The 121,896-nt window shown below is 39.2% G+C and overlaps 4 protein-coding genes and 1 long non-coding RNA gene across 8 annotated transcripts; 3 read left to right on the forward strand and 2 right to left on the reverse strand.

The window, feature by feature from the left end:
* The first annotated feature begins 3,059 nt into the window (after positions 1–3,059).
* ScsbetaG (Succinyl-coenzyme A synthetase beta subunit, GDP-forming) lies at positions 3,060–45,884 on the forward strand. 3 transcript variants are annotated; one of them, XM_072306474.1, is made up of 10 exons: positions 3,060–3,302; positions 9,620–9,687; positions 10,567–10,702; positions 12,559–12,658; positions 18,218–18,370; positions 33,060–33,240; positions 36,926–37,184; positions 41,280–41,414; positions 42,213–42,341; positions 45,648–45,884. In XM_072306474.1, exons 1-10 carry the CDS (start codon positions 3,194–3,196, stop codon positions 45,752–45,754), a joined length of 1,377 nt encoding a protein of 458 aa, XP_072162575.1. In that variant the 5' UTR covers positions 3,060–3,193; the 3' UTR covers positions 45,755–45,884. The 3 variants fall into 3 exon arrangements, with proteins under 3 accessions (XP_072162575.1, XP_072162576.1, XP_072162577.1); XM_072306475.1 differs by lacking the exon at positions 9,620–9,687 and having other exon boundaries at positions 3,149–3,302; XM_072306476.1 differs by lacking the exons at positions 3,060–3,302; positions 9,620–9,687 and adding an exon at positions 9,886–9,908.
* LOC109040439 (uncharacterized) lies at positions 37,748–56,705 on the reverse strand. Of its 2 annotated transcripts, none has more exons than XR_011900878.1 (4): positions 55,731–56,705; positions 51,172–51,397; positions 43,023–43,201; positions 37,748–39,833 (listed from the first exon to the last, which is right to left on the reverse strand). It is a non-coding gene; the product is annotated as an uncharacterized lncRNA (long non-coding RNA). The 2 variants fall into 2 exon arrangements; XR_011900879.1 differs by having other exon boundaries at positions 51,347–51,397; positions 55,731–56,703.
* A 1,291-nt stretch (positions 56,706–57,996) lies between these two features.
* On the forward strand, positions 57,997–89,013 carry Fbxo42 (F-box protein 42). Its single transcript, XM_019056395.2, has 7 exons — positions 57,997–58,373; positions 61,143–61,274; positions 63,742–63,953; positions 67,984–68,144; positions 69,503–69,633; positions 73,507–73,795; positions 85,331–89,013. The coding sequence occupies exons 1-7, from the start codon at positions 58,247–58,249 to the stop codon at positions 85,998–86,000; spliced, it is 1,722 nt and encodes a 573-aa protein (XP_018911940.1). The 5' UTR covers positions 57,997–58,246; the 3' UTR covers positions 86,001–89,013.
* Positions 89,014–95,281: 6,268 nt separating this feature from the next.
* Positions 95,282–105,309, reverse strand: Sgf11 (SAGA associated factor 11kDa). The gene has a single exon (XM_019056360.2). It carries the CDS (start codon positions 104,988–104,990, stop codon positions 104,283–104,285), a length of 708 nt encoding a protein of 235 aa, XP_018911905.1. The 5' UTR covers positions 104,991–105,309; the 3' UTR covers positions 95,282–104,282.
* A 7,849-nt stretch (positions 105,310–113,158) lies between these two features.
* scu (hydroxysteroid 17-beta dehydrogenase 10) lies at positions 113,159–116,666 on the forward strand. Its single transcript, XM_019056361.2, has one exon. It carries the CDS (start codon positions 113,358–113,360, stop codon positions 114,126–114,128), a length of 771 nt encoding a protein of 256 aa, XP_018911906.1. The 5' UTR covers positions 113,159–113,357; the 3' UTR covers positions 114,129–116,666.
* Positions 116,667–121,896: the final 5,230 nt, after the last annotated feature.

Consider the following 121,896-nt stretch of genomic DNA (forward strand, 5'->3'; position numbering starts at 1 on the left):
AAGGGTTGCATATGAATTCGTAGTGGTTTTTCACGGGTAACACGGGCCCCCTCCGGGGCCCGGGCCCCGGTACCAGGGACCCAGTATCCCCCCCTTGTGGCGGGCCTGGCCAGTCTGCAGGTTCCAATTCTAACCAAGATGGCCAAGAATGTACATAAATGAGCGTTCTTCCGCAAAATTGAGTAAATTTATGCAAAAACTGAGTCAAACACGTGCTTAATAAACGACGGTTCGTAACAATAGTATTAGTAAATCGTTCTGGATAATTGAAATTCATAGGTTGGCTGCATTTCTGGGCCCTAACTTTATTCGCAGAAGCATCGGTGAAGGCCTGATGGACTTTCGGAATTTCACATCTGTCCATACTCTCGCTATACAGGTACTCTACAAACTAGGGGCCTCAAAGAAGCTCATCGATGGAACTGTAGACTGTTGCCTCTCAAAGATCGTCGGGCCGACGATCTTTGAGGGTAACCGATGTGTTCGGGATACATCACAGATCAGATCTTGAAATTTTCAAGGCATTCCGTGCAGAAATGGCTGAGAAATAGAAGAATTAGTGCCAGTTTGAGAGCCCCAGTTTGTACGTGGGCTGGACGCTTTATTCGCGGAGGCATCGGTGAAGGCCAAGACGGATAAAGAATGGTGGTCGCATTTCGATTTTGGCTGCCATCTTGAAGATGTGCGACGTGCAGAGGGTACGGGCTTTTACCGCGCGATTTGAAATGTACCCGAAGTGTACCCGATGTGATGCCGCGGCGCGAGGCTCATACAACTTCCAAACGGAATTATGAGTTTTCCTTCCTAATGAAACGCTTTCAGATCGTAGTCTGAGTTAAAATTTTTACTGAGAATTTGCAAGGAAGTTACAATCATTCTAATGTTTAATATTTCTGGCTGAAATTTGTGTTTAAAGAAATGTACCCGATGGGCTCGTTCCTTCACGCACATGTGCAACTTTCTGACGAAACTGGACCTATCATTTTGGACTTGGTATTTTTCGGATTTTTGAGAGCTGTAATGCGGTAGTTTTTCCTTAGAAATTTGGAAATAACGTCCAATCATTCTTCTTTTTGATGCTTCTAGGAGAAATTTGTACTTTCGGAAATTTGTATGACAAGTGTGAAAATTGGAAAAACGGAGAGGGGGTCGGGGATTTCTGAAAAACAAAGGGAGGTCTCCCCCCAGATAAGGGGGTTCGGGGGATCCCCCGAAAAATTATATTGATAATCAGGTACCTACCCATGGAGAAAATAAGAAATATTAAAAAAAAAAAATAAATAAATAAAATAAATAAAAAAAATAAAACCTCTCACGGTTTTTAAATTATTTACTGATAAAGATAGCAAAATAAAATACACCGCAGTAATTTCACTTTAAATTCGGGCTATCGACGCCAGAAATACTTACAATGATAAGTGACTATACAATACCTTGTAGCGTTAGAGTGCAGCGTAAACCTCAAACCCCCTAACTCCTCAGTTGGGTTTGTTTACAATCGTGACGTCAAGAGGGTACGAGATGCGACCACCTGCCCGCCTTGGGTGAGAGCAACCAGGTGGCAAGCAAAGCAGTAATGTACTTGTCTAGGTCACACCTGAAAATTCTACATGTTCTCCGGAACCGGAACCACAACAACCAGAGACAAAACAACAACTATGGAACGTCGTTTGGGACTTTACTAAAACAGCACTCTCGCTCGTAAATGTGAAGACAGCGGTGAGACAATATTACGTCAGGAGGGACTTTAGCCTACGTCACCCAATATCGCGTTGCCAGTTGACATCATAATAATGGAATTATAAACGAATTTGATTCTTTGCAAATTAGTTTATTGATTATATTTAATAATTCACTCATCGGATTTTGTTTCGTATACATTTTCACTCAACGCGTTTTTCCTGATTTGTTTATGTTTGTAATAATGAGAATTATGCTGTTGAAAAATGATATAACGGTATTTTAGTGATCTAAATAACAACTACCCTACTAGCAATGACCTGCTTTTAAAACATTCTTCAAAAACTCTTAAAATTAGTTTTCGGCTATTTTTTTAAATAAAATTTAAGAGAAAAATAGGGTTAAAAAAAAACCCTCTAAATATCAGTGTAGATTTATAACATATTTTGCAAACATTTTTAGCTTTGAAAAACTACGTTGATATTTTAAGAGTTTCTATATAAGTAATCACATTTTTCTTTACCTAAATTGTACTGCTTGTAAATTTTGCTTAAAAATTAGCCAAGACGGGTCTCCTAATAAGAGAATTTTAACAGGTTTTTTGAGAGTGGTCATTTTTAAATTTAAGAGTTATTTTTTAAAAGTTTTTTTAACGGCCGATTGATACCAGAGTAATGCGATTTTCTGCAGAAACGATGCCTTCGCACCGATTTATCAAAATTACCATAGAATAAGAACAGTATAAACTTTTTAAAATCCCCTGAAAAATTGCTAAAAATCACCAGGAGACATTTCACTGAGGCCCCCCGTTTAACACTCACGTATAAGGCATGGCAGTATATCCAATATCTGTTGTGACTTATAATATCAGTCACAGAAGTGACAATAGTCTTGTCAGTGAACTGTATGTTTTTTGATTTGCCTCAGAATTTTGGTGTGGATTTTTACGAAAGCTCTCTCAAACTTTGAGTCATTTTATGGCACTCCAAAACCTGCCTTATCTCAATACAAAAACTGCCAGGAAGTATTTAAAAATTTAATTGCTGGGTATGTACACAGTCTTCGTGACTGAAATTCAATATTATACGGAGCAAAATACGCGTCCGCTTTTAGAGATTATTGAAAGATCATCAATTAAATCACCGCCCAAACCAATGACGATTATTTATCCACCGGCCGGTCGTAGAACGGAAATAATAATCTGATAGAGAAAATTACATAATACAGCTGGCAACGTAGGAATAACTTCGAGGCGGGATCAGTAATGTCCCAACTGGGTTTTATTTTGTACTCTATGGTTTTATTGGTAAAGTCCCCAGTGACGTAGTTTAGTCCCAGAGAACTGCGTTCAGAGTAGCGTAGAGGTTATGATTCAATAAAGTCCCAGACGACGTTCCATACAACAACGCATCTTCTAAAGCATGACCGAATCGTGATAACAACTGATAAGCTACCCCTCGCTCACCTCTCCTCAAACTCTTCTGAAAGCTGGACCGGCGAACTTTATCATGTTATGTTGAAATTATCATCAGGTCAAACACGGGAAATATCGAAACTTCCCTCATATTTCATTGTTGAGTACTTAACTACAATTGTTCATTATCCTAGAGTCTCTTTTACACGTAAGTTCGTTTTAGTAAATATTGTTTTATTCATAGCATGATCCGCTGTTGGTAACTGCGCTACTCAAAGTATTTAGGTTTTTCGTCTTGGTTCTGGGGGCAGAGATGGAAAGTGAAAATTCTGACATAGATCATCAGTAACTAGGAGCATGTCACTAATGAGTCTCTCTTCATAGTTCTGGTGAAGAATGAAAGAACTCTTCACTGCGTTAAGAATTGGCAAATTCCACCCAGTGGCGTGCAGTCTAGATAAGCGAGGCCTGCTTGCCTAAATATTTAGGAGTAAAGACCAAAATTATACTCTTATACATGTTTTGAATTTCAGCCAAAAATTATTGTTTTTAGGTTTTAAGTAGGTAAATTGTGGTTCAAACAGAAGGGGAGAGACAGGGCATGGAACCACTAACGACAGGAAAGGTGCAGAACGGATGGAGGTGACTTAGCTTGCTCCACAGCCAAGACTAACTCACGCTCTGTGAGACGAAAGGGGCTGAACAGAAAGCCATTGCTCTGCAGGAGAATCAAGACTGGTGGGGAGAGTGGCACGTCCTGAGTTCGAGCGAATCGATGCTTGATTGCAGCTAGCTTCCCTTGGCCCTTCACCGCAGTGTGCTGCTCTTGCCTTCGCTGCGCTCTCTTGTTTCCTCGTTTCATAAGGGTTAAGATTGCTCCCTTTGGAGCAAGATATGCCCTCCAATTTCTTAATATGTTGTCCATTTCCGTCTACTTGGTGATGAATGTGACAGTCTCAATCTAGTTTTAAACACAGATATATGAATTTCCAGCAAATTTATGTGGTTCAACAAATTCTTAATGCTCCAGAAGTGGGTCTAGAAATACCTTGAATAAGTGGCGAAATTGAGAGATAAGAGCTAGGGGTGGTCCTCCAATGCTCAAACATATCAGGAAACAAGTTCAGGGAAATAAAATAATAAGAGAGCAAGAAATGAGACCACACTTTTTCAAAACGTTCTATTGTATTTTATCCGTAACGCGAGAACCAATCATTTCACCAAGGTCAAATACAGTGTTGTATGTACATGACTTGCAGAATTTCATGGAAAGTCACCCTGACAGAGAGTCCACATCGCCTCGAGAGGAGAAATGACAGACAAGAAAGTCAAAGTCGAAAAAATTGAATTATGACTTGATAAATTATGCAACCTTTAAAACGGTATATTTATTCTCGTAAGTCGTAGGGAATATTTTTTGACGTTTTTCAGCGCAAACTGCAACACTTGCACTCAAACTTCTCCGGGGAGGTATAGAGTCCCTTTATACTGAGAGTCAAGACAATTTGAATCCATTTCTGATTGGTTCCCGTATTTTAGGCCTCCACAGTGTCACAAACGGGAATAAAGATTACATTTTCACCAATTGCAAAGATTATAATCTGAAATGGACCAGGGAATTACGGGTTCGGCAAGGAACAAACGGAATGAGAGGAGGAACGGAGAAAGGCATTTGAGAATGGGCCGATCAAAGATTACGAAAAACGTTCAATTTCTGTAATCTTTATTCCCGTTTGTGACATCCATGAGCCGAATTGTCTTGACTCTCAGTATATAGGGACTCTAGGGAGGTATAGATTTTTAAAGTTTTGCAGAAAAGGCAACTATGCCCCCCTGCTCCCTCCCCCCTAATCATCCGAGGGGGCTGAGATTTTGTCCAGCCATTGGGGACGCCCACATTTAAGCAAAGTTTGGACCCACACAAAAGGGGGTGGGGGGCAAAATCGGCGTTTTTGGAACAGCCTCTATCGTAAAATTTTCCATCTCCGTCTGGGGGTGATCGCAGTAGCAAACGATATATTGCATTGGCAGTGACGAGTGTGAACTACTGATGAGATCTGAAGAGACCCACGGCGTTTCCCTCGCTTAGTATTCGGCCTGAGTTGGACATCCTTCCCCTCAGTCTTTCTCTGATACTCAGTGGAAATTATGTTTTGACTCTAATGAAACTTTTTGGAGTTTTGTGGCCATAATTTCCCTACAAAATAGTGTTGACCCAGCGCTATTCTACCAGAACTGGGGAATATAAGTATAGACAAATGTCACATCAGAAAATGGCACCATTCAATAGAAATTTATCCGGCAACTCATGGGACGACCGATGATTGATGCAGTCAGGTTGATGTGACTTCTAGTATATTTTCCGAAGAAAATACACTATTGCAATTATTGCATTCTCCCATGATGTCGGACCCAGACCTGAGACCTTGTGAAGAGCACCGATCACATGCCGCAGATCACGAAAATATATGCCATTCAAATTCATGTGCATATGTACAAGTATGCGATAAAAACACAAAAAATCAGTGGGAAACAAGGCTAAAATCAATAAACACAATATGTAGAACGTTTTGGCTGGTCAACCAAGCCTTTATCAACCGCTAAAACACAAATAAAAAATTAAAACCAAGGCTAAAAAAACCACTACATTAAAACGCACGTGATCAGCCCATACGAAAAGGACTAATCTATGTAGGTATAAATGTGTACATATGTTAATGTGTCTTTTTGTCTTATGTATACATGTACGTATGTATTTCCGCCTTTTTACGATTTTTCGATTTTTGAGTTGTTATATATCTCTCACGTTGAAAGATATTTTGACCAATTCTTTTTCTCATTGTAGAGTCTTATTAGAGCTACTATTCCGCCAAAAAAATTGAAATTTGATGCAATAGATTTTGAGGGGTGGGACTCAAAAGTGGGGGGAGGTCAAATCTTGTCCACTCGATAACTCGCGTTAAAATGAAACTTTTGAGCTGAAATTATGGGTGGTAGTGTAGTTCTAGGACTGGCCTGGTATTATATTTGAGCAAAATCGGCTGCGCCGTTTAAAAATGACGAGCTATGAAAATTTGAGGGGGGGGGGGGGGGGTGCGCGGCATGAGGGGAGCCGGCCGGAGTGGGGCGGCACAGTGACCCCACGGAAGGAGGGTTTTGGACAAACTGTTCGTCGTAGGGATGTCGATACTTATCCGATACTTGCAAAGTATCGATACTTTCGATCGATACTTAACGATACTCGGCATCGATACTCCACGATATCGATACCATGCAGTATCGATGCCAAGACCCCAGTATCGACGGTATCGATACTTAATCTGATTTGGCCATGAAGAAGGCCTCTTTTTCTTTTTTAAAAAATTCTCTCCCCACTATTTCACCTTCAAGATGCACTGTGACAAACGACGGAGTAATCAAGTTTCTCAAAATGATTATACTTCAATAAAAATGTTAAAAGCTCAGTTCGATAAGTGTAGTTAAAGGCTCAAATAGCTGACTAAGGACGCGAACAGGGCTTTTTCGAGAGAGGCGTAAATCTGGCGGAATTTAACGGCCGACAGACATACGCACACTCAGACACGGCATAATTCAGAAATAGTATCGATACCTCATAAGTATCGATACTTCAGCTCGATGCTCGATACCGGTATCGATGCTTAGAGTCGATACCAATATCGATACCGAGTATCGATACTTCCCTGAGTATCGACATCCCTAGTTCGTCGCACAGTGGGTCAGGGTAAAAGACCTGTCTTAGAACAAAATCTCATCCTTTTAACCGTTACGACTATTTTTCAAATTGAAAAAAAATGGCTGGGAAAAATTAAAAATATTGGTAAATCCCAAGACTTCTGCTCCCACTTGGAGAAATACGCTCTCCTTCCCGCGGTGGATGCGTGGGTCACTTACTTATGTAAAGGGAAATGCGACTGATAAGACGCGCGCGAGGCGGAGTGCCGGTTTTTTCCCATTCTTTTCTTTTCCCAGTTCCATCCTGTTGCATTACATCGGTTACCTAAGTCGAAAATCTGGGCAGGTTTTGACGTTTTTGTCTAAGATACGGCGAAAGCCCCCACTTACTAGCTTAAAGAATCATCCAAGACCAAAAATTTGCAACATTCAGAGGGATAATAACAAAATTTGGGTACAGAGATTGAAGCGCATTAATACAGCAATCAATAGTAATGTTCTTCTAGCATATAAGTGCATTGGTAAACGTGAGGCAATGGACATCACTTCAATCGAGAAATAATAAGGCCTTGTTCACACGAGTGCGGTTCGCGGAATTTGTTCCCGGAACAAGTTTTAGCTGAGCTGAAAACTTATTCCTCCTAAACCCAGAACTTCCCCCGCACTCCGAGCTTCTACATACAGGGTGTTTCAGACCACCCGTACCAGGTCTTTTTCTCGGTTGTTTTAGGTCGTACGAAGTCGGGGACCGCGGGGTTGAATGGGGAATCGACCCCAAGGAATCCGAATTTCGTGGTCCCGAAACCCTCCCCCTCCCCCTTGGGGGATGAAGGGGGGGTCACGATGCTAAAAGTCACGGTTCCCGACCGAATTGCGGATAAATCGCATCAGAATTGAAATGCACGGAAAATTTCACGTGAAAGTGACCCCTAAAAATCCAAATTCGGCCCATCTAAGACCCAAAAATGACCCCCTGAAGAGGGGGCCAGTAGCTTCCTCCATAATTTCTCTTTGGTCTCAAAATTGACGAAGATTCTCCAGAAAAAGACGGATTCCCAGGTAATCAACCCCGAGAAATCCAAATTTCATGGTTCCGTAGCTCCTCTAGCTCCCCTTGGGGGGTAAACGGGGGGCCCAATTTATAAAATCGGGGCTCCTTTCCGAATCGCAAATTGATTACATCCAAATTGAGGAGCAGTAGAGTACCTTTATAGACAGAGTATGGTCATTCGTATCTTTTTACTGCAGGAAAACTATTCCGGTTTTTGATTGGTCAACGACTTTTTAGGCTTCATGATGCTCTTAGGGCCGTAAATAAACAAACAAGATGGCGACTCTCTGTATCATTGATAAGAAGCTACATTTGAAAAAAATATCAATTATTATTATTGATATTATTATTATTGATAATAATATTATTATATAGCAGTTACAATTTAAACTAGCATATCTACGAATAACACACGAAAAACACGTGAATACATTGTTAAACCTTTCACCTTTATCACAGGAGGATGTAAGATGTGCATAACCTCAAACTTCCTTGCTGATAACAGCCATCTTGTATGTTTATTTACGGCCCAAAGAGCATTGTGTCAGCCTATTCGCTCGCGACCAATGAAAAACCGGAACAAAAATGGCCATACTGTGTCTATAAAGGTATTCTACTGCTCCTCAATTTGGATGTAATCAATTTGCGATTCGGAAAGGAGCCCCGATTTTATAAATTGGGCCCCCCGTTTACTCCCCAAGGGGAGCTAGAGGAGCTTCGGGACCATGAAATTTGGATTTCTCGGGGTTGATTACCTGGGAAACCGTCTGTTTCTGGAGAATCTACGTCAATTTTGAGACCAAAGAGAAATTATGGAGGAAGGTACTGGTCCCCTCTTCAGGAGGTCATTTTTGGGTCTTAGATGGGCCGATTTTGGATTTTTAGGGGTCACTTTCACGTGAAATTTTCCGTGCATTTCAATTCTGATGCGATTTATCCGCAATTCGGTCGGGAACCGTGACTTTTAGCATCGTGACCCCCCCTTTAACTCCCAAGGGGGGTAGGGTTTCGGGACCACGAAATTCGGATTCCTTGGGGTCGATTCCCTATTCAACCCCGCGATCCCCGACTTCGTACGACCTAAAACAACCGAGAAAAAGGCCTGGTACGGGTGGTCTGAAACACCCTGTATGTTTTTTTAGATGTGAATTTGTTTGTTTTTTTCTTTTACGTCCTTTACATGTCTTATCATTTGTTTTTTTTTACTTTGGCGGCCGTAATAATATATTATTTTGCAATAATTGTACAGTTTTATTGAAGTTCCGGTTCCAGTTCGAGCGAACTCGTGTGGACAGCATCCCTCCTTTCAAGGAACAAGTTCCGGGAACTGAGTAGTTCGTCGAATAAGTTCCTCGAACCACGCTCGTGTGGACAGGGCCTAAGAAAAAGTTTTGTTTTTATTAAAACTTATGTCGATTAAAACAATTCCAGTCTTGTGCCCCGGTAAATTCTAGAAAGTCACTTATTTAGTAAAGCACATGATCAACTGTAAAAATCATGATTTATGCTGAAGCGTACCTTGACCTGTTACTTCAGTTACGAGCTTTCTGGCATTAAAGGTAGTATCTAACTAATTGAGTGTCCGTACTTGGTTGTTCCCATGGAGTCCATGGCATGGGCAGAATATCAATACATAGAGTAATCTAAGTTTCTGAGCAGCAGGGAATAAACTTGCAACATTTGGTTGCTCCTTTTATGTTTCTGACTCACTGTTTAAAATATAAATCGTAATAAAATAAACATAAGAATATGGGTAATAAATATTGTAACTGTTGTTCTAGGGTCTCTCACTAACAAAATGCTTGGGAAAGTTGCAAGGCAAGTGTGCTCACCTCTTCATCCCAAGAAGGTAACTTTTTTCAACCAGCATCTCAGGCTTGCAAGTCATTCAGTCGGTAGTCCAAAAGAGTATTCAGCCCCGATTTCATCACATCTTGTCAAATTTAGCCTTTTCAAAGCCAAACTTCTTTATGGCTTGTACAATGCATTTCATGCTCAGATGATATTTTCGGTTCCTGGTCGGACATTTTCGCTCGTGGAGTCCTAATCTGCAGTCGATAAGTTTAACAGGTACCTGTTACCCTGAGTGCTTGTTAAAAAACCAGAGGATTAATTCGTAACAAGAGGTGATAGAGCCAGGCCTCAGTTGTGAATGGGACTGATTTTCAACCGGAATCAGCCTAATTACCTACCTACAACCTGCATCGGATGTTGCCTGATTTCCTTTCATGTTTTGTTTGTCAGCCGGAAAGTTACATAATATCATTCAGACTTGAAAAATCTAAGAGAATTGCAGATAAAATATCAAGGCGTCATTTTCTTTGGTCCTCTGTTGAAAAATTAAACTTGTGGCGGAAAATTAGACACCAAGAAATGTAATTTGGCTGAATTGGGTAAAATCCATCGAATTCTCGAATTAACATTGGAACAAACCCAAATTGTTGTATCTCTGACTATAATTCATTAAGAATTATCTGCCATCAAAAAGGTACTTCCATGAGACCTAAAATTTCCGCTTGCCAAATTTGAGCTTTATTCTCTAGTGTATTTAATGTGGCAGGTGGGTGAACATTGAGTAGTGAAGATCAGGAAAATATAATTACTTCTGTAAAGATTTAGGTTCAATTGGCCAATCTGCCTGTTTCAATTTTGCTTGGCCGATTACAGAAAAATGAATGCATCAAATGATTTTTGATTTCATGATTTTTCTCATTATCCATTTTTACAGAGTTTCATGCAAATTCGAAAATTGAATTTACTAGAATGCCACTGCAAAGATCTCTTAAGGAATCACAATGTAAATGTTCAAAACTATAGAATCATTGAAAAAGTGGAAGATTCAAAGAAACTGTTAGATGATTTCAGTAAGTATCTTTAATTTGGTTTTTTATCTTATAATTTATGAGCTGCCTGTGAATCCTGTGAAGAAATCATATATTTTGTTGACTCTCTCACTGAAAAATACCGCTTAATAAACAAATCAAGGTTAAGCTGAGAATCAAATGACTTTTCCTGATATTTTTGGACCGATTGTAACGCTACGCTAAAGGAGTATTCGATAGATTATCATGACAGCCAATGGGCCTGTTGCAAACTTTTGCTAGAGCAAAAATAAGAGTTGTCTCTATTAGTAAATGTGCCAAAATTCACCATGAGCGCATTGGTAAAGTTTGCAATTCACTCCTAACTTCACAATCTGTGTAAGAAATTTACATTATTTTGAGCTTCCGGCTTCAAAAGTGATATTACAGCACAGGTGAACATTTCGTTAGAAAAGCCGTTCCATTCAACCCTTTCACAATAGCAATACCCAAGATAGCCAACGCCTCTGCGCGCAAATTGCAATCGGGAGTTCAAGGTCAACCAAAGTGGATCTCTAGGTATGAACGCGATATAATCGTGAATGTAAACACGCTCAGTTGTTAACAAATAGTTAGAATTTCATCCAGGCACATGTGTTTTGGCGAATTGGTGTCGGCCATGTTGAATGTAGTGTAGTATCCTAGTGCACAGGGGTTGGATAGAACGACACCTCTAACGAAATGTTCACCTGTGCCATAGTATCGTTTTTGAAGCGGGAAGCTCCAAAAAACGCAAATTTCTTATGCAGACTATAAAGTTAGGAGTGCATTGCAAACTTTGCCGATGCGCTCATTGTGATTTTTGAGACATTTACTGACAGAAACAATTCTTAATTTTGCTCCAGCAAAAGTTTTCAATAGGCCCATTCTACCTGGCTCATCAATGAATTTCCTTTTTTCCTTATTTGCTCACTATTTTATTGTCAACAATGGACCAACAGGGTGAAAGGACCATTTTTAGAGAATTGGCCCATAAGTGCCATTTTATGCACTTTCAGGCGTAGCTCACTAACCCTACTGAAATTACTGAGCAAGATAATGTAAGGATAATCACCAATTTTGAGGTGTATGTATCTTACTATGGTCCACAACTCTCAAAATAACTCAATGAAACCTCAATTTTGCCTCGCTGGTCTGACTGTTGGGAAAAATACAAATATGATTTTCCAATTTAACACAGTGCGTTTCACAACCTTCTCACATGAGATGTGCAGTATTGTACGTTTTTTTTTCTTTATGCATGTACTACAGTCTTGTGTTTCCTGTCTGTATTTGGCAAAAAAATGGCATGTTATCGAAAATGCACTTACCAAGCAAGTATTAACATATCCATCATGTTGATGTACCATTAATCGATCTTCAATCGCTAGTAGCAACACCGATTTTGGTTTTTCTGTACAATATATTAAACGAAAAGCTCAGTTTATTTTCTGACTTATTGTGTTCGATTTTAAAATTATTTTATTTCCAGCACATTTTTTTGTCCCTCGGATTTATGAGTTTGCCTGTGTATACACTTTCTCCTAGTGCTTTTCACAATATTTTCTTGCTTTCCCTTTCTCGTTCACATGGCACATGTGAAAGTATCGAATTGAAGCAATTTAGTTATGAGAAAAGAGGTCCAAAGAATTAGGAAGTTATTCACATTACTGAGATCTGCGCTCTCAAACACAGGAACAACTTTTACCATTTCATAAAAATTCAGAAACCGGATACCTACAATAAATTATTTTTTAAATGTCTTAACAAACATTTTTGCAGTATTTTATAAAGATGAATGAACAGTTTTGAAGGTTATTTCAACCATATCAATTTTCAGTGAATTGCTTTTGTCTGAGCACTATGTTCTTTTGTCACAGAAGTAGATGAGTACGTTATCAAAGCTCAGGTTCTGGCAGGTGGACGAGGCAAAGGACACTTCAGCAACGGATTTAAAGGTGGAGTTCATATCACAGAAGAGTAAGTCACCAGTCACAGTCTTTTCTATCCATAGTATCCTTTCCTAACCCCCCCCCCCCCCCAATACTTGCATAATAGTGTCATGCGAAGTGAGATTTGACTTTGCTGTAAAGGAATATTTTATTTATTAATCAAAGAAGGGATTCAAGTAGAGGACTCATTTCTCCTCAATTAATTTGAATTTTTTATTGAACAACAAGACTGTTTCATAGAGCGACTTCCAGAATTATACATATAGCATTAAGATTATATTTAAGAATGTCCAAATCCAGTCGAAATTTTCTTCATATAATTTGTTTGATGAACTGTATGGATTCAGGAAAGGGAGAGGGGTGACTAAAGCGACTGCGTCAAAATTTCTGAAAGAGGGTTATTCAAAATCGGCGATTTTACCCAACGCTTGGATTTTGCCCGGAGTTGGATATGTTGTTCCCTATCACAAGACACGCCTTTTTCCGGCATTGGCAAGTTCACCCGAAATTTTTCCCGCGCGCTACAGCGTTGCCAAGTTGAAAACAGGCAAATTCCGTAAGTGGCATTAAAATTGAGCTATGAAGTTGCGGTTTTAACGAAAATTCTCTAAAAATTACGCACTTTTAGGAAATGACCATGTTTTTAATGTCGCATTAATTTTAACATGCATTATTGCCAAAGAACCCTGCACAGAGCATGGGGTCAGCGGCTCTCGATGAAAGTCGATGAAACTTTAATAGATTGATATGAAGTTCATAATTAAGGGAAATCCAAAAAATTAGCTCACTTTTGCGAGTAGAAACCGAGATATTCGCAATTGAATCTGGACTATTTTCTATCATGCCGCAGCATGGCGGGAGAATTCGGAGTCCCCTCTCCTCTCGTTGTTCGGCGTTCTCGATCAGACCTCACGTCACTCACGTGAAGATAGGTGCTTATGCGCTCGGCCGCACGGTGGATCGAGTCAATGGTACAGGTCGGTCATGGGCGATTCGGGCGAATCGCATTTTTTAAGGGTCAAAAGTGTTCCTCAAGAGTTATATTTTAAGGATCTGACATTGATTTGGAACGAAACATGTTCATTTTTGTAACAGATGGCATCAAAGAGGGGCTTTGCGTAATTTTTCATTTTAGCGAAAAATCGTCCGAGTCTTTCTATTCCATTTAACTTGCTTTTGTTTAAATTAGTGCTAATTTCATTGATGGATTCTTATTCTTCAGAGTCTGGAGAACACATTGCACTAGTAATTTTTTGTATTCGGCCCATTTTTTCAATGATTATGTTCGCGCTAATGTGCTCATCTCAAAAAGCAAAAAAAAAAAGTTTAGGTAAACTTTTAACTACCCATCCGCCACCATCCGCCAGAAAATTTGGTGTAGGCATGTTTTGCCAAATTTGGCAAAAATTGCTTAAAATCGGCCTTTTTGGCGGATTATAGCCTGTGACTTTCCAGGAGTGGATCAGACGACAAAATTAGTTATTTCCACAGTTAAAAGTCGTTAAACTTTCTACAAACTGAGTCAAATTCTTTCTGCTCACGGTAAAATTAAATGCGCGACAAGCAGCAAACTGAAAAAAAGACACCAAAATTGGCGCTTTTCGCGGTTTTTGTCGTAAGTTTCTTGTTCTCCGATTAAGAGAATGTTTCTTAGGAAAATCTGAATTACACCGAGTGTAACGACAAACTATTGTATTGTTACATGTATAGATAAGAGCGGCTTTAACAGCGGTCTCTCGCGCTCCGCAACGCCTAACCACCATAGTCCCTTGTCCACCCACAGGTCCTCAGTAATTTGGAGTGCCCTTGTTCCTTTTTAAGCCCCTTATTGCTCTTTCCTGGGCGTCTTCTTAGTTTGGTGTTGTTACTTTTTTCTATTAAACTCCATTTTCTCAGAATTATAAAATAAAATTGTATACTGAATATAGGGCGATGAATAATAACGGTCAAATACCGCCAAAATTCAACAATTGTACGTAATTTTGGCAATATTGCAATGCGTCTTGTCTTGTTTTAATGAAGTCAGTCTGAGGAGTACATTTTATTCAGTAATTTTTAGCAGAAAATTTTCCATTATTGTTTCAAAATGTGGTTTATTGACATGATTCGATAAAACTCACTATTTTATGAATTTCTCCTCTCTGAACTAAATACCCTAGTTATTAGTATATATCTAAGTTGAAAATTAAATTATTCTACAGAAGTGTATTATTTTGCACGAGAGATACATTTATAAAATTTAAAAATAAGAGGTGAACAAAGAATATAGGACAATAATATCGAAAAAACCAGCGAAAATTAAAGTATTTTGTTTTTGCTTGACAACATTGGAATATGTTCGATTTTATTTTATTGTTCAATTTTATTAAATTCTGCTCATGTTGTTCATTAGTATAGTCAAGAAACATTCTCTTAATCGGAAAACAAGAAACTCAGGACAAAAACCGCGAAAAGCGCCAATTATGTTGTCTTTTTTTCAGTTTGCTGCTTGTCGCGCGTTTAATTTTACCGTGAGCAGAAAGAATTTGACTCAGTTTGTAGAAAGTTTAACGACTTTTAACTGTGGAAATAACTAATTTTGTCGTCTGATCAACTCCTGGAAAGTCACAGGCTATAATCCGCCAAAAAGGCCGATTTTAAGCAATATTTGCCAAATTTGGCAACATCTTGGTGACAATTTTTTTATGAAATGGTCAAATTCGGATTCAGCGCCAAAAATAACATAGGAAACCATGGAAGTAATGCTACCCGGTGTTTTTTGAGGCTAAAGTTTCTATCCGCCCGGACTCAAAAAGCGTCGTCGCTCCATAAAGCCGTTCACAAAAATGGTGATATCTCGCGAACCAAAAGTTTCCCAACGAGCTATAATATGTCGATGGATGCGGAATCGAACGAACTATCGATTAGACAACTTTTCATTCAAATTTGAAGATAGCTCTTTGGGTATTTGCGGATATGTAGCATTTGTCAAATTTAAAAATCGGAAATTTGGCAATAATGCATGTTAAAATTAATGCGACATTAAAAACATGGTCATTTCCTAAAAGTGCGTAATTTTTAGAGAATTTTCGTTAAAACCGCAACTTCATAGCTCAATTTTAATGCCACTTACGGAATTTGCCTGTTTTCAACTTGGCAACGCTGTAGCGCGCGGGAAAAATTTCGGGTGAACTTGCCAATGCCGGAAAAAGGCGTGTCTTGTGATAGGGAACAACATATCCAACTCCGGGCAAAATCCAAGCGTTGGGTAAGATCGCCGATTTTGAATAACCCTCTTTGCTGAACCTCCTATTATGTAGACCACCCCGATCTGTGCTGTCAACTTTTGCTCATCTGAAATCCTTCTGGCTACGAAAAAATATTTTAGGCTTTATTTGACCGCTGAAGCCGAATTTTTCGTTTCCTGAAAGATGAACATTCCCCGTGGAAACCCGTTAGCATGGTTTTTTCAAAATATCTCCGATCCAGTGCAATCATAAAAATCGTTATTTCTGAAATTTAATCTGATAATAATTTCCCTAAAAAATGACCCGAAAAATATTATTGTGGGTCCAAAAAAACTGTTGCCAGAGTTGGGGAAACTTATACAACGAGAAAAATCGTGCTTTTCCGTCCTGTTTTCGACTACCTTAATCCCTGTGCAAGATATAAGAAAAGTAGTTATTTCCAAAATTAAAGATGGTATAATTCTACACTAGATTCTTGAGAAAAATTATGTCACAGGTCTAATGGCACCGTTGTAGGAATGGTGGGAAGCTCAAAAATGAGCGAAAAATCATATTTTCTTGGGTATTTTTTCTTTCCGCACTACCTGTTCATCCTGGAAAGATTTGCTAAAATAGTCTAATGGGCCTGTTCCAAACTTTTGCTAGAGCAAAAATAAGAGTTGCTTCTTATAGATAATGCCTCAAAAATCACGATGAGCGCATCGGCAAAGTCTGAAATGCACTCATAACTTCACAATCTGCGTAAGAAATTTGCGTTTTTTTAAGCTTCCCGCTTCAAAAACGATACTACGGCATAGGTGAACATTTTGTTAGAGGAGTCGCTCCATCGTCGGCGATATTCATCATGGCCGACGCTTGCACGCAGTTCCGCGCGTAATTCAAGGAGAGTTCAAGGTCAATCAATTCGGGCGTGGAAAATATGAACGTTAACACACCGATTGTTATCTGGTCTAATCCAGTTCAGGTGTTATCTCGTCCCATCAAACGTGTTTTGGCGGATTGGCGTCGGCTATGATGATTATTGCCGACAATGGAACGACTCTTCTTACAAAATGTTCACCTGTGCCGTAGTATCGTTTTTGAAGCGGGAAGCTCAAAAAACCGCAAATTTCTTACGCAGTTTGTGAAGTTATGAGTGCATTTCAGACTTTGCCAATGCGCTCATCGTGATTTTTGAGGCATTATCTATAAGAAACAACTCTTAGTTTTGCTCTAGCAAAAGTTTGCAACAGACCCATTGTAAGGGCCACAAAGTCACTTTCGTGTGCCTTGCTGAAACTTTCAGGGTATTGGATATGAATTATTTGGGATATTAGTAATAATGAGAATAACCGAATCATTTTGGATTAGAGACAGATAGGTTTTTATTAATGAAACAATATGATTGCAAGGACTGAGACCTCCTACATGACTAACTTATGGCTTAAATTAGGAAAGCGAATGGTTGGCTTCAGTTTACGCAATAGCTATGGAAAAAACGCTTTCTAGCTGACCCCTTGCACTTTTTGCAACTGGATCGTGAAAACATTAACGCTAAGTCAAAACAAGAATGCCTGAATTGGATAGTTTCAACGCCCCCCCACCCCGGTAATGAAGCCTTCCAAAAGTAATATAGTTAAAGACACAAGGATAAAATAGAAGAAAAAATAAAGGACAAAATCGATAAAAAATAATGTAATAGTATGTCAATAAAGTAATGAATGATCACAAATAGGCTAAATTGGACCATCTTGTACAGATACATTAAGGAAATTCTAGAAATTAGACACGAACGTATTAATGTATGTACAAAAGTTTATGATACACAGCCAACTTCCCCTGAAGTAATGCCATCAGGCGGTCCTGGGGCCCTATTGAGTTTCGATTTTTTAAACTATGTTATGACATCCTTTTGTACCCTGTTTCAATATGTCTGTTAAATATGCAAAGAACTTAATAAATACTTTTAAAAAAAAACCTCTTGCTCTGGCCTGAAATGCTACGAAAACTCCTGAGAGTATTTCCCTGATCACCACAAATGCATCTTAATCTGATTAAGCCTAAAACTTGTTTTCATAAATCATATCTTGACCGGACAAAGTGTGGTTGAGTGGGTGAGATCTCAAAAGAGTGGAAAGAAGCTTTTAAATTTTCGGCATTTTCAGATCTGGTAGGGACCACTTTCGTAGATACTCAGATTAACCGTTATCCGCTATGAAACTTCAAATCCTCCTTTCTTCTATTTTATACAGACTATGTATGAAACAAAATGTTTTGAAAGTCAGTTTCCTTTGCTCTAGAGCCTTCTTTTAGCATTCACAATTATCTGTATGTGCACTAAAAATTTAAAAATTGATGATCCTACTAATATCGTTTTCCAGTGTTAATACTGTTCCTGAAATCATCAACAATATGCTTGGTCATCGTTTGATCACCAAACAAACTTCACAATCAGGTGTCCTCGTCAGTAAAGTTATGGTTGCAGAATCTGTTAGTATTGTCCGAGAAACTTACTTTTGTATCTTACTGGACAGGTAATTTTTTTTCAATTATAGAATTTTTAAAATATAATCCAACTGTTGTTAATGGATCTTTTTACAATGATGATTGCTTAAAGCAAATGGAAGTGGGTTTCTATTTCCTCTTTCAAAAATGTCTCGTGTACCATTTTGAACTGAGTTTTGAGTAAGAGAAGAAGCCAAGAATTGTGCACTGATTGTGAGCTTATAGACAAGCCACCCTCGGTAACTTTGGAATGAACGTGTTGTCCGTAGATGCATGTAAAGGAAAACTTCCAAGGTTTACCCCCCCAATCTCTGTTTTCACTCGTCCTCTTGTAAATCGAAATGGATCTATTGTATGCAAGAGATACAGCTTAGTAAATACACTCTATATGGGTGAAATCACAACAAAATCCTGGGGGCACATCAAAAGTATGAAAGCTATTCTTTAATGAGTAAACTGCCGGTAGCCAGGTTCACACAGACAGAGGAGCAAGACAACCAAACCTGATCAAACAAACAATTTCTCTCTTTTTCTGCTGTATGATTTCATTGGTTCTCAAGTGTTGGTTTCCTTCTTTTCTTTTTTATGCTCGAATAAGAAGCTTTAAATCACTTGAATTCTTTATGAAGGAAAGTTTCAAATAGCTTGTCAGATTCTTTGTTTATTTAGGCGAGGTTTTCTCAAGTCTCTCAGAGTGAAACTGACCGCCGGTCACTTAGAAGAACTGCCCGCAAACGCGATAAATGTGAATAAGCACTTAAAAAACTACGCAGATTTCACACTCAAGAAATGGATTTCAGATTTTTGTTATGTGTCCAATGTGATTTTCGTGCAATTTTACTTGTAAGAAGTCAATTTAAATGGTTGTATCTCTTGTATGCAACTGACCCATTGGGTGTATTTATGACAAAAGGAAGTAGGTATGTGAGAACCAGTTAAATCCAAGGAAAGTATCTGCATGGGTGTGTGTGCTATTAGAGGTGTTTTCAGCTAAGTTGGCACTTGTTTAGATTCCATTTCCATAACATTTACGCTGTCCAAAGAACTGCAATGTGGTCCAAAATAGCGGTTGAGGACTGACTACACTTGCAGTCAGGCCGCGGTCAATCCTAGATAGTTATCAGATTCCAGAAAAAATTCCAACTTAGCTGACGATACCTCTAGTTCTCTACGATTTTATTTATTTGGACATTATTCCTTCATAGCATAAATAGGTCCAATCATAGATCACTTTTTTGTGCAGTGAAAATGTGTAAATCTACAATAAACCACAAGATAAGGTCTGAACTAGAAAAAAAGTCACATGTCTTCTCTTTAAAATCTTACCTAGAAAACGATTCGCTGAGCAGATAGTCAAGAAATCAACCTCTATATGAGAAATTAACAAACATCTGGTCCGATTTCAAGACTTCCCATTTCATGATTTGTTTTTTTCATGAAATTTTGAAGAAAAAACATGTAGTGTATAGCTGTAAGTCTTGCCTTGCCAAGTGGCAGATTTGCACAATTAGATTGGAACGAGGAAAATGAGGGTAATTTCTGGGTGCACAGAAAATGCAGTGTCGTCTACTTTCGGCAAGAGCTTGTTAGTCCTGGAACCAGTTCACACGATTGTTCCCATTGCACCCTTGCAGGATCTCTCCCCGCCTCTCCTTTGTCAACATTGACTAGTGCCAGAGAAAAATCTGCCAACCTTCTTCTTAGTATTTTTAAAATCTTCCTTCATTTCCCCGGATTTAGATTGGGTTTGTTCTGATGAAAAACGTACATGATTAAAAGAAACTACAGGGTCATCCCATGCCAACTCAACAAACCATGTAACCACTCAAATCGGAACTCCATATTTTTTTTTCTTAATCCATAAGTCAACGTAAGATAAAATCTAAATTTTTAGCTTCATATGTCCAATACTTCTTGAGAAAGAAATTCTTAAAGTTATAGTGCCTTTTGTATGTATGCTCTCTACACACTCCAAAAACGAGAATGTCTTGCCTTTGAAGAAGCCTCATACTTTTTTCAGATTTAATGATTTTAAGCTGAAATTTGGCACTCTACTTAGTTGGTGTTAATTTTTTTTGAAGAGAGAATTTGCCCATTATACTCAACTCACTCAAAAGGGCCAACCAAGCTGGAGATATGCCCTTATTGCCCTGATTTCTAGGGCTGAAAAATATGAGTTTCAGAAATGGGGTAAAAACAAGAGCTAGCAAGATTTAGTATACTTCCCTTTTTTTTAAAAAAAAAAAAAAGACCCAGTGTATACCAGGTGTCCCAGAGTTAATATGCCAAACTACAGGAATCGATTTTTTTGGATAAAAATAAGACTTTTTCTAAAAAAAAATTCTGAGAATGCTTTTTTTCGACGCTCTAATCAATCAAAGTTGAGGATTTTTCCCTGATTTTTGCTCATAATTCCGGCGCCAAACGTCGAATGTTAATGTAATTTGAGGTCAAGGGGTAACTTTTAGCGTACTTTTAATTTTTGGGGTTTTAAATGCCTTCGATTTTGTAGAAAGACGGTAGGCAACATCTGTATATCAAAAATGGCTGTATCTTTGAGCCGATAAAATTTTTTAACTGCACTACGTGAAAGCCTGCGAAAATTCAATTGCATAAGGTAAGAGGTGTGTTTGAAAAAAAACTGATGGAAAAGCTCTTAATTATAGGTTAAAAAAAAGATCATCCTCCGAAAGTGCCTGTAAGGTGGGCAACCAATCAGCCTTGCACATGCACTAGGATTGCCTACCTCTTCGGGCACTTTTAATCCCCCTTGTATGTTACAAAAAATTAAGCAGTACAATTGTTAATTTTTGCATTTTTAAGGAAAACAGTGCTAGGCAATTTATTAATTTTTTTTTTTCAATTTAAGTGCTCGAATCAATTAAAATTTTATCAATCAAAATTAGTAACAACTTTACTAGTGAGGAAGAAAATTGATTGATTAATATGGAAACTATTTGCAAGCATCAAAGAATTAACGACTTTATGAAAAATATTTACGACACGTTTTCAAACTGAAGAACAAAACCCATCGAATGGGGAAAAAACCAAAACGGTCTGAGTCAGGCCTTATTTCAAAAATGCCACCCTTCTGCTTGAATGCAATCAGTGCTCATAATTATTTGGCTGGTAGCGGCTCGACATTGTTGTGGCGTGATTACTTGAAATGCTGTCATGATCTTTTTGTGAGATCCGGGACTTGCTCCACTTAAATTTATTGTTTCTTAAAACAACCCCAGACAAAATAGTCCATTGGCGTCTCAACAGGGCTCTGAGCAGGCCAGGTGCAATACGCTGATCGTTTGCAGAACCGAGGTAATCATTTGTAGTTAGCAGCAAGGGTGATTGGTTTCTTAACTTTCAGGAGCTTTCGGAGGACGATAATTTTTTACCCTGAAAGTACATAAGAGCTTCTTCATGAGTTTTTGGAAAAACGTACCGCTTACTTAATGTTATTAAAATTTTGCAGGCTTTCATGTGGTGCAGTCGGAATTTTCATCAACTCAAAAGATACAGCCATTTTGAATGATGTTGTCTACCGTCCTCCCGCAAAATAGTAGGCATTTGAAATCTAAAAAAATAAAAAGAACGCTAAAAGTTACCACTGGAAGTCAATTTTCACTGGCATTTGACGTTTGGCCCCTGAGTTAAGGGTAAATTTTGGGAAAAATCCTTAACTTTGAAGGACTATAGCATCCAAAAGAAGCACTTTCAGAGAAAAGGGGTTTATGCAAAATCGACAAAAATCCCCCTCCCCCCATGGATTTTGACCAATTTTCAGTATGTCATTCTTCATTATAGGAAACGCCTTTCCCCAAAATGTCATGGTCTGAAATGAATTTCTTTCCGCGTAGCGGCGATGCCGAGTTGAAAACTGTTAAGTTCCATATCTCTTGAACGGAAAGAGATATTGAGGTGCGGTCTGCGCCAAAATTCTCCAAAAATTGCGTTCTTTCGAAATATGTATTTAATTTGATCGTTTAGGTAATTTAAGATTGCAATGATGCCATTTTTCACACTTTCAGAAGGGTCAATTTTTTTTCAACCCTAGTACATCGTCAAATGCCGGACTCTCGATTCGAACAAAACGCTGTTCTTATAATTTTTCTTACTTTTCCATTTCTTTTGATGTATTATAACTTCCAGGGAAACGATTGGTAGCAGAGATATGAGCAATCTCAGTTTACACTCCGCGCGCGCCGCCTGGAATCCAGGCGCCGCTCGCCGCCGGGAGTCGTCTGCACACTCCCTCCCTTAAGCTTTACGAGGTCATTTCTATGTATTTTTTTGCGTACTTTCCGTTTCTGGCCTTTGAAAAGGCCCCCGATGAATTTTTAGGGGCTTCGCGGTCCATGGTTGCCATTTTTGGCTCGTATTTAGGTTTTTTTTTCAATTTTACCCACAATTCTACTGTAAAACTTATTTTAAACTGAAAACTATGTGCGTTGAGGGAAAAAACGTAAAAAAAAATTAAAAATTCTCGCAAAACTTTTCCTTCTGTTGCCAAATTTTCGAGAAATATCGTACCGATGAGCCAAATATCGGAAATATTGGATAATGCGCCACGCCATGTATAAGAAAATGGGGCACAGCTTTCATATTGACGCACATAACAGATCTTACTCATCTATACAACATATTGAAAAACCGGCGTTCCGCGCCCCCCCCCCCCCCAAGGACGCGTTTTTTAGTTTGGGTGTCCGGCCTCAGTTGTTCTGCCTTTTAAGTGACCCGCGCGTTCACCGCAGGAAGAGTGTATTTTCCGATGGGAGGGGCGGGGGCGGAGAGTTATCAATCTTTGGAGATTGGATTTACGTTTACACTGTTAGAGGCATTGATTATTCGAAGAAGGACTTCATGTTGCCAGATTGCAACAACAATCCTCATGTAATGTCTGATATGAAAAAATGTCAACAAACGCTGTGGCAAGCTTGAATGACGATGGATGAATCTCCATAACCCACTGTGCGACAACATTGCCGTCTTGTCCACCAATTATCAGTCTGCAACCCACTGTGCGACAATATAGCCATCGTGTCCACCAATTATCAGTCTGTAACCCACTGTGCGACAATATAGCCATCGTGTCCACCAATTATCAGTTCGTGACCCATTGTACGACAACATTGCCGTCTTGTCCACCAATTATCAGTTCGTGACCCACTGTGCGACAACATTGCCGTCTTGTCCACCAATTTTCCGTTCGTGACCCACTGTGCGACAACATTGCCGTCTTGTCCACCAATTTTCAGTTCGTGACCCACTGTGCGACAAAATTGCCGTCTTGTCCACCAATTTTCAGCTCGTGACCGACCCACTGTGCTACAACATTGCCGTCTTGTCCACCAACTTTCAGTTCGTCGCCCACTGTGCGATAACATTGCCGTCTTGTCCACCAATTTTCAGGTCCTGACCCACTGTGCGGCTTCCTTCCTCTTTTGCCGCACACCCTCCGCCTAAAACTTTCAAAGCTCGCCATTTTTAGACGGCTCGACCGATTTCGCTCAAATTCAATACCAGCCTAGAACCAAGTAAGATCTTCCTTTTGTAAAAATTTCGGGGGGAAAGCTTTTAGTTGCGCGAGTTATCGCGCCCACAAAACTGAACCTCCCCCCACTTCTCGCCCCCACCATTCGAAATGTAATACTTCGATCTCCGTTTTTTTCGCAGAATTGTAGTCCTGTTCCTCTACTTTACATCGCAAAAAGTTTCACCCGGAAATTTTTTAAAATGAGGGAAATATAACCCAGCAAAAATCGGAAAAACCACGATGAGTCGGATATATATTCAAACGGCATGCATAGGTATTCGTAATCTACGACCCATGATCGATGCTCATTACATGGTCTTTGGTCCAGGGTCTGACATCTGGGGAAAACGCAACAGTGTATTTCCTTCGGAAAATACACTAAAAGCATAGTTGTATCTGGATTCCCATTATGTGAAAATTGTCTGGGGTGTCACCTTTCGCGGCCTTTTCTTATGTGTAAGGTAGATCTTTTAAATGTTTTCGACCTTTAGTCATCCACTGCAGGGCTGTATCGTTTGTATTTTTGCTGTCCTTTTCATTTTTGGCAGTATAAATTGCTTGTGATGAATTTTAAAGGGCCTTACGATCCATTGTTTTCATTTTCCATGACCCAACAAATCCCTGAAGTCTGGCGCATTACCCCCCCCCCCCCCACCCTGTATTCTCACTACTAAGGAAATAGTAATTAAGGGTATGCAGCTCTTGGTTAATCTCACTTTGTAGTATAAACGCCCCTCCCCCTTACCAAAAAAAATCAACTTTTTGCTGCTATTTGTCCAGTATAAGCTGTTATGAGACTAATAACACCGCTCAACATGGGTTCTGTCCTCCGAACCAAACGAATTTTTTTCGATTCCAAGGTGCTAAAGAAGTCTGAAAATGCCCATATTAACTTCAGGAAAATTGTCTGGTGCTCAGGACGCCACCATTTTGAATTTTTCAAAATTGAGAAAACCCACGATTAGATTTTTGCAAATATCTCCTCAACGGTTCATCCCACCAAAAAAACAAGAAAAACCAGCAGAAAGAACATAGAAGTTCCTACCGAAATCACCCCAGCCCCCCGTGTTTTCTAGTTTAATGTTTTGGTCGTAAAATCAATATTTTCTTCAAAAATTAGCTAAAAGGCGAATTTTTGCTGATTTTAGGAGAAAGTTTGCTTCATATCTCCAGCCACGATTATCTGAGAAAAAAACTATTATGCTCTTTGAAAAGAGAGTAAAATTTACTGCTAGAAAACTTATGTCAATGGTTCCTAAACTTAATTTAATCCTGTGAAACAACAGTTTATTAGCTCTGTCCTTAAATGGGCCTGTTGTAAACTTTCGCCAGAGCAAAACTAAGAAGTGTTTCTTACAGATAATGCTTCTAAAATCACGATGAGCGCATCGGCAAAGTCTGAAATGCACTTCACAATCGGCGTAAGAAAGTTGCGGTTTTTTGAGCTTCCCGCTTCAAAAACGATACTACGGCACAGGTGAAAATTTTGTTAGAATAGTCGTTCCATCGTCGGCAATACTCATCATGGCCGAACCAATCCGCCAAAACCTGTGTGATGGGACGAGATAACACCTGAACAGGATTAGGCCTTGTTTCGACGGCGCAACTGTTGAGGGAAATTGGCGCAACTGTTGAAGGAAGGAAGTGTCTCAAAAATGTTTCACTCATAAGTGAAACTTTCAAGGTCAGAAATCTGGAACCTCAACAGTTGTTTACCTTCGATGTTTTGAATTGATAAACGCTGGTTACACGTGAAGCGGGAGTGTATTACGGGTGCTTTTTTTTCGGAGCGGTTATTATTTAGAAAAATGACAGTGGATTTTTAATCATTTTACGTTCATATTTAAAAATTGAATGAATACCTAAGTAATCTCAACAACCCTTCAAATCATGCTCGAGCTTATATTCTGAGTTCAGAAAAGTTGCCATAGGTAATTTTAGTGATGTTAAAAATAATTGTGGCAGGCGCAGAAATTCATCATATTGTTTATTGAGCTTCTAATGATCTTACAATAGGTAGATATAAGCATTGAAAGTGTAGGAGTGCTAATCCAGTAAAGCACCGCACCTTCACTCCATGGTGTCGTAAAGATTGTATGTCTGCCATTATTGTAGTGAAACAAATAACTAATCGGGAATACTTATGGGAATCGCTCCTTCAAAATATGATCAAAATAAGCGGATATTGATAGGTCAACAATGTATCGCTGAAGCAGAAGCGTCTAAATCCTCTTGAGGCAACGGACGGTGACAATCTTAACAAACTGATGACGCTTCACAAATTTTAAATTTCCACATTCCCAGAGACACGCGCTGAAATCCTGTTTCTCACCCCTCTTTCCGACTGCTCTCCGAGTCCATGAGCAAGACAGGAAGAAAATAGGCAAGCTACCGACTACTGTTTGCCTACCTATGTGTTTTTTTTTCTTAAACTTGATTTTCAAAGGTGACTCATGTAAAGAGCAACTGACAAACAAGATTTCAGAACCTGCCATTGCATTTCACTAACCTAAGACACAAACCCAACCTTACCATTGATATTCTTTCGCTTACACTGTATATTATTCTCCCATTGAGATTCGATATGAACTCAATTCAAAGATGCTTTTGAATTTAATTATTCGGGTAGATTGGAATAAAGAGCTTTCAGTCTACCTGTAAAGCGCATTTATTAACATTCACTGCTGTCACAAGATATTTTTGCACAGGCAGAGCCACTTTCCACAGTTGATGCATCTCTAACGCCAAGGCTCAATTATGACAAGTGCTTCAACGACCAAAAATTGTTACACGCCTCAATAAAAACCGTATTCTTATCTCAAATTGCAAATCTTGGATAACAGAGCACTCACCAAAAAATCTCCTTCCTTCTACCTCAGTATGAGAAGCGTGACGATACTTTGGAGCAATAACTTTGAACTAGTTTCAATAAATGATGGCCTCAGAATTTGAGTCATCATTTACAAGAGATTGGATCAAAGAAATAAGTCAGCAGGTCACGGTTGTGGCTGGTCTCACACTTCCAGTAGGACAACCAGGAAATAGATACATGGATAACACACAAATTCAAGAGCTACACAGCTCTGATTGGATCAGATTCTAGATTTAATCGGTAGATTGAAATGAAAATATTCGGTGCACTACTTAAAGGGAAGCAGGGTGCCTTATCTTGAAATCTTAGGCAAATCGTGTGGATACAGTAAAAAAGTTCTCCGCAGATGATGAACTGGTAGGTAAGGCTATTACTCAATTGTAGCCTGTAAAGCTCTTTGTTTGCTTTGCTTCTGTAGTCATAAAATGTTGATTAGAGTTGCAAGAATTTTCTGAAAAAGCAGTAATAAGCCTGGATTCCATCTGACACTAAACACCTTCACTAGAAAATAACGTCCTACGTTTAGCTAAGTAAGGATAAATAAGCCACATATAACTGAAGGAATCACGTAAAAGTGCTTAAGCAACAATTATAGTAAAATTATGATTGTAAAAAATGTTGAATAATGGCAAAATTAAAGCTAAATCGTGGGATAAGCACTCACTCAATCGTTTATTTGAGGTTAAATCAGACGAAAAAGGTAAACAACTTTTCCACGTTCGAGGCTTCTGACCTTGAAAGTTTCTGTTAGGCCTTGTCTCCACGGCGCAACTGTTGAGGGAAGTTGGCGCAACTGTTACGAGTTTGTTGCACTAATCGAAGTTCCCTGTCTCGACGCACAGTCATGTGTTCCTGGAACTTTTAGGCGGGAATATTTGAACAACGTTAATTTTTTTAGGTTAAACGATGTCAATTGAGGTAACTGAACTGATAATTATGAACGGGAGGTGAATAATTTGCGTTATTTCGACCAGGTATAAAACAAAAAACAATAACATAACACAGATATGGAATAAAAGAAAATATATTCGATAAAATTTTATTTTTCTGCTGTAGTGATATGCTACATACGAAAATGTAAAGTTGATACTGAAATGTATATAAATATTTCTAAATATTAACCGCTCCGAAATAAAACACCCGTAATAAACTCCCGCTTCACGTGTAACCAGCGGTTATCAATTCAAAATACGAAGGTAAACAACTGTTGAGGTTCCAGGTTTCTGACCTTGAAAGTTTCTGTTATAAGTGAAACATTTTTGAGACACTTCCTTCCTTCAACAGTTGCGCCAACTTCCCTCAACAGTTGCGCCGTGGAGACAAGGCCTTATAAGTGAAACATTTGTGAGACAGTTCCGTTCCTTCAACAGTTGCGCCGTGGAGACAAGGCCTAGACCCATAGAGTACACAGAGTCGTAATGTAACTGGGAGAGCTGGCGCCACTTTTAAGCATTTTCCATGTCCCGAATTCCGAGACTCCTGTGTGACGCCGGGTCACTTTTTCGATACATAATCGATTGTTTGCGATACACGGGTACCCGGCCATCCGATGACAACAACAACAACAACAACAACAACAACAACAACAAAGGAGATAGGGATTACCATGTACTCCACACCGCCATTTTGGATCGAAAATGTATCGAAAAAGCGACCCGAACTCGGCGCACACCGGGCTCGGAATTCGTCGAGCAGAACATGGCGCCAGCTCTCCCAGTTACATTACGACTCTATGTACTCTATGCCTAGACCACATAACAATTGGCGTGTTTACGTTCATATTTTCCTCGCCCGCCTTGATTGACCTTGAACTCTCTTCGAATTACGCGCGGAACTGCGCACGCGTCGGCCATGGTGAATATTGCCGACGATCGAGCGACTCCTCTAACAAAATCTTCACCTGTGCCGTAGTATCGTTTTTGAAGCGGGAAGCTCAAAAAACCGCAAATTTCTCATGCAGATTGGGAAGTTATGAGTGCATTTCAGACTTTGCCGATGCGCTCATCGTAATTTTTGAGACATTATTTATAAACGACAACTCTTATTTTTGCTCTAGGAAAAGTTTGCAACAGGCCCATTGTGATTATGTCAAACATATCCTTTCAAATCAAGAAAAAAAGAAGAAAAAAACCTAAAAACGTGGCTCAAACTGTGTATCAAGTTGGTAAACTAGTGCTGGGCCCACACTATTGGGGGGGGGGGCAAAGCCAAAAAGTTCAAAAATTTCAAATCGGAACCAACAATTTTGAGCTGTAACGAGGATCAGTACAAAACTGATGGGGGAGTGTGTTCAGCTCAGGCAGTTTGCATTGGAATTTAAGTTGAGGTCACGCTGAGAGATCTATAATTTTGGGTCTTTTTATACCTCATCAGTAAAGATCACACTCGTCAGTGAGATCAAAAGCCAAAAAATTCAAAAGTTTTCAATGAGAATGAAAAATTTTGAGCTCTTATGAGTACCAGTATCAAACTTTCCGTCTTGCAGTACAAAACTTGTACTTTGAACTTATGCTTTGATGCCGTCTTGGATTTTGCAAAATTTTCCGTTGGGTTCACAAACGAGTGACTTTGAGCCACTAATGAGGTATGAAAATACCCAAAATTATAGATCTTTCGACGTGACCTCAAATTAATATTCCAATGCAAACTGCCTGAGCTGAACACTCTGCCCCCATCAGTTCTGTACTGATTCTCATTAGAGTTCAAAATGGTTGGTTCTGATTTTAAATTTTTGAACTTTTTGGCTTTCCCTCCCCCCTCCAAAGAGAGAGGGCCCAGCACTATTTTACCACCTTGTCACACAGTTCGAACCACGTTCTCAGGTTTTTTTCTTCTTTTTTTCTTGATTTTGAAGGAGATGTGTGACATAATCACAATTTAAGGGCGGAGCTAAGAAACTGCGGTTTCACAGGATTAAATCAAGTTTAGGATTTATTGACATAAGTTTTTTAGAAGTAAATTTTACGCTTTTTTCAATGAGCATAATAGTTTTTTTCTCAGATAATCGTGGCTGGAGATATGAAGCAAAGTATCTCCTAAAGTCAGCAAAAATGCGCCGTTTTTAAGCTAATTTTTGAAGAAAACGTTAATTTTACGACCAAAAAATTAAGCTTAAGAATCGAAAAAAATTCGTTTGGTTCGAAGGACAAACCAAAACCGGAAATTTGTTGTGCTGTGTAATTCTTTGAATTTTATTTCAATTCAACCAAAAGTAAAATAACAGTCTTATACATTTCTTCCAATGGGTGTCTTATCGCAAATCTTCACTTAAAATGACTAAAAAGCCATCAAAATCAAATTCCTGCGACTTTTACCAATCTAAATGAGGATCATGATGTTGTTGGGTGGGGTGTAGATCATCAGATTTTGCAATAACGTCAAGCACTGCACCCTGCTCTAGTTATCTTTAGCAAGTTCTTAGCTTTTTGAGGTTCAACTTAAGTCCGTGAAATGGTCTTGAAAGTAAAGAAGGTATCCCCAATACATTTACCCTTCAATCTTTGCCCGAGACTATGACACGCATTTATTGAAAAAAATGCAAATGGTTTAACGTGGAAGATCTACAACAAGTTTTGATAAACAGCTGTCTTGATAATAAAGTCCCAAAAATTTTTCTCATGCATGTTTTGCAACAAATCATGCATTGAAATTAATTGTGTCCTGGCGTGCCAAAACCGTTCAAGTCTATTTTTCAGCTTAGAGTTTTTCTTTTGTCCATGCCATCTTAAAGTAGTGTCAAAACTTGTTTTGTAATGAAAGTCCCCTTTAAATGAGTCTTTGCTTCACTTCGAAGAATGTATTTAACCTTGAAAAGTAGTCAACTTAGTCAACTATGAGCATATCATGTAACTAAAACCAAACTAGGGTTAAAATGTGCCCTAAAGTCTCCTTGATAACATATCAAGAGATCGTTTAAGTTAGACGATGTGCTCGGTGTCAAAAAAGCCTCAGAGCGATAGAAGTACAGGCATTTTTCGCTAAAATGCACCTGCACTCCTGCAGACGTATGTTCAGGCAACTGTTTAACTTGTATCCAGTGGCCTATGGACCAAATTATGATTATTTCTGTAAACTGCGTTGAGTCAACTTGGGAAACCCCCATAAATTTCCAGGTTCTGGGGGGGGGGGGGGGGCAAAAAAGGCCCTTATGGATATCTTTCCTTTGAAGCCTTCAATTTACCATATGCCTAAAATCGTACGAGTATTCAAAATAATGATATTCCAGGAACTTAGGCATTATCGAGGAAATTTCTTTATAATGATATAAAGTAATCTAATACCGGCAATTTGCCTATTTTAGCCCTGAAATACCTTCAAGCGACTTTATATTCCAGGAGCTGGACAGAATTTTTTTCTTTTTGGCTTTAATGACTTGGTAGAGACTCAATTTCAAGAATCTGAAGAGTTTTTGCTTTTAAATCGTAAAAGAATTTAATTACGGGAGAATGTTGGTCACAAAAATTTGGCGAAATCACGTCCTGTGACCACTTTAAATAATTAAGGGGGAATCTTAAAAGTTATGCTGTAAATTGTGATATTTTCTTCGTTTTGTACTTTCAAAAATGTGTTACTTTAGAAAATGTCAAAGCCATAGCAACATTTTGAAGGTAGAAAATAGGCACTTTGTGCTGAAAGAATGTTACGAAAAACGAGCGAAATCGCACGATGTGGCCACTTTGAAGGGACCAAAGGGCATTCTAAAAGTTATGAGGTAAATAGTGTTTTTTTTTTTTTTTCGGAAGGTACGTGAAAAAGTGTGTTACGTTAAATAACTTCAAAGCGGTAGAAACATTTAAAGGAGGGAAAAAAATTCGCTGTATGACGGAAAAACCGCAATTTTCCAAATTTTGAAGTTCCTGCTCATCGGCCTTATCGGCCGCTGCGGCACCACTTGGGATGATCAGATTGGGCTGAAATATTTTTCAGGTTTTTATTTCATTTCACACGAAAAGACATATTCATAGGGGATCAGACATTTGATTTTCGAAAAGTCCAAGAATAAGTACCACCATAAACAGCAAGCTTGGAAAAGGACTACGTGCAAAACGGGCCATTTGGGGCTCGGGGAGGATACCTTTGAGACTTGCCCTTTTCATTCACCTAACAAAGCCCCATCTTTCCTCAAAGTTTCAAGCCCCCCAAAAATTTTGGGGAGACGCGGCGGGGGGTCAAAGTTAAAAACCGGCAAAATTTTCGCGAATTTATTACTCGAAAACCAAGAAGTTTTGGAAAACGCGGTTTAAACGAGCGTATTCAGCGTGACGAGAGCTTTCAGAAAATGTATAACATCACAGGGTTTTGTCAACTTCAGCTCGAGTTATCGCCTCCGAAGCGCCGGAACACTCAAAAAAGACCCCTTATTTTTTCACGTTTGGGCCGATTTAAAAAAAAGCCATTTTTTTATTTTGATGAAAAACTGAAATGTTGTTCCTGACTCTCTGTAGCCCCTCTAGCTCTTTACCGCATGCTGGGGAAATGTTTAGGTCGCGAGTTATAAGAGCGGAATGGAGCGAAGGTCGGGAAAATCGGCTATTTTAAACTGCGCGCGGCGACGGATCAGGAGACATGTGGCAACAATGCGAGGTCGGCAGAGGAGTGTGATTCGCCGACCTGAAGTGGGAGGGGACGTTTTCCCTCCGATCAACGCCGCGCCCGCAGTTTAAAATAGCCGATTTTCCCGACCTTCGCTCCATTCCGCTCTTATAACTCGCGACCTAAACATTTCCCCAGCATGCGGTAAAGAGCTAGAGGGGCTACAGAGAGTCAGGAACAACATTTCAGTTTTTCATCAAAATAAAAAAATGGCTTTTTTTTAAATCGGCCCAAACGTGAAAAAATAAGGGGTCTTTTTTGAGTGTTCCGGCGCTTCGGAGGCGATAACTCGAGCTGAAGTTGACAAAACCCTGTGATGTTATACATTTTCTGAAAGCTCTCGTCACGCTGAATACGCTCGTTTAAACCGCGTTTTCCAAAACTTCTTGGTTTTCGAGTAATAAATTCGCGAAAATTTTGCCGGTTTTTAACTTTGACCCCCCGCCGCGTCTCCCCAAAATTTTTGGGGGGCTTGAAACTTTGAGGAAAGATGGGGCTTTGTTAGGTGAATGAATAGGGCAAGTCTCAAAGGTATCCTCCCCGAGCTTCAAATGGCCCGTTTTGCACGTAGTCCTTTCTTAGTGGTGAAATTTTTGTAGAGATTGCATCTCACTTTAAACAGTTATGAAGAGCTTTTCCTTGAAAAGTCAACTGTCTTATTTATGTGAAGCAGCCTCTATTTAGATGTAACTAACATTTAATGTTACTTATTCTTTTCTAACAGAAACCATAATGGACCTGTAATCATAGCATCTCCTGAAGGAGGAATGGATATTGAAACTGTTGCTGAAGAGACTCCGCACCTCCTCAAAACAGTACCTGTCGACATAAATGTTGGGCTCACCAACTCTATGGCTAATGAAATTGCGGAGTTCCTGCTCTTCAAAGGAGATATGAAGTCCAAGGTTTGTGCCTTTTCAATCAGCTAAAGAATCTCTAAATTTTTTATTTTTTTACTTTAAATCTATCTCCAGACAAGCACGCATGCTAATTATATTGCAGTGGTATCGGTTAAAGACCTGCGAGGTCCTTACCGATTCACTTGGAGGAAGCTGGTTTGGGGATATGGCAAGTCGTGAGATATCGCGGTTTTCCATGCCAGTGACAGGGTCAGGCGTGTTAGATGCGAGTTTTTGAGACGCGATTGTTTATGTCCACGCGCGGAGCTTCCGGCACCCGGCGATTCGGAAGTCGGAGTTGGGCACGAAAGCTTCGGGCGTTGGCATGAAAGCTCGCGGAAGCCGCTCGTACGAGGTTAGTCGGTGTGTGGTTCTAAAACCGGGAAAACCTGGTCCAGCCCTTGTTAGAGCAGCTGAGTCAGAGAATAAAGTGTAAGTTGTGAAATATAAAGTGTGGTTCCACTTTCCCCCATAGGGTTTCCACTGTAATATTTATTGAAGAACTAGGGGATGACCTCCTCTGACCGCTTTGCAGTCCAACCCTTCAAAGCCCTCTTCAGACGTTTTGTGTGTATGTTACCTTTACGATTTTATATTATAGAGAATGATGAGTGCAAATATGGTAGATTATTGGCTTAAAATTTCCAAAAGGAGAGTAATAATAATAATCTCAAAAATAATAAAATTATGAGTAATGCTGTAATAATAAGTAAATGATTTTGTAATTCTTTATTTTACCCCAATGAGTCTTGGGAATGTTGGGAAAACAAACTGAGCGCACCAAGATGGTAACTTAGGATTGAAAGAAAAAAGGCCAGGCAGGAAATCGGGAGAGGCACCCAGTCTATCAAAGGGAATGCTTCTAAGAAGCTAAGAGCAAAGAACCCATGCATTGATGAATGAAGAAAACGGGAAACCTTACAAGCAATTTTGATACACTGAGGCAGAAGTTAAAAGTCCAAGCTGCCCGACTCAGAGGGTTCAAAAAATCATACCAGCGCCATTTAGATAACATTCTGTTTCAGTGGAGTGAGAGAGCCTTTTATCGGAGGACAGGAAAAGTAGATGTGAGAAATGCCCTCGAGAAATTACTATCAAAAGATGATGTAACGCAATTCTAGCAATCCATCTGGTCAGAAGCCATGGAGCATAACAGTACAGCTCATCATATTCAATAATAAAACTAATTACACAGCCGGTAACAAGGCTAATTTACAAATAAATATCATCAGAACGTCTCGGCTGAAAACTCAGCCTTCCTTGGTAAGATAAAACAGTAAAAAAATGTAAAAATCCTAAAACGTAGTACTTGGCTGTACCTTTCAAAGCGAGAACAATGTTGTTATCTATCAATGTTGTGATAAGAACATTGTTTTCGCTTTGTAAGGCACGGCCAAGTACTTACTACGTTTTTACATTTTTACATTTTTTTACTGTTTTATCTAACCGAGGAAGGCTGAGTTTTCAGCCGAAACGTTTTGGTGATATTTACTTGAAACCTTGTTACCTGCTGTGTAATTTGTTTTATTATTGCATATCTTGTCACGGGCTGCGGAGCATCAATCATAGCTCCTTGGATTGAGGAGGAAACAGTGTGTTATGCCCACATTACAGATAAAGATGAGGTGAAAATCATGAAGGAAGATGTACAGCGAGCAACATTCCATACTCATAACTGAAAGGCACCCGGACCAGACGAAGGTTACAATTTCTGGCTGAAGAAGCTAAAAAGTGCACAAGAACAGCTTGCCAAGAGTATCCAGGATAAATCTGATAAAATGCCTTTATAACTAACAGAGGAAGTGATGTTTGCAAAACACAAAGGAGGCGATTCCCAGGACCCATCTGAGAGCAGACCGTTCACATGTCTCTCCACCCTCTAAACAGTTATCACATCCATTGTAACCCAATAAATTGAGGGGTATGTAGCCAAATGGAAAATTTTGTGTGAAGAGCAGAAAGGATGTTGAAAAGGAACCTTCGGATGCAAAGAGCTGTTAATAATTGATCCTCTTGCGCTCAAGCAGGCTGAGAGGGAACATTGAAACTTACATGTGGGTTACTTCGAATACCAAAAAGCTTTTGATTCAATGCTGCATAGCCGGCTAATCCACGTTTTGAATATCTACTGGGTCCATCCTGTCATTGTTCAGTTCCTGAGGAGCATTATGGCATCTTGGCGCACAAAAATCATCATTCAAGGATCAGCGAGTAAATTGGAGACTGAAGTCATCCACATCCTGCGTGGTATTTTTCAAGGTGACAGTCTCAGTACATTGTGGTTTTGTTTGGGCCTCAATTCCCTCTCAAATTGCATTAAAGAAAGGTAGATTACTCTTCTAAAGAGAAGTAGATCTCTTCACTTTGGAACAGACAAGTACTCCATCTTATCAACCACCTTGCCTACTTCAGTGATGTTAAGATCTATGCATCCGAGAGAAACCAGTTGGATCAACTCTTCAAGTTGATTGAAGTGGTCAGTGATGATATTGGCATGACGCTAGGAATGCCTAAATGCGCAACGCTTCATATGGAAAACGACGTTACAGTGCGGGAGACTAATATTGTCACCAACGACGGTGATGTCATCAACAGCTTGACGATAGAAGGTGTTCAAAGTAGCGCTGTTTTTTCCTTCCGGTCATATTGGTGCCCATTTAATCGCATCTTAAGAAGTTGACATGTCATGCCAATGTAAATGACATCACACTCGGGAGCACTTGATTTTGTAAACTACCCCTGACTCATTGAGAGGAGGACTAGAAGGAAAAAACTGCGCTACATGCCCACCAAGAAGCGACGGGCCATGTTTTCGATTTCAAAAATGTGGCAATTTTGGATAGAGAAAAAAATGATTTCAAGAGATCAGTGCTGGAGATGATACACATTTTAAAGAATAAAGAGCACCTTTGTAATTTTAGGGCTGATATCGATAAGCTAAGTGTAGTGTATCATCCATTTTTCCAGCGTGACCTGTCTACTTTCGGGCCACCGTGTAATCAGCCATAGCGAGAAAAATCTTTCGGTGACCCGGTAATCAGGCGATCGGACAGTCTGTGTACGATATAATCAGTCCGGCCGGAGCCATGTAACAGATCCATGACGATCATTTTGGCTTCATTTTCCTTTTTTTTAAATATTCGGCTGATGATTGGAGCTGTTCAGCCCCGAAACGTTCCGTAATATATTTTAAACTTGTTTTTAGCCTTGAGCCTGTACCAATTTTGTGTTTCTTATATATAATGTTCGGGCTACGAAAATTTATCTCATCATATATATATATATACATTTAGGAATCATGCCGTGTAAGGTATCGATCATTCTGTATTTCTAGTCGTAAAACCTGATTTCGCGGTTTAGAATAATCCTCAACATCAGGGTAAGGCCTGAAGCCAATAAGGCGGCTGAAATCATTGTTCGGGGTCAATGTGAATCGTTGCATCATGCAACATTAGGTACACAATGAGGTGTCATTTGTCAGGTTCTTAGGGTTGCAAAATTCGCGATGGTTAATTTTTCGTTCTTATTACTGAGAGACTACTATTCTTAGACCTTTAGAAACAATATAAAACTGATATTCGACTTTATTATCTTTCTCTTCTAATAATTTTTTGAAATTTTAGTGTCAGTAGTATTAATTCTGGATTTTTCATGTTTCCTTGATCCTAAAATGTATGATTTTCCATCACAGGTTGTGAATCAGATTAAGAATCTTTATGATATGTTTGTAAAACTTGATGCTGTTCAAATAGAAATCAATCCTCTGGTTGAAACCGACAAGAATAATGTGATTGCTGTAGATGCCAAAATACAACTTGATGATAATGCTGAGTTTCGCCAACGAGAAGTATTTAAATTAGATGATATCTCTGAATCAAACCCTTTAGAAGTACGAGCTGCCCAACACAATCTGAATTACGTCAGTATGGATGGAAGCATAGGTTGTCTTGGTTAGTATTATTCTTTTATCTGAATAGTTTTTGTCTCTCTGATCTGACTTGTACACATAGTGCGTCCCACATGTAAGTATACTAATGGTATAACTGAATCAGTACTTTTAAAAAAGGTGGAGGTTCAATTTTTCAATTTTTCTCTTTTTTTAATTTATTTTTGACGCCCTGTTTACGTGACATTCGCATTCCAGTAACAGTGATACTGAACGGGATTTAAATTGAAGTTGGTAGTAAAAGTTTGAGTCAGAATTTCAAGAGGAGCATCACCAGGTATTAAAAACCACCATTCCGAAATTGGTTATCGGAGCTCCTCGATATCCTCGCGATTTTATGGTTTTTTCAGGCTTCCTTTGGAAAAAGGTTTGTCTAGGGCAATTGAATTCCCCCCTCACCTTATTTCTTTTTGGATTGATCTCAATTTTTAGTATGTTATTTTCCGGTATGAGGTATAATTTTTCTAAAAATTTTCCTGACAGGGAAAATTATTTCGCTACCATTGCAATGCTGCAAAGTTTCCAAAATACTAATAGATGTGGCAAAAAAATGATGGCATTGGCCTCCTTCCTCTTGGATTGATCTGAATTTTTAGTATGATAATCTCCGTTTTCGTATTAAAGGAAATGACTTCAATCCACTGATCTATCAATTCACTTTTGTTATAAAAACATGCTTTAACAAATTCTGGATATGTTTTTTTCTCTTGGAAATTGTGTTTCATGGGCGACCAAGAAACAATCATCAGTAACGGAGTTATTTTTTGGCTTTTGTGACCAAAAACGAAGTTGAAGTATGTAAGTTTTTGAAGATATTTTTTTAAAAAGTTTGAAAGCTAACAATTTTCCTCCAATCTTTTTTTTCTTCTTTCACTTGAGGTCGACTCATTGTCTACTTTTCTACAAGATCCTTTCCACCCAAAATAAACTAGTCCCGCCAACTATTTAATCTTTTTTTTTATTTAATGCACTTCCAACCTCTCCTATGAAAAGTATTCGAAGAACCTTTATCATCGACTTGAAATCGCGGCACAAGCCCGATGGGGATATTTTCGCGGGGTTATCACCATTTTCAGTGCGAGTTTTTCCCTAGTAGTGCGCCATCGTAAATATGACGCAAATTCGAACAATCGCGGCGGGAATTTCAAATTCAAAATGCGGCGCAAAACTGGACATTTCGTGAAGTCAAATTAACCGAATCAATCACGATTAATTTCTCAAACCGATTACGATTACGATGAAAAAAATTAATCGCGATTACGATTACTGTTCGATTAATCGCACAGGTCTATTTGCTATTGGTCCGATTTTAATCAACTTTTTTTTAATGGATGGTGATTTCTAGGAGGACAATTTTATGTCTGATCAATATTCTTGTTGGACTTAAATTTTTTCTCTCAACTGGGAAAAATTAAAATTTTTTGAATTTTGGCATCCTAAACGACCGACGCGACCCTTCAATGCGCCGTATTCTAGTTGCTGTGCGATCGATTTTAGTCAATTTTTTTATAAGCAGATAAATTCATGGAGAATCAGCTCTTAAAATAAATATACCGTCAACGTGATAATAATTTGTAGGTAGATAATGCCTATCGGGCGAATAAATATGAGTGTTCCGTTATTTAAAGTAGACGTTGGCTTGATTTAGGTTTAATTGAATGCCAAAACCAAATTTGTGTGATGAAAAACAAACCCACAAGAGCAATTTAAGTGAAACGCGACGGAGCGCGTCACACGACGCGTGATCCGTGTGGGGTCGTTGACGCCCTTCACTGTCTTGTAATTAGGTTGTTACTAGATCCATTAAGATCATTTCGTTCTAAGCTCGAAGAAACTGAAGTCAAAGCTTTGCCTCATAGGACAGATATGGAAAAGTACATTTAAGTCGTTCAGTTTCACACCACATCATCTCTGCGTGACCAAAATTAAACCCATGACAGCAATTTCATTTCTTTCACAAAGTTCATTGCATTACTATAGAATATCACAGTGGAACAAAAAAAATGACACAAACATCTGCGAGACGAGATAAGGTGATCCTCATTTATTTTGAGGCGCTGAATTTGGAAATGACCTCTTAATACTATCTTATGTTCAGCATTCAATGTATACACAAAGTATTTGTATAAAAATTTTGATTTGTTCAACACTAAATTTTTCAGAACAGTGAGTTCTCTCGGACTTAACTACCTAATGTGTTATGACAAATTGTTTTTGAATGATACATTTCTGCATTTTGCAGATCTGAAAGTATAACTTACTTACTTATTGGTGTCATGAGTGATGTTAATATGAGTTGTTTTTTCTTTGTAAATAGAAACTCTAAAAATAATTACTAAAAGGGCTTGAAACATCTCAATATTATTGTCCTAAACATTATCATCGCCTCTTTGATCATTGCCAGCCAGGTTGGCCTAGCGGTCAGCGCGTCTGACTCTAGACCAATAGGTCCCGGGTTCAAATCCCGGTGGTGGCCACAAATTGTCAAGGAACTGACGTGTGGATCTGCAGAAACAGATTCGACTCGGCCTTAATCCCTGAAAATTTGAAAGCCGGAGCATGGATGTCCCTATTGCGCTGTTGATTAAGGACATTAAATCTCTGTCTATAGTTGGCTGTAGACCTCTGAGAAGAGAGGTATAAGCCATTAAACCTAAAAAAAGAAAAAATGTATCATTACTCCAACCTATCAATTACTGGAGTCTTGCAAAATTTCCTAGAAGTTTTTTTAGGGACCGATGATAATATTACACACAGCTGATTGCTGTTTAATAAATATCATTGATTGATTTACTCATTAATTACTTGAGGTTGGTTGTTTAACGATCATTTAAGGGTGGATTTCAGCTATTGGGAGAAAATATGGGAAAGACGTGTAACTGGTTGCTCAAAACTTTCAATTATAATATTTTCTCTTGATGTTTGGTTTTTTGCGTAGAAGCAGGTCACACCAACCACGAAAAAATTCCTCAGGAGATTTGAATAACCCTAAACCTTTTTTTCAACGTGCTGAACAGTGAAAATGCCAGTTTTTTGACGTGTAACTTGGAGGTAACCAATGTATCAAGTCGTTATACAAATAAACCAGGACCTTTTGCGAGCTTTGTCTAATTTTTTTTTAAGTCTTGAATGTATAATGTTTGATATAATATTCATTGAAACACCAGAAAACTATATTATTCAATTTAATTTAAGACTTGATGCGTGTAACTCAATATTATGTCAGTTTGGTGACGCTATGCGTTTCAGTTTGTGGCCACTCAAGATATTGTGCTTGTGTGCAGATTAAGGCATGACTGAGTGCGGAAAAGGAGAACTAACAGACGTGCACCGGATAAGTCCACATATTTCTTCCAATTTCAGCATAATTTCAGTTTTTTCCATGATTTTTGGAGTGTCTCACTTATTCAATGTCACTTTGGTGACGCTGTTTTCCATCAAAACTTTTGGTGGAGTATGCAAGGAATATGTAAGCAAATATTTTTTTCTTACATCTACAGGTGGTCTCTCGACCTAACCTCAATGATTAGTTTGATTTTGTTACTGTAAATTGGCAGAAAAAATTAATAACAGCAAAATATCAGTTTGGTGACGTCACCAAACCTGACATGTCCAAACCAAACTGACATGTTAGGCTTGGTAAAGAAAAATAATCGTAAAGATAATGCGATGCAAGTAATTAAATCCTATAGCACAGAGCTTTAAGATAACAGAAAAGTAGTTTGTAGCTTTATATGGCCAAATCACTTTTTAACTTTTTTTCAGAATCATTTTCTCCCATTAGCTGAAATCCACCCTTAAGCAGAATTTTCTGTCAGTAGTTGACACAGGCCATTAGTAATTTTATTAATACTATGACAATAATATTCTTAGCCTCTGCAAGTGGGGAAAATGTATGGAATGTATGTGCCTTCACAGGATGAGATCAATTGAATCTGTAGCAATTTTTGAACAGATTCTGCTCGAAGCACAGATTGGGTGAAAGTGACTTATCTGTTAAAAATTTCTGCATAGGATTTTGAAGTCAAATTAATTTGTGCCTCACAACACCTAGCATTGGTTTCTTTTTACATCCTTTATGATGCCTATTTTGTTTTAGTAAATGGTGCTGGCTTGGCCATGGCTACAATGGACATCATCAAGTTGCATGGTGGAGAGCCTGCAAATTTTTTGGATGTGGGTGGTGGGGTCACTGAAAATCAGGTTCTCAACGCATTTAGTATATTGACCTCTGGTTTGTATTTCTACTTCTTTTAATTCTCACTTTATCATGACAGAAACATTTGATTTTCCCCTCCATGTTCAAATATTTTCCATTTTTTATGTCCAAAAACGCATTTTAGGACCATTCTTTCAACATGGAGGTCAAACAAGCACAGTATTTGTAAGGAAAGTTTGAATTCGGATTCTGTGGCCCGTGTGATGATTGTGGTTGTACGAAAAGTACTACCTAATAAATAAAGTCTATCAATTTTGCAGGAAACCGCTTTTTTTTATCACTATTGACCGGACTAATGGGTGAAAAACAGAGAGGGAGGCGATGCTGCTCAAAAACCAGGTTCCACCCAGGAGAAAGGGCTTAAAATCTGCTTACCAAATTCAATGCTAGATTTTTAAATTCCCAATAAAAAAAGTGTAATTCAAAGGGGTCTGTTTATTGGAAATTTAAGCTCCGGTATGGATCCTTTGCTGCATGCTGTTGGTTATTGACACAATGTCTTTACATATGCTAAAATGTTTGTTTCATTGGAAGTAGCCCGTTCCTGTCGTTCATTCATTTGGAAACACACTATGATCAATGAGTGACTCTTTGTCTTCCCTCTTTCCCTTCGCACTCAATACAATCCAGGTTGGATAGGATTGAAACGGGGGAGGGGGGGGGGGACTATGTTCACACAGTGATTATTTTTGGGAATGCATTATAATGACAATTAGCCTGCAGACAACTAGCCTGCAGCCAACTAGGAAAAATGAATAAAATAAAAATGATTCTTGAGTCAAATTCCAATCGAACTTTGTGTTAATCTTTCAGATTCAAAAGTTAGATCCATCTTGGTCAATGTTTTTGGAGGAATTGTGAACTGTCGCACCATTGCTGCAGGTGTGATTGGTGCCGCCAAAGAAATGGGATTGAATATTCCTTTGATCGTTAGATTAGAAGGTTTGTGTATATTTAGCGGTCACATCTTTCTCTTAAATTACCTACTCAAAAAGAGAACACATGGTCACACAAGAATGACAGTGTACAGATGTTCTTTTTTTGTTCAGAGGTTAGGTTGAGGCTTAATCTCTCTCTACTCTCCCCCTTGTGCCCCCCCACCCCTCTTTTTATATAGCACCTCATGAGTGTAGTGTATACGGCTGCAATAGTAGTGAGATCATGTAAAACATTGCTGAAGGTTTAATATTGCCAATTCTAAAAAATATCAACTATTTTCAAATTTTGTGAACTTTATTCCGCTCCTCTGAATTTTTTTTTCCATTTCTGTTGCCAATTCATTACAAATGATTGAGGCATAACGTGGTCTCTTGCGAAAACCATATTTTGATAAAAAGCATTTGAAGTTTTAAAACCATGCAATTCAAAGAGGAATGAGTAAATTGCGATCAATTTGGCTTGTAAGTAGGGAAGGCTTTGATCTGAATTTTTTTTTATCAATGTGCTGTTTCAGAATAGCACAAACAGAAGGTGCTCTGAGGGCTGTTATATATATACATAAAATGACGATTTGAGCCCATTTAACCTCTCCTAAACCGTCCATTTTTGAGATGTATGAATGGAAATGGCATAAAATTCGTGAATTATGCCGTTCAAGATATTTTGAGTTTAAATTGTTATTACCTGTACCTGGTGCAGGGAAAGCTGGTGGAGGGAAGCAGTGGGGAAACCCCAGGAACTGCAATGCACTGCTCCACGTTTTGTCTCTGCTTTTAACTGGTATATTGCACCATGCGCCATCTCCAAATGCATCAATGTGACTTCTCTGCAGCGCAGATTTTTTGTTGGCATATCTCATTGTGCTATCAGATCATAACCAAATTTAGTACACTTTTTCTTCAGGATATGAAAAATCAATTAAGCTGTTCTCTGCATGAAAGTTTGATCTCAGGCAAAGTTCTTTGGCAAGTTTCAAAATATTTTAAGAAATTTCATGACAAAAATTTTCAAGAAATGTTCCATCTCTGATAGTTAACCTTCTTCTTTTCTCATCAGACACCGCGACAAGCCATTTGCAACGTGGTCCTGAACATTCCTTATTGAGTTTCTTACAATTGATTTTTCAGATCAAATTAAATTGATTCGAATAAATCAAATTTGAGTGTGACTTAGCATTATGGTTCAAGTATGCAAGGTTCAACTACAGTGCATATAAAAATATGTTTACAAAGTAGTGAAAAAAAGAATCATCACAATGCTATAAAAAACTTCACACACCTGGAAACTCTAATGAAGTAATACAAGCTTTCTGCAAAAAAAAAAAAACAAACGAAGTGGTTATCTAGCGGTACGGAAGCAAGGAATAAAATGTTATTCGGCGGTGGGTACTGTCGGCGGTACAGTACCGTCGAATAAAACCTAATTTGGCGGCACAGGACCCTGACTAGAAAATCCTCTAGGTATTGCTATGCTGGTGCCTTTATCGGATAACTTTATGACTTCTAACCAGAAAATTTCCTACCGCTAAGGTGCCTTTACCAGATGACTTTTAACCGCTAACTGGAAAACTTCCTACCGCTAAGGTGACTTTACTGGGTGACTTTTTAACCACTAACCGGAAAATTTCCTATTGCTAAGGTGCCTTTACCAGATGACTTTTAACCGCTAACTGGAAAACTTCCTACCGCTAAGGTGCCTTTACTGGGTGACTTTTTAACCACTAACCGGAAAATTTCCTATTGCTAAGGTGCCTTTACCAGATGACTTTTTAACCGCTAACGGGAAAACTTCATACCGCTAAGGTGCCTTTACCAGATGACTGTTTTACCGCTAACTGGAAAACTTCCTACCGCTAAGGTGCCAACAGTAGGTATACATGCTGCAGGTAACATTATAATGCTAGGCACATCAGGCCGAATGTATATGCACTTAGGTAATTCAGTGCTTTGATGTCCACGTAAAATGTAACTGTTCTCCGTATGCACTTCAAAATTTCTGCAGATAAATGTACTTAAAAATTTTACGAATATTGCAATATTGTATTGCTATTACATGCAGTCAAGAACTTGACGAAAACACGACTGATCAGGGAAAAGGTGCAAAATTTTTATGGTAGTCTGAAACTACGAAGCCGGTTTCTGACGTGAGCACTGGTGGGTCATAGATTTTAACGCGTCCAAGATTTCTTTGTTTACATAATTTCACCAATAATACCAATAGATCACTGTAAATGGTGTTTGCTTGCTCATCCGGTGGAAGAATCTTACTGATAGAAAATTTTCTGGTTAGCGGTTAAAAATTTATCCGGTTAAGGCACCTTAGCAGTAGGAAATTTACCAGTTAGCGGTTAAAAAGTCATTCGGTAAAGGCACCTTAGCTGTAGGAAGTTTTCCGGTTAGTGGTTAAGAAGTCTCCAGTAAAGGCATCTTACCGGTAGGAAATTTTCTGGTTAGCAGTAATAAAGTTATCCGGTAAAAGCACTTTAGCGGCAGGAAATTTTTTGCTTAGCGGTCACAAAGACAGAGCACTAAAAGCAAAAAATGAAGCTACTTTTCAACCACCTCTACTATTGGCTAGAGGATTGGCGGCGAAATCGGGACAAGTTTGAAATTCAAATGTAGGGCGAGATCTGAATAAAATTGCGTAAATGAAGTATTCTAGGTTGGTTTTTGTCCAAATTCACTTACCTACATTTATTTTTTTAAACTTCAGGTCATTTTTGGTCCGTCATGGACCGATTAATTTCATTTGGGAGTAATCGTCAACTAGGACTGTAACGGCCTATTTGAACTGGCAGGACCACCATGAGCAGAAGAAAAACTACTTAAATTTATCTGAGATCCTTGCTTGTTACCGAGCCAAAATAGGTGTATTATACCGAGTCACTGTCCCAACTTTATTTATTTGTTTGCCTTAGTGACTTAAAACGAGTTTCGAAGAAGAAATGAGGAAAAAACAAGAGGACAAGTTCAAATCAAATTTCCGTTTGCCGCCATGGATTCCCGCGCTCATTTACGCATTCACACAAGCGCCCAGCGCCAAACCTGGCTTCACTTTTTCCCCGTGCTTTTAGATACGAGCACTCCGTCTTTGTGCAGGCACCCTGGCACCTTGCGGCACCCTTTCTCCATATATCTGAAACTAATGAAGATATGCTCTTGCTAAGTTCACCTTTGAACAGAGAATGCTTCACTTAGTATTGTTTCATGTTTAAGTCGTAATTTTTTTTTTTTTGCTCATAAGGCGTTTTTCCTTAGCATAGCAACAAAGGCCCTTGTAGATAACACCCATTTATTTGTACCGTTTCAGGTACCAATGTTCAAGAAGGGAAGCAGCTACTTGAGTCTTCAGGTTTGCCTATTCAGTTCGCAGATAATTTAGATCAAGCTGCTCTCAAAGCAGTGTCAAGTGCTTAGTGCTTCAATTTTTTATTGTTTCTTTCGTTTTTTACTTTTTTGTACTCTTACTTACCTATCGATTATTGTTTCTCTGTTTAGCCCTTCTCTCAAATCAAAATTCTATTAAGAAGTGTATTTTTCAACAAAACTGCCTTGTTATTTTCACTGGACTCGATTTTTAGCTTGTTCCGTGAGACATGCAAATGTTTTACCTAAAAGACATTCATCAGAAGTGGCAAAGCTGTTAAAAAACATGTAGTAATGAGATTCGTTTTTTGGTATTGAATATGTAAAATCCGAATCCAACCATTTTAATGAACAGTTAGTGTGGAATTTGCGATAATTATTAAAAGACCCCGCACACTCCTTATGACGATGTGTGCCATGATCTATTTTTCTCTTTTTCATTGCATTGAACTCGTCTTTTGAAGCTGATCAAAAGTCATCATTGCACCAAGTAAAATTAAAACTCAGCCATTATAATAGACAAACATGCAAGATTTGGCCTGATGCAATTCTGTGAAAAGGACCCCACACACTTCTTATGGGGATGTGTGCCTCGATCGATTTCCCATTTTTATATTGCAATAAACTCTTCTATATTTGCTGATCGGAAGTCATCAGTGCACCAACTTTCTATAAGGCACTGTTTTCACACAATCTGTGGTTGAAGTTTCTATAATTTCTTGAATAAGGGATAGCAATGAAAAACTGGAAAGATCCCTTTACCATTCTGCACTTGAGGACGGTCAAAGAAAAAACAAGGAAAACAGGAACATCAATGCATCTAGGTAAATGGTGATCAGGAGCCACTACTGTGTCGAGCGGCAGTTTTATCTCGGATTTTGCAGGCCTTTTCGTTGCACCATCCAAATCAATTTCTCTCTCTCCCGGCCTCTCTTTCTTGGGTCTCAAACTGACTGGAGTTTTTATTGTTGATAGATAGCCCATTCTGTAGTGTCAGAAGAAGAAGGGATCTTTTCGACCCTTCATTACCAAGCTGTCCTCTCTCATTCAAGGAATTATTGAAACTTCAACCATGGATCGCGCGAAAACGGTGCCTGTAGAAAGTTGGTGCAATGATGACTTCCGATCAGCAACTATAGACGAGTTTAATGCGATATTAAAATGGGAAATCGATTGTGGAACACATCCCCATAAGGAGTATGTGGGGTCCTTCACACAGAATTGTATCAGGTCATCTCTTGCTGTTTGTTTATTATAATGGCTGAGTAGCTTAGCCGATTTCAAGGGTATAGTCAGGGAGAAATACTGTTTGACCCGGGGTAAATTGCATAACAAACTCTTCCTATGTAAACATCATCAGTAAGTCCTTCTGGACCACAAACCAAACGTTTACCACGGTCCGACCCCTGAATAACCCCCAAAATGCATAAAATTCAAAATGGCCATAATAAGGCCGTATGGGATTTTGGTATTTTAAAGTGTTCTTGTAGTGTCTTGTGAGGTATCATTTGCTGCGTAATTTTGGTTCCAGATTTCATATATGAAATCAAAAAAGCTCCCGAGTCCAAAGGGGTGCCCCAAATCCAAGATGGCGGCCAAATTTGAAAGGCAGGAGGGTCAGTTTTAACTTATACCAGGGTGTCGAGCATTAGGATTTTCCCGATTCTTGCAGGATTTGAGGTCAATCAGAATTTAATCCCGATTTCATCAGGATTTAGAGACCCTAGTAGCGCAAAGACGTAAAATTTACAAAAAAAAATCGTAATAAAAGTCGTAAAATAGACCAAAAGTGATTCTATACCGATGCAGTCTTTTTTCCAAGAATAATCCGTAAAGAGTAAAAGATTTTTTATGTTAAAAGATTAAGTTTCTTTACGTAAAAAGTTATGCGCAAAAAAACTCCAGCCTCCTAAAATTGATGAAAATGATAAATCGTAAAGAAAATAATAGACTTTTTGCTATCTGGATCTGTCGTCATATAATTCTCCTTGAGATCAACTTTCAAATTATTATCTACGTGTCGGGTATTGAACCTGGGACATGCCTATCAAGAATCGAATGCGCTACCTACTGAGCAAACGAGGCTTCTGTATGAGAGGGGTGAATTTGCGCTGTATAAGTGAATATTTTTATTGTTGAATGTGCGAGAGAAGCAATTGCTAAATATTTTATGAATTTGGAAAAACTGGATAAGGGCAAAAACTAATATTTATCATGGATATTTTAAAGATAGTATACCTATTTTCAAAAGTACCTTTGTTGTTCATGAATATGTGAATAAAAGTATGTAGGTACACTTTAATAATTTGTCCCCCTTTTTTTCTTTTTCTTTTCTTAAATTTTATTATAATATGCATCAATTTTTATTATAACATGCATCAATTTTTATAAGAATGTCTGAACTATTTTAATAAAGATGAGTTATTAAAATCTTCTTGAACTTTTAAAAACTCTGGTGTCTTCGTTCAGAACAATATGCTTTTGTATCCAGTTTTCAGGCTATACTTTTTTTACAAGAAATCTTCAGGGGACATTAGAATTTTTTGCTTAATTTTCTTGTAATAAAAACTACAAAGGTATTTCCTGTTCGGTCAATTTAGCGAATTTTCAGTGCAGACATTCTCCCCCAATTCTCTGGGTGTTCCCAATACTTTTTAAATTAAAAATAGATGCTCAAAGAGGTAAAAAAGAAACATAGTGATTTTTTACGTCAAAAAGTCAGAAAAAAATTCAGTGACGACAGTTTTGAACGTAAAAATCATAGTTTCAAAACGAAAAAAATTTGTATTCCTTGAATTTCTTTCTGACCTTTTTTTTACGTACAAAATCTATGATTTTTTACGTATTTAATTTTTTTTCTGCATTTTTTTCCTAATTTTCATATGTAAAAATTGCGAATTTTTTATGTAAAGATGTCAATTCAATCCCCCAATTTTTGTTTTACGTCTTTGATCACAAATTTTTTATGTTAAGTTCTCCGACTCTGATTTTTTACGAGTTCTTTTATGTACATCTTTCGTACTCGTAAAATTTACCGGTTTTAATTTTTTTTTTTTTTTTTTTTTTTTACGAATTGTATTACAAGATGTGCTACTAGGGAAAGTCGTCTGTCCAATCCGATTTTTTTATCGAGCTATTTTTGTGAAGTTACATTTGCTTAATTTTTCTCTGCCAAAAATCAGTATTTGATCAGGATGTGGGAAAATTATGAAATCAGTATTTAGCAGTCAAAAATTAGGAAAAATCAGGATTCCCCAAAACAAAGCAAAAACTAGACACCCTGTTTTCACGTGACTGGGCAAGAGAGGTATCAGTTCCTATGTTTAAATTTGGTCGCAAATTTCATATGTGAGGTCCAAACAGCTCCCCGGTTAAAAGGGATGCTCTTAATCTAAGATGGTGGCTAAATTTGAGAGGCAGGAGGGTGCATCTTTTTTAGATTTTTACAAAAAGTTATGTAAAAATTCCTATGTAGGTAATTTTGGTTGTAGATTTCATGTATCAAGTTGAAATAGCCCCCCAGTTGAAGGGGCTGCTACAAATCCAAGCTAGGCGGCTAAATTGGAAAGGCGTACGGCAGCATTTGTTTTAAGAAAAAAAATCTCAATTACCATGGCAAGGAAGGTGGCCATTTCCGTGTATATTTGGGCAACGAGTCTAAATGAAGCGTAAAGAAATTAATTTTACATAAAAATGAGATGTGTCATGCAAGATGGTGACCATCCTAGCGGTTCAGGGTATGAGGAGAATTTAAAAGGAGCACCTAATGAGTGATTTTCACTCATTTTTCAATTCATTAATTCTCAATCAGGTTGAGGATATTAAACGTGACTTATACCTTCTCTAGTCAATTTAGGAGAAAATCTGAATCAGCCTGCTGATTAGAATTCTGAGTCAGGCACATCAGGATCTCCTACCTGTGGGCAGTTTTTATAGTTGAAGTCTTCAAAACTTCTGTGGAAACCTGAGGACGACCTTACAAGTATACCGCATGGTGTCAAACCCTCTCTTAATATCACACCAGAAGATTTTAAGCAGCTATTCTGGAGCTGAAGGCAAGTCTGTTAAAAATGGAGTGAAGCCCGTTTTCATTCATTTATTCCCACTGAAAAGCATCCAGATTAGCTTTCCGTTCACTGTTGGATTCGAAAGTAGCTCCTAAATTGATGGTGCTTTACGGCTGTAAATATTGGAGTTACCTAATTTCTATACTTGCGATGAAGATTTTGGAAGCTGCAGCTTCTTGCTTGTAAACATGATGACGGACGTCTTTGAGAGTCTCATTTTTTGGCACCTTAGAGCAATGTGTGTTAATGTTAACCTTTATGTGGTATTGTATGAGCCGAACGGCAAAGAAAACGGACAATGTTTACTTAGCCTATTTGTGCTTATTTCCCATGAGTCGATAGTCTTTCTAGAATATTCTTTTTCTTGCGAAGCGAATCATTAATGGAAAAATAATTCACATTGTTCGGGAGCAGATGATACTTATAAGGTTAGTGCTATGAAATTTATCATACAATTGGAATTATAATTGAATGTATTTATATCGATCTTTGTTTAACAGTTTTATTTTTTTTTTTTTTTAAAGATAACTTTGATTTATTATTTTGGTTACAAGTTAACAGTTTTATTGCATCTGCAATAGGTTGTGTAATTCATATAACTGAAACTTTGTTCAGGCCTTTTCATGATTGAGAATAATTAATTATCTTACGTTCTAAGAAGATAAAAAAACATTGTAAGCAGCACTATACAGGGTGATCCAAATGTCCAGCCCCCCCCCCCCCCTCTCTAACTTTTGAACGGTTCGAGATAGAAAAATGAAACTTTGGGAATGTTCCTATCTCAAAGGGTACCATCTTCCGGGGGGGAGGGGGTGTCAAAATTTTGGTCCCTCATCTGGGGGGCCTACTTTTCTTTTTTTCAAATGACAATCCCTATCTTGTGATATCTCATTCGAAAGAGCATAAAAAACTAAGAATCTTGACGCAAACTGCAGATCAATATCTTAATTTTTGACCGAGTTATGATAGGTCAAAAATCAAATTTGACCTATTTTCGACAAATCATAACTCTTGTTCAAATTTTCGTAGAGAAAAAAATAAAACGGGAAAATTTATTAAAGTGTGTTCGCTTTTAAGTAAAAAATACAGAAATCACTTCGAACTAATTTTCGGGGGGGGGGGGGGGGTTCGGACCACCAAATACGTCAATTCAAAGGTCAGAGCCATCTTTTTTATAAGGGATTTTACACTGAAAAATACTTTTTTTCAAATAAATCCACTTCCCGGAAAATGTGTAATTTCTAGAAAAAAAAGTCCGAGGTCATGTTCGGCTTTAGCAGGAAAAATTGAGTGGGAAAAGTTGAATTGGACACCCTAAAAAAATGTGAAAAAATGTGTGAAAAACGGGAAAAATTTGAGTAATTCACGTAAAAAAGAGGATATTCAAGTAAAACTCGGTACCCTGGAAGATTTGTGAATTTCGACGAAGAAACAGGTAATTTCTTAACTCAGCGGCCGATCGTCTGAAGAAGTATAGGAGCCAGTCATTTTCTGCACTTTCCTGTTACATTGATTTTACGTAGGTAAGAAATGTCCTGATAGTGAATTTTGTAGACTCAGCCGTTTTGCTACCTACCGTAGAGGTCTTCATCTGGCGAGATGCACGCGTGGCGCTCCAACACAATACCTACACATCAAAAACATATATTACAAGTTGATCGTTTGTTTCCCAAGAATTTTCCCGAAAAACCCTGTTTTTACGAGAAAGTCGATTTTCCGCGAAATCCCGATATAATGGAGCAATTTTGTCATATCATTTTCGGACTCAGCGTTAAAAAACAGAAAAAAACAGCCGTCCCATGTTGAGGTTTATTCCCTGATCATTGAGTTTTCCCCGAAAAACCTTCTTTTTTACAAAAAAATCGATTTTCCGGAAAATCCTGATGGAATAGAGAAACATGAAAAGCATTTCCGGACTCAGCGTAAAAATGTACCTATGCATTATGTTGAGCTTTGTTTCGGATGCAGACCCATGTAGGTAATTATTTGAGATTTATCACCGTCATTTTACCCTTTTTATAACGTTTTCTAGATGTTTCAGTTAGAGTACCTGTATAGCGAGAGTATGGACAGATGTGAAACTCCGAAAATACATCAGGCCTTCACCGATGCTTCTACGAATAAAATTAGGGCCCAGAAATGCAGCCAACCTATGAATTTCAATTATCCAGAACGATTTACTAATACTATTGTTACGAACCGTCGTTTATTAAGCACGTGTTTGACTCAGTTTTTGCATAAATTTACTCAATTTCACGGAAGAACGCTCATTTCTGTACATTCTTGGCCATCATGGTTAGAATTGGAATCTGCAGACTGGCAGTGAAATTTTGTGCGTTAGAAGTTGGTTAAAAGGGTGGCTGCACTTTTGGGCCCTAAGCCCTCCATGAAGCGATCTGTCCATACTCTCGCTATACAGGTACTCTAGTTTCAGTTAGAGTCCCTTTATACCTAGAGTCCCTTTATACCCAGAGTTAAGACAACTCACTTTTGGTTGGGCTGGAAGTGGCCTAAAAAAAAATCCAATTCTGATTGGTTCTCGCTCATGGAGGCCGAAACGAGTGCACCAAGATGGCGGTACCTCGAATGTGAACAAGAATAATGAAAATATTACCTAATTGTGGTTTATCAAGAGTAAGTTGTTATTTCCATCGGTCCAAAATGAAAATAGATTAAGAAATTATTCACAAACCAAACTCATTCTCTTTTTAATTGATTGATTTGTTGATGTTGTTGTTTTTGTGTGACAGACATCGCAGGATTCCTGATCCTTATCCCTCAATATCGTTCGTTAGGGTGCACTCGTTTCGGCCTCCATGGCCAGCCAAGGCCGGCTGCCAGTCAGCTGATAATCGAGTTGTCTTAACTCTGGGTATAAAGGGACTCTATTTATACCCAGAGTTAAGACAACCAGAGATGGAAAATTTCATGAAATTTATTCGAGTGAAATTTCACGCGTGAAATTTCATGAAATTTCATGAAATTTCACGAAATTTCATGAAATTTATTGAAACTTTTGAGGATACATTCAAGAGGCCAAGAAACGCCTAGAAACGGTGATTCTCGATATTGAGATTTTTCAGCCCCCCCTGACCTAACCTAACCTCACCACCCACTCTTCCAGCAGCTCAGTTTTTTATCACGAAGATTTCGGTGTCATGTCAGATGTCACTTATGTAAGTCATGGGTCCTTAATTTTCGTAAGTAATGCATCATTGACACTTGAGTGCCTCCGCTCCACCACAAGAACAATTTCCTCCACGCGTCGGCATGAAAATACTAGTTTTTTTATGAGGGGGGGGGGGGACTTTTTTATACCAAAATGAAGCCGAGCACGGCTTTTCGGCTTTTTCGCCATTATTCACATCTCTGAAAACATAAAAGTACTAAAGTAAAACGTTTCTAAAAGGGTGTGATGTTCTTATAATCTTGTCCACGGCCACGGGCCACGCGATTTGCTGGGTACATGTCTGTTTACATTTGGTTTGGAGGTTAGGTTAGGGCTAACTTTCTCTAAAACCCCCCTTGTGCCCCCTCCTTTGGGTGTAGCATCTCATTAGTGGGCCATATTCTGCTGCATCAGCAGGAGGATCATCTGAACCGTTTCCGAGGCTTAGTAACAATATTTCTTTGAAAAATCAACAAATTTCAATTTTTTTGAAATTTATTCGGGCCTTGTGAAATTTCGTGAAATTTCATGAAATTTCAAAACGTGAAATTTCACTTTCCATCTCTGAAGACAACTCGATTATCAGCTGACTCGCAGCCGGCCTTGGCTGGCCATGGAGGCCGAAACGAGTGCACCCAAACGAACGATATTGAGGGATAAGGATCAGGAATCCTGCGATGTCTGTCACACAAAAACAACAACATCAACAAATTGATCAATTAAAAAGAAAATGAGATTGGTTTGTGAATAATTTCTTAATCTATTTTCATTTTGGACCGATGGAAATAACAATTTACTCTTGATGAACCACATTTAGGTAATATTTTCATTATTCTTGTTCACATTCGAGGTACCGCCATCTTGGTGCACTCGTTTCGGCGTCCATGAGCGAGAACCAATCAGAATTAGATTTTATTTTAGGCCACTTTCAGCCCAACCAAAAGTGAGTTGTCTTAACTCTGGGTATAAAGGGACTCTACGTCAAAGTAGATTCCCTTTATACCCAGAGTTACGACAACTCACTTTTGGTTGGGCCAGGATTGGGCTGAAAGTGGCCTAAAAAAAATCCAATTCTGATTGGTTCTCGCTCATGGAGGCCGAAACGAGTGCACCAAGATGGCGGTACCTCGAATGTGAACAAGAATAATGAAAATATTACCTAATTGGGGTTTATCAAGAGTAAATTGTTATTTCCATAGGTCCTAAATGAAAATAGATTAAGAAATTATTCACAAACCAATCTCATTTTCTTTTTAATTGATCACTTTGTTGATGTTGTTGTTTTTGTGTGACAGACATCGCAGGATTCCTGATCCTTATCCCTCAATATCGTTCGTTAGGGTGCACTCGTTTCGGCTTCCATGGCCAGCCAAGGACGGCTGCCAGTCAGCTGATAATCGAGTTGTCGTAACTCTGGGTATAAAGGGACTCTACTTTGACGAAAACGAGCGTAAAATCCCCGGAGCCTCCGCGGGGATTCGAACCCCAACCACTACGGTGGAAGGCCAGCACATTGCCACCATGCTATGGCCACTATATGACCATCGAGTACGAATTGAAGCCTCTTATACATGGATCGGCGCTTCGCAACCTTTCAACTTACGTCTTTGCGTTGACTGACACCAAGTTTTCATTGGAATTTTTTTTTTTTTTTTTTTTTTTATTTTTTTTATTTTTTTTTATTATTATTATTATTTTCCCTCCTCTGTATTTTATTTCATACCTTGAAATACGGTTGGTAAAATAAGGTTCTATCGGTAATCTCATCATTCTGTCTCTGTAAAATTACCAATAATAGTGAGATGGCAAAGTTACCGATGGACCTTGGTAAAAACGCCAATATATTTTATCGGCTGTGGTAGAATTACCGAGATAAAATGGTAAAGTTACCGGGAATTGATTTTCACTTTTTCACAACCAATGAGAGCAAAGCAGCTAGAAGTGAGGTTAGAAATCTTGTTAACAAATGTACACAACAGTCGTAACAATCCTCTGAGGACGTTCCGATTAGAGTACCTAAGGTGAGATTGGGTAACTGGGCAGGAGTTCGGAGAAAAATGTCAAAATTCCAACTTCATGATTTTTTTCCCATCATTATATTGACAGTGGAGGCTACTTTTAAATTTTTTTAGTAAGTACAACACCTTGTCTAAATGTAGGAAGAGTCAAAAGTCGAATTTCATCTTTCAATTTTTTCCCACAAATTTTCAAAAATTTCCCGTTTTTTTCACCCAGTTACCCAACGTCGTGGGGTAACTGGACTACCCCCCCCCCCTTAATTTTTGAGGGGGGCTTTATTTTTAATTCTCATTGGCCACAAGGTGATGTCCTGCTCATGAAGGTTTAAGAAAATGTCATTTGAATGTATATAAACATGTTTAAGTGGTTAAGAATGATGTCGTAACAGTTAGCGGCAAAAATGTAATTGAGTAATGCTTAAGTTATGCTATAATTGACTTAAGTTAGAAGTTCAGAGTGCTGGGAACCCTGATTATTGGTCTTTGGCACTTAAAAGTCCACAATAGTCAATTAGTTTTGAAATTTTCAGAAGTAAACAAACACCGAAGCACAGCAACCTTGCAATGGGTACCTGGCCAGGTGCCACCACTGCCACCTGCCCAGTTACCTTGGGGTGGGTGCCCAGTTACCCCACAAAGGGAAAATTTTCAAGGTAACTGGGCATCAACCCTTTGCAGCCAGTATTTTCATCCAATTACGTTGTAATTACTCACGCATTACACAAATACATCATACATGAAGAAGAATTGTCAAAGTTGAATAAAATACTTGCTGGGAGTGAGATATGAGGCTCTTTTCGGGACCACCTCTGGCGTTGTTTGCTGTACAATTTTCGGCACTTCACCATTCACCATAAAATTTTTTTTTGAAGTTATGTTTACATGTTCTAGATGGTTTACGTCATAATGAAGGTATGCTTAGAGTCCCTTTATACTGAGAGTCAAGACAATTCGGCTCATGGATGTCACAAACGGGAATAAAGATTACAGAAATTGAACGTTTTTCGTAATCTTTGATCGGCCCATTCTCAAATGCCTTTCTCCGTTCCTCCTCTCATTCCGTTTGTTCCTTGCCGAACCCGTAATTCCCTGGTCCATTCCAGATTATAATCTTTGCAATTGGTGAAAATGTAATCTTTATTCCCGTTTGTGACACTGTGGAGGCCTAAAATACGGGAACCAATCAGAAATGGATTCAAATTGTCTTGACTCTCAGTATAAAGGGACTCTAGGTATGCTAACAGTGAAAACAATTTTTGCACTAATCTGGTAGAAATACAGAGAGTACTGCTCAGTTACCCTACCGCCCAGTTACCCAACCTCACCTTATATTGATAGAGTATGGCCCAAAGACATAAAGACGGAGTGCTCGTATCTAAAAGCACGGGAAAAAAGTGAAGCCTGGTTTGGCGCTGGGTGCTTGTGTGAGTGTGTAAATGAGCGCGGGAATCCATGGCGGCAAACGGAAATTTGATTTGAACTTGTCCTCTTGATTTTTCCTTATTTCTTCCTCTAAACGTGTTTTAAATGCCTAAAACGATTATATTAAGAAAGTTCGGTCTGCGTCCTAATATAATACACCTACTTTTGCTCAGTAACAGGCAGTAATCTCAGATAAAGTTAGTTTTTCTTCTGCTCATGGTGGTTCTGCAGGTTCAAACAGGCCGTTACAGTTCTAGATGACCGTTACTCCCAAATGAAATTAATCGGTCGACGACGGACCAAAGCTCCGTCGTGTATAGACGAATTTAGTGCGACGTCACATCTCGATTTAATCTCGATATCTCGAAAGTCGAAACGTGCCGCAACAAACGAACATATAGGAATCTGCGGGATTTAGGCACAGATTAGTCCAGATCGCTAACATCGGCGGAAGAGCGTGAGAAGCTTTGTGAGCGCCATTGGCGGGAAAATCCATGGGCATTTAAAACTAGGAACCAAAACTGAAATTTTGGCTATTTTCAGCAGATTTTCGGCGGGAGAATACTTCTTTTTCAGATTTTTGTGGGACGAAACGTTCCGAAGAATTCAAGAATTAGTTTCTCAGTAGAATTTATGTGGTTCAATATTTCCAGATTAAATAATTAAGGGGGAAATAAATAAAGAAGGAGAATTAATTAAAATACGAGTAAACAAGGCTAAAAATTATTGAAACTCTAAAAGGTAAGACGTTTCGAGCTGCTTCCAGCTCATTTTCAGCTGCAAAAACACATAAAAACAAGTAAAAAATTGAGTGGCGACCTGACCTCAGCCGTTATCACGTAACCACTTATAATATAATAACGGCTGGGGTCAGGTCGCCACTCAATTTTTTTCTTGTTTTTATGTGTTTTTGCAGCTGAAAATGAGCTGGTAGCAGCTCGAAACGTCCTGCCTTTAAGTGTTTTAATAATTTTTAGCCTTGTTTACCTACCCGTATTTTAATTAATTCTCCTTCTTTATTCGTATAATCGGGCTATGTTTTTGTGCTTTATCGGTGGAAATAAACAAATCAGAGTTCATTAGTATACTGAGTAGATGACATTATTGAAGAAATTTGCAGATTATAATATATCATATTTTTGAAGTTTAAAGCCTTAGAAACCGAAAATTAAAGCAAAATCCTGCCAAAATGAGACTTTTGGTTCCTAGTTTTGAATTCCCGCCAGGCCCCCATGAGAGCAGTTAATTGCTACCAACTGTTGTAAGAATATTTAACAGAATACTTAGCATAACAGTACTTGATAAAATCTTATTTGATCAAAAACCATTATTACACATTACTATTTATACTTTTTTCAAGCTTTATAATCAGATTCAATAGGAAATTTCTCTCGATCCGGTCAAGTTCTTTCACTACTGGTAGTGCCATCAATTTTCTAAAGTTGCCTAACCTGTAGCAAAATTACTCACGCTTCTGAAGCATTGGCTAGATTGGATAAATCAATTCTTGTGATTGTGATCTCGAACGTTTTTGTAAATGGCTAGCTTTCATAATTTTAAAGTCCCATGGAGCAATTTTTTAGTTTCAGGCAGTTTTAGCATTATTTCGTCAATTGTTCATTTTGGAAGTTATGTTTGTTTGTTGGGGCACATTTCGACTCTCGAGATATCGAACCAACAATATCGCTCCGTGACGTCACCACTAAATTCGTCTATTTTCTCCATAGAGTACTCTAGAGTACTCAGTAGTGATTTTCTCTTTCTCTAAGCCTATGTCTATGCAATTCCTACTTATTTTACTATATAACATAACCTTCAAGTGATCATAATAAAAACATGAATTGACTGTTAATAACTTTTTGAAATCATGCACACTTCCTCTATCAATGATTTGCCAGATGAAATATTGGAATATATTCTTAGTTTTTTACCTCCATATGAAGATCTAGATCAATGTATGGTTGTTTGTAAAAGGTGGCAGAAAAATGTGCAGAGTAAGTAATTTTGTGTCCGTCAATATTGAAAGTAGAATGAGGTGAGGTTGGGTAACTGGGCAGCAGTTCGGAGAAAAATGTCAAAATTTCAACTTCATGATTTTTTTCCCATCATTATATTGACAGTGGAGGCTACTTTTAAATTTTTTTTAGTAAGTACAACACCTTGTCTAAATGTAGGAAGAGTCAAAAGTCGAATTTCATCTTTCAATTTTTTCCCACAAATTTTCAAAAATTTCCCGTTTTTTTCACCCAGTTACCCAACGTCGTGGGGTAACTGGACTACCCCCCCTTAATTTTTGAGGGGGGCATTATTTTTAATTCTCATTGGCCAGAAGGTGATGTCCTGCTCATGAAGGTTTAAGAAAATGTCATTTGAATGTATATAAACATGTTTAAGTGGTTAAGAATGATGTCGTAACAGTTAGCGGCAAAAAAACCCTCAAATCTGAGAATTGAATAACGGTAAAAAAAAATTGTTTCCTTGTAGATAAATGCTTAGAACTTTCTTTATTACTACTTATAAAGTAGTACTGTATACCAGGACACTGTTTGGCCACTTTTAGTGAGATTAAGCATGATACATTTTTAAAAAATGAAAAAAAATTAAGCCGCAAGGCTGATCTGGGATAAAGTCAGGCGCCAAAAAGTTCCCTTAATTTTTAAGGGGGGCATTATTTGTAATTCTCATTGGCCAGAAAAGAATGTCCTTCTCATGAGGGTTTCAGAGAATTTCATTTGAATTTATATAACCATGTTTAAGTCGTTAAAAGTGATGTCGTAACAGTTAGCGGCAAAAATGTAATTAAGTAATGCTTAAGTTACTTATGCTATAATTGACTTAAGTTAGAAGTTTAGTGTGCTGGGAACCCTGATTATTGGTCTTTGGCACTTAAAAGTCCACAATAGTCAATTAGTTTTGAAATTTTCAGAAGTAAACAAACACCGAAGCACAGCAACCTGGCAATGGGTAACTGGGCAGGTGCCACCACTGCCACCTGCCCAGTTACCTTGGGGTGGGTGCCCAGTTACCCCACAAAGGGAAAATTTTCAAGGTAACTGGGCATCAACCCTTTGCAGCCAGTATTTTCATCCAATTACGTTGTAATTACCCCTGCATTACACAGATACATCATACATAAAGAAGAATTGTCAAAGTTGAATAAAATACTTGCTGGGAGTGAGATATGAGGCTCTTTTCGGGACCACCTCTGGCGTTGTTTTGAAAAAAAAGCTGTACAATTTTTGGCACTTCACCATTCACCATAAAATTTTTTTTTGAAGTTATGTTTACATGTTCTAGATGGTTTACGTCATAATGAAGGTATGCCAACAGTGAAAACAATTTTTGGACTAATCTGGTAGAAATACAGAGGGTACTGCCCAGTTACCCCACCGCCCAGTTACCCAACCTCACCTTGATGCAAGCTTTAAAGTTTTGTTGAATGCACGGAATGACAGTCGCTAATGGTTTCTATGATCACAAGTGCCGAGTTCTCCATGTGATCATAGATTCTGAACTGCTCTTACATTTTCTAAGAAAGCCCTCGCATTTCTTGGGCTGCGAACATTTGGAATTAGTTGAGCAGAAATGCGACAAGTTTGAACTGAGTGAAGGAGGTTGGAAGTTTTATTCCTCCGTAAGACTCACATCACACTCACAAATCATAAACTTATAAAGTATTTATTATAAACACAATAAATGTGCAAAATAAATTGGTCAGGTTTGAGTTTGTGACAGGAAAGAAGTAATGTCTTGTTGAATTCATAAGTCTTGCGGTGATTTTTCACGGGTACTTGCAGCGTTCAGTCCGGCGTGTGATACATAGTTTTGTTCCGGATAGTCTCAGCAGATTTTGTCTCTTCAGCCAAGAGAATAACAACGGCTCCTGCACAGTAGCTCAAAGAATCATTCTGGATCAAAGAAATTGCAAAATTCATAGAAATGAAGGCTAGATTTTTCGTGGGAAAAATTGTCGCATTTGATACAGAGCAGAGGTCATTTTCTGTAAGGAACAGGAATGCCATGTTATTTCTATCAGACGCTGAAAGTGTCATGATTAAATTATGTGGATATTGAAGTTTTAGAGTTATTGGGGTGAAACTGAACAGCTAGAACTTAAATAATTAATATTTATGCTTGCTGCTTCTGGCTTAGTCATTTGCCTGGGAGGAACCTACTTACACATTCTCACGAACTTTACAGCATGGCCAAGTACAGGAAGGTGGTATTGTTAGTCCTACTTTTCTCACAGAATCATGGACATGGTGAAATGAAGACCCCTTCCTCCACCTAAAAGAAGTTATTGCCATTCACGAAAATAGTAGGTTTTCAAATTGGGAATTTTAAAATCCTCCCACATCCCTGTGTAGGTGGCTCCCTAAAATGAAGCTTGCTGGACACATGGCTCTTAAGCTTTGCGGTAACTTTAGAAAAATGATAAGCATTCTTTGTAAATAATTAAAATCCCATCTAAGTATGTTATGTCATAATCTTGTCCTACTCTCGATGTCGTTTGAATAAAGAGGCTTATACCATCTCGGCTAAATCTCTCGTACCTCTGATTGCTTCCAATTTCTAGTAAGGTGTATAAATCTGTTTCAGACTTTAAATTTTCTGAAGTGAGGCTTTGAATGTTGCATCAACATCAACTAGAAATTGGAAGCAATGAGAGCTATTGGGGATTTGGACATTTTCACATCAGCCTTTTTCTTTTAAATATTCATGCTTTTCCTCGATACATTTTGAAATCCTTTTTTCTTCTCCAGATGTGATTCGGCACACTCGAAACAAATTCTATCGAGCTATAAACAACTTTGACGTCAGGTGGACTAGTCTTCCCTCAAGTAGTAAACAGGTCACCATTACTAAGCGCTATTCTCACTCTGCTTGCTATCACGGTATGATGATCCCTTTATTTTTTTTAAATTTTTTTTATTTTCAGAAAATTATTATCTGAACATATATGTCCAAAAATAAACTTATGACTTAAGACACAATCAATGTGCAGTGATGACAAATTTTGTAAATTTTCTTGGTGTGAAATCTGTCGATAATTTAGGGGATACACTCAGAAAGCCAAGAACGCCTTAAAACAGTGATTCTCGATTTTGAAATTTTTCATCCCTTCCTTGCCCCTCACATCCTATTCCTCTATCAGCTGAGCTTCTCTGAGTTCCAGCAATGGAAGTACTTCAGTAATAAGTAAAAAGTATTATCCAGAAAGGGATCAATCACATGGTTGCCCAAGCTCATTCAGTGCAGGGAGGAGAGGTTTACATTCGGTCTGGAGGTTAGATTGGGGCTAAACTTCCCTCTAACCTTCCTCTTGTGCCCCCCTTCTGTATATAGAAGAACTAGTGAGCCCTGTGTCAGCAGGAAGATCATCTGAAATGCCTCCAGACTTCTAAGAGTTCAATATTAACAATTGCAAAAAAAAAAAAAAAAAAAAAAAAAAAAAAAAAAAAAAAAAAAAAAAATTAATTCAAAATATTCCAAATTTCATGAAATTTCAGAACGTGAAATCTCACCCTCCATCTCTGTCAATCTAGCTTACACTGGTGATGAGGGGGTCGGTGTTTATTCAGGACCTCTGGAGCTGAAAATGACCTCTCTTTTTTTCCAACATCTTCAGAAAATCAAGTTCTCCAATAGTGTGGTTTTTCCAAGCCGAAAAAATGCATTTTTAGTTTTGAAATTAGGTTTTCCAAAAATTTAGTGAGCGCTGAAAAAAACAGGTCTTTTTCGCTTTGGCACGAGTTATTGGGCAGGCCAACTCCCATCAGATACCTGAGAAAATTATATTTTCCCTAATTCCTGACGGAAAACTATCTGATAAGCTTCATGAGCTTTTTAGTCGCTCGCTGGCAACGTACGCAATATATCAATGGTTTAAGTCGGCAATCACATAACTCGGTTTGCAAAGTCGCAGACTTCCTGTCATACTTTTCTTTTTAAACGGAAAACTACTCAACGGCAATTCTTTAAAACTGCCGTGACTTTTCTTCTCTGTGCAAAGAAAATTCTGCAAAAACTGCAAGGAATGATGTCAGTTTGTTCCCCTTTAAAAATATAGGTAACTGAGAGGGGGAGATTTTAAGACACCACAAACGAGATATGTGATTGCGTACTTATGCTGTCGATAAGTTGACATGGGCAGAAGGGGGCCATCTCCATTAATCGGAGGGGGGGGGGGGGTGGAATCTCCATTTTCGAAACAGAGGATAAAATTATTTATCAAACATAAAGTACAACACTTCCTATGTATTTTTATGTTGAATCCGAAGAGGACCCTCGATTTTCCTCTATCATGGTAGAGATTTTCTGGAAATTTGAATTGTCTTCGAAAAAACTTGATTTTCTAAATGTACGAAATTCCGTACATCACAAGGTGTAGTAATGAGCTCAATTTTTCCCCAAACATTTTATAAATATCCCTTTTCTCCCTCAATTCACTGACTTTTCAATTTTGATGTTCCCCAGTCATCTGCAGATTTAGAATGCCCCTGAGGCATGAATATGTAACTCCAAAAATCTGCAAACTGGCCTTCAAACACAATTTTATGTAATCTACCTATCACCATCGGCTTACACCAAAATATTTTACCCAGAGTATTTTCAGTGACGGTACATTAATGAGTCTGTTGCACACAAGAAATATTATGTCCAAAAAGTCTGAGATCCATTTCATAGCACGCAATCTGTGCAGTTTATTTCCCGCATCTGGCGGTTTTTCTCAGTCATTGTTAACCAGGTTTGCACAGGCAGAGGGGTAAGAAAAAATAACTTACGTGAACAAACGATTTCACTAACTTTTTCCATTGTATCAAACATTTGTCTCCTTTCTCTTTCTTTATTTTTCAAAAACAAGTCTTTGAGTCAACTGAAATCTTACGCAAGGAGAGTTTACTACAATTCGCAAGATTGTTTGTTTATTTAGGTTAGGTCTCTCTGCAGGCAAACCTGGCCACTAGCCACCAAGAAAACTCTTCGCATACGTGGTAGATTTGAAAAAACGTATTATACACTAAGCAGATTGCCCGCCAAGGAGTGGATTTCAGACTTTTTTTATGTGCCCAACGTGATTTTCGAGTAAATACCCTTTGATCGTTTATACAGTTGGCTGTACCTCTTGCGTTTAACAACCTATTGTCAATTACATGAGAACAAAACTATACTGAGATGAGCGACCTATGATACCTTGCAAGAGACGATTAATGAATCCGATAACTTCAACCAAACCTGTTGGATCTGAGTCTCTCATTATAATGAGAAATATTCTCCTGATAATTTTTCATAAAATTAAAAATTTGCATGTCGTGTGTAAATTACCCTAACCTCAAAAATATTTGCATTCTTCTCTATCAGATAATGCTCTTTATGTATTTGGTGGCTGCACCTGTACTTTTACAACATTCAATGATCTTTGGCGTTTGAACCTGTCTACCCGACAATGGGATCGGCTGCTAACCCTGGGAACATACCCCTCACCAAAAGCTTATGCAACTTTAGTGCATTATAAAGAGTCAATGATTTTATTTGGAGGTTGGACTCATCCATTACCGTACCCCTTACATCAGGTCAGTCTTCTGGTATGATGTATAAGGAAAGTTTGATCAACAGCAGTAAATTTGTTCTACGAGGGTTGTCCAGAAAGTTGACCTATTCAATATGTCCTGAACTAAGATAGATAGAGAAAATCTGTAAAAAATTTTAAGGAGCCACTACTCTCAGCTTTCTAACGCGTTACTGAGTTTTAATTTTGGTTTTATAAAACTCTACAATGTTGGGTTTTTCTGAACCCACTTCTTCTCTGCACGGGTCGGACGTTTCAAGGAGCGTCATCCACAAGTGAGCTGCTATGTCTGCTTATGGCAAAAAAGTGACTTAGAGTTGGTTGGAAACAATGTAAAACATGAGTAAAGACATTTCTCAACTAGGAAATAATACTTAATAGGATCAACCGTGTTCACTTCAAGATCAGTTTTATCCGAGCAAAAGTTTACTGAATTGTCAAAGTTATGTCTCACTTGCTGACTGAATTTTTCACAAGCTTTCAAACTATCCCGCCCAGTCTCAAAGAAATTTTGTCGAAGATGCATTATTTGGAATATTATGCAGCTCTTACAGGTATCTGTTTTCTAGGTATCTGTTATCTAATCGCTTTTACAACTTCCATTACTGTAAATGTACCTGGCATTAAGCAGCTGGGGTCACTTTTTTTGGCGAGTGAACGAATAATAGAGCACAATTCACACACCGAAACCAAATTCAACGTTTTAACTCTACAATTGTACCAAATTAAAAATTTAAAATTTCCATGCACTGCAGTCCAAACCCACCAATAATCTATGTAAACAAGATGAATCCTTTATTTTTCAAGTTGAGGAATGTCTTCACTCATGTTCTACATTTTTTTATTCACCTCTAAGTCACTTTTTGCCATACTTCTGGATCTGTAAGTTTGGAAGCTGAGAGTAGTGGCTTTTCAACGTTTTTTTAAAAAATTCTTGCATCTATCTTAGTTCAGGACATTTTGAATAGGTTAACTTACTTCCTGAACAACCTCCGTTCTTTTATTTATTTACATTAGAAAAATAAAAAAAAAAGTAAAAATGTTATCAAAATAGTCTCTAAGTAACAGAATGGTAGAATAGTGCTGAGTCCACACTATTCTGCAGGGAAATCTAGGTGTAGGCGGTTGCGTCTAGATGTGTTCGGATCGCCAATCGATTGTTTACCATTTTTTGAGGTTTCCCTTATTTCATCTCCAGAATTGTTTAGCAGCGACGGAAGATGGCGCGAGGATTGCTTTCTAGTGTCATGCCTGGCGTCATGTCCATGACCGCATTTTAATGTCGTTTTGGCTTTTTCGGCATGCGGAGGCGCTTGGGCTCGCTGACGAGTGTGATCTACTGATGAGGTCTGAAAAGACACAAATCGATATAGATCTCTTGGCGTAATCTCAGCATAATATTCCAAATTGAGTGCCTGAGCTTAATGCTCTTACCCCTCCGTCGTGCTTTGATACTTATTAGAGTTGAGTCAGCCTCAGTGGTGTAGTGGTCAAGGCAGTTTGCTGCCAACATTGAGGTCCCGGGTTCAATCCCCGGAGGTGACTAATATTTGAGGACACTCCAATATCAGTCATCGTGACTGTGGATGACTATGCCACTCCAATACCCTGACCCTTCGAGGTAACAGGGTGCGGGAGGGACATAGTCACCCAGTAAGTAATCCGTCTGCACTGTTTGACTGAGTTGTGAAAAAATCGGTTATCACTCGTGGTGTGAGCGACTGCCAGCGCTACCTATCAGTAGAGATTGCAACAACACAGTCCAACTCGGTGGAGGCATGGCCGTGCTCCGAAAGTCCGTGCTCTGCAGCGTCTGCCACAGTCTTTGATAAGACCTTCCGTTGGCTATCAGACGGCCGCTGAGCCTTGCGTGAATATAGAGGATACACAATGTGTCAATGGTAAGAAGATAAAGTAAGGAGCACGGTCCAACTTCGGGGTGCACGACGGCAGTTGCCAGTTGCCTTGGCCCCTTGAGGGCGCCTCGCCGGCCAGTCCGGCCTTACTTACTTACTTACTTACTTACTTACTTACTTACTTACTTACTTACTTACTTTCTTACTTACTTACTTATTAGAGTTCAAATTCTTGAATATAATGATAATTTTGGGAATTTTTTGGCCTTGATTACTTCACAGACTGGTGTGGGCCCAGTGCTTATTCTACCTCCTGTTACTTGCAATATTCGGTCCAAAAAATAATGCAATTCTAGGACATTGGGCCTATTGCAAAATTTTGTTAAAAGAAGAGTTGTCTCTATCAGTAAATGTCTGAAAAATCACGATGAGAGCATTGGCAAAGTTTCAAATGCACTCCTAACTTCACAATCTGCATAAGAAATTTAAAGTTTTTTTTAGCTGCCCGCTTCTAAAACGATTCTACGGCACAGGTGGACATTTTGTCAGAGGAGTTGTTCTATACAACCCTTTCGCAATAGCAATACCAAAATAGCCGACGTTTTCGCGCGCAAATCGCAATCGGGATCACAAGGTCAACCAAAGCCGATCTTTATCAACGGGAAGAAATCGTAAATATAAAGATGCTGCTCTGTTAACGAATGGTTAGAATCTTGTCCAGGCACATGTGTTTTGGCGGATTGGTGTCGGTCATGTTGAATATTGTGTAGTATCCTAGTGCACATTGGTTGGATAGAACGACACCTCTATCGAAATGTTCACCTGTGCCATAGTATCGTTTATGAAGCAGGAAGCTCAAAAACCACAAATTTCTTACACAGATGGTGAAGTTTGCCAATGCGCTCATCGTAATTTTTGAGACATTTACTGATAGAAACAAATCTTATTTTTGCTCTAGTAAAAATTTGCAACAGGCCCATTTGGACCCCTTTTTATTTTTCCCCATGACAATGCCACATTGGAAGTTTTATTGAAATAATGATTAGTAAAATTATCGGCAATAGATCAAGAAATGAAAAAAAAAGAAACATTTTCAGACTTCTTAACGAGTCATGGGGAATAGCCTTCGAGTACTGAAAAACTTGGTTTTCTCCGAACAAAGGCAATAAATTATGGTAACACTGCTCTTTTATGGGAGAGGGACTCTCGTATGGCACGGGAGGGGAGGCCTCTAATCTTGTCAAGTATTTTGAAGAACGTTTTGATAACTCGAGTATAGATCCAGCTGAAAAATTCAGTTCATGTGTATTCGAGTCATTCTGTTTAGACCGTTTTTAATCATGGATATGAAGTCATTTATTTTAAAGAAAAATTTAATTGTGAGCGCTAAGTTTCATTTAAACTTTAATTAGTCCAAGTGTCTCTCCAACATCCCCAATGGACATAATTAAAGGATTAATTGGTTCCTTGAAAACTTTGGTGTGTGATGGGCTGGGACGTTAACCTGCAATTTCTGCCTGAATCTTCCAGTAGACCCATGATTTGTCCGTCGTCACGGAAAATCGCTCAGAGTATCTACAGAGCTGGAAAATCGGGAATTGTCAATTGATACCTTGGCCCACAAGTCTATAGACACTCTGTAGCTGAAGCACTGTATAAATCATGGTGTTGCCAGGATACAGGGTGAAACCAGAAAAGGTCCTTAAGGAGTATTCCTCTCCTGCTGTAAAAATGACTTCTCTATTAAAACGGTGAGAGGCGCCAAATTGCCAATACAATTTTCAAATTCTATGCCATTTAATGTGAGCCTAGTCCATTTACTCAAACAATTCTCTTTTACGTTTTTATAATTGTTTCCACACCTACATCGCTCACCCTCCCCCCCTCCCCCCTCCCACTGAACACTGGTTAGTATGGTGCCTATGGCAATTTAAATTTTTAGATATCAAACTTAGAATTTGTTGTGTATGTTTGTTGATGTTAAAAATCCGAAGAAATTCCTGGGAGGTCAATGCATCTCCTACTTTCATGAAATGATGAAAAATACTTGCAAATCCTTCATTGCTTTGAACAACTTTTTCTTCCTCTTCCTGAAAAAATTTTACAAGTGAAATAATTTTAGCCATTGTTCTACAAAAAAAATCGACCTAATTTTCTAATGCCTAACTTTTAATGTAGGCATGGAAAACATATAATGAGCTTCACATTTATGAAACTCTGGACAACAGATGGAGAGCAATTAGTTCGCTTGCTTCTCCTCCAGCAATGGCTGGACACTCTGCAACAGTCCATGACAAAACGATGGTTGTTTTTGGTGGACTTCATGAACGGAATGGAAGGTATTTACATACTCATTGCATGATAAAAACAAGTTTACATTTTTTCTAATTTTCTGAATTTCAAAATTTGCTGAATCATTTATTAATCTATTCTGAATCATTTTTCTTCATCTTTACAAATTATTAATGGATCAACGCAATTCATGGCATTGAAGATTAAATGATGTGAATGTTTTTTAAGGAAAATAATACCTACGATATACCAGGTATTGGAGAGCATCCATCTACTATCTGTCTCTGGGAAACGGTCCAAAATTGAGCCTGGGGACGAAAATTTTCGAGGGGTAAATGAACCCTTTTGTATTCAACGAATATATTTTCAGTCGTCCAAAATCCCATTTAAGGGGAGTTCAAGGGGGAGCTCCCCGTTTCCCGCATTTTTCCAATGAGGAAAGTCTGTTTTAACCTCTGATTTGAATTTTACGGCAAAAAATGAGGACTTTATGTTCCATGTGTGTTTTCCCTGAACACCCCTTTTATGGAGTTGTGGGGAAGTTTGGGGCAAAGGAGGGGATTGCAATTAGGGTCAAAGTCAGCCCCACGACGGGCGCACCTTGGCGAGAAATTGTTGGATATTTGACGGTTGACGTTGCACATGAAACAGAAATAATCGAGTTTTGCCGGTACTCACATTTTTGGGATGCGAAACAGGGACCTAAGCATGGCTTCGGAGCCCAAAATAGCTAAAAATTCGCGTTTTTCGCAGATTTCGACCCGGGCCCAAAGGAGACGGATCATGAGCTCCGAATATGATGTCAGGGACACCTACACACGCGAAACAGACTTGAATATGATCAACCGTCCCCCTTAATAACAGAATCCCCCGTTTCAGAAGCAAAACTCTTAGGACTTCATTTTTGAGTCAATTTCAGAGGGTTTTTTGTTTGTTTTTGAAATTACAATTTTTTTTATTTTTTTTTAGCAAAGGAAACTTGAAGATTGCAAATATTGATCCGAATTACAACTAGTGCTTTAAATTGGCTATCCTCTTCCACATCCAAGAGGCCGTCTCTACGTTACATCACACACTTTCTAGCATTTTTGACCCCCCTCCCCCCTTGTAACTCTTTTGTTACGTATGCTCCTATCCTTTGACACGTAAAAACAAAATGGCAAAATGCTCTCCTGTACCCCCTCTCTCCCCATAGAGCGTTAGGTAATTTAAGGACGGCCCCTAATGATTGATAGGATTCTGGGGAAACGAACGGTTAGGTTAGTTACTTCAAACAGAGGGGGGGGGGGGGTGTCTTTGCGTTGGGTTCAGTTACCTAATAACTAACAAAGGCTGTAAAGTAAATATCTATGTCTTCTTTTTGCTGCTGAATTAAAAACTCATACCCCAAACATACTTCTTTCAGCTCAAATGATGTCTGGTGCTTGGATCTTGAGAGTTTTGCATGGATGAAGCAATCTACATCTGATGAAAAGCCAGTTCGAAGATATGGTCAGTCCCAGATCTACATTGATGAGAACAATTTAATGATAATAGGTCAGTGTTTCATTTTTTCTTATTTGCATCCAAATGATGCCATTCTGTTAATTTTTGGCTCATTTCTATAGGCTTTAAGGTTATTTCAAAGATTTTTTACAAAGTAAATGGTGCGCACTGTTGAAGAATGGAGTCCTTGCCCCCTTAACCCTAAAACCCACCTTTCCCAATTCTTACAATGAGGTTGTTGCATGGGTGAAGGATTCGAGAAAAATGATATGTAACCGATATATTCGTTTTGCAAGAAAATCGATAGTAATGATTAAAAAGTCGCAAAGAGTCCTAAGGCCTGGAAAAGTTTCTTGTGAGGAGATGTAGCTCAAGATCCTAACTATACTAATGTGAAAATATTTCAATCAAATTAGAGAAAGTTTAACGAGTCCTATTTGTAGTGTTGTAATGTTGGCCATCTCTTTCTCATTAGATGTAAACATAACCTCTAACTGGACTGCGTTTTGCAAAAAGGAACCAAGAGCATTCCAATGTCGCTAAGATTGTGCATCTTTGTTTACCTTGCAAATATAAACTGATCATTCAAACAAGTTTTATGTTTACTGTCAAAAAACTATAAATTCATGAAAAAATTACCTTTGTGAATTTAATTTTTTGCATGATTCCAGTAATGGTATTGCCAAGAATGTAAGTTGCACAATCCTAGCAACATTGGAATGCTCTTGGTTCCTTTTTGCAAAATACAATCCAACTATGCATGCGAGTGCATGTCTTGTGATAAGCATAGAAATGGTGAGAAAGGAGGCGACATCTGCATATTTAAAGCCTCTTCTCGTTGGTTACACCCGTAACGTGTCACAGTGTCTCACCTGTAACACATTTTACCCATTAATCGTTGCGATAAAAATTTGGAAAACATTTTCTGAGGTTGTACTCGACCTAAACATGTAGGGAAAAAATTGTCATCTCAAAATGACAGGAATTAAAATAGTTTCATTGAAAAACCCATGTTTTGTTTTACGGGTGTGTCCGTCAGTATACTAAGTCTTAAAAGTTACATAAAATAAATAGGAATTACTTTTAAAAGTTGAAACTTTGCAGGAGCACATGTTATCTGTTTCTTGACAAATGTAAACATAAACCCGAACTTGGTTTTGGTGATAACATCAGAAAACAGTGCTGCCAAACTGTCACTGTTTTTACAGTAAGATGAGGCTAAGGGACAGGGTTACAAAAGACTTAAAAATTGCGAGAATAGAAACAAAATGGAGGTAAACCCCATGTATTTCCGAAAACTAGAAGTATTAAGGAGTCCAAAAATCAATATTGTTGGGTCATTTGCAGGGGGAAAAAAATACCCCCTGGACTACCTAGGCGTGGAATGACCCAGAAGCACAACCAGAACGATATCTGCGGTGAAACTGCAAAAATGTATACCTAGGTTTCGGTGTTTCAAAATCTCCGCCTCTATTTTATGTTTTACAAATTTTTGTTGACAATTTGAAAACACTTAAATTGTTCTCACGAGCTTATTTATTATCGCACGAAAATTGTTTTGGTATCAAATTAAAGGGCAAACAATGTTACGGCTCCGTTGGAGCGGGCAAAATATCCATTACCTTGCTTGTCAAAAGGTTATTTGACCTTAAAATTTCCAATAATTTGAGAAATTTTAGTTTTTTCCAATTTTAAAAATATATATACGTCCAACAGGAAAATTCGTAAGGAGGAAACTTATTCTCCTAGACAATACCTATCATTGAAAAAAAAAGTTGACTGAAATAGGATCGATAGCAACCGAGATACAGCGATTTGAAAAAACCAAAATGGCGGACTTTAACGGCCGCCATCTCGCTCCGGTTGCGGGTCTCAGAGTGTTGCCCCTTCCAGAATTACTCCTGAAGGCACCACCAATGAGCCCTGAAAGCAGCATATTCCAATAAAAAATGCAGGTTTTGTTTTGTGTAGGCAACGAACTAACTTGGCCAGGACCAACGTCACGAATTTTATTTCAAAAATCCCGAAGTACTCGTTAAGGAACATAACTTCAGGACAAGGTTGTAGGTATCATGAAGCCATACAGATCAAACGATGCTCAAACTCCATTAATTTCGGAATTGACACCGATGCACTGGGCATGGAGTACAGTGTTTTCTTCTGATAATTGATGCTATCTTTTCGTTCCTCTCTACGACGTGCTCTCTTTGTTTATCAATCAGTTTTCGGGCAATCTCACAAGCCTAAGTGTTGTGGTGGCCACCGTTGTAGTTTTGATACGAAAATTTCGCGCATTCAAGTTGGCAATACCGTAGCGCGAGCGGAAATTGTTCTAAACGTGTCACTGCCGGAAAAAGGTGAGCCTTGTGATAGTAAACAACATAGCTGCTTCAGCTCGCTACGCTCGCTTGCGCCGCTAGCCGGTGGCTTCGCCCCCTGGACCCCCAGTCACTCGCTCCGCGAGTGAATGTTGGCTCGCGAAGCGAGCCAAATTTTGCTACTACGAGTAATTAGAGGACTCCCAGGAAAATTTTAAATGATAAAAAAATGATAAATTCAAAAACAAAGAATAAGAAACTGATAATGATAACCACCTACCTCTAGAAAAAGAAACATCTTTGAAAAATAAAAAACACTCCTTGAAAAGAAAATCAAAACTTTTTGTGAAAATTTAACGGTGCGAAAGGGTGAACATTAATCACCGATTCTCTTAGAAGAACACATGAGCTGCTGTAAAAAAGTTAATTATTAATAAAACCTGTGCTGCAGTAAAAAGGAAAATTATCTTCTGAAAAATACACATCAAAATTAAGTAATTTTCATGTAAAAAAAAACTATAATGATAAAATCATGAAAGCAAAACTCTAGACGCACTACTGAGAAACCTGGACAAACCGAAAACTGATTATGAGCAATTCGACGGAGGAAATGCGTAGTAGGTGTTCCGAGTCAGACGGCATAAGAAAGGGAGTGATACTGACAAAGGACCCATGCCAGAGCAGAAGGGTGACACGTACTAACGGCAGGTAGGGATGGGTTTACGTGGAGAGGGAAACGGAAAATCAGAGGGTGGGAGGTCCCCCAACCTTATGACTCGTCCAGCGGCAAAGACGAAAATATTTCGTTATCAAATCGAGGTAAATTTTGCAACGTCGGTCGCGCAAATTGAAAAACTAAGGAATGTTGGCACGTCTACAGCCTAAAAGCTTTCATTCAAAACAAATCCGAGCAAAATCGGTCCAGTAGTTTCCGAGTAGCACAAACTGTCCAACGTCAAAAACGCAAGCATGTCGTTATCAAATCGAGGTAAATTTTGCAACGTCGGTCGTGCAAATCGAAAAACTAAGGAATGTTGGCACGTCTACAGCCTAAGAGCTTTCATTTAAAACAAATCCGAGCAAAATCGGTCCAGTAGTTTCCGAGATCGAATTAGCACAAACTGTCCAACGTCAAAAACGCAAGCATGTCGTTATCAAATCGAGGTAAATTTTGTAACGTCGGTCGAGCAAATCGAAAAACTAAGGAATGTTGGCACGTCTACAGCCTAAGAGCTTTCATTTAAAACAAATCCGAGCAAAATCGGTCCTGTAGTTTCCGAGATCGAATTAGCACAAACTGTATGAGGCCAAAAAAGGCCTTAGGATATTAAATATATAGATATCACACTCCGGATCGGAGCTGGGGGGGGGGGGGGGGGTTGGCGTTTTTGTGTAACCCACTACGTCATAAGGACGTCAAAGTGCACAACTTTAAAAACCGAATATGCAATTTTTTCAAAACTTAAAAACTCGAGAATCAAATATTGCTACACAAATGGCCTCATTTAAAAAAGAATAGATAGATATATGCTGATAGGAATGAAACATCCTTGAAATGCCTTACAGTTAACATGCTTGTAAATCTGCTGAATAATTTTTTATGTAGGCGGCTGTCGGGAGAAACCTTTCAAAGTGTTGTCGGATGTCTGGCTTCTTGAAATGAGAGATTCTGTTTGGCAATGGCACGAGATAAATGTAAGGAATGTGCAGTGGGCTGCATCTCATATTTGGTGCAATCCAGCCAGCAAAATTGGAGATATTGTTGTTGTTCTCAGCCGTAACCCTAAGATGGCCCCTGAATTTTCCTACTCAAAATGGGTTCCCAATCCACCACATCAGCGGTCGGCTGATAGATTACAGCTTGATGTTGAGTATGTTCCCAACTCTATCCGTAGGTAAGTGAGTGTACAAATATTTATTTTTCCTGGTTCATGAATTCGTATTTTAAGCTTATAAGTCAAGATAGTCTGTACTTGGGCTCAGGTAGAACTCTCAATCACATCATTCTGCAGTTCTTTTTGTTAACACACGAAAGGTACATTATAGATTGGTTAAGCAGAAAGGAACGAAGTCATATTAGCCATTGATTTTCATCGAACACATTTTTATTTTTTTTGTTTACAAGAGGACAATCGTACAGATTCGTTTACAAATTTCTTAGGGCCAAACTATTCACAGAGGAAATTATTATTTTCACAGAGAGAATCCTCTGAAATTTAAAAAAAAAAAATCTGCACTAACATTCTCCCGAACTACGGAAACTACCGATACGGAAACTTTTTAGAGCCACAACATTTTGCCTCACCAAAGGTGGTAATGTTGCAAGGATCAAAAGGTGAATCCTAGAATCTCCTCGACTGTTGAGGAGTCACCATCTCTGCTAGGTAGTAACAGTAGCCTCCCAGGCAGATAGTCTCATCATTTTGACCTGCTTCACACCTCGTCTCTGAGAATTGCAAATTGGCACTTACCTTCCTTTCGATAATGCCCTAGGTATTTTTAAGTTATTTTAGAACAGTAGGGCATGAATTTAACTTCCGGGTATTTTTTGAGAACAGGAACGTTGTTAATGTGGAAATACAATTTGGAATCCGAATTAGAATTTCCGCTCCTACTCTCATGGCACCACTCTCCATATCTTGACATAAACTGATCCAACCTGCTGGAGCTCTAAAGCATGCCGAGTAAAGAGGTTGTTACCTCTATCGTGGGAAGTGGACCCAGAATGAAATCTCATTATCTTTTGGGGTAGTGAAGGGCATGATCTAGGACGCCCATAAAGGGTCGAATTCTGTACACCCCCCCCCCCCCCCGGAAGAGAGGGAGGCGGGAGATCATATGAATAAGGGTGTTTTACTTATAACCTTTGAATAGTTCAAGAAATCGAGCTAAACTTATTTTAAATTAAAAGTTATTAAAGGAGCTTTCTTTTGGTTCATAATTCGTCGTAGTTGTAGTTAAGTCAAATTTTGACTAATTTACGGCCCATCAGTTATCTCCGTGAGTTTGATAATCACATTGTTGTAGATTGCAGCAGCGGGAGTTGTGTGTTATGTATGGTGAAAGTGAGAATTTGAAATAGCTGTTGCGAGATGGTGCAAAAAGAATTAAGTCTTGTTAGGAGTTGGTATGATACCGCATCCGAGACGTTTGGGATTTTTTTTAACTCAAGTTCATTGAACATGAACACACCGCGCCGTGAGAATGCAGGATCCGTAATCGCTCAGTGACAGCGATTCTAACTCAACGGGGGTCATCGCTCAGCATGGTAGCTCGCTGATCAGTTTAAATTCTTCCTGTACAGTCTCAAGTAGAGTACGTAACCTGTACGTTACGGTTCCAAGTATAATACATCACCGAGATGGATATTCTTCTTCATCGATCCGTCGATGACGGTCTTGATCATTTTCGCGTCCGGTGTAATAGTTCGCGGTTTACTCGTCAGGAGATTCTTTACTCCGGTTCCTATCCTCAGGAAAGCCAAGATCCGCTCGATCGATCGTTTCGCGGCTTTTTTCGACACATGCTTTTTTTTTCGATTTCGGCATCACTGCAGCTGCCGCCGACTTGCGTACACTCCCGAGTTTGGCTTTGAGTTTCATTGAGTTCGTAACGGCGTATCTTGCCGCTCTCTCACTCAATCAGACGCTTTGTCGCGTTCCCAAACTCTGACCGAGAGCTCGAGATCGGTTCTGCTCCTCTTGGCGATGTCTTGAATCTTGCTCTAAGCAACGTCGTGAGACTTGCAAGCTTCGTCGAGCTGGTTTATTCCCGGATCGCCGCGTTTCAACCGTTCTGGGCGACGAGTGTCCGGTTCGCAATACCTGTGGTCGTCGCCAAGTGTAGTTTGATCGGTAGTGAATCTGTCAGCGCGTTCAACAGTCCACGACCTCGTTTCGCTTTTCTTCTTCTTACTGCTGCACGTTGTCGCTCTGACGAACGTTATCCTATGTCTAGGAAGTGAAAAAATTTGATTGTGATACTCTAAAATTTCTCACGATTCGACTGATCAAGCCAATAAAGTCGCTCTCAACAAAGAGAAAAGGGTAAGTGAAAATCGACGACAACGGCGGCAACAGCTTAATAGCTATGTTTATGCGAGCCTCTAAACCTAACTTCTATCGAAACCTGAGTTTGAAACCAAGGTTCAAATCACGACATAAACGATGCGGAACTAACGAAATTCAGGTTTCCGAAATTTGTGTTTGAAACCTTTTTTACACTAAAGACTGGGTTTTCGCATTCCGCATAAACGACCCGGAGGTTGAAATTCGACTTCAAATGCGATTTCCTGGTGGGCGATAGGCAACATGGCGGATTTGTTATCATAACGTTCGTAAACAACTGGTGCTTTTCCCCCGATTTTGCTGTAATTTTTTATAATCATAATTTTACTAAATATTGCTTAAGCACTTTTACGTAATTCCTTAAGTCATATGAGGCTTATTTATCCTTAATTAGCTAAATGTAGGACGTTATTTTCTAGTGAAGGTGTTTTGTGTCAGATCGAATCCTGGCTCATCGCTGCTTTTTTAGATTATTCTTGCAACTCTAATCAACATTTTATGACTAAAAACACGGAATGAACGGTCCTAGTAGGTAATAGCCTTACTAGTTCATCATTTGCGGAGAACTTTTTTACTGTATCCACACGATTTGCCCAGGATTTCAAGATAAGGCACCCTGCTTCCCTTTAAGTAGTGCACCGAAGTTTTTCATTTCAATCTACCGATTAAATCTAAAATCTGATCCAATCGGAGCTGTCTAGCTCTTGAATTTGTGTGTTATGCCTGCATCTATTTCCTGGTTATCCTACTGAAAGTGTGAGACCAGCCACAACCGTAACCTGCTGATTTATTTCTTCGATCCAATCTCTCGTAAATGATGACTCAAATTCTGAGGCCATCATTTATTGAAACTAGTTCAAAGTTCTTTCTCCAAAGTATCGTCACTCTCCTCATACTGAGGCAGAAGGAAGGAGATTTTTTGGTGAGTGCTCTGTGATCCAAGATTTGCAATTTGAGATAAGAATACGGTTTTTATTGAGGCGTGTAACAATTTTTGGTCGTTGAACCATTTATCATAATTGAGCCTTGGCGTTAGAGATGCATCAACTGTGGAAAGTGGCTCTGCCTGTGCAAAAATATCTTGTGACAGCAGTGAATGTTAGTAAATGCGCTTCACAGATAGACTAAAAGCTCCCTCTTCCAATCTACCGGAATAATTAAATTCAGAAGCATTTTTGAATTGAGTTCATTCAATGGAAGAATAATATACAGTCCAAGCGAAAGAATATCAATGGTAAGGTTGGGTTTGTGTCTTTGCTTACTGAAATGTAATGGCAGGTTCTGAAATCTTGTGTGTCGGTTGCTCTTTACATGAGTCACCTTTGAAACTCAAGTTTAAGAAAAGAAACACATTCGGCAAACAGTAGTAGGTAGCTTGCCTATTTTCTTTCTATTTTGCTCATGGACTATGAAATCAGTCGGAAAGAGGGGTGAGAAACAGGACTTCAGCGCTTGTCTCTGGGAATGTGGAAATTCAAAATTTGTGAAGCGTCATCAGTTTGTTAAGATTGTCTTTTTCCCTTGCCTCAAGAGGATTTAGATGCTTCTGATTCACCAATACATTGTTGACCTAATATCCTCTTATTTTGATCATATTTGAAGGAGCGATTTTCATAAGTATTCCCGATTCTTTATTTGTTTCACTACAATAATGGCAGACGTACAATCTTTATGACACCATGGAGTAAAGGTGCGGTGCTTTACTCGATTAGCACTCCTACACTTTCAATGCCTACCTATTGTAAGATCAGTAGAATCTCAATCAACAAATAAGGAATTTCTGCGCCTGCCATAATTATTTTTAACATCACTAAAATTACCTATGGCAACTTTTCTGAACTCAGAACATATGCTCGAGCATGATTTGGAGGGTGTTGTTGAGATTAGGCATTCATTCAATTTTTAAAGATGAACGTAAAATGATAAAACATCCACTGTCATTATTCCAACTGTTCCTCAGAAAGTCAGTAAAGGCTTTTCTAGTGAAGATGAAGCCTCCGCTTATACAGGGTGTCACGAAAAAGGAGCTACCTGGAATATCTGGCGAACGGGTTGGAATTTCGAAAAACGGTAAAAGACGTGTTCGTTTATATCGTGGGGGACACCTTTTGACGTATTTTAAATTTTCCCAAACTGCGGAAGGGGCGTGGGGCGGGAGGTTCCCCTCCCGTTAATTGAACTTTTCAAATAGCACCCCCATATTTTTATTTCAGAAATGGATTCTACGCAAAAAAACAAGCCACCCTGTCCCAACTGGATGTAAATCGGACAATTTTTCAGCCATTGGTAGAGGTTGAAACATTTTTCTAATGCTCTTTTCAAAATATCCCCACGCCGAATAAGATTGCCGTATCAAACCAAACTCTCCGCCAAAAAAACTCTTAAGCAGTGCCTTTTCGATAAAAAAAGAACAAATCTGCTGTACTCGAACACTGGAGCACGCGGAGCCCTTTTCTTCGACATTAAGATGCGTTTTACCGAACATTTCCAAGGGGCGCTCATCGGAAGGGAGTAGTAAGTTTTGGACACGAATCAGCATTCTTTTTTCTGAAGCATAAGAAACCAAATCCATGGAGAAACAACTAAATAGAAAAATAAATGGATTACCTTTTTTTAGGTGCGTGGCAATGATTTGAGCCGCAACTGATGTTTTCATGAATTTTTAAAATCAGTTGTTATTCATCAGAACATTTATTTTCAAAAAGGGGAAGTCTAGACTTTCCGTTTATTCTTCAACGGTCATTCAAAACCAACTCCAGAAAACTGTCACGCACCGCGGAAAAATAACGTTCTTAAAAACATCAAGGTCCGGCTCAAATCATTGACACGCATCTAAAAAAAAGGTAATCCATTTATTTTTCTATTTATTTGTTTCCCTATGGATTTGGTTTCTTGTGCTTCAGAAAAAAGAATGCTGATTCGTGTCCGAGACTTACTACTCCCTCCCGATGAGCGCCCCTTGGAAATGTTCGGTAAAACGCATCTTAATGTCGAAGAAAAGGGCTCCGCGTGCTCCAGTGTTCGAGTACAGCAGATTTTTTTTTCTTTTTTTTAGCGAAAGGGCACTGCTTAAGAGTTTTTTTGGCGGAGAGTTTGGTTTGATACGGCAATCCCATTCGGCGTGGGGATTTTTTGAAAAGAGCATTAGAAAAATGTTTCAACCTCTGCCAATGGCTGAAAAATTGTCCGATTTACATCCAGTTAGGACAGTGTGGCTTGTTTTTTTGCGTAGAATCGATTTCTGAAATAAAAATATGGGGGTGCCATTTGAAAAGTTCGATTTATGGGAGGGGCACCCCCGCCCCGCGCCCCTCCCGCAGTATGGGAAAATTTAAAATACGTCAAAAGGTGTCCCCCACGATATAAACGGACAGGTCTTTTACCGTTTTTCGAGATTCCAACCCGTTCACCAGATATTCCAGGTGGCTCCTTTTTCGTGAGACACCCTGTATATTGTGGAAAAATTGTTGAACATACACGGGATAAAAGAGTAATAATATTATGTTGAATCAATTCATAGTGAAAAAATGAAGTATAGCTTGTGAAAATGAGGCAAACTTTAAATTCAAGTTCAATCGAAAATAAGCGCATAAACAGCGCCACAATCGGAAAGTTTGATTTCCCGCGAAAGTCGGGTTTCAGCGCCCGCATAAACCCGACGGAGGAAACTTGCTTTACAAACTCGGGTTTGGTGAAACCTCGGTTTCGAGCCTCGCCTCGCATATACGTAGCTAGTGACTTGCTACCTGACAGCATCTGATGCCTCGTGTGTGGTACACAACACACTATTCTCCTCTATTTGTGGTAAGACAAACGTGATGACTTGCCTCCTGTAACATTACATGGATTGAAGTTTCGCAGTATGTATTTGCACTTCAAGTCATTGTCCCAACTCAAGTATGTGGAATTTCGTATGATATTCGACGGAATCGACGGTCTTGGATACAAAGTGCACTCGGATACAGCCAAGAGCGCTCCTTTGAACGATGTGAGTCGAATTCGGTCCTCATTTTCAACGATGACTCGAGACAAAGAATATGCTGTGTGCAATTCTTTTTATTTTCTTGCTTCCCTTGCGGGTAGAGAAAGTAATATCATCCTCCAAAGAAAAAAAAAAATTGAAATTGAATTTTCATCATTTCTAGGCGTTTGAAGGTGAACAGAGTAAAAAGAACCATACTTGAAAAAATGTATGATCGTCCGTCAGGCGTACCTACCCTTTTTCTGTGCACAGCCATATCTCAAAATCTATGTGTTCAATTTCATTCAAAAGTTGCATGGATGACCATCTATGGTCACCTTATGCCCGTTAAGTGATGTTGGGGTGCGCCAAAATTGGGGGGGGGGGGGGGGGCTAACGACGACGACGAAGAGGTGTTCGAACTGACACCCGGGCTCTTGGAGCTCCGCCTTAAGGTGACTCTATGTGATCTAAGGACAAGATTTGCCACTACGTTGCTCTGATATGCGGTTTGGATCTTTGAGAAGTAATAATTATCGTTAAGTTGATACAAGAAACTGATCCATAACGTGTAGTGTCATTAATGTAAAGTAGAATGAAATCAGATTTGTTAAGTTTCACTGTACATTTATACCTGTAACTGTGATAACGGACGTCGCCCATTAACTCAATGTTTAAGAGAGAGACAGTGCTATATTGCCTCTTACACATTGAGTCAATGGAAGACGTTCATTAGCGTAGTTTCACGTATAAATCTACAATGATTCTACGAATTTGATGTCTTTCTACCCAGTATTAATGTTGTTACGCGTTATGGATCAGTTTCTTACATTATGTCGTACATTACGATAATTATTGGTCCTCAAAGACGTAAACCGTGAAACAGCGCAGCGTGGTGGCGGATCACGTCCCTAGACTACATAGAATCACCTTCAGAAACATACGGGCAACTAAACCGAAGATTATTCAGAGAAATTCCGACAAGTCGCTCTGCTCACCAACTCACACCGACGAAATGATCATCCACAGGGTGTGCAGAGGTCAAATAACAGTTGTAAATATCACGATATCTTTATGAATTTGGTAGCAACTCACTTGTTTTTGTTTGGTCCCGAGCTATATGTAGAATTTTCTCATTTATAGAATGGCCATTTCGGACTCAATACTCCATCTTCAGGTACATAATAATGTTCACGAATGTTTTTCAACAAAATTATGAGCCTTTTTAAGTAACAATCACAGAAATAACTTCAAACTAATTTAAAGGGGGGGGGGGGTTCGGACCGCCAGAAACGTCAATTCAAAGGTCGTACGATTTTCCCGCGAAATGAGTCAATTTTACCCAACTTTGCCTCATCATTACCGAGGTTCGTTGAAAATTAGTCCAACATTGCGTTTTCAAGTCCCCAAATCTCCGGCAAAGTTAAAAAAAACAACGAAATCTAAGGTGATTAATTTTGACAAGTTTAAATTCCGTTTTTTTTTAACTTTGCCGGAGATTAGGGGACTTGAAAACGCTATGTTGGATTAATTTTGAACTTACCGCGGTAATTTTGAGGCAAAGTTAGGTAAAATTGGCTCATTGACCTTTGAACTGACGTTTTTGGGGGTTCGAACCCCTCCCCCCCTTTAAATTAGTTTGAAATTATTTCTGTGATTTTTACTTAAAAGAGCTTATAATTTTGTAAATTTTCCCCTTTTCTGTCTTTTCTCTATGATAATTTGAGGCGGAGTTATGATTTTTTGAAAATAGGTCAAATTTGACCCTTGACCTGTCATAACTCGGTCAGAAATTAAGATATTGATCTGCGGTTGCGCCAAAATTCTTAGTTTTTATCGATCTTTCCAATGATGTATGACAAGATAGGGGTTACCGTTTGTAAAAAAATTGGAGGGCCCCCGCCCCCACTGAGGGAGGGGCAAAAATTTTAACCCCCTTAAAAGATAGTCCCCCATGAGATAGAAACATTCCCAAGTTCCGTTTTTCAATCTACAACCGTTCATAAGTTAGCGGGGGGGGGGGGGGGGGGCGGCGGACTTTTGGGCACCCTGTATAGCTCGAGAGTAAACAAAAACAAGTTGCTACCAAATTCATCATGTCACTCGACAAAATGTCATAAAACCAAAACCTCATCACGATATCATTAAACCTCTGTTTGCCGCATCAACTCCGAAATCCACCGGAAAGTTACCGCGGAGCTACGGTGGATAATCGAAGAATGAAGAAAGGCTTCGGTGTGAACGTTCATCGCGCGAAACGGAAACTCATCCATTTAGACGATACGGACGAACTCGTCCAATGTCTTGTTCTTTTTGTTCTTTGTACTTTCGAAGCAAACCGGTCACACCGATCACGATCGTGAAATCCAGAGTGTCGGAGAAGTGCTTCGACGGGTTCGGCATATCGAGACTCAGTTACGGTTACCGTTCAAAACTAGATTCCAAAGATGACTGTTTCTTATTGGATTCGGACGGGTATTTTCTGGTATCAAACAAACGGATGCGTCAAGTGGGAGATCCCGAAAGCGATGAAAATGCAGTGAACAGACAATAGTCGGAATCCTTGAAATCGATTCGACGCTACTTGGAGCTTGTTCACCAACTTCAAAAATCGCAGTCATCTCACCAAGAAAGTAGCATCGAAACAGAACTTAAATTGAGAGAGTAGACGATGATGATATAACGTCGACCGAGAAACGTGGGATCGTTGAAGAGTTTCTTAAACCTGCGTGGTGAAACTATGCGTAATTAAAAGTACGGATTCTCAGATTGTACGATTTGATGCAAGCCGACCTCGCCAAGATGCAGCCGTAAGTCTCAGTCAACAGGGGACTCAGATATCTCCTCACCGTCATCGACGCGTGCTTAAAAAAGGTGTGGGCCGAACGGTTCAAATCGAAATCGGCCACGGCTGTCACTGCTGCTGTGCAACGCGTGCTCAAAGCCGTCAGAAATTCACCGAAACATATACTAGTTGACATGGGATTGGAATTCTACAACTTCAAATGTCGAGCGTTGATAAAGCGACACAAGATCAACAAGTACAGCTCGTAAACGATCACCAAAGACTCCATCTTCGAGCGATTCAACAGAACTCTCAAAACGAAGAGGTCGAAAGAGCTCTGAGTGTAAGGACCGCTCAAGTGGTTATAGTCTCCAAAGTCATGCGCGAGTACAATGGGAACGTTCATCGCACCGTAGGAGTACAACCTATCGACGTCACCGACAAGGCGCACAGATAATCCTACAACGGTTTCGTATACCGCCTTTGAGAAAAATACGAACGAAGCCGCTGCTCGGACGAACACTACGCACGTCCGGATTTCGCGTCTCTAGATCATGTTGAAGAAAAGATGCACTCCGAACTTGAGCACGGAACTTAACAAGATTGTCAACGTCAATACGACCGTTCCGATCACCTACGACCTGAAAGACTTGCATGATAAGACTATCATACCGAAATTCTACCGCGAAGAACCCCAACTTACCAACTACTTACAAGGATACGGTTCTCGTGGAGAAAGCTCTGCGTCGCAAGAAAAACTAAGCCCTCGTCAAGCGGTTGGGTCTAGACACGAGTCGCAACAGTTAGATCAACAGCGAGGATTTCGTTTAACTGTTTAAGTAGTATTTATTAGAGTACCTGTATAGTGAGAGTTTAGAGTACCTATATTGAGAGAGTATGGCCACTGGGCCCCATGGAGAGGCTTAGGACCCAAAAATGGCGGTGCTTTGTTTTGGTTTTTGTGGATGGGAGGGGGGTCATTGCCAACTTTTGACGGTTATCACCAACCGCACTTGCTGCCAACCTTACTACATATAAGATCATTTTTCTCAAAAATTGCACACGATTAGCCTTAAAAATATGTAAAGAAGTCGCAATAGTGCATTTAAGTAAATTTCTCGTTACGATAAGCAAAGAAAACTACATTTTGAGTCATTTTGCATTACATTCATTTAAGGCGTCCGCCATTTTTCGGTCCTAAGGGCTCCATTCAGCCTAAGATGGCTGAGCCAATCAGAGGTGGTAACACCAGTAGCCATACTCTCTCAATAAAGGTACTCTAGTGAGAGTATGGACGGATGTGAAACTCCGAAAATCCATCAGGCCTTCACCGATGCGTCCGCGAATAAAGTTAGGGCCCAGAAATTCACCCAACCTATGAATTTCAATTATCCAGAGCGATTTACTAATATTATTGTTACGAACCGTCGTTTATAAACCACGTATTTGACTCAGTTTTTGTATATATTTACTCATTTTAGCGGAAGAACGCTCATTTCTGTTAATTCTTGGCCATCTTGGTTATAATTGGAATATGCGAACTCTTACAGACGAGCAGTGAAATTTTGTGTATTAGAAGTTGGTTAGAAGGATGGCTGCACTTTTGGGCCCTAAGACCTCCATGTAGTGATCTGTCCATATTCCCACTATACAGGTACTCTAGTATTTATCTTCTCTGGTCCACGAAGAAGACAGAACATCATGATCGACGTTTCAGGGCCACCTAAGAATTTGAAAATTTAAATAATAAGAAACCCCCTAGGGGGGAGGGTGGGGGACTCTTCAGGCAACATGCTTCTCCGCAATAAATTCCAGTCCGATCCCACATTATCGAAAAATATTCCATGTCTGGAATTCTGGAATCCATACTTCATGCAAAATATTCAAAATACGAAATTCTCGAATCAGCAGACCCTCTACTCTGCCACTGTTTAGAGACTCACTCTGGCGTAAGTACTTGTTCCGATTTCGGATGATTTTGACAATGGCTTCCAGCTAGGTTACCTAGGTCATTTGACAACAATTTCATGCGATGTGACCAACTCATAGCAATAATTAAATTATTATCTATTGTACCATCTGGCAACAGCTGTTTTAAATTACCATTTCCATCCACTATGCAGATAAACGGAACTCCGTCCAAGATGTAGAGTCCTCTCTCTGACGGGTATAATGATACCATGATCTTCTTAAGGACACTTTTACTTTGTCAGCTGGCGGTGGGGTCTGCTTCCGTAGGGTAGCGTTCAGGAGTACGGGAGTACGGGAGTCTTTTCCACCCTCCTCTGTCTCCCACTTGCTTTTGTCATGCTACGCGACGAAAATCGAGGAAGATCACTTTTAATGCTTATTACCTGAACAAAAAAGTACGCAAGACATGCTATGATTTTGCGTGTGTATGATCAATGTTGGAGGGTAAATGCTTTGAGAAATGAAGGGCTTGATATCCCTTACCCCGCCTCCGTTTATGAAGGTTTTTTTACTTAGTCTCTTTTTTATTTTTAAATAAAAAGAGAGCTGCCATCTCCTGTAGGTAGTTGTTTATTCAAAAATAAATAAATAAATAAATAAAATAAAAAGAAATGGCATAAGAGTCTTTGACTTTCCTTTGTTTCAGAGCTTCTGAGAGTGTTGTGACTTCCAAACCAATTGACAGGGATATTAATGTGAATGGACGACGTGGCAGTTTATCCCGCAACAGTGATAGCCTAGGGGCTTCAACCACCAGCTCACAAGCATCCTCAAGTAGATCTTTGAATGGCACCATCAGCAGACCTGATAGTTGCCAGCAAAATTTAGGTGACTCGCCAGTTTTGAGGGAGAGAACTCGAAGAATACCTGATGTAAGCAATCAGTCATCAAATGCAATGGCAGCTTTTCGCGATGCTACTCCATGTCACGCTACTAGTCGCCACCGAGAAAAACAGCTAGAGGCCATCAAAAGAATGGAAGAGAGAATATTGAAAATAAAAAATGATGCATCTAAACCTGTCAAAATCAGTGAATCAGGACCCTCAAAAATGGCCATGTTTGTCCTAGATATTTCAAAAATTGTAACACATAAATATGTTACATGGTTACCTATCAAAACAGTTGCTAGCTGCAGTCCTGCAAATACCATACTGTACTCCTTAACATTGGGGAACGGTGAGTTAATAATGTTTGGAGGCATTCAAAAAGATCCTGCTTCAATAACACAAATACAAAACAACACAGCACAAGCTCCAACCACTAATTCAGTTTCCAACTCTTTGCATTTTATCTCTGCCATAAGAGGTGTTATTTAGATTCTAACTGTGATATTTTTCTTATCTTTAGCTTAAGTAAGTGTGGAAAAACTATTCATCTAAAGATTGCGCTGTCTAGTTCTGCTTATTAGAAGCAGAGTGAGAGGTGGACGTATTTATGCTAAAAGGAACCAAGTATGTGCATAAGGTTGTCATGCAACATACTTCCTTAAAGCATGAACACGTCAATGTGAACACATTCAAATGTGAGACGGTTGGTTCCGATTTTTCCTTCTTTCTTTTTCTGTTAAAGTTTCTTGCGCTTTTAAAATATTCTTGCAAAGCTGCCATCAGCTATGTATGCATAGCCTCTAGAGTTTCCTCTCATTTTTGCTTATGGACGGCTGTAACTCATCATTTTTAAATGGAAATGACTCTCAATGACAAATACAAGGATCATCGGAAATGCAAAGTCCGCAATTTTGTACCTTCCAAACTGAAAGAGCTAAATAATATCGGTGAAGACGTTTATGAAGATTACCCTCAGCTCTTCAAGTCCAAGATTTTGCAAGTGGATCAATAAAGTCGAGAGGAAATTCAATTTTAATGAGACCCAAGCCTAATACACATTGGGAGTGGCATCACATACGCTCTTGACATCCCAGTGCATTGAATACATTTTAATAAAATGGTAACGTACGTACCCACAGCATGTCACTACTCAGTAAAATGCCGCTCAAATCGAGATGCAACCACCATTGGTTATCCACCTGGACAGAGACCAACCAAGGTTGATTGAAAGGAGGTTGGTACATCCAGCCATATTGAAGACGCACTAGTGGGAACTCGATTTGGCGCGCAATTCAAACCGCTTGTTTTGATATGCTGCTTATGGTGTTTCAGAGCACCCGTCTACTATCTTTTTCTCGGAAACGGCCGAGAATTGAGCTTCGGGACATTTTCCAGGGGAAAATCGACCCGAACGAAAGCAATAAAACTATTTTTAGTCTCCCGAAACTCGGGGAGGGGGGGGGTAAAGGGGGAACCCCCTGGTTTTCGCATATTTCTAATAGGAAGGGTATGTATTGACTTCGGATCCAAAGTTTATGGCCAGAAACAAGAACTGTTTGTTTTATGATTTTTTTCCCCGAAACTACATTTTGCGACATCTTCTTCAATCGGACACTGTAGGCATCAAAATTATCCAATTTCCAAAATCTATTAGTCTCCTAAGAGAAGAAATCAATACCTTTTTGTTGATGTGGCACATGACTCCCGTTGACCCAAAATTATGATGTTCACGACCCCCTGAAAATGTTGGGCCTTGGGAGGGCCGTAAGTTGAAAATTTCAAATAGCAAAGGTATGTCTTACTTCAGATTTGGATTCCACGAGAAAAGTTGCGTAAAATTAAGACGGCATATGGCCTATTTGGCCCACCTTTTTTTGCCCCTTCTTTCCTGCAAAAATACACGGCTCCATATGGGGAAATGGGGTCCAAGGATAATTTGGGTAATTTTCATTGAATTTTTTGGGGTCTATGCACAACTGGAAATGTTCGTCTCGAAGCTTAATTCTCGGCCGTTCTCGAAAAAAAGATTAGACGGGTTCTCTGGAGCACCCGCTTTAGAAACAAAGGCAGACATTTCAGTATCAAGCTCTCGTCAATTCCTGAAAAGTTATAAGTATTAAATCTGTATCTTGACAAAAACCATATGACCACCATAGATTTCTAGACATACTTAGTTTTCCTTTAGATATGCTGGAAAGTACATTATGCTTGACTAAATAAGTAAAGCATTTTAAAATATCGTGATAATACTAAAACGCATTCCAAAAAATGTTTCAAATGTGTTCAATTAATATGTATTTTCATATACTGGTACAATAAATTATGTGTGCATAAAAAATTGTTAATATTAGCATCAGTTTGCTTGCGTGCAACTCGCTTCGGACACGTCCATTCAAACTTCGCACCAAACTCGGTACAGGTGAGAACTCGAGTTCTCACCTGTGCGTCATCAACTTGGCGCAGAAATGGGCGATTGTGCTGACCTCCCTTCAATTAACCCTAGAGACCAACCAATATCTTATACCTTGGTAGGAGGATGGTAAATTGGAAGATGGTATTGGACCAACTATCTTTGCCATGGGCCCTCCTTATATTGTGCTAGTAGGTGGCAGCAAAGTTCCTCCTCAGGACAACGATCTAGACACTAAAGATAGGGGGATCCTATGCTACGCCAACGGTGAATAATGTGACTTACTAGGAGCAACCATGAGGTTAGGACGAGGATAGTCTGTTTTTATGACTTCTTATGGGACTGTTGCTAAATACTGACTTACATCAAATTCGCAACCAACTGTTTGAAAATCTATGTCCTGATATGAAACCCAGCTATTCTTCAAGTGAGTTTACGATTAAAATTTCAATGCTAAATCGTTTATCATATTAACTCCTGTGAGATCCCGTGTTTTTGAGGTTATGACGAGGATAGCAATCGGACATTTCATTTCCACTCCCCGCCCGCCTATCGAACGACCGCTCCATGAGTGTTAAGTTTTCTCGTAGGCCACCACCAATCTACAGTTTCTAGATCGTTGCCTCAGGAGCAAATAGTGCTGAAAATTTGTCGCTTCTCAGATTCTCCACTTTGGTTTGGTGTTTCTCTCTTAATTTTTGATTAGCCAATCAGGGAGAAAATCAAATTTTTGCAGCAATTGGCTTTTGCAATTCAGGTTCCTCTTTCAACATAATGTCAGATTGCATTCACGGCAAAAGTACCGTACATTAAAATCGTGCCCCTTCCTACCTTATATGCTGAGCGAACAGTTCAACAATAGGGATGAATATTCAGAGCATAGAATTTAAAAATTTGGTACTTGCACGTAATATTATGAACTTTTTAAAGGAGGCTCATCATAGCGATGCGTTGTATTGGAAAACTCGGTTGATCGGCTTGGAGTCACTTTCCAGACCTATACCAAGTGTAAGTCACGAATTTTTGTTTGAACAAAGTCTTTAGGAACTAATTAATTAATAATGAAAACCTAAATAAATCCTAATGAATGAATCTTTTGAAGCAGTTTGTCATATCCATCGACCAATTTTTGAAAAAACCCTCTGGGATTAGCTTTAAGCCCAATTCACTTTTCATTCAACTCTTCTTCCAGGTTTATGGAATGAGAAATTTGAACGTGTGATACCGACATGAAAACACGACAATTTAATGAAAATTGTAGATGAAGGGTCCTACGACACTTCACTGCGGACATTTCACCGCGCGACACTTCACCGCGAACCCTTCACCGCTACGAAACACCTCACTGCGGGGGGAAAAAATTAAGATAATTGAAAGAAGAAATGACAGAAGAATTGTCGAATCCACTAATTTTTCCCTCACGCTTTACCAGGCTTAGGACTGGCCAATTCGCATATTATTTTTGTAAACTCAATCAAAATTTGTACATATATTGAGCGTGTTTAAGAAGTTTTGGAAACATTTTTTCCCTGCGTTTCCTTAATGTTATCTGTCTATTGTTGCAAACGCGCGGCGCGGCGATGAATCGGGTCAAAACGCGTAGCAACGGAAAGTGCTTGCCATGGAGGTGCGCTTAACATTGCGCTCATGGATCTAATTATCATCACACAAATATGGTTATAGTATCATTTTAAACGTCAGAGAATGATATTTCCATAAAACACGAGGGGAGGTTTGTTTCCTCACCCGATTGAAAATTATTCGTCAATTTAAATTTTTGAAAGGACTTGATGCAAAAACGGCTTTTTTTTCACCCCCTCTGGAATTCCTTCAAACTTTGTCTATTGAGCACTCATACTTGAGCACTTCTTTACCCAAATTTTCAGACCCTCAAAAAAAAATTTTGTGGAGGGGGGGGTGCGTTAGGGGGGGTGGTGTAAGTCAAAACCCGTGAACTTCGATATCTCTCGAACGAAGAAAGATATCGAGGTCCGGTTTGGACGAAAAATCGTCTAAAATTGCATGCTTAGAGATTCTTAAGATCAAAATCCTGAAATCACATTTTTAAGTTAACATATGTGCTTTTCCCCAGTTTTTGAGTCTAGACAATTTCTTTCAAACAAAGAATACACGAAGATCTCAATTTTTTACTTGAACGAAAACCCAGTTTTTCATATTGTTCGTCTTTTTCCGCATCCTACGACAGGTTCATTAAGCTGAAGAACTAAATGGTTAGAGGCTAGATAGAGGTGCTACAGAGAGTCAGGAACAACATGTCAGTGTTTCATCAATATAAAAAAATGGCTTTTTTTAATCGGCCCAAACGTGAAAAAATAAGGGGTCTTTTTTGAGTGTTCCAGCGCTTCGGAGGCGATAACTCGAGCTGAAGTTAACATAACCCTATGATGTTTTACATTTTCTGAAAGCTCTCGTCACGCTGAATACGCTCGTTTAAACCGCGTTTTCCAAAACTCCTTGGTTTTCGAGTAATAAATTCGCGAAAATTTTGCCAGTTTTTAACTTTGACTCCCCGCCGCGTCTCCCCCAAATTTTTGGGGGGCTTGAAACTTTGGGAAAAGATGGGGCATTGTTAGGTGAATGAATAGGGCAAGTCTCAAAGATATCCGCCTGGAGCCCCAAATGGCCAGTTTTGCACGTAGTCCTTTCACCGTGAATCCAAAAATGTAAACTATAATAACATTTGTGGAATAATAAAAAAAATTGAATTCTTGCTGTTTTAAATTTTGAGGATCAGATTAAGGTAGGCGAGAGACAATAGGGCAGAATCTCGGTATCGAGGGTTGCTAATAGGCAAAAGGGCGGAAGATAACCCATGTCATCGTGCCGCTTCGACAGGTTTATGGCTCACAGGTTGCGGCCTTCATCCTCCGACTGAGTCCGAGTTTGACCTTGGGCCTTGGGTGCAAGCCGAGAACTCAACGGCAACCCTGGGGAACTTATGGTCGGAGGGGGGTGGTTTAGCTTTCAGAACGTCTCAGGCGAAAGAGGCTGAAAAATTTGGAAGTTTGACAATTTTGCGAGCATCTGGAAGTCTAGAGCTTTTACCGGAATCAAGCGGCGTCGAAATCGGTCGGGTAGAACTCCAGAAATAAGCGTCACAAAGAAACCCCAACGATTTTATTCATATAGATTACGCTAAAAGCCATAAAACAAGTACAATATGTATGCAGGTCTAAATATTTCTAGTGTAAAAATCTAGGTATACACTTCCCACTTCTTCATAGAATGGACCTTTATTTATGTAGGAATTTGATACAAAACCCACACGAGAAAATGAGGGGGGAAAGTAGACACTGCAAAATTTCTTTGAGTAGCCGATTACTTCAAATACAAAACTGTGGCCCTATTCTCCTTGTAAATCATCAGGTGGGGTGGGAAAGAATATTTTATGGGTGCAGTAAAAGAAGCATGCAACTGCACAAGACCCTTTTCAGCACGTGATCAGTTCTTAATTTACCAGATCAACTGTCTCTTTGCGTTCTCAAAAAAAGAAATGTAAGAGGGAAGTGAGCCTGGGGGTAGAGGGTGGGGGACCTGGGGGGGGGGGGGGGGTCAAACTTTGAAGTTCACGACAATGACTGATGCATCTATACAGGAAATCAAAATTCGTAAGTCATATCCTCCATGAACGCCACAACCTTACTCCTATATGCGTAGTAATCATTCCTCTTCATTGTTTCTGAAAATTAATAACGAGCGTTACGTTTTCTCCGTTCATCTGTTCAGTTACATTCAAAAATAGAATGGTTTTCCTCACAGTGAAGCTTTGTCTGTGTATTTTATGATGGAAATATTCAGAAATTCAAGTTAAACACGCATGCTTCCTGAAATGTTTCTGATTCTAATCCTATCTGATTTCAGAGAAGAATTATTTATTTGTGAAGGTGATGTGATAAACTACACCAGACTGCCGAAATACTGATAATTGATAGTCAAAAAACTTTGTTAATCAAAAATTTTTTGAAACGCGCCTGAACAGTCTTTACATCGCCCCCTGCCAGTCTTAGAATTTAAAGTAAATTCATACAATTAAATTTTTTTCACAGAGGAGTCGTTCCCAAGCCCAAGCAGGTACCTTGATGGAAAGTGGAAGAGCACAGACGGATTAATATAACGGTTAACTATCTAACTAGGACCAATAGTGTACAGTATTCAGACTTTATCCTACGTTTTTATGGTCAATTCAGAAAGCTTCATTTTCAAAGTATTTACCACATGTTAGGAGACATGAAAATTGTTCACGGGGGTAGTGCGAAGCAGCAAATATGCCATTCATTATTCGGCCAGCTCCTGCTACTCGTTAGGGACAAAGTCGGACTTTGGGGTAACTTAGTCCATAATGTGTTAATTTTCTTCCTGACATGCGACCATCAGCGAATAGCAAGACTAGATTTTCTTTTGGTGGAAAAAAGAGTGAACACATATTCAATCACTATAATACTCTGAAAATGAAAGTTCCTGATTGAATCTGAAGGGACATATTGTCAACTTATCGTCACTTCTTTTGATACTTGGAAAAGAAAGTGGTTGAGTTAAGCTGCACATTTACTCACTAGTAGGATGATATTTTCAGTTTCCATCGCTGAATACGGGTGGGATTTACTTGAAAATTCATACAACGCGTGCACAGGGCCGGATTTAGCTTTTTGCCGCCCCTGGGCAAGCTACATTTTGCCGCCCCTGGGTCTACAATATTTCGCCACTACATTGTCAACAGTATCCCTCCTTCCCCGCACTCCCAACTTCCCACGCCATCAGTCTCATCTCGTGCGCCGCGTGGGCGCGTGCGCGTAACTACTTCAAAATGTGCCACGAATATACAGGGTGAGCGAAAAGTCCCCGACCCCCCCCCCCCCTCTAACTTTTGAACGAATTGAGCTAAGGAAATGAAACTTTGGGAATGTTCCTATCTCAAAGGGGACCATCTTTTGAGGGGGTCAAAATTTTGATCTCCCCCTCAGGGGGGGACAGGGGCCCCCCAACTTTTTTTTTTCAAATAGCAACCCCTATCTTGTGATACCTCATTCGAAAGAGCATAAAAAACTAAGAAGTTTGGCGCAAACCGCAGATCAATATCTCAATTTTTGACCGAGTTATGATAGGTCAAAGGTCAAATTTGACCTATTTTCAAAAAATCATAACTCCGGTTCAAATTATCGTAAAGAAAAAAATAAAACGGAAAAATTTACCAAATTGTGTTCGCTTTTACGTAAAAATTGCAGAAATCACTTCGATTTAATTTTAAGGGGGGGCTCGGACCCCCAAATACGTCAATTCAAAGGTCATTCAATTTTCCTGCGAAATAAGCCAATTTCCTCTAGATTTGCCTCCACATTATCTCAGTAAGGTCAAAATCAGTTCAACATTGCGTTGGCAAGTCCCCAAATTTCGGGAAAAGTTAAAAAAACAAAATTTAAGGTGATTAAATTTGACCGTTTAAATTCCGTTTTTTTAACTTTTCTCGAAATTTGGGGACTTGCCAACGTAATGTTGAACTGATTTTGACCTTACTGAGATAATGTGGAGGCAAATCTAGAGGAAATTGGCTTATTTCGCAGGAAAATTGAATGACCTTTGAATTGACGTATTTGGGGGTCCGAGCCCCCCCTTAAAATTACAGCGAAGTGATTTCTGCAATTTTTACTTAAAAGCGGACACAATTTGGTAAATTTTTCCGTTTTATTTTTTTCTTTACGATAATTTGAACCGGAGTTATGATTTTTTGACAATAGGTCAAATTTGACCTTTGACCTATCATAACTCGGTCAAAAATTGAGATATTGATCTGCGGTTTGCGCCAAACTTCTTAGTTTTTGATGCTCTTTCGAATGAGGTATCACAAGATAGGGGTTACTATTTGAAAAAAAAAAGTTGGGGGGCCCCTGGGGGGGACCAAAATTTTGACCCCCTCAAAAGATGGTCCCCTTTGAGATAGGAACATTCCCAAAGTTTCATTTCCTTAGCTCAATTCGTTCAAAAGTTAGAGGGGGGGGGGGGTCGGGGACTTTTCGCTCACCCTGTATGAAATGGAATGGATGGATGAGGCAAAAATACAACGTGGAGACAAAGTTGAAGCTAGTGTAGCTCAATGTATTACTTACAATGTATTTTCGGAAGATCAGGTTTAAAAGTTTTTCTCCGGGTTTTCAGTTTAACAAAGCTGTCAACCAGAGCATCGACGTCTAAATTGATTGTCAAGTCTGCCTCGATGTTAAAAATTGCCGTGCTGTTTAGTTTCCCTTGGGATCACTCCAACGAACGATCATCGTAGCGCTCGAGGCCGGACCTAGAGGGCGACAGCTTTGTCGCTCCCGTCAACTCCCTTCCTTCATACATTTTGCCGCTCATCTTTTCACTTCGCTCCGTCTCTGTCTCCATTTTTTTCTTTTTTCTCGCTTTAACTTTCAATTAATCCAGTGCCAAAATTTGCCGCTATGGGCATGTGCCCCAGTGCCCTATAGGTAAATCCGGCCCTGCGCGTGCACAGAAGTAAATTTAATGCACAAGGGTTTCCAGGGGTTGCGCGCAATTAGCGGCTCTCCGTCTGAGTGTAAATACCTTCATTCCAGATATAAATATCACATGACTTTGATGCGCTGAATCAGAATTTGACCTCCGATTTTCTCTAAAAAATCATTTGTATAAATCATCGTAATTTTTTCACATAAATCTCAAATTGTCATAAGATTGACTTGGATGCAAACCATGCACGTACATTGCATAAATGCATGAACAGTTTATGCAAAACTAAGCTCATTTTTATTTTTTTGACACCATCCCCCCAACAAAAAATTTAAAAAAAGTTAAATGATAAAATGAACTTAATCCAAAATTAATTTGTAAAATAAAGATATCGAAATAAAGATTCAGTGACGACTTTTCTTTATGTTGATTTGTCGGGAAAGGCGAATCGGGCATAGAGAAAAAAAGGAGGTGTTTGCATCTTGAGGTGTGTTTACCCTGTGACGTAGGTCGGCACAAACTGGCCAGCGAAATCCGGAATTCAAAGTATGAAAAACGGACCATAATGTCTGATTTTTTTTTGCTTCAATCAGCGCATGGTGTAATTTCAAGCTTTTTTTTTTAGAGAGAATTACTTTTTTTCGTAAATTACACCATTTCCAAGGAAAATCGATGATAAAACTCGTCGTACCGACCTACGTCATCAAGAAAAGTCCAAGATGCCCGAAATGCAAACACCTCCTTTTTTTCTCTATGTGAATCAGGTACTTAATAATGTTAAAGAGCGGGGGGGGGGGGGGGGTTGTTGCAATATTGTCATATTAAGAACAGTTCAAGGAATGCAAGGTTGTTCAGAAAATGATGACCACAGATAAAGTAGCGATTTAGAATGAGTTATAATATAAAAAATGCTAAAAACAGAATTCGAAGCTACGATGACAGTAAACGAAAATTAAACAAAAACTCTTTCTCAAATATTTCAGATGAAGATGGCACTATACAGGGTGTCCCAAAAGTCCGTACCCCCTGATAACTTTTGAACGGTTAGAGATAAAAAAACGAAACTTAGGGAATATCTCTATCTCTATGGGGACAATCTTGTAGGAGGGTCAAAATTTTTGCCCCCTCCTCGGGGGGCGGCCCTCCAACTTTCCTTTGAAGGGTAGCCCCTCTTTTGTGATACATCATTGGAAAGATCGTTAAAAACTAAGAATTTCGGCGCACACCGCAAATCAATGTCTTCATTTTTGACCGAGTAATGATAGGATAGGATAAAGGTCAATTTTGACCTCTTTTCAAAAAAACATAACTCCCCCTAGTAGCAGGTTTATATAAAAAAAATTTTGACGAAAGTATACCACTCGTATAACGGTTAAGTAACGGGATGTGCAAAGGAAACCGCCGTCGTATAACCGTTATCAATCAAATAATTTTTTAAATTGCGCGAATAACCTTTAGAATTAGTAGTCCAGTCAATCTAGCATTTTTCATGGAAAATCTATGTATAGAAGGTTTTTTTGCGGAAACATGTTGCATTAGGCTACCAGAACAACATATCAAAAGTTTACCAAAATCGGCCGTCCGCTAAGGCCGCCATCTTGAAAAAAGGGGGGGCGGGGGGCCAAAATACGCCGCCGGCGACCGGTTTTTAGCTTATATCTTGAAAAATATCGATCCCACGGAAAAATGTCACTGAACCTTTTAAAAAGATCTTAAAATTTCCTATTAGAAACACTATACATTTATCAAATTGCGACTTCTGGTTCGTGAGATATGGCGGTAGTTTCCTGCGGCTAGGAAAGTCAAATCTTGCGAGAAATCGCGTTTTTTCAACAAAATCTGTTATTATCTTAAAAACGGCGAGTCTGAGGCAAAAAAGTGTTCTCACCGGAATGAAAGAGCATAAAATTTCCATGCTAAAAATGATTATGAATTCACTAGGGGGTCCGCCCCCGGAGCGCTATGCGGTCCGAACCAACGGCGGCTACTATGCGGTGAGGCTCGGCTTGGCCGCGCCATGAATTGTTGCGGTCCAAGATGAAACTGCTTCACTTTTTTGGTAGATTTACGGCGAGGGTAAGTCATATTATCCATTTAAATATGTGATAATTTCCTTTTATTATGAACCCCCCCCCTCCCCCTCCCCCTTTAGGTCATGCATGTTGTATAGTTAATACATGTCAACGGTCGCGCTTGAAGATAATGTTATTATTTTATGCTTTCTTATTCAAATACAATTTGTCAAACAACAAATCCTCTTTTTTCAAAGTAATTAAAAGGTAATGAATTAATACAAAATATAGAAAGAGGGAGTTTAAATTCATCCTCTGCTTCCTCTTCGATCAGTGTTTCTGTTTGATTGCTGCATCCCAAGCCGGAACAATGTAGACAAATGTCACTGCATGGTAGACCAGCTCTCTTACAAGAGCAGCAGTTACTACAGCCTTTCGAACATGTACATGAGATGATTTGTAAAAGTTCTTGGGGGGGGGGGGGGGGCGGATTGAGCATAGGCACAAGGAGAAGCCTGAGTTCCGAAAATTTCCGCCCCCATTCCTTGGGATTCCGTTTTCTTCCTCTCCAGAGTTGAACTTGATAATATACACGTAAGAAGTGTTGTTTGCACGCATCTGAAGTTGGAGGCAACGTTTGCAGTTTCACCTCAGTTTTTTGCCTTGCCAAAGCACGATTAAAACATTGAAATCTGCATTTGTTCAAAGCAGTAACTGATTTTTCAGCACCACACAGCAAAAGAACAAGTTGCTCACCCGCTTGAAAAAGCTCATCTACGGTGCAGTCGGTTTCATCAAATTTCTCAGCAATACAAGAGACTTCGCCACATTTTTCTAACAGTTTAATAAATTTGCCTTTGCCCTTGCCACGAAATGCTGAAGTGGTATCACATCCACTGACGGCATGGATAAACAGAATGCTGTTCTTCAAATTTACATTCGATGTTCGCAATTGATTTGAGCTAAAAATTTGGGCTGCATATTTGCCCTTGTTTGAGTGATAGGACGTCGCTTGATGCAGGCGTCAAAGCTATCATTAGAACAAGGAGGTCGATGTCTTCACCAACGATTAGAGTACCCATATTGAGAGAGTATGGCCACTGGTGTTACCACCTCTGATTGGCTCAGCCATCTTAGGCTGAATGGAGTCCTTAGGACCGAAAAATGGCGGACGCCATAAATTAATGTGATGCAAAATGATTCAAAATGTAGTTTTCTTTGCTTATTGTAACGACAAATTAACCCAAATGCACTATTGCGATTCTTTACATATTTTTAAGGCTAATCGTGAACTTGTTTCTTCGTTCCTCTCGGCAGACTGATTGCTTCATTTACGATGAGAGTATCCGCATCGTCCTCTGCTTGAGATACTTTAACTTGACTCCCTGTAGTAAAGTGTTTCGATAGCAAGCAAATCAAACGCGCCTCATTCTTTTCATTATAAATAGAATAGAAGCAAGTCCTGCGGGCCACGGATAGAGGACTGTCCTCAGAAAAAATTAAGGCAGGACATTTCTTAAAGCTATAACGTCGTCACCTTTCAACGCTTTTTGTAGAATCTGTTGCGCTTTTTGTTCGTATCCATCAAAAACAATTGAACCTTCAAGACCATCATGCTTTTCAACATATAGGTATTAATAAACGATTCCACCGCTTAAGGTAATAAACGAAGAAATGCTTGTCTTATTCCTATTTCTATATTTTGTATTAATTCATTACCTTTTAGTTACTTTGAAAAAAGAGGATTTGTTGTTTGACAAATTGTATTTGAATAAGAAAGCATAAAATAATAACATTATCTTCAAGCGCGACCGTTGACATGTATTAACTATACAACATGCATGACCTAAAGGGGGAGGGGGGGGGGGGGTTCATAATAAAAGGAAATTAGCACAAATTTAAATGGATAATATGACTTACCCTCGCCGTAAAGCTACCAAAAAAGTGAAGCAGTTTCATCTTGGACCGCAACAATTCGTGGCGCGGCCAAGCCGAGCCTCACCGCATAGTAGCCGCCGTTGGTCCGGACCGCATAGCGCTCCGGGGGCGGACCCCCTAGTGAATTCATAATCATTTTTAGCATGGAAATTTTATGCTCTTTCATTCCGGTGAGAACACTTTTTTGCCTCAGACTCGCCGTTTTTAAGATAATAACAGATTTTGTTGAAAAAACGCGATTTCTCGCAAGATTTGACTTTCCTAGCCGCAGGAAACTACCGCCATATCTCACGAACCAGAAGTCGCAATTTGATAAATGTATCGTGTTTCTAATAGGAAATTTTAAGATCTTTTTAAAAGGTTCAGTGACATTTTTCCGTGGGATCGATATTTTTCAAGATATAAGCTAAAAACCGGTCGCCCGCCCCCCCTTTTTTCAAGATGGCGGCCTTAGCGGACGGCCGATTTTGGTAAACTTTTGATATGTTGTTCTGGTAGCCTAATGCAACATGTTTCCGCAAAAAAACCTTCTATATATGGATTTTCCCAGATGACCCTTATTTAGAGCTAAATTGACTGGACTATAGTTTATATAGAAGTTATTTGTAAAAATGCTTTATATAACCGTTATACTTCAGTTATACGTATTTTTTATAAGTACGCTCTTTGTATGTATTTTATACAACCGTTATATTTTGATTATACATTCGTTATATATAAATACAGTGGACTCTCGATAATTCGAAAACCTCGTTAATTCGAAGGAAAGTCTGTTTCCCTTGAAAATCTCTCGATAATTCGAAGAAAATCAATGTATTTTTCTCCCCTCGTTAATTCGAAATTTTAAAGCTGGCTTAGCCCTCTATAATTCGAAATTGCGACGAAAATTCTCTCTGTAATTCGAAATGTGGGAAGTAAGTATGGCCCTCCCTCTATAATTCGAAATAAGACGGTACATTCCCTCTACAATTCGAAGTCAACTGTTCATGTTCCTGGGTGTCTGAAAGAGCTTGACCTTTGAGCTAAAGACCTTTAGGCGTAAATCCGTCCATTTGCCCCTCTATAATTCGAATTCAGATGGCGCCTTCCCTCTATAATTCGAACCTCTCTAATTCGAAATTTTTCTACATGGAATCTCTTTAATTCGAACTCTCTTAATTTCGAAACCTCGCTAATTCGAAGAAAAAGCCGATTCCCTTCAATTTCGAATTATCGAGAGTCCACTGTACGCTCTTTATATAACGGTTATACTTCGTTTATATACTGTGAATTTAGCTCTGCTACTAGGGCCGGTTCAAATTATCGGAGAGAAAAAAATAAAAGGGGAAAATTTACCAAACTGTAAGCACATTTAAGTAAAAATCACTGCTATCACTGCAAAGTAATTTGAAGGGGGGGGGGGGGGGGTTCGGATCCCCAAATACGTCAATTCAAGGGTCATTCGATTTTCCCTCGCAATGACCCAATTTGCCCCAACTATGCCTCAACATTATCTCCGTAAGTTCATAATTAGTTCAACATTGCGTTTTAAAGTCCACAAATTTCGGGCAAAGTTAAAAAAAAAAAAAAAAAATGTAGTGATTCAATTTGACCGTTTAAATTACTTTTTTTTTAACTTTGCCCGAAATTTGCGGACTTAAAAACGCAATGTTGAACTAATTATGAACTTACTGAGATATTGTTGAGGCAAAGTTAGGGAAAATTGGGTCATTTCGAGGGAAAATCGAATGACCCTTGAACTGACGTATTTTGGGGTCCGAACCCCACCTTCAAATTACTTTGCAGTGATATCTGTGATTTTTACTTAAAGGTGCTTACAGTTTGGTAAATTTTCCCGCTTTATTTTTTTCTCTACGATAATTTGAACCGGAGTTATAATTTTTGGAAAATAGGTCAAATTTGACCTTTGACCGATCATAACTCGGTAAAAAATTAAGATACTGATTTGCGGTTTGCGCCAAAATTCTTGATTTTTAACGGCCTTTTCAATGGTGTATCACAAGGTAGGTGTTACCACTTGAACAAAAAAAGTTCAGGGCCTCCTCCCCCGAGGGAGGGGCAAAAATTTTGACCCTCCTAGATGATCCCCTTTAAGATAGAGGCATTCCCAAAGTTTCGTTTTTCTATCTCAAACCGTTCAAAAATTATCGGGGGGGAGGGGGGGGGGGTGCGGATTTTTGGGACACCCTGTAGAAGTTCTTAGAAAAATGTGATGAATATTGTACAATTAATAAATCAAAACGCTTTACGTTATCTGGTTACTTGGTATCACTGGTGAGAAATGACATTCCGAAAATGCAAGAATGCACTTAGATCTATTTAATTTCAAAATGAATTTTAGTCTCAAAAAATGACTCTCAAGAAACTAGTCTAGAGATGGACGAAATTAAAATTATTCTGTTGATAACGAGACAGAATTATATGCTTTCCCGTCCCTGACTGAAAATCAACAATGAATAAATATTCGGGGAGTAAGGAATTTTATGGCAGCAACTTAAATAAGTACTTTCTAGGATCAAAAAGATTATTTTTAAAGATAAAGCTGAGGAACCGAAAACTTTTCAAAAAATCTCAAAAAATAGGGGGAACCAAAATTGCTTTGAGACGATCAGCTTTACAAAGATCCATAGAGACTACTTACGTGGGCCTCTGTTGGTGCCATACTGCTTAGCACTGCTGTTTAGACTACAACTATAGGAGCTTTTTAAGGCAAATAATTTGATTACATTTTGCAATAAGGAACCAATATTTCTGGCCCACTTTAGAAACAGCGTACATGCCATTGGTTTCACTATACAGATATGTGATTTTACGGGAGAGCCAGAAATGGTGGTTCCTTATCGTAAAATGTAATCCAATTAAGTATTTCTGGGGCAAACACGTAGTCACAGATGAAATTCAAATTTGGTCGAAAAAGCAGGCAGAACCAAAAAATTTTCATTTAGTTACCTTAATAAGGATTCATAGAAGCTACTTAAGCACGTTATTGGTGGTGTCACATGCCTCGAAAAATTTTAAGACTACTGCGGATTGATTAATTGCTAGCCTTGCCAAAAAGCATCATTTTAACCACCGACTAGTGGACTTGATAAATTCTATTTCTCGAGAAAAAGCAAACCAAAGCACAAAATATTTCTATTGTAGCTTCCCAAGGATGTGTAAAAGGTACCTAAAGGTGTCTCCACTACTGACTTGTAGTGACTTTTTTATAAAATGAAAGTATTTTGAAAAAATCGGTAGGGGAGAATCGGGTAATGAGAGACTAACAGGGTAAAGAGAGACCTACCCCCCTACTTCTGAGCTCCCTGTTTGAGTAAAAAAATTGAAAAAATCAGGGTACATTCGTTACCTTATGAGAACTTATTACCCAAAGTTTCATTTCTATCACTGCAAAAGAAAGTACTTTTTTTAATTTTTATTTTTTTTCGCATTTTTCATGTCTCTCTTTACCATTACAGACAAAAGAGAGACCTGGTCTGGATTCCCTCTTATATTGCATAGGAAAAATATGGTAGGGCAATGAGAGTGTTCTACTAATAGAGTTTGATTACCATTTCAAATTTCAGATCAATCGGACCAAATCTGAATGAGTTACGGGGTTTTGAAATTTGACCATGGGAAGTTCACAATATCAATTCAAAAATTGAAATTTCAAATTTTTATCAAAGAGACAGAAAAAAGCAAAAATAGGGCTTAAATATAATCTAAATGGTATATAATGAAATTAAACATCAAAAAGTTGCTTCAGAGAAGATTTTGGCCTTGAAATTATGATAAAATTGGCCAGTGGAGTGGTTTCAGGGTAGGTACCAGTTATAAAATTTGATTTTTTCCTGATCTATTCTGATGTTAGAGGAATAATTGTCTGCTTAGCTGGCATTTTGACACTTGTCTCCAGGTCATATTTATCTAGAACATTGTGCAGAGGCACCTTGTTGAATGTGTGGGGGAGGGAGATTAGATAGTTAAAATTTCATTAGTTTTGGAACCCTCTACTTCTGGAGCAGAACTCATATATTTACTTTGAATTTGGAAGCCTTGAATCTTGTTTCTGTTGTCTTTCACTTATGTTTTTCCCAGTGAAACGAATCGAAACTGAAAACCTCTCAATACCCTGGAGAAAAAAAATCCCAAGTCTCTCTTTATCCTGGAAAAAGTATGACCCAGGATAAAGAGAGACTTTTCCTGCCAGACTTGAAAATTTGTAAATGGCATAAAACAAAAAATATAGTCATATAGTACATATCCTAAGCTACAAAATGGTACAATTTTTTTTCTTTTTGGAGTAAAATTTACTTTCCAAAATCCACGAAAACTGCGGCACGGAACGAACTTAAAAACACAGTTCAAAAAAGAGGTTCTGTTTACATGCACTTCCCGCGGTCCGTTATCGTCCGATCCGGTCGGGAATTTGTGCAAGAACGTATAAATGGACCAAGAGTCCATTTCTTCTGGTTTCATTAATTAAATCTCAAACAGGCAGCAGCAGGAGCAAAAGTCTCCCATTACCCCGGTCTCTCTTTACCCGGTTCTCCTCTATTTTTTATGAAAAATATCCCATTTTTGGTGAAAAATAGCCTATTTTTTTATGAAAAATAGGTATCCAACTTTTACCTGGGGTAGAATGCCTCAGGAAAAATTGTAATTAGTGCGCTACAATTCTTTTAGAGTAATCTACAAAATGGTACATCGAAGAACTCTGAGAGACAATTTCATGATTCAGGAGAGGCTCCAAATGCTTTGATAGAGATAGGCACTTTATGGGTTAGAAAATACATATTCGACTACTTGCACAGTTTGTGACGTTTTTGAAGGGACTACAATATTTTTTCAAGCATACAAGGTGTTGTTTATGATCCATAGATACTATTTTTACCAATTTTGACTAAAAAAAAAAATGTCGTCTAATTTCAGAAAAATCGAATTTTGAGCGCTCCCGAGCCAATTGGGACCATAGTGGGGAGGCAGCTTTGCCGCAAGGGTCCACAATACACTAGATCACGCGATAATTTATCGCGGGAAATTGTGGAAGGCCTTCTCGATTTATGGAACGTGATCACGCGATAAATCATCGCGTGAAAATGTGGAAGCGTCCCACATTTTGTGGAAATTTTTCTTTCTTTCTTTCTTTTCTCGCTCTTCACTTCGAATCTCATATTCTTGTACCGAAACATTGTGGAAGAGTTTTCACATGTGTGGCCAGAATACTGAGGAAGGGTTTCCGTTTCCAGTCTCCACAATTTGACGGAATTATTGTGGAAAGGCTTTCCACAATCTTTCACAAAGTTAGAAGGGTTTCCACAATTTTCTACAGAATATAGAACACCCTGCATATCTCAATTCTTCCATCTAATCTTGTATCTAAAACTCTAAATACATTGTTATTGCGTTACCACTAATACTTGCTTTTGGTACGAGTCAACAACCCTCCTCGTTCCAAATTCCCCACCAAAAAAAAGAAAAAAGAAAAAAAAAATAAATAAAAAAGTCAACACTTTCTGTGGAAGGGGTCACGAAATTGTGGAAATTTTTTTCAATTTTTTTGTGGAAGAGGAAAAGCTTATTGTGCGAAATTGTGGAAGCATAGTACAATGTGTACCCCTGCTTGCCGCTCCCGTCAACTCTCATCCTCCATCCATTTTTCCGCTCATCTTTTTACTTCGCTCCCTATCTGTCTACGTTTCTTCTTTTTTCACTCATTAACTTTTCCAGTGCCTAAATTAGCCGCTATGTGCATACACCCTAGTGCCCTGTAGGTAAATCCGGCCCTGATCAGAAGGGTGGCTTCATTTATAGCTGTGACGTAGAGAAGTACATTTCAACGCTTGGTACCACCTTCTGTATTTTCTCTATGATTGATTTTAATTAACTATAGGCTAATGTATCGTCATGATCCGTATGCATTTCGAAGATAATTTTGAAGTTTACCTAAGGGGTGCTGGCTTTCAACTTACTTTTTGACTTCTCTTTCTTCCTACTCAAAGGAGAATCTGTCAAGTACATACAAGTGTTGGTCTCAGTATCCCAAGTGCGGCTAGAAGAATCTAGAGATAGAAGAGTAGCAAGGTTATCCACTGATTCAACATTGATAGGAGCAATATCGCTGGGAACAGAAGCTTTGGGACGTGGTCCTTTCTTAGTCTTCTTCTTCTTCAGGTCTAGTTTCTTGGATGTTTTCTGTTTCTCACTGCATATCTGCCAATCTTCATCGTCATCACTCATCGTTTCAATGTAGGAGCTTTCCTTCCCAGTATTAGCAATTCGCTGACTTGCAATTCGAGAGCTATTCCGCTTCATTCCCATACAGCACTCTAGGTGGGGTGCGAATTTAGATGGAAGTATACGCCCTCGGTTACAATTGGGACATACACATTTCACAGCTTTTTTCAGATGCTGTGCAGCTGAGGTTACGGTCATGTCAGGAGTTGATTCAGTTAACAAGGGTTCATCGTTTTCAGGCGAATACTTCCCGAGGCTAGCATTGTGGTGAATTTCAAAGATGCACTCTAAGATAGATTCATCAAGCAAATTATCATATACATACTTCGACACGTTATCAGCTGTTTCAGATTGTTGTAAGAACAGATGAACGAAGTCACTTTTCAGCCGATCAAGTTTTGAACAGTCTTCAGACATATTAACCACGCGTAGACACCAAAGCACGTGATAACTTGTTATTATCAGAGGCAAGAAAAATTACTAGCTATGTTTATGCGAGCCTCTTAACCTAACTTCAATCGAAACCTGAGTTTGAAACCAAGGTTCAAATCACGGCATAAACGATACGGAACTAACGAAATGTAGGTTTCCGAAATTTGTGTTTGAAACCTTATTTTACACTAAAGACTAGGTTTTCGCACTCCGCATAAACGAACCGGAGGTTGAAATTAGTTGAAATTCGACTTCAAATGCGATTTTCAGGTGCGCGATCGGCAATATGGCGGATTTATTATCATAACGTTCGTAAACAACTGGTGCTTATCCCACGATTTAGCGTTAATTTTGTCATTATTCAACATTTTTTACAATCATAATTTTACTATAATTGTTGCTTAAGCACTTTCACGTGATTCCTTCAGTTATATGTGGCTTACTTATCCTTATTTAGCTAAACGTAGGACGTTATTTTCTAGTGAAGGTGTTTAGTGTCAGATGGAATCCAGGCTTATTACTGCTTTTCCAGATAATTCTTGCAACTCTAATCAACATTTTATGACTACAGAAGCAAAGCAAGCAAAGAGCTTTACAGGCTACAATTGAGTAATAGCCTTACCTACCAGTTCATCATCTGCGGAGAACTTTTTTACTGTATCCAAACGATTTGCCTAAGATTTCAAGATAAGGCACCATGCTTCCCTTTAAGTAGTGCACCGAATTTTTTCATTTCAATCTACCGATTAAATCTAAAATCTGATCCAGTCAGAGCTGCATAGCTCTTGAATTTGTGTGTTATCCGTGTATCTATTTCCTGGTTGTCCTACTGGAAGTGTGACTCCAGCCACAACCGTGACCTGCTGACTTATTTCTTTGATCCAATCTCTTGTAAATGATGACTCAAATTCTGAAGCCATCATTTATTGAAACTAGTTCAAAGTTATTGCTCCAAAGTATCGTCACTCTTCTCATACTGATGCAGAAGGAAGGAGATTCTTCGGTGAGTGCTCTGTGATCTAAGATTTTCAATTTGAGATAAGAATAAGGTTTTTATTGAGGCGTGTAACAATTTTTGGTCGTTGAACCACTTGTCATAATTGAGTTTTGGCGTTAGAGATGCATCAACTGTGGAAAGTGGCTCTGCCTGTGCAAAAATATCTTGTGACAGCAGTGAATGTTAGTAAATGCGCTTTACAGATAGACTGAGAGCTCCAGATTCCAATCTAACTGAATTATTAAATTCAGAAGGATTTTTGAATTGAGTTCATATCGAATCTCAGTAGGAGAATAATATACAGTCTAAGCGAAAGAATATCAATGGTAAGGTTGGGTTTGTGTCTTAGATTAGTGAAATGCAATGGCAGGTTCTGAAATCTTGTTTGTCAGTTGCTCTTTAAGTACATGAGTCACCTTTGAAAATCAAGTTTAAGGAAAACACACATAGGTAGGCAAACAGTGGTAGGTAGCTTGCCTATTTTCTTCCTGTCTTGCTCATGGACTCGGAGAGCAGTCGGAAAGAGGGGTGCGAGAAACAGGATTTCAGCGCGTGTCTCTGGGAATGTGGAAATTCAGAATTTGTGAAGCGTCACCAGTTTGTTGAGATTGTCACCGTCCATTGCCTCAAGAGGATTTAGACGCTTCTGCTTCAGCGATACATTGTTGACCTATCAATATCTGCTTATTTTGATCATATCGTGAAGGAGGAATTCCCATAAGTATATCCCGATTCTTTATTTGTTTCACTACAATAATGGCAGACACACAATCTTTACAACAGCATGGAGTGAAGGTGCGGTGCTTTACTGGATTAGCACTCCTACACTTTCAATGCCTATATCTAAGTACCTATTGTAAGATCATTAGAAGCTCAATCAACAACATGATGAATTTCTGCGCCTGCCATAATTATTTTTAACATCACTAAAAATTACCTATGGCAACTTTTCTGAACTCAGAATATAAGCTCGAGCATGATTTGGAGGGTTGTTGAGATTAGGTATTCATTCAATTTTAAAGATGAACGTGAAATGATGAAACATCTACTGTCATTTTTCCAACTGTTGCTCAGAAAGTCAGTAAAGGCTTTTCTAGTGAAGATGAAGCCTCCGCTTATATATTGTGGAAAAATTGAACATACACAGGTTAAAAGAGTAATACCTAATAATTTATTGAATCAATTCATAGTGGAAAAATGAAGTATAGCTTGTGAAAATGGCGCCAACATGAAATTCAAGTTCAATCGAAAATATGCGCATAAACAGCGCCAAAATCGGAAAGTTTGATTTCCCGCGAAAGTCGGGTTACAGCGCCCGCATAAACCCGACGGAGGAAACTTGCATTACAAACTCGGGTTTCATGAAACCCCGGTTTCGAGCCTCGCATAAACGTAGCTACTAACTTTAGCGACAGATAGCAATGAATTAAGGTTTGTTTATCTACAGCTGCGTGAAGTTAGAGTCCCTTTATACCAAGAGCTCATAGAGAAAAAAAAGGAGGTGTTTGCATCTTGAGGACAGGGACGAGTTCTATAGGACGCCGTTCTGTTGTGAGCGGGTGATTGCAGCGCATTCTCGCGTAGGATCCTAGTCAACTCAGAGGATCCTTCCCCCCGAACCTCGACTCATCCATCGCCCGCTCCAAAAGTGAGGTTAAGCCGGAGATTGAAAAATAACACATAAGGCGGCTGAATTCTTGAAAAATAAGTATATTTTTGGCGTTTTTCGACCCCTTTTGACAAGGTAGGGCTCGCCGCATGTATTAGAACGGTGAAAAATTCGATTTTTTGCAGTTATACGCGATCCTACGGATTTTAATGAAGTCCAACAACTGATAACAGCAGTGAGTTGCGAGGATCCTACGCGAGAATGCAGCACTAGTACCTGCTCACGAATTTTTACATTGACTCTTACGGGAGTCCAGGGTCCTATAGAACTGGTCCCTGTTGAGGATTTGTACCCACCTACGTCATCAATGTAAACAAGACGCTCGTTGAGGGTTATGTTGACGCTGTAAAAACGGACCATAATGTCCGATTTTTTTACTTAAATCAACTCTTTATTTAATTTCAAGCACTTTTTATAGAATGACTTTTTCCCTTAAATTACACCATTTCCAAAAAAATCGACAGGATAAAAACGTCGCTGTACCCAATGACGTCATCAAAGCTATAGATACTCTATGAAAAATTCCAAGATGCCCGAAATGCAAACACCTCCTTTTTTTTCTCTATGCCTAGAGTCCCTTTATACCCAGAGTTACGACAACTCACTTTTGGTTGGGCCAGGATTGGGCTGAAAGTGGCCTAAAAAAAAAATCCAATTCTGATTGGTTCTCGCTCATGGAGGCCGAAACGAGTGCACCAAGATGGCGGTACCTCGAATGTGAACAAGAATAATGAAAATATCACCTAATTGTGGTTTATCAAGAGTAAATTGTCATTTCCATCGGTCCAAAATGAAAAGAGATTAAGAAATTATTCACAAACCAATCTCATTTTCTTTTTAATTGATCAATTTGTTGATGTTGTTGTTTTTGTGTGACAGACATCGCAGGATTCCTGATCCTTATCCCCCAATATCGTTCGTTTGAGTGCACTAGAGTCCCTTTATACCCAGAGTTAAGACAACTCACTTTTGGTTGGGCTGAAAGTGGCCTAAAAAAAAATCCAATTCTGATTGGTTCTCGCTCATGGAGGCCGAAACGAGTGCACCAAGATGGCGGTACCTCGAATGTGAACAAGAATAATGAAAATATCACCTAATTGTGGTTTATCAAGAGTAAATTGTCATTTCCATCGGTCCAAAATGAAAAGAGATTAAGAAATTATTCACAAACCAATCTCATTTTCTTTTTAATTGATCAATTTGTTGATGTTGTTGTTTTTGTGTGACAGACATCGCAGGATTCCTGATCCTTATCCCTCAATATCGTTCGTTTGGGTGCACTCGTTTCGGCCTCCATGGCCAGCCAAGGCCGGCTGCCAGTCAGCTGATAATCGAGTTGTCTTAACTCTGGGTATAAAGGGACTCTAGAGTGCACTAGTTTCGGCCTCCATGGCCAGCCAAGGTCGGCTGCCAGTCAGCTGATAATCGAGTTGTCGTTACTCTGGGTATAAAGGGACTCTATGCCAAGAGCTAAGACAACTCGATTATCAGCTGACTGGCAGCCGCAGAGAGTATAGCAAGGCGGATAAAGAATGGTGGTCGCATTTCGATTTTGGCTGCCATCTTGAAGCGTTGTGACGTCAGGAGGGTACGGGTTTTGCCGTGCAATCCGAGGTTGAGTCGGCCCCCCCGGCCTCGGCCAGCCCATGTACCCGATGTACCCGATACCGTGTGACGTCCAGAGGGTACGAAATGCGACCACCATTCTTTATCCGCCTTGAGAGTATAGAAGGTTGCGTACGTTGGCGCGAGAGTGCGCGGCGAGCGGAATCCCATACCACTGCGCTGATTGGCTAAGCGAGAGTTGCGGACGGACGGTGTATAAAAAATTGCCTACGTGGAGGTGGTCCGGCAGCAACATACCCGCCGCTAGTCACTGGAAAACAATAGAAAATAGTAGTTGCGTACGTTGCCAGCGAGCGCGCTGCGAGCGCTTCTGTTTCAATTACCTCGAGTTAGGTTCAAGAATAATTTGTTATTGTCATCGGTCCAAAATGAAAATAGATTAAGAAATTATTCACAAACCAATCTCATTTTCTTTTTAATTGATCAATTTGTTGATGTTGTTGTTTTTGTGTGACAGACATCGCAGGATTCCTGATCCTTATCCTTATGCCTCAATATCGTTCGTTTGGGTGCACTCGTTTCGGCCTCCATGGCCAGCCAAGGCCCGGCCGGCTGCCAGTCAGCTGATAATCGAGTTCAGAGATGGAAAGTGAAATTTCACAAGGCCCGAATAAATTTCAAAAAAATTGAAATTTGTTGATTTTTCAAAGAAATATTGTTACTAAGCCTCGGAAACGGTTCAGATGATCCTCCTGCTGATGCAGCAGAATATGGCCCACTAATGAGATGCTACACCCAAAGGAGGGGGCACAAGGGGGGTTTTAGAGAAAGTTAGCCCTAACCTAACCTCCAAACCAAATGTAAACAGACATGTACCCAGCAAATCGCGTGGCCCGTGGCCGTGGACAAGATTATAAGAACATCACACCCTTTTAGAAACGTTTTACTTTAGTACTTTTATGTTTTCAGAGATGTGAATAATGGCGAAAAAGCCGAAAAGCCGTGCTCGGCTTCATTTTGGTATAAAAAAGTCCCCCCCCCCCCTCATAAAAAAACTAGTATTTTCATGCCGACGCGTGGAGGAAATTGTTCTTGTGGTGGAGCGGAGGCACTCAAGTGTCAATGATGCATTACTTACGAAAATTAAGGACCCATGACTTACATAAGTGACATCTGACATGACACCGAAATCTTCGTGATAAAAAACTGAGCTGCTGGAAGAGTGGGTGGTGAGGTTAGGTTAGGTCAGGGGGGGCTGAAAAATCTCAATATCGAGAATCACCGTTTCTAGGCGTTTCTTGGCCTCTTGAATGTATCCTCAAAAGTTTCATGAAATTTCATGAAATTTCACGCGTGAAATTTCACTCGAATAAATTTCATGAAATTTTCCATCTCTGATCGAGTTGTCTTAACTCTGGTAGAGTCCCTTTACACCCAGAGTTACGACAACTCAATTTTGGTTGGGCCAGGGTTGGGCTGAAAGTGGCCTAAAAAAAAATCCAATTCTGATTGGTTCTCGCTCATGGAAGCCGAAACGAGTGCACCAAGATGGCGGTACCTCGAATGTGAACAAGAATAATGAAAATATCACCCAATTGTGGTTTATCAAGAGTAAATTGTTATTTCCATCGGTCTAAAATGAAAATAGATTAAGAAATTATTCACAAACCAATCCCATTTTCTTTTTAATTGATCAATTTGTTGATGTTGTTGTTTTTGTGTGACAGACATCGCAGGATTCCTGATCCTTATCCCTCATTATCGTTAGAGTCCCTTTATACCCAGAGTAACGACAACTCGATTATCAGCTGACTGGCAGCCGACCTTGGCTGGCCATGGAGGCCGAAACTAGTGCACTCAAACGAACGATATTGAGGGATAAGGATCAGGAATCCTGCGATGTCTGTCACACAAAAACAACAACATCAACAAATTGATCAATTAAAACGAAAATTAGATTGGTTTGTGAATAATTTCTTAATCCATTTTCATTTTAGACCGATGGAAATAACAATTTACTCTTGATAAACCACAATTAGGTAATATTTTCATTATTCTTGTTCACATTCGAGGTACCGCCATCTTGGTGCACTAGTTTCGGCCTCCATGAGCGAGAACCAATCAGAATTGGATTTTTTTTTAGGCCACTTTCAGCCCAATCCTGGCCCAACCAAAAGTGAGTTGTCGTAACTCTGGGTATAAAGGGACTCTAATTATCGTTCTTTTGGGTGCACTCGTTTCGGCCTCCATGGCCAGCCAAGGCCGGCTGCCAGTCAGCTGATAATCGAGTTGTCTTAACTCTGGGTATAAAGGGACTCTAGTTGGGCGATGGCTGTTGACTTCCACATTCAGCTGCTAAATTCAGCGTCTGATTGCGGCATGAGCCGACTCCCCCGGCCTCGGCCGGCCGGCCCATATACCCGATGTACCCGATACCGTGTGACGTCCAGAGGGTACGAAATGCGACCACCATTCTTTATCCGCCTTGACCAGAGATGGAAAGTGAAATTTCACGTTTTGAAATTTCATGAAATTTCACGTGAAATTTCATGAAATTTCACAAGGCCCGAATAAATTTCAAAAAAATTGAAATTTGTTGATTTTTCAAAGAAATATTGTTACTAAGCCTCGGAAACGGTTCAGATGATCCTCCTGCTGATGCAGCAGAATATGACCCACTAATGAGATGCTACACCCAAAGGAGGGGGCACAAGGGGGGTTTTAGAGAAAGTTAGCCCTAACCTAACCTCCAAACCAAATGTAAACAGACATGTACCCAGCAAATCGCGTGGCCGTGGACAAGATTATAAGAACATCACACCCTTTTAGAAACGTTTTACTTTAGTACTTTTATGTTTTCAGAGATGTGAATAATGGCGAAAAAGCCGAAAAGCCGTGCTCGGCTTCATTTTGGTATAAAAAAGGGTAATCCATAACAACCCAAAAAAAAATGTTTTTACAAATAAAATTAAAGTTACTTACGTTTGGAATTACTTGATAAAATTCAAGATGATTGAAAACAATCCATTTTTGAAACTGAGATTTCCGACTCTAGTTTTTTTTTTTAGTTTTTACTTTTTGCCCTATAACGGTGCTTTGGCCTTAGTGCATAGGCACAAACAGCCACTAACTAACCGACTCTAAAATATATATGTTGGCAGTTTGGCACTGCTGAGAATAATCTTTATAGTATAATTGTTAAATATGTAGGACATTAAGTTGGTTCAGAAATATACCACTAAAAGTGCCGTTTTTTTAGCATTACAATTTTTAGCATCAATTTCTCCAACGTTTCTCAAATAAAAGTCCCCCCCCCCCCCTCATAAAAAAAACTAGTATTTTCATGCCGATGCGTGGAGGAAATTGTTCTTGTGGTGGAGCGGAGGCACTCAAGTGTCAATGATGCATTACTTACGAAAATTAAGGACCCATGACTTACATAAGTGACATCTGACATGACACCGAAATCTTCGTGATAAAAAACTGAGCTGCTGGAAGAGTGGGTGGTGAGGTTAGGTTAGGTCAGGGGGGGCTGAAAAATCTCAATATCGAGAATCACCGTTTCTAGGCGTTTCTTGGCCTCTTGAATGTATCCTCAAAAGTTTCAATAAATTTCATGAAATTTCGTGAAATTTCATGAAATTTCATGAAATTTCACGCGTGAAATTTCACTCGAATAAATTTCATGAAATTTTCCATCTCTGGCCTTGACTTCTGTTGGTAGTCTATTTATTCTATGTATGTCATAAGTCAAGGCGGATTAAGAATGGTGGTCGCATTTCGTACCCTCTGGACGTCACACTGTATCGGGTACATGGGCCGGCCGAGGCCGGGGGGGTCGGCTCAACCTTAGATTGCACGGCAAAACCAGTACCCTCCTGACGTCACATCGCTTCAAGATGGCAGCCAAAATCGAAATGCGACCACATTCTTTATCCGCCTTGGTCATATGTACAATTCTGAGTCGACCACGTGAATCTCCGGTCCGTAGGTACATGTTATAACAAGGAAAACTTTTCATTACATACTGTATTAGTGAATAACTTAGTCTTCTTAAACATCCGTCGTCCGTAGAATTGTTTTCTAAATTTTCCGGAGAAATTCATCGCGGTTGAAAGTCATGTTGAAAGGACTTGTTAGCCTCGTGACTGGTGGTGGATCTGGTCTTGGTAAAGCAACTGTAGAAAAACTAATCAAGGAAGGTGGGAAAGTGTCTATTTTAGATCTTCCGAAGTCTGGAGGAGATGGAGTTGCATCAGAGTTCGGTGGTGATGCCAAATTTTTCCCTGTTGATATCACCTCAGAAAGTGATGTATCATCAGCCTTAACCGATACCAAGAAACGTTTTGGAAAACTGGATGTGATCGTAAACTGTGCAGGCATTGCAAGAGCCAATAAAGTATACAATTTCAACAAAAATACCATGCACAAACTTGAGGACTTTGAGGATGTAGTTAAAACCAATGTTGTTGGAACTTTCAATGTTATTCGTCAGGGCGTAGGCGTCATTGGTGAGAATGAGCCGGATGAAGATGGATATCGCGGAGTTGTAATTAATGTTGCCAGCATAGCTGCCTTTGAAGGTCAAATAGGGCAAGCTGCTTACGCTGCCAGCAAAGGTGCTATTGTCAGTATGACATTGCCTCTTGCCAGAGATCTTGGAACTCATGGGATTCGCGTTTGCACAATAGCTCCGGGTCTGTTTGATACGCCGCTCCTACGTCATTTGCCAGATAAAGTAATTGCTTTCCTATCCAAACAGCATGTTTTTCCTCAAAGGTTAGGCAAAGGTTCTGAATTTGCTGATTTAGTTCAAGCTATAATTTTAAACAAAATGCTTAATGGTGAGGTGATTCGCCTGGACGGAGGTCTCAGAATGATGGCGGCATAGTGCCTCAACAATTCAAAGTCTTAGTTCTTTAGAATCGAAGCAAACATCAATATTGGACACTCAAGTGTATTATGAAAGTAAACGTAATCATATCCTTCAGTTTTGTATGATGAATGGAGCTCTTCCATGCACGAGGGATTTGGGTTTTAAGTAGTTATTCTTCTCTTACATTTTGCAAGTAACATGATGATTCCACTGGTTTTCTCTGAAAAACACCAAAGCTCTCTAAGGAATGGCCGCAGTGGAGGGGATATCCCACACTACCCTGAGTGTCCACCACTGTATTACGACAAACGCTATGCAATGATAGGGAGAAGATTCATTAGCAGGGTTGCCACTTGGTTTGGGGACTCCCAAACTGAAAACACGGCAACCCTACTAATGTATTTGCTCCTATTCTTTGATAGAAACTTTATCTTTACCTAGAGGTGGACTCTCGAGGTATCGTGGGGTACCCCTGCTACTTCAGCCTCAACTTAGAGAGTGTTTTAGCTCTTGGCCTGGATACACGCTAAAATTTCCGATCAAATGGTGACGGTTGCGCACCATCTACCATCAATTTTTTGTGGCCTGCAAAAATTTGATGGTAGTTGATGCCGCAATCACATGCTGAATGTGGCTTGAATGTGGAAGTCATCTGCCTGATGCCTGAATTTTGCGCGTGACGCGCAAAATTCAGCAACCATCGGACTATTGTTGGATTTGTCTGAACTATTCGAGTACATTTGATACACATCTGAATGAAAATAACTCGAATTTGCGAAATTTCAGCTGTTGGGGGATGACTGTTGACTACCACATTCAACTGCTAAATTCAGCGTGTGATTGCGGCATGATGGAACTGTGGGTCTCATCCGTCATCTAATTTCCACACAGCTGTGCTTATTTCATGCTCATTTCAATCAACATGCTGTTTTAATTAATTTTACTCATCAATCCGAAAACTCTCGACCGCCATTTTTGTCATCATTTTTATTGGAAATTTGAGCGTGTATCCAGGCCCTTTGAATCAGATTTCAGAAAAAACCAGTGTCACCATTGTGCTTCTTGCAAAATTGTACATAGAATTCTGTCCAAACATCGCCAATTCCTGACACATGCAAGAGCTCTACTATTAAGTAGTTACTGCAGGGGTCAAGGTGCAATATAAAATGTTGGTCAAGGTACAGAAGAAGTATGTTTCTAGGTATAGAACAAATACTGGAAGATAGGGATTAAAGTAAATTCCCTGACACAGTTTGCTTTAAAAAGTTTTATTTGTTTTGAAAACCACCTCTGATTTTTCTTCTACCAAAGTGTCGGAGAAGGTCTGAAAATTGAAAAAATGAGGAGGGCAAAATTGTTAACAGAACCATTATCTTATTATTGGAGTGTCTCAATTTTTAAGAGTGAAGTAGCAGCATAGGTCGATGTGTGACCTATGAACCCACTATTCTCCTGTTAAATCAAGATTATATTTGGATATGTTTGTCCTTGGTGTGTAAAATGGCACCCTCCAAAGTTCGGAGTGCTCTACCAAAGAATTGCGCCCTCTTATGCGGTGTGGCCAAGTTATGTACCTTATACTAGTGCAACTGATGTGGCTAGATTTTGAGATCAATAAAAGGAAGGAATAAAAAGGCTCTTAGTTCATGAGTTAAAAAGAAGAACTAACTGCCTACATAAAACGGATGATCGCAAAGTATTGAAACCATGATCTCAGGAAGTCCAGTTGGGGAGAAGGAATGTAAAAAAAAAAGTGGTAAAAAGGTTCTTTCACCCAACTCTTCTGGTCGGCTAAAAATTAATAGCAAGAACCGAAATTGCCTGTGAGGGGTTCAAAACGAACCGGTCCTATACAAATAAGAAAACAGTCCTTCTATCTAGAATCCTGCTCCTCTGACACTTACATAAAAAAAATTCCCAGGTGGTTCTCCGAAAACTTACTATACTTTTAATAATGAAAAAACTTTTCGAAACGAACCGTGACTTGGAATTTGCAGTGACCTGTAAATGTTTTCTTGGTTGAAAGTCAGAGTAATTAGTATTCTCTCAGGGCTGAGATCATGCACCTCTGCTTTTTCAAGGTATTCTTATTGTATGGAGAGTCCACCCCAAATAAGTTTCTGTACTTCTAGATTGCGACAGAAGATCGGCTGACGTCACATTTAAATGTAAAGAAAATTGAAGGATGGAGGATCATCTGTGGCTGTCTAAAAGTGCACAAACCAATATAGCGTGGACTCTAGCACTCTCCAGAGGATACCTGCTTGCATTATTTCCTTAACATATTTGCTCTTTATCTTCTATTCTCACATCTGAGGAGCATAATATTATTTATTGTCCATTTTTGCTTCTTTTGAGCATGGTCCCACTTACGTCTTGATTTTATACTTGCTTGTTCTCTTTGTTTTGTTAAGAAAAGAACAGTTGTGAAATCAGTGAAGCTTGTGTCAAACTTCATCTTTAGAAAAGATTAAATGTTATCCTAGGTCCAATTTTGTTATTTATCAAATTATTAAAATCGATCAGTGCCACACGCACAAAGTGCCAGATGAACACAGCTTTGCATAATTTACTTCCATTTTTCCCAACCGCGGTGTCAATGCTGCTGTGATAGCGAAGAGAACCGTAAGTGCAAAATTTTCGAAATCGAGTTTTCTTCAATATTCGTCTAAACTCTTTTAGATGAAATTACTGAGACAGCGAAAACAGCAAAATTCATCTAATTTAATGAAAACGAGACGTATGAGAAAGCCGTAAGTGCACAAAAAATGACTATAGTTTTTTCAAGACAGCCGTAGATGCATGAGAGCCAATGAAAACAGTGCTTTCCAGTAAAGTGCCGGCTGTGCCGCCCTCTTCTGCCAATTTCTAACCTGTAAATGTGTTTGTTGTGCGTCCAAAACGCAACCACGAAAGCATGCAGAAGATAGCACTTACGGCTGTCTTGCCTAACAATAACCTAACACGAAACTGAATTTTACTTTTTTCATGTACTTTAAAATATAATCGGTCGAGTTTTAATCCCCTAAATGATTTCTAGGAATCTTCTGGACGAATAGTGGCAATTTGACACAGGGCCGGATCTACGTTTCACGTTGGGGGGTGCAAGCCCAGATTTTGGCGCCCCCCCCCCCCCCACGCCGGGGGGTCTGGGGGTTATGGAATACCCCCCAGGAAAGCGGGGGGTCCGGGAGCCCCCCCGGAAAATTTTTGAAAATTACAGTGTGCCAGACGGGCGTTTTCCGTAGTTTTTGGCGAAAAATTGATTTTCAAAGAGCGGTGTACACGCATATAAAAATACGCATAAAGTCGCATTCCTCAATACATTCTTTATGTGTGCTTTCTATAAAGCACTGACAGATACGTACTTACACTTCACATTTTATGAATGAATATTGGGTGTACCAAAGGCAAAGAACATTGACCAAAGGGTAGGTTGAAGCTCCAGCGAATGAAGGAGGTAAGTATAAGTAACATTTTTGTGATTTTTAGAAAGACGATTTTAATGTTGAAAAGTTACGTGGGGTCTTGCAGCAAAAAAAATTATTTAAAATGGTATTTTGAGATGAGATTTGTTCAAAATCACCGCTACAGGTATTTTAATTTTTCAGTAATCTCACTTACTCCCTTCATTCACTGGTAGAGTCCCACTGGAAGCTTTTTCAACTGTGAAATTGTATTATAGGGAAAGGCTTTTTTGAGGGTTAGTTGTTAAACAGAGTACAACAAAAACAAGAGAAAGAAAAGGATAAGTAGGTTTTAATTAATCCCATTAGTGGAACGTGCCTATAACATGTTTTGAAATTGTACTTTTCGTGCCTTTTTTTCTGAAAAAATGTCAATTACTGAATCAAAATTAACCGTGCGTAGGCAACTACACTTTCAATTGACAGAATGGCCAGATTTGTCAACCTTTCCTGCAACATGGTCGACCGCAAATAATTTTTGATGAGCTTTAATTTACTAAAACTGCGTTCACAGCTAGCGGAGGTTGTCGGTAAAGTGCAATACAAACAATGCAATACAATTCTCTCCCTCCCTCCCCTCTCCCTCTCACTCTCTCTAAAAAAAGTCATTGCCGTTTTGGCGCCCCCTCCCCCTAAAGTGGCGCCTCGTCTTCTTTCATAGCCTAAGTTTACAGTCATCACTCATTGTTATTTTAATTTCGTTCTTTCCTTAAATCTAGCGCCTTTTTCACCCCCGAGTTAGCCTCGTTAACCCATCGGAATTCATTTAACGATTCCGCGTGCATTAAAAATATTGGAATTTTCAATCCATACCTTTAACCTTGACGCCTTATGCTCAGTGCTGACTTTGACTTCAGCTTTCAGGTGCTCTTCAGAAGATATGAAAACTGACAAAGGACCCCGCACACCTCTTATGGGAAGCTGCACCACGAAGAATTGCCTTCTGACTTATGTATTTCGATTCTCCTCAAGATGCTGATCAAAACTTATAATTGCGCCAACTTTCTATGATGCACCGTTTTCGCAAAAAACCTAGGAAAAGATTCAATTATTCGGTGATAAAAAGCCAGAAAGATTCCTCATTTCAGTGCTCGATTGACAGGCGGCTGTGTGTCAACAAGGAAATCATGGGGACTCCCGCACCGAGCGGCAGTCTTATCTCGGATTCCGCACGCCGTTTTGCTCGACCACCATCCAAATCAGATTCTTGAGGGAGGGAGATAGTCCCTGAGTCGGCAGGTACAGATAAGAAGACGCACAGCTAGTCTTAACGACTTTAAATTTTTTGACGAGTCACAAGCAAAAACTCTTCAGATTCTTGAAGTAGAGTGTCTACTGAGTCATTTAAGCCAAAAAGAAAAAAATTCTGTCGAGCTCCTGGAAAATAAAGTCGATTTAAAGGTATTTTTGGGCTAAAATAGCCAAATTACCCATAGCAAGGCCCGTCATATTATTTAAAAACTTGTTTTCTTCCTGGGTATAATGCCCAAGTTTCTTAAACATGCATATTTTAAGCCTCCGATTACTTAAACTTAACTACTAGACGGACACATGCTACATTTTTTCCTTATTCACATCGGGCCTGTTCTCAAATGCTTTGTTCTTTTTTATTCATAGTCGCCGAATAATTGAATCTTCTCATAGGTTTTTTTGCGAAAACGGTGCATCGTAGAAAGTTGGCGCAATTATAACTTTTGATCAGCATCTTGAGGAGAATCGAAATATATAAGTCAGAAGGCAATTCTTCGTGGTGCAGCTTCCCATAAGAGGTGTGCGGGGTCCTTTCGCCCCTTTTTTCTAATGTTATTCCTGTTTCGAGCTTTGTGGCGATTAGGCGTCGTAAAGCGCCAAAGAGCGCTATAAAAGCGACTCATATGTATGTATTCCTGTTTCGATATTCATAACCTCCCTCTCCTCTTCCCCTTCTCTTCCCCTTCTCACCCTCCCTCCCTCTCTCCTCCTTTCTAAAAAAAAGTCTTTGCCATTTTGGCGCCCCCTTCCTGAAGTGGCGCCCGGGGCACGTGCACCCACTTGCCCCCCCCCCCCCCCCCTTAGATCCGGCCCTGATTTGACAAAGAACGGAGGCTTCTTTCAATAAAATGTTCCGGTCACAAGCTTCTGAGCCCGTTTTCTCAGAACTTCATTTTTGCAGTTACGGCTCTCTTCGCTATCACGGCAGAATGGTTTGTCACGTCTCCATGTGCGTCTGGTAAGGGAGAGTGGGGTTATTTGAGCCAGTTTTAGGAAAACGTTCCTAAATCTTATTTAAAAGAAAAATTTGGTCTGACTTCATGATTTAATACGATCAAGTATACTCTTAGCTGTTTAATTTATGCCGGAATAAATATTTTTTGCTTAAAGTAAAGTCAAGATCTGCATTAGAGCAGGATAACCTTTTTGGCTCCCGCCCAGGGGGTTAACTGTGTCACCTATTGTAAATCATTCTGAATATATTTTAATCAACTTAAAATAGATATTTGTCAAACCTGTATGAGAGATATATTTAAATGTTTCAATGCTGCACTATAAAAAAAGTAAGTGTATAAAGCGTCCAGCCCACCTACGAACTAGGGGCCTCAAAGAGGTTCATCGATGGAACTGTTAACCAAGATCCATCCATATAGGTCAGTCAGTGCGCAGATTTCCCCGCTCGGGGTAAGCCCCTTTCCATTGGCTCGTGACGTCAGCATTACTGCCGCGAAAACCAGAAAAGTCGGAAACAATGTTTTTCTTATGGGAGAAGGCAACTCTTTCTTAACGAGTCATTTAAATTTCTTACTTTTAAATCCTTTGAAACTTTCTGAGTGTCGAAAAAAACGTTTAGACATTAGCATTCAGAGTTTCGATTTTGCCGAATTTGTATTCTTTCATATTTACAGTTTACTCTGCATCAGCCATTTTTACACGCGAATCTATACCGCTAGATGGCTTGTTACATCGCTGACTTCAAAAATCATATAAAAATATAAAAACGCAAATTCAGCTGAATTTAAACCCTGAACGCTAATGTCTAAACGTTCTTTTCGACACTCAGAAAGTTTCAAAGGATTTAAAAGTAAGAAATTTAAATGATTCATTAAGAAAAATTTGCTCTGTCCCATAAGGAAAGCATTGTTTCCGACAGTTCCGGTTTTCGCGGTAGTAATGCTGACGTCATGCGCAGAAAATTCTCATTTCGGTTTCGGGAATGACTGACCTGTATGGATGGATCTTGACTGTTAACTGTTGCCTTTCTATAGCGTCCAGCCCACCTGAGGGCTGGACACACGTTCAAAGTGGAGCTTCAAAGTGGTAAACGTTTAGCCAAGAGTTGACTGGTGACGTGGCCCTTGATGTGTTCACTTTGTAGCGGTGTTTACACGACTTTGAAGACTTAACCCTAAAATTTCATTGAAACAAACATTAAAAGTAAACAAAGATCGTGCTGAAGCAGTTTGATTTTATTAAAATGGATATAGACCGTGATAATTTTGTTAAAAAAGCTGTAGTGGTTGACAAGTTTCAGAGCCGAAACAGCAGGACCTTTTGCGATGACCTGATTTACTTTGGAATCAGCAGGATTTGTACCTTGTGCGATAACCTGTCCTGGTGATGGATTGGTTGTTGCAGGAGCAAGTGAGGCTGGGTTTTCAACTAGGTTGACAATTTTCAGAGTCGAAACGGCAGGACCTTTTGCGATGACCTGATTAAATTCCATAATTTTTCACTACGCAGACGCACTTAAATTATTATTGTAATAGCCGCGCGCTTGGAGAGGTTAGATGGACGTTGAGATCCGCAGAGCATCGATGACCTTCAAAGGAGAGCGGGCCGCTCTCCTTTGAAGGTCATCAATCAACACTTGACTAAACGTTTACCACTTTGAAGCTCCTCTTTGAACGTGTGTCCAGCCCTCTACAAACTAGGGGCTTCAAAGAGGCTCATCGATGGAACTGTTGACTGTTGCCTTTCAAAGATCGTCGGGCCGACGATCTTTGAGGCTAACCGACGTGTTCGGGATACATCACAGATCAGATCTTGAAATTTTCAAGGCATTCCGTGCAGAAATGGCTGAGAAATAGAAGAATTAGTGCCAGTTTGAGAGCCCCAGTTTGTACGTGGGCTGGACGCTAAAGATCGTCGGGCCGACGATCTTTGAAGGTAACCGATGTGTTCGGGATACATCACAGATCAGATCTTGAAATTTTCAAGGAATTCCGTGCAGAAATGGCTGAGAAATAGAAGAATTAGTGCCAGTTTAAGAGCCCCAGTTTGTACGTGGGCTGGACGCTTAAGAAACTAGCCGTTCTGGACGCGCTAGAACGCGCTTTGCGCGT

This window comes from Bemisia tabaci, chromosome 1, assembly GCF_918797505.1.
Source record: "Bemisia tabaci chromosome 1, PGI_BMITA_v3".
NCBI classification, from domain to species: domain Eukaryota; kingdom Metazoa; phylum Arthropoda; class Insecta; order Hemiptera; family Aleyrodidae; genus Bemisia; species Bemisia tabaci.

Coding starts and splice junctions, on each gene's coding strand:
- ScsbetaG (XM_072306474.1), top strand. CDS start 3,194: ATGTTGAAATTATCATCAGGTCAAACACGGGAAATATCGAAACTTCCC. Junction 3,303..9,619: donor TCCTAGAGTCTCTTTTACAC/GTAAGTTCGTTT, acceptor CTGTTGTTCTAG/GGTCTCTCACTAACAAAATG. Junction 42,342..45,647: donor TTTGATCGTTAGATTAGAAG/GTTTGTGTATAT, acceptor GTACCGTTTCAG/GTACCAATGTTCAAGAAGGG.
- Fbxo42 (XM_019056395.2), top strand. CDS start 58,247: ATGCACACTTCCTCTATCAATGATTTGCCAGATGAAATATTGGAATAT. Junction 63,954..67,983: donor TACCGTACCCCTTACATCAG/GTCAGTCTTCTG, acceptor CTTTTAATGTAG/GCATGGAAAACATATAATGA. Junction 68,145..69,502: donor CTTCATGAACGGAATGGAAG/GTATTTACATAC, acceptor TACTTCTTTCAG/CTCAAATGATGTCTGGTGCT.
- Sgf11 (XM_019056360.2), bottom strand. CDS start 104,990: ATGTCTGAAGACTGTTCAAAACTTGATCGGCTGAAAAGTGACTTCGTT.
- scu (XM_019056361.2), top strand. CDS start 113,358: ATGTTGAAAGGACTTGTTAGCCTCGTGACTGGTGGTGGATCTGGTCTT.